Here is a 144,179-nt window from a genome sequence, read left to right on the forward strand (position 1 = left end):
TTATTTTGTCGATTTTAGTCACATTTTTAATTTTGCTTCCAATTTTTGTGGTTTAGCGTGTAGAGTTCCTCTCCTAGCGCATGTGATAAGAACTTTAGCGCATAGGGTTTTTCAACTAGGGTAGTGTTTGGGAGTCTGCCTGTAGTGTGTCATAGGTTTAGGATAGCATGTAGGGAGTTATAGTGCATAGGGATAATAGGTTTGCACATGAAGTGCATAGGGATAATAGGTTTGCGCATGAAGTGCATAGGGATAATAGGTTTGCGCATGAAGTGCATAGGGTAGTGTGTAGGGTTAACCTAGCGCATAGAGTTCTTAGGTTAGCACAATGGAAGATTTGGTTAGTGCATAGAGATAGTTTAGTGCATAGGGTAAAGGTCTTAGCATGTAGCCGAGTTTAGCTAGCGCATAGCCGAGTTTAGCTAGCGCATGGGTGGCAGCTTAGCGCATGGGAGGGATACTTTGGCGTGTGAGTAAGAAAAATGGCTAGAGAGGTTTTGGAAGATTGCGTTACGAGGTAAAAATAGATGAGGGAGATGGTTTAGGGGTGAATAGCTGCCTGCTGAGCTTTTTCAAGGTCGTGCCTGCTGTCTTAATGTCAGATTTTGCCACTTTGAATTTCGCATCTGATATGGATTGCCAGATTGAGTGTTTGTTTTTGATGAGGATCCTAATTTTCTTTCGATATGGATCTGTAATAGTGTGCCTTGCAATACATTGTGATGTCCAAGTCTTGATATGATGATTGAGAGTCTGCTGAAATTGCTTTCATTTATGAAGTGTCAAGCTGATTGATTGTTCGAATGAGGATCTTTGATTTTTTGCTTTGCAATTGAATTTGATGTCCGATATGAGTTTTGATTCCTGATTTCCGATATGGTGCTCGCATTATGGGTTATTGAATTGATTTCTCGATATGGTGCTTGCGTTATGGGTCATTGATTTTTGATATGATTCCTAATTGATTTTGATATGGGATTTGATTTTTTGATATGGAATTTTGATTGATTTCGATATGAATTTGATTTTTGATATGGAATTTTGATTGATTTTGATATGGATTTTGATTTCTGATATGAAATTTTGATTGATTTCGATATGGATTTTGATTCCTGATTTGGAATTTTGATTGATTTCGATATGGATTTTAATTTTTGATATGGAATTTTGATCTAATACTTCGTTGTTTCAAGTTGATTTTGTTTTGATTGGATATATCAGATAGATATGGGAACTGATGTTGGACATTTGTTATTTTGTAGGCATAGCTTGGCGTACTCCAGTTGTGAGAGCGATTTCTGAGACCATGGTCCTTGATTCCGTGTTTGACACAGGCAGATAGAGATGTTATTAAAAGGTGTGGTTTATCCTCTTTGTTGGACATGCCTTGGTATATCATTAACTAGGGTTTGCTGACAGCTTTGGCAGAGAGGTGGCACAGTGATACAAACACCTTTCATTTGGCTACTGGCGAGATAACAGTCACTCCAGAGGATTGTTATCAGATTCTATGGATTCCAGTGATTGGGGAATTATTGCCATGTGAGCAGACAAAGGGGGATGGGATAGAGGCTCTTCACCAAATATTCCATGATGAATAGATTTATGGATATGAGATCCCTTGGCAGGAGTTTATAGATTTTGATTATGCTCCACTACCCTTTGTATTGGTAGGTTTTGTAGGTGGATTCTTGTGTCCTGACCGTAGGTCGAAGGGACTGGCAGTGGGTTGGGGATTGGTGTTGGAGGACATGGTTACATAGGGACACAGGTTTGCTTGGGGATCCTGTATGTTAGCACACTTACACAGGGAGCTGCACTAGCTAGTGTATCTGGGATACACAAGTTTATCAATCGAGGTCACATTATTACAAGTGTGGGCTTGGGAGCACATTCCTGCAATGAGGCCACTTGCAAATAGGGATAGGCCAATTGGTCAAGTCTATATATATGGGTATACAAGTATAGTTGTCTAGCGTAAGCTTGGCAAGATAGAGCATTAGAGGAGGGTGCTGGATGATATTGATATGGTCGTTTGGAGACCATATATGGACTACGAGGTATGGGCTGAGGATGATATAGAGATGACCTATGTCTATATGTCAAGATACCTAATTGGGCGGACACCTTTTATCATCGAGAGATTTTTGCACAAGTGTGTTCAGCAGTAGTATGGTTGACAATAGGGTATACCACAAGGAGCATGCTTATATGCTCATCAGAGACAGGACATGCTAGAGTGAGGTCCGACTGTTGATAGTGCAGCGGATGTGGAGGAGTATATACATGTGGATAGACATATATGGGATTATGGGTTTGGAGTGGTTGATGCTGGGATGATGGAGGAGTTTGCAACATACTTTGTGGCACATGCCATGGCACGGATATTAGATCTGACATAGATGCTTCCTGCCTTTGATGATGATGAGGATGAGTAGCCTGAGAGGCTAGTGAGATAGAGAGAGGAGGGAGAGGAGATGGAGGAGGGATATGGGGATGATGGAGGAGATGACGGGGGAGATGGGAGAGGAGGTGGTGGAGATAGAGGAGGGGATGAAGGAGATAGAGGGAGGATTGAAGGAGGGGTGGAAGGAGGAGAGGAGATAGAAGGGGAGATGGGAGAGGAGATGGAGGAGATAGAGGGAGGATTGGATTAGTTAGACAACCAAGTGGTGATGGAGGTAGGGGAGGTTTGGTTCTTGGAGCTAGCGGGGTTGGTAGAGTAGTCGAGGTGTTAGTAGCTGTGGGTGGTTTAGAGGAGTCTAGGTAGCCGACCCAATGGAGGATATTGGATGTGTTACCTCGACCGAGGCCTAGGAAAAGGATAGGTAGTGTCACCATGTAGGTACCAGTGTAGATCAGGGTACCATTGCATTGATAGGATTCATAGATTCAAGTGCTGCATATTACAGTGTAGGAGTTATAAGCGCAGGTACTAGCTCTGTAATGTCAGATTACACAGATTACCGTAGAGTGAGATATGACGATAGAGCACCTAGGTCGAGCAGAGGAGCTTGCAGAGAGACTGCAGAGAGTGATGACTAGTGCCCCTATGAGAGACACACTGAGGGAGATACGGTACATGACCATGGTAGTTGAGTACTATATGCGCTTATACGAGGATCTAGTCCCTAGAGAGCAGAGAGATCCTATTTTTACTACTAGTCGATCAACTCAGAGTCAAAGGGGGACAAAGAGAAGAGGTGTTACAGGGCCTTTTTGACGTGATCCACCTAGAGATCCAGGAGCTGGGACATCTACTCCGAGACCGTTAGCCTCGGGAGATAGTCATACCTGAGAGACTTGTCTCTGTTGTATTTTGATTATTGTGTTGTATTTTGACAGACATGACATCCCTTGTACATTTTGACCATTTTTGAGATATATATGACACTGATTTTGTGATCCACATGTGATGTGTTTATGGATGATGATTTATGCTTTGATATGATGTTGTGATGATGATGATGTGATTCTTAGATAAATGTGCTAGATTAATATTTATTGATAAGGTTTATGATGAAGATGTGATGATATAATAATAGGTTGCTGTGATGAATTTGATTTGTGAGATGTCTGATAATGATAATGATAATGATGTGAGATGTATCTTGAAAATGAGATGTATGATAATGATGTGAGATGAAAATGATATGCAACTAATGGAAGATTTAAAATGATATGCAACTAATGCAAGATTTAAAATGATATGCAACTTTAATGCAGGATTTAAAATGATATGCAACTTTAATGCAATATTTAAAATGATATGCAACTAATGCAAGATTTAAAATGATATGCAACTAATGCAAGATTTAAAATGATATGCAACTAATGCAAGATTTAAAATGATCTCGTTGTCATTCCTGTGTAGTCACATGTTTTTGCTTTTTTTTTGTTTATCATCATTGAGCTTTTGATATGTTGAAAGTTTATACAAGCTTAATGGTATAATTTAACCATAAGGACTTGAGTAAAATGTACATGGATTTTGATATTGCAAGATGACACAAGCGTCGAGGTATAATTGAACCAAGACGACCCGAGTGTTGCTTGCATATAAACAGACAAGATTGAACCATTTGTATGCACAAAGTGGAACAATGTCTTCAGTGATATGTTTCTAATTATGTCTCAAGACAAGATTTTCATTGTACAAGTGATCGCTTGACAGACAGAAAACCAAAAAAATATCAAACTCTCCAGCTACTTTCTCTAGCTTGATGCATCGTTGAGAAATTAAGGAGATCCAATGATTCAAAAAGTTGAAGTGCAAAATAGTCAAAACCTCATGTGAAATATAAACAAATTTTATTTCAGAAAATCATTCATCATATGTGTTGAAGTTGTTAATTGGATCAATGTTTTGCTTTCTCGGCTGCTGAGCTGTTGATGATAGGATTTTCTTGGCGTGCTATGATTTGTGTTTTCTTTGTGTTGGAATGCTTGAAGTCAGAGGAATGTTTCCCCTAGATATAGATATTGATTAATATGGATATTTACAATGATTACCAAGCCATTGTGGGATATAATGAACTGATCTTCAGATAAGCAAGGATAGTGACTACGCTAAGTGTGTCTGGGATAATGCTGCGTGAAAGGTGTTGGGTGATGGCCATTAGCTGTGACTTCAGATGCAAAAGATATGAGTAATGATAGATAGAGGAGTTATTCCCTCACAAAGAGCGCTTGTTGCTAGGTTTTCATCACTTGTTTTTATTGCACCTTTTTTGTTGTTTTTCTAATTTTCTTGTATTTTTCTATTTTTTTATTTTTTTTATTTTTTACTTTTTCTGTGCATTAGACCACTCAAGTATAGAATTTATTTAGATGGATTCTGTTGGTTGGTTTGTCAAGCACATCATCTTCTGAAGTTGTAAGTTGATAGGCACCTGATCGATAGGATGATATGATAACATAGGGACCCAACCGGTTAGGTTCAAACTTCCCCTTCTTTTCTCGATCCTATTGATTTTTGGGATTTTCTTTGAGTACGAGATCACTGAATTTAAAAATCCTAGGGATGACTTTGTGGTTGTAGCTTCTGCACATGCACTGCTGGTATGCTTTGAGGTGGTTATAGGTATGTCATTTTTCATCCAAAAGCTCTAGTTCTTGTGATCTATTGACTCGATACTCCTCATTTGAAATGAGGCCTTTTAAAGATACTCTGAGTGATGGAATTTCTACCTCAAGAGGTAAAATTTCTTTTGACCCATACACCAATGAATATGGCGTAGCTTTTGTAGGTGTCTAGATGCTAGTCCTGTATGCCCAACGTGCCAGATTGAGTTGCACATGCCAATCCTTTCCTACATCATTTACTATCTTCTTTAGGATTTTCAATATTGTTTTATTTGATGCCTCTGCTTGACCATTCCGCTATGGGTAGTAAGGTGTACAAAAATGATGTTGGATTTTGAAGTGTTCACATAATTCTTGTACATCCTAATTTTTGAAAGGACGCCTGTTGTCTGTGATAATAAAACTGGGGATACCATATCTGCAAATTAGATGATTGAGAATAAAAGAGGCAATTTTCTTTCTAGTTACTATGGTCATTGGGACTGCTTCAATCCATTTTGTAAAATACTATGTGGCTGTGATAATGAACTTTTGTCCATTTGAAGAGGAAGGATGTATTTTCCCTACTAAATCAAGTCCCCACTAATAGAAAGGCCAAGATTTTGTAAATGGCTGCAATTCCTGTGTTGGTGCATGGATAAGATGCCATGGATTTGGCACTTAGGACATTTCTTTGCAAATTGATAAGAGTCTTTCTCCATTGTCGGCTAGTAATATCCCATTCTCAGAAGTTTTTTAGAGAGAGTAGAACCACTTGAATGCGTGCCATAGATACCCTCATGAAGATCATGTAAAGAAGAGTTAGATTCATTACAATCAAGACAATGAAGAAGAGTACCATCTAGACCTCGATGGTAAAGGGTATCAGCAGTTAAGGTATAATAGGCAGCTTGCCAGATAAAGTTTCATTATTACAAGATAGGTCAATGGGTAGGGTATTGGTTTTAAGGTACTCATAGATTGTCCTGTATAAAGGAGAGTCTGAATTGGTTAAGGCATAGATGACGTGGGATGCAGAATTGTCATAGGCTGGGGAAAATAGTTGCTCTACTAGAAACTCATAATGACTCTGTTGCTCTGGAATTTGTAGTAGTGAAGCGATAGTAGCCATTGCATCGCCCGCTCTATTGTCCAACCTTGGTATTTGCTCGAAGGTGATGTGTACAAAATACTATTTGAAGTCATCCACCATTCTTTTATATGGCAAAAATTTGTCATCCTTTGTCTGATATTCATTGTTGATCTGATTTATAACTAGTTGGGAATCTCCATAGACCTTCAATTCCATGATTCTCCATTCTACGACCATTTTGATTCCTATGACTACTGCTTCATGCTCAACGATGTTATTGGTGCATGGAAACATGAGTCTATATGATCTTGGAATGGTGTGCCCTTCAGGAGTGACGAACAAGATGCCAACACCTAAGCCATGTTGAGTGTAGGAACCATCAAAGTACAAGGTCCATTGCTTGGGTGTAATAGTAAGGACATCCCTATCTGGAAATTCGACCTTCATTGGTTGCTTATCTGGTAGTGGTGCTTCCACTAACTGATCTGCAATTACTTGTCCCTTGATAGCCCGACGCTTTGTGTATTGGATATCAAACTCACTGAGAATCATGACCCATTTAGCTAATCTGCCTGTAAGAGCTGCTTTGCTGAGTAAATACTTGAGAGGATCAATTTTTTCTACTAGCTTGATTATGTGAGCTAGAATGTAATGTCAGAACTTTTGAGAGGCAAATACCACAGCTAAACAAGCCTTCTCAATGAATGTGTAATTCAGCTCATATCCATTTAATGTTATGTTGATGTAATAGATAGCTCATTCCTTGGCTTCTTGATCTTCTTATGCTAATAGTGCCCCCAATGATATGTCCATTGTTGATATGTAGAGAATAAGTGGCTTCCCTGCTATTGATGGTACCAGAACTGGTGGATTAATTAGATATTGTTTGATTTGATAGAATGATTCTGCACATTTGGCTTCCCATCTGAATGTCATGTTCTTATGTAGCAAATGATTGAATGGTAAAATTTTATCGGCTAATTGGGCTATGAATCACCTGATAGACTGTAGCCATCCTTGTAGAGATCCGAGTTGACTAATATTCTTAGGAGGTGGCATCTCCATGATGGCCTATACCTTCGCTGGATCCACTTCAATGCCCTTTGCTGACATAATGTAGCCTAATAATTTGCCTGATGTTACCCCAAAGACACACTTCTTTGGGTTTAGCCTGACTTGGGATTTCTCCAATCTTCAAAAGATTTTATCTAATATGCCCAGATGTTCTGCCCAGGTGAATTACTTAGCCAGTAAATCATCCACATAGTCCTCCATGAAGGTACGCATCATATCATGAAAGATTATTGTCATTGCTCTTTGATAAGTTGCCCCAGCATTCTTCAAGCCAAAGGCATGATATTCCAACAATATGTTCCCCAAGGACAAGTGAACACTGTTTTATCTTGATCCTCTAGAGCTATCTTGATTTGATTATAGCTAGAGAAACCCTGAATTTAATGATAACATTGCATGGCCTGCTGTTAGGTCTACAATTATGTCTATGCTGGGCAAAGGAAAGTCATCCTTTGGACATGCTTTGTTAACATCTCTAAAATATGTGCATAGTCCGATGCTTCCATCTAGTTTTAAAACTGGTACAATGTTTGAAATCCATTCAGCATAGTCTATAGGTCGAATAAATCTGACGTCTAATAACTTCTTAAGTTCAACTTTGACCATTAATGCTACATGTGGATTCATCTTTCTTAACTTTTGCTTGACTGGCTTAGCTCCTGGAGCAATAGATAAATGATGCATCATTAAGTTTGGATCTATTCCGGGCATATCTACATAGGACCAAGCAAAATTGATTTGCTTTTCTTTGAAGAATCTGATAAACTCTAGTGTTTCCTCTTTTGTCAATGATTCAGCTAGGTGTATGTTTTTAGCTGCTTCTTCTATACCAATGTTGATTGATTGAGTGGGCTCAATCAATATGGGTGATCACTCTTGATAGTGTTTAGGAAGAGTGTCAAGTCTCCCATCCGTAGGTGCCTTAAAAATGTTTTCACCCTCATATGCGTCCTTTATTTTGACTTTTTTGTGATCTAGTACTGCCATTGATTGGTTTTCAACATTAGATCCTTTATTTCTTTCATTTTTGTGACTCAGAGACTTGGCATCCTCCCAATACCAGATATCATTATTTTGTTTGCTGGTATAGCCTGTTTCCCGGTTGACAATACATAGGTAATGGACAATGTATTCATCATCTAGGAAAATAGGTATGTCATGGTGTTCAGGTTCATCCCAGTCTATTAAATCAGGAAATGCAAGTGGTAAAGAGTCATTTGGTGGGTTGAGGTCGGCTGCGGTAAGTGTCATGATAGAGGTATCATTAAGGTTGTCTGGGATATTGGTTAAGTTAATGATATTGTCAAGGTCTTTGATGGTATAATCTTCTGTGTAGACTTGCTCATAGTGCCACTGCTCATTTTCCTTAGCTTCGTAGATATGTTATGGACCAAATTCAAGTGATCTAGACTTTGTGCCTTGTCCTTCCTGAGAAAGGGGTGTATGAATAGCACCTTCAGGGATATCTTCAGTAATATTTGAACAACTGCCCCATTCATAGTCATTAGAATCAGTTTCAGAAGTACTGTCCCAGAGCCTTTCAATGCCGTTGACAGGTATGTTATAAGGTGAAAAGAGATCCCTGATAATTGATACTAGTCTGGTAGTTTTCTCCGATTCTAAATCAAAACCTACTTGTACTCTTTTCATTTGTTCATATATTGTTTCTCCTTGGGGAGGAGTGTTTTCTTTAGGAGGTGATTCAACCTTATTTTGAATAGGTTCTTGAACATGGTGTTCTTCCTCATAAGCTATTTCTTCTTCTTGAATGGCTAGCTCCTCTTGTTGTTTCTCTTTTTCGTGGTGTTCTCGCTCTTTCCTTATTGTTTCTACTGCTTGGTGTAGTGCCTCTTGCCATGAGTCCTCATTGCATTTCTTCTTTGCTTTCCACTGAGGTTTTTGATATTTATTTTGCTTTTGCCTTGGGGGTATGTTGTGTCCATATCCTAGTCTTTTTTTATCTCAAGAAAATTGCGAAGGAAGGTCTAATGGTTCTGTAATGCCTTCTTGACACTTGCCTATAGGTCCTTTGCCATTGTATCCCATCCATTGCATGATCAAGAATCCTTTTCCATACTATTGTGTTGGTATGGCTACCTCCAAAGTAACATATCTATCTTCTCCCTCATCCTTGTATAGCCAGCTAAGGATGTCTTTCTCTTCTGATTCATGTGCTAGGGTGCCTAATTGAATAAACTTGCCATCAAACTTGGTGATGGGCTATGTTGCTTGATGTGTTGATGCAAAAGGTTTCCCATGAGATTTTGGTGATGTTGGCAATTTGGATAGACACATGGGTTTGAAATAGTATTCTCCCATGCCTTGCTCTTTGATTTTCATCTTTTGTTTGAAATCTATTGATAAAGATTTGAGCTTTTCTTGATGATGATCTAATGCCGAGGAAGTTTGAGCTTCCCTGTTATGTGGAACCAAGCTATCTTGGGCTGCCCCCATAGCATTGCAATGTTGAAAGGGATTATTGTCAGCTGATATGGAAATATCTTGTCCATTATATGGGAATTTGACACACTGATGGTAAGTTGACGACATTGCTTGCATTTCATGTATCCAAGGACGACCCAATAAAATATTGTATGTTAAGTCTATGTCTAAGACTTGTCACATAGTGTCCCTTTGTATCGGTCCTACCTAAATAGGTAGTATCACTATTCCCTTGGATGATCTTTCTTCATCATCATATGCCTTGATGGTGATCTTTTTGTGTGGATCAATAGACTTCTCAGAGAAGCCTAATGCACAGATAATTTTTAAGGTACAAATATTGAGACCAACTCCTCCATCTATTGATACTCTTTTAACTCGATGTTTGTAGACTAAGACTTCAATATGAAGGGGAGTATTATGTGGATGACTCAAAGAGATATTATCATGTTCAAAAAAGGTGAGATTATGAGGCCCTATCATGTGAGCCACCATAGCTTGAAATTTGTTAATATCCAGATCTCGAGGTACATTTGTTTCAACTAGTGCTTATTCCAATATGTCCTTATGTTTTGGTGAGAGTTTGAGCAACTCGAGTATGGATATCTGAGCAGGAGTTCGCTGTAGTTGACTTACCAAATCATATTGAGTCTTGGGGATAGTGGTTGATGTTAATGTATGCCCTTTCAAGACATATTTTTGAGCTTGAGTTGTCACATTGATTAATGTATGGTCTTGTTTGTCTTTGATCTTTATGACATTTTTCTGATTATCCTCTGTTAATATGTGATTGATGGTGGTTTTGTACAAGTGATTTATGCGAGCTCCCCATGTATCGTTTGATGATGAAGCTCCTTCCTTGTTGTAATTTGGAAGAGGATTTTTAAAGGCATCATGATCACCATTCATTTTGAGACCATCCACCGTTAAATCACCTCTATCGGTCATGTCTTGAATAATGTTTTTAAGCCTCATGTAATCATTTGTGTGATGTCCTTTTTTTTGATAAAAATCATAGAAATGCGAGTCATTCCACCAAGGTGGTTTGATCTGGGGTTCAAAATTGTTTATGGCTGGCAATGTGATAATCTTGTTTGCCAGGAGTTCTCAGAATGCTGATTCTAAGGATTGCCCCAATGGTGTGTAGATACATCTATTTGGGAAATTGTTGGTGTTACCCCTTGGATTTGGATTAGTTTCTTGATTAGTGTTGTTGCCTTGGGTATTGTTGTTGGTGTTTGTATTTGATGATCTCTGATTGGTATTTGGCGGATAAGTGTAAGTGCCTTGGTTAAGACCCTTTTGATTCTTGGTAGCTTGCAGATTACCTGATAAAGCCAATACTGGTTGTTTGGACTTCATATCATTAGCATCAGTTCCTCCCTCATTAATAGCATTTTTGTTTCTGGTCCAGAATCTGTATTTGTCTAAAGAGTTGTTGTTCTTTTGGTTGTTAAAGTGAGAGTTGGATGAATTAGTTCCTTCTTTGAAGAACTTCAATGTCCCTTTTTTGATGCATGCTTCCTCTACTTGGATTCTGTTTTCGATCAACTTGGCAAAAGATGGTATGCACTAGAGCTTGAGTAGATAACTCATCTTACTATTTAGATTGTCGATAAAGATTTCCATCTTTTCTTTTTTAGGCACATGTCGAGGATATATCGAAACCATCCATCTCCAACGTTGAAGAAACACCATGGATGTTTCATTGTTTTTCTATTTGGTATTACATACATCCAACATGGTGATTGAATGTTGAATATTGTAGGAGTATTGTGTGATAAATTTATTTACCAGCTCATCAAAGGATCTGATGGGAGGTGTAAGTTTAGACAGCCACTCCATTGTTTTCTCTCCCAAACTTCTTGGGAATAACCTCATCAAATAAGTGTCATCGTGAGAAAATTCAAGTCTCATCGTACATAATTCCCAAACATGATCATGGGGATCACTCTTACCATCATATTTATCGTATTTGGGTATATTTGAATTCGGGGGAAAATATATCATGTTTAATCTCTTGTCAAAGGGGTAAGGACAAATTCTGTTTAAGGAGTATCGCACTGTGGTCCCTTGTTGCATGTCCTGCATTTGTCTTTGCAACATCTGAATTTGTTGTGTAAGAGCAACCATGGGCACATTTGTTTGCTGAGGGAAAGATTCTTCTCTTTCATTATCCCTAGTTCGGGCATGGGTGTGTTCAGGTATGTTATGTTGTTCAGGTATGTTTTGTTGTTCAGGTATGTTTTCAGGGTCACATGTTTCCTCTTCTCTTTGTTGCTCTTGATAAGCATAATTTCGAGACCTCATCCTAAAGATTTGTTCATCAACCTTCCTTAAGTTTTTAGTATTGAAGTCTTCAAGAAGTCAGACTCCTTTTCTTGTTAGCATGAGCATGTATTTTTCTTTGTCAGCTTCTATGAGTCTTTCCATAAGTTTTTGGAATGAGGGGTTTTCTTGACATTCTTGAAGAAGCTCCTTAGTGATCTCTATTTCCCCTAGATCAGTATAATCGAACGGGTTTGATAATATTCGACCCATACTGGACTCTGGTTGTGGTTCGCTTTGCTTGTTTCATTGAGAGTGAGTGACAACGGGAATCTAGTAGAAACTTTCTATGACAAAGGGGACAAACTCCTCATCCATTTGTTCAAGAGTTGGTGGTTACAATCGAGCTATGTTATAAGTGATGCAGACTTGTAGGAAGAAATTGGGGTTGATCTTTCCTCCATGATTCAAGTGTTGACTGAATGCTGATTTTTGGCAAAAGGCTCTACTTTTTAATGGTTCTTCGTCAAATTCGTTTGACTTGTTTTGAAGATAGAACCACATATGATGGAGAAAGGTGCGATGTGATTTGAAAAGTTGACGATTTATGTAGAGAAATTTATTTCGTTTGGCAAGTGTTTTGGAACTAGGTTGTCGTTTCTTCAACTTAGTTTTGTGATGAAGAATTTTTCTTCTCAAAATGTGAGGAGTGGTCATACACAAGTGATCAATGGTTTCCTTTGATTTGTTTGGATTGAGATACTTCATTTGTAAACTAAAGCCTACTTTATCGAGTAGAGGTTTAGATTTGCCTCCATGACAAAGTACGTCAAATGATATGGATAAGAGTTTCTCGATATGGAGATTCGATTTTACGACTTAAGTTTAAGATAGGTATGATTGTTTGATAGAATCCTTTTAGATGGCAGACCTTTTGATCAATGTGATGGTGCTACCTGATTTTGATCGGATAAAGTCTTATCTCTAGCTAGTTTTAGATTCGACAATTGTTATTCTAAGGATGCTTGTTTGATTGTTGGAATATTTTCTTTGATGTTCTGGTTTAAATTATGATTGGTGAGTTTGACTAACGAATCCAAAAGGGTATACAAGACTGACGATAAATTTTTTCAAAACTGCTTGGTTTACTCTCTATTTTTCTAAGTTTTACCCATGCGGTAAGACAGAGACCGGATGTGCTAATGTGTGATCTAGATGCGCTATTCAAAGCCACCTATGCGCTAAGCTGCCTGTTGTATGCGCTAACTCAGAGCTTTAAAATTTGTTTTGGCTAGGAAGATCAAGTGCTATTATGTCTTGAACACGTGCTAAAGTTTAGCCTCAACATGCTAAGGTTTGTCCCCAATGCGCTAGATTGATGCTTGAAAGCGCCAATATGGTCTCTAGAAGCGCTAGTGAAATGTTTATTAGGAAGATAAGTGTTATGTGCTAGCTTGATGAACAAAAGTGCTAAGGTTGGGTTGGTATGTGCTAGATAATGCTTCAGATGCACTAAGAAGTTGCTCTTATGCGCTAAACTGTCTTGATTGCTCTATTTTTGGTCTTTTTGGTAATTTTTAACACTTGTTTGATTTTTGATGGATGATTTTCTAAGAGTATAAACTGAAAGCACAACATGAAAAAGACAACCAATTTTGCCTATGCTAAATAGATAGTGTATGTTCTACGAGGATGTGTTCAAATCCCTAATGTTTTCACAGGTTTGGATACAAAGAAGACAAATTAGACAGACTCTTTATTCAAGGCTCATCAACAATATCATAGCCCACTAGTCTCGATACTCTGTCAACTCAAACAACCGTGTCACCCCTTAAGGGGTACCTGATTTTTTTGCCTTTTGCCAGAAGTTAACCCAAAGTGAATTGCTTCACAATTGGGTAGTTACCTTGGGAGACATATGGTGAGTAATGTTGGGGGCGGATTCTTCCCCACCCTTACACTATGATATTGCCAATGTTTGGATACTGACTCGGCTCAAGGTTTCTATTGCTAAAGTTCGTAATCAAGCTTCCTGTTCGGTCTTCAGTGATAAACTCCCTTGGGAGGCTTCCCAACCTTTAGAACAAAGGCTATACATATCGTAAAGATACTAGGGGAAGGATAATCTCTGAGAAAAACTGTTGAAGGGACTTTTGTCATCCTCCACTTTTGCTTATAGTGGGTTGGAACTCTTGGCGATAAAGTTGTTTCCCACTTAGGTCATTCCCCTCTCACCGACCATTTAAATGGTGCTCTAAGAGCAACTCGGGAGGGCAGACCTGCTAAAGGTTTTAAGTACTTGAAATATAGAAAACATAAGAGTGGTTTGGTTTTTTGGTCACCCAGTTAAGGGGAGAGCATATACCTTCCACTTTCGAGACAAAGCAATCAAGTTCTTTTTAACCCTCAAGGAAATGATTTTCTAATTTCTATTTGGAGATGTTGCTCCAAAAAGGCATGGTGTTATTTTTAAATCCTCATAGCAAAAGTGTGTATTTCCAAAATAAATGCTTGAATCAAAACCTGGCCAACAAAGCAAATTTGTGATTTTGGTCAACGAAATGTAAATTTGAAAGGGGAAGGCTTTCCCCGTTTTGGCTTTGTCTAGAATTTGAAAATGAGGTTCTTTTACTTGTGCAAAATAAAGTGTATCCTTTTAAACACCAAAGGATGGTGAGGTTCATTTTCAAACTTTTGCAAAAATAAAATTTGTCTTTGTTCTTTTTAGATCCCAAAATGAAGTGTTTTTCTTCCTAAGAAAGCAAGAAAATTATTTTTGTTGTTGTTCTTTTTAAGAAACACCAAAGGAAAATGAGTTCATTATTTTTACCAACAAGGAAAATGAAATACTTCTAATAACTAACTTAGAAAAAGTTAGAAACAAGAAAATAATCAAATGCCTAAAAATAAAAAATCCTCCAATCCTGCATAACGGAGATTAGTAACCTGCAACGAAACACCAGTTAGCCAAAGATTTTAATGTGAACTTCTACAAGTCTAACTTTCTGTCTCGGTTACAAACTGTGTTTTTCTCTCTATTTTTTCTATGTGCTAATATTCAGAATCGACGCGCTACAAAAAATCACCAATGCGCTAACACACAACCCCGATGCGCTAAGCTATTGATCAGATGCACTGAATTGATGCTTCAAAGTGCTAAGGTTTATCAGTTACCAGTGGAATAGTTATGCGCTAATCGGACTGCGAGATACACTAAGTTTTGGGTCTTACATGCTAAATAGTAAATAGGATGCACTAACAGACAACCTGAATGTGCTAAAGGAAGGCAGTGACATGCTAACTCAGCTTTTCTGCGTACCTACAATGTTAGTCCTGCATTACAAATGATATCATTTATGGGGTTAAGCCCCATGATGGGCACCAAATATGTATGCGGGAAAAGTGGGGTATGAAAGAGAAAATGTGATTTCAAAACTAGTCCACATACCAATAGGACTCTTGGTGAAAGTTATGGAGTTATATTGAATAACTCAACTTCCCAAGGGATGTTCCATTGTTCTCTATCTCACAAGACCCCTAAAGCCAATGCCTTTTCTCTCAGATCACTAAGCAAAGTGACTTAGGGATGACAACCATGAGGATGAGGGATATTGATTAATCTAGCATGAATGCATTCCTAGTTATGCATGACACTAAATTTAACATGATTTAAACTAGCATGGATATGATAATAGGATGAAATGGTAGTAAAAACTATCCTAACATGCTATGCTATTCTAGTATGATAATGCTATGATAATTAGAAATGCTTCTAAAAATGTTTATTTTGATGATTTCTATTCAAACAGAGGCTAAATGATAGATAAAAATGATTTAGATTAGATTCTTAGTAAAATGTCTATAAGTTTGATACTAGAGACTTGGATATGAAAATGGAGGAACGAGAGCTCTATTTATAGGGAAATTAGGGCAATGAATGGTCAGGATTGGATGATCTTATCAAGGGCCAGGATTGAAAGTTATCAATCCATGTTTACAATTCTCACCAATGAAATGGTGAAAATTGTCAACATAAGATTGCTTGAGAGGAGATGTAAGAAGCATTAAATGCTTGAGAAGACCTCATGGTTACCTTAGGGGGTAAGGGCTAAGGTTAGGTTAAGGTTATCCATTGGATAAAGCTTTTACCCAAAGGATAAACTCTTGTGCAAGGGTTAAAGGAATAACCGTGGTCAAAGCAATGAATGCTTGATGAGACCCTTGGGTTAGATGAGGGTTGAGTTAGAGAGAAAGTCTCTAATCATGCAAGAGGGTTGAGTTAACCATTTAATTAAATAAATAAATTAGATTTATTTATTTGCAATGAACAATTTAATTGAATGCAAATTTAATTAAAAAGGGAGAAAGGGGAATTAATTAAATAATTTTTTTTATTTAATTAAAGGCTATGAGAGACTTAGGTGAATTTAATTAAATAAATTGAATAACTTATTTAATCAAATAGATGAATGTGAATAATTTAATTAAATAAATTTTAATTAAATAGAGGAATGAGGTTAAAATGAATATTAAATATTCACTTAGGAAAGTGGTCATTTTTATACGTCTACATGCATATGAATGAGATCACCATGAATCTGACATTGTTAATATTTCTTAAAATCCAGTGTGCATAAGTTTCTTAGCCAAAGCAAGACTACTGGAATGAGCACCAAAAATTCCCTCATGTACTTCACTCAAAGACAATTGTGCTTCTTCAGCGTCAAGACATCGAAGAAGAGTAACATTGAGACTTTTCAGGTATAAGGTGTCAATGATGATGGTATATCCAAGAGAGATCCCACTATCTCTATTGCATCAACTACTTTCTTTTGAACATGATGAACTTATTCGAAGATGATCCAATCAAAATATTGTTTAAATTCATCTACCATTCTCTTGTATGGCATTGATTTATCATCTTTAGTTTTATAATCGTCATTGACTTTTTTTATTATCAGCTATGAATCCCCATACACTAGAAGATCCTTGATTTTCCATTCTATTGTCATTTGAAGTCTTGTGATGAGAGCCTCATACTCCGCCATATTGTTTGTATATGGAAAATTGATTTTGTATGATTTTGGGATTGAATCCCATTAAGGTGTCACAAATAGGAATCATGCCCCCGATTTGGGATTGGTCCAAGATCCATCAAAGTATAATTTTTATTATGTTGAGGTGGTTATGGTGAACACCGATTCATTAGGGAAGTTAGTTAACAAGGAGTGCTCAGCCTAAAGTGTAGCTTCTACTAGCTGGTCTACTATGATTTGTACTTTGATTATTTTCCTATCCACAAATTTAATATCAAACTCACTAAGGATCATGACCCATTTTTTCAACCTTCCTATTAACTTAACTTTGTTCAGGAGATATTTGAGGGGATCTATGCTTGTAATAAGTTTCACCTTATGACTCAACATGTAATGCCACAACTTTTGAGATACAAATATTACAACAAGACATGCTTGTTCCATTGGATTGTAGTTCAACTCATAGCCCACCAATGTTCTATTTATATAATATATAGCTCATTCGCTCCCTTGGTCATCATGTTGTGCCAAAAGCGCTACAAGGGATGATTTGGTTACAAAAATATACAATAATAAGGGCTTTCCTTGTGTTGGTGGTACTAAGATTGGTGGTGATAGAAAGTAGTCCTTTAATGCTTGGAAGAATTATTGACAATGTTTCATCCATTTAAGGTCACTCCTTTTCTCAAAAGGTGTTGTAAAGGCTAACACCTATCTACTGGCCGTGCGATAAAACTCTTGATAAATTGTAGTTTGCCTTGTAGACTTCTCAATTGCTTCAAATTAGCAGGTGGAGGAATGTCAAGAATAGCCTTGACCTTAGTTGGGAGAACTTCAATACCTCTTTTTGAAACTATAAACCCCAAGAGTTTACCTATTGTTACCTCAAACACACTTTTTTAAATTAAACTAGACTTTATATTGTTCAAGCATGTCAACGATTTTATCAAGGACTACAAGGCAATTGTCTCTGGTCTTAGACTTTGCCAACAAATCACTACATAATATTCCATGATATCATGTATCATGTCATGGAATAGTGTGGTCATGGCTCTTTGGTAAGTTTCTCCTACGTTTTTGAGTTTTAATGGCATCACATTCTAGCAATAAGTCCCCCAAGGATAGATGAAGGTATTCTTGTGTTGGTCTTCTGGTGCTATTCTTATTTGATTATACCCTAAAAAACCATCCATTAAAGATAACATCTCATGTCTTTCTATTAGGTCTATAATCTTGTTGATATTTAGAAGGGGAAAGTCATCTTTATGATAGGCCTTGTTCAAGACTTTGAAGTCAGTGCAAATGTAGAATCCCCTATTTGGCTTGGTCATTGGTACAAGGTTTGAGATCCATTTGACATAATCTATGCGTTTGATGAAACCCACATCCAGTAACTTTTGTAGCTCTACCTTGACTAAAAGGGCTATCTCAAGGTGCATTTTTCTAAGTTTATTTTTGTAGGGTTTGGCTCCCAGAAGTAGTGGGAAGTGATGCATCACCAATTTTGGATCTAGTCTAGGGAACTTTGCACATAACCAAGAAAAGTTTATCTGCCTTTTAAAAAAAAACTTAATGAACCTTTCCTTTTATTCTGGCTGTAATGAATTTGCAAGGTGTATTTTCCTCATGTTCTCATCATCTCCAATGTTTACCTCTTCTGATGTTTCTACCAATAGTGAGGTTCTCTCCTAATCAATAAGTAAGCTATCAAAGCTTCCATTGATAGCACCTTAGATTCGTCATTTTCTTTCTCTTTTCCATGGTTAGATAGTGTCCTTCATTTCCTAATTTTGGATCTTTGGTTTTCATTTTCATCTTCTTCTCTATCTCCTTGACTAGAGGAAGAGCTTGCTTCCCCAAAATATGCTAGTTTATCAAAATGTATTGCAAAACCATCCTTGTGATGCCCATATGGTAGTCCTTCATGGACATCGATAAATTCAACTATTCTTTCATCATTTTTGAACTCGATCAAAAGTGGTTGGTGGGGCCCTATCCATATCCATGGGTTTAGTCACTAGCACATACTCTCTTTGAACTAGAAGTGGTAAAGAGTGGGGAAATATTAGGCAAAGGTCATTATCATTATTGGAATAGGAGGTCATTGTTAGGGTACATACATAAGTGTTAAAGTAATTCCTCCATGAGCTTGGGTCAATTTCCTTGTCTTCATAGACAATACCATCATCAATAGGGGGTTGGTGATCATAAGATCTGTCTACAACATAGCTAATACTACTATGGAAGGAATACCATTCATAGTCATGGGAATCTATCTCAGTCTTGATATAGTTCTCTACATTAGATCCTTCTTCGAGGGACTCACTAACTTCTTCAATAAGAGGCAATAGAGTCTTAGCAGTGTTCATTACCAATGGTATACTGCTTCGACTTTTGGACCCTTGTTTTATCTGAGAGGTTGGAGCAATTTCTTCAATAATGGGTATTAAAGTACTGATGTTAATATTCCTATTCCTAGAACTAACTTATTTTGCAAGGGGCTACACTTGTTTCTTTTGATGACACCAAATAGGAAGGGGTCCTATACACCACTAATGATAAATTACTTTACTTGTTTGATTCTCACTTAAGAGTTATACCAACTTTCTTGTAAGGAGGCAAGTAGTTGGAGGCATATTCAATGTTATCGGTGCATTATATCATATTGTGGATCCTTGTTCCATTTTTACATACCCTAGGCCTTGATTTCTTGGATTCTTTGTCGGCAGTATGGGTTCTATGACTCCTTGGTGTTGTGCCCCCAAGCTTGAAATGCCATCATAGGCATGTCTTTGCAACATTGTGAATCCTTTCCAATACTGATCTAAGGGCATCTGGACTAAGGGATTTTATTCTTCATCCTTGTATAACTATTTGCATATATTCTCCTCCAGTGATTATTCATTTAATTCTTTCCATTTTATGAATGATGAGGATGGTGTGTACTAAACTACTACTTTAACTTTGTGTTGGTTGATATGATTTGGTGATGATCTCCCAAAATATTTCAGGGACAAAGGTAGATGGCCTATGCAAAAGGCCTCCAAGTAAGAATATTCCTATCTTTGGTCATTGATGCAATGTTTCATATTAGGTTTAGATGTGGAAGGCACTAATGTTTCTGATATCGACAAGGACTCAAGGTGCAAGGTGAGTGGAGTTGCCTAATTTATTGGAAACTCATTATCTATACTTGTGCTCATTTTATTACAATGTTAAAATGAATTTGGATCTCCTTATATAGTGATTTCAATACCATTGTACAAAAATGTGACACATTAGTGAAAGGTAGATGGCACTACTTGAATTGCATGTATCCAAGGGTGACCTAAAATCTTGTGGTAGCTCAATTCACAATCTATAACTTTAAATGTCATGTTTGTCGTCACTTGGCCAACTTTTATGGGTAATGTGATCACTCCTTTAGATGAGCAATCCTCATCATCATAAACCTTGACATTAATCTTATCATAGGGGTCAACACTGATTTCAAAGTATCTGAAAGATTTAACCAAGTTCAGTGTCCAGATGTTGAGACAAACTCCACCATCTATCAATACTCTTTTGATCTTATGTTTGTGAATGAATACTTCCAGGTGTAAAGGATCATTATGCGATGGCTTATGTGTAGGAATATCTTGTTGTGTGAAGGACACATAGGGGGAACAACTAAGTTTCCCACCATGGCTTGAAAGACATTCTCATCGATATCAAGGGGTACAATAGATTCACATAGGGCTTTGTCTACGATCGCTTTATGAGTTGGGGATATGCGCAATAGCTCAAAGATGGATATTTTTGTAGGGATATTATTTATTTGATCAATTATATTGTAAGTCCTTAAAGGGGAAGAGTTGGATGGTGCTCTGTGGAGTTAACCTTAGAGCGACAAGTGATTACTGCACAATTGAGGTTTTTGGCCTTCATTGTAATGATTGCGACAGGTTTATCAGCTTAGCTGATGTGGTTGATCGTGTAATAATGGGATGCATAGGTATAGTTAGCCTTGTTATATTGTGAACTTGAAGTGGAGGCCTTTCCTTTGTCATGATTATATAAGGGATTGTTAAAAATAGTGTGATCAATGTTCAAGGTTTCCTTAGAATTTTCTACACTTATATCTCCTTGATATATGAGGTCCTAAATTAGATTCTTGAGTTTATAACAGTTTGATGTCTTCTGACCTTTGACATGGTGATATTCGAAAAAGTCATCATTGTTCCACCAAGTAGGTTTGAATAGACCCAATTCATATGGTTCAATGTTAGGCAACATTATCACATTTGTTTGGATTAGCTTCTTGAGTGTAGGTTCAATGGGATCCCCAAGGGAAGTGTAATTTCACTTCAAATTGACATTCCTTGGTGGACATTGATGATTAGATTGAATTTTGTTTATTGAGACAAAATTATTATCTTTAGATTGGCTCTTATTAGGTGCAGATGCATTATTTGGGCTTTGAATAGAGACAACAAGTTGGGGCCTATTTATGACTCTAGCATCCACTACACCATCATTGGTAACATTCTTGTTTTTGGACCAAAATTTACTTTTCTCGTCAGTTGCATTATTTGGTCAAATTGCTTTCCTTGAATTTTTTCAAGATTCCTTGTACAATAAGACCTTTCTCACAATTGAGTCCCTTTTCCACTACCTGGTGGAATGAATTGAGGTATTATATTTGCAAAGGATATTTTATGTAAGGGACTAAGTTTTCTATAAACATGTCAACTTTTTCTTTCTAGGGTATATGACAAGGACTCCTTCGGGAAAGTGAGTGCCAAAATTGTAAGAAGGAAGCAAAAGGTTCTCACTTCTTTTTTTAGTAGCGCACAAGTCCATTAATGTGACGAGGTTATTGATGTTCTGAGAAAAGTGTGCAATGAACTCTTCAACTAGTTCCCCCCATGATTGTATCCCTGGTGGGAGGTGAGAGAACCATTCTAGAGCTTGACTGCCTAAGCTCTAAGTAAAAAGATGCATAAAGTATGTATCGTCATCAGCTACCTCTATACAAGAAGTCAAAAATTCTTGAACGTGATCTCTTGGGTCAATCTTCCCCTTGTACTTCTTAAATTTGGGTTTCAAATTTTGGGGGAAAGGGTGGCGTATATATCATCTGATTGAAGGGATATGGGCAAAGATCTTCTATAGTATAGATCTTTTTTGTGTTTCTTGTTTAGAGGTTTGACATTTGTCATTGTAGGTTTTGAAATTATTGAATGAGTGCATCTGTCTGAGTTAATGGCACCCAAGTAGCATGATTGGAATTGATAAAAGGATTGGTATAGGTATACATAGGTGCTTATTGAAAAGTCAAATGATTGTACAACTATGAACTGCTAGATCCGCTTGGTGGGGTAAAATATGTAAAATAAGTGCTAATGTTGGGTTGAGTTGCACCAAATGGGTTATAATAACCTTGATTGGGTTGAGAGACATTCTGATGGCTGTATATTGACCCCACAGAGACTAAGGATGAAGGTTGTATGGTACTAACCATTGATCCCCCAAGAATTGAGGTTAGAGTTTGGGCGGCATTGGAGAATGTTTGTGATGAATTAGTAGCACTAGTTTGAGATGAAATTTTAGCATTTGTTTGTGTGTATGTAGATGACACATTAAGGTTTGCACTCTAAGTAGAAGTTGTGGTATCTTGGGTTGCTGCTGATTGTGTGCTTTGTGTAGAACTTAGGGTAGCGCTTGAGGATGTTGCATTAGTTTGAGGTTGGTGATAAGATGACCCTAATGTTCATCTTGTGTTCATAGGAAGCATAGGCCCAGGTGGAAGGATAGTTGTGATATCAAAATTGGATGGTAGCTTTGCTCCATTTTGAATTAACAAGAGGTATCTATTCGGGTCATGATTTAAAAGGTTATTGAGAAGTGTGAGGACATGAGGATCTTGTTGTGTGACCTCTAGTCTTACATTTGTCAAACTCCATTAAAGGGTTTCTACTAAGAATGTATCATTGGATTTTGTTGGAAGGGTTGCACCCCTTCTAGAATGTTCATGTGAATGCGCTAATAGGTTCATAGTACTTGTAGGATTGACGTTGGGGTCAATGGTCAGGTCCATTTGACTCCTAGATTTTTGCGATTAGGTAATGGATATTAATGACTCCTATGACACACTAAAGATGCAATTTTTGGATATTTAGATGTTAAGGATGTTTATGACACATTAAAGATGCAATGTGAAACTAAGCATGATTTAAGGACTCTTAAGACACTCTAATTACTCTATTGGGGACATGTAGGATGAGAAGGAAGTCTTTGTTAGATATTTATTCTTTCAAGTCTTCACTGAAGGATTTCTCTTTCAATCGCGGCTTGAATGCATTGGGATTTTTCTTCTTCCTTTTCTAACACAAAGCTTACTCACATATTCTTAGGTGCGCTTCTCTTTAGTTTCTAAGCAAGGTTGTTTAATCCTAACAAGATGTCTTCTTGGTTGTCATTAAATCTTGTTCAGTTGTAGGACTGGGATAGCATCTCTATGTGGAAACACCATTTTGGCTAATCCTAATCTGTTTTCCTAAAATGGGGCTATGTGGCTCCTACAATGACAAAGCTAGGGATATGAATAACACTAATGTCTAATTTGACCAAGGATAAAGTTGCGGACACTAAGCGGGAAATACCAAATATTGTATTGAACCAAAACTAGATTGAGGTTGATTTTAAAATCACAAGTGTTGATACCCTATGCTATACTTGTAAGCAAGGGAAATGGCTTACGAGGATTGAATGGTAGGGGTATCAATTTTTAATGGATTCTCTAGCTTGATCTTAAGACTAATTTCGTGGGTGATTTTTGGATGTAAATAAATTGAGTAAGCTAATGGACCTAAGGAAATGTATGCTATAAAGACTTATGAGGACTCATAAGGATGTTAGATTACAAGGAGATAATGTTACTAAAATACTTTATCAATTGTAAAAGTATGGAGCAATTTGGACCTAAATTGTGAAATCTTGAGTCATCTAACCAAGCACTAATTTGTCAGATGAATGTGAATTTGAGCTAGAACAAATGTAAAATAGTTTTCTAACACATGAGAAGTTTGTTTTGGTCAAATATGAAATAGAGACTGGAGAAATGTGGGAAAGTATGAAAAGGATTGTGCATAGATGTGAAAAAGATTGGACTCGATTGCAAAATTGTGCATTTTTTATGAAGTATAAATATTTTTGGGTCTATTTTGAGGATACTTTGGACAATTTGCGATGAATCAGATAGTAAAAAATTGAAAAAGCAAAATAACTATTGGACTTCCTAGTTTCAATTACCGTTATCGTGTTGGACTTCCTAGTTTCAATTACCGTTATCGTGTTGGACTTCCTAGTTTCAATTATCGTTATCGTGTTGGACTTCCTAGTTTCAATTACCGTTATCATGTATGTTCAAAGGGCCGAATTAGTCCCAAATTTCCACTAGTCTTTACACATTAAAAAACACACCAGATAAAAGCCTATGCCTAAGGAAGTTGGGTTTAGTGTGGCAATGTCAACCCATAGCTTGAAATATCCATTGATACAAGGGCGGGGATACCTAAAGGGGTGTATTCACTCTTGTCAACCTCTAGAACTAGAAGGATGACCCAATCACCTTCTCCCCGAAAAGCTACATGTAGCTTATGCAAAGCTAGAGAATTATATCTCATCTCCAGGGAACCTGATGGTGGGTATCTCGGGGGAAAAAAAAACTATTCCCTTGCATTGATACTATCACAACATTGATTCAAAATAAAGGGTAGGCCACAACAAAGGTTTCTAGTTAGAATTCGGGATTACCGACACCCTATGGGACCAAGCCAACCTTATCTAGAGTACAAAACTCTTTTCAAATTGACAAGAATTACATAAGATAATAACGGTGGGGTTACAACTTTAGTCTCACCCCTTTTTTATATAGATGACCAAATTAAAGTACCACTTGAGTTGTCCCCTAGAGTCATCACTTCTCTAGGAAGACTCTCTGAAAAAAAGAAGAAAAATGGGATCTAAACAGATTGGGTAAGTTCCTTAGACAATTCAAACAAAGTTTATTTTAGAGCACTAAACGAAGTGTTTGCTAATCTTTGAAAATCATAGACATAATTTCCTACACTATCATTGCAAGAAAACCAGATTAGTAGTTTTCAAGAGTTTCGATCTTTGACATATCATTTGCCACACATTGAAGATAAGACATTAGTAACAACAAAAAATTTGAATATGCTATTAGAAACAAAACAAAAATCGAGCAATCTTTTGTTAGCCAAATGCAAAATAGAACACAGATGAATGTGAAACACTAACCTAATAGATGTGAAGAAAATAATTAACAAATGTGAAATACCATAGCTACAAATGTGAAATTCATTGGTAAAAAATGTGAAAAAGTAGATTGTCAACTACAAAAATCTGCAAAACAGAAAAAATCACAAATTCCTAGAAATTGGTAATAAATTCAAAACATCAAAATTGGCTTTTGATGCATGTTTTATTTATAATTATAAGAAAACACGTGAATTTGGTAATTGGTAAGCTCGATGTGTTCATCGGGCTCTCTACTTGTGATGGTTCTGCTCGTAGGATTTGTTGGAATTGTTTCTTTATTTCCTTTTCTTTTGATTTTCGATGATAGCTTGGGAATTTAACTTTTATTCTATGAGTCATCTTACCATAATTCTCATTCTTAAGTAGAGGTTAAAATTATAACAAAAATTATGACACAAAAATTCAGAATTCGCGTAGAAAATAATTTATACCTGAGTATTTTTACTTGATAGTTGTGAAAATACTCGCCACGAATGTGAAAAATTTGTTACACAAATATGGAATTGTAGAATAACAAATGCAAAATTATTTAGGTGCAAATGCAAAATAAAATACACGTGAATGCAAAATTCTAGGTTTATTTATATAAATCCAATCCTGTAATCGTCAAAGCGCATGAAAATTCAAAAGGTTAGCAAACTTTATTTACGTTGTACTCACCAAAATGATTACAGGGATATTTTCCATTATTCTAATTAGATTAATGGGAAACCACCAAGCCCAATCTAATTAATCTAAATTTCATAAGATCAATGAAAGTATGCTATGAAAATTCAACAAGAAAACTAAATTAATAATATCAAAAAACCCCTGTTGAATTTATGCATGTCGCTTCCATTATTCTTCTGATTCTTGTGGTAGGATGGCTCTCAAAATCGTGCTATGAAAGACTTGCAAAATGTTAGCACAAGAATTCAAAGATAGTGGTTGTTGAAATAAGGGAATTGATGCTGAATTTATAGGTTCAGGAAGGTTTGATTAGATGGTTGAGATTCATTTGATAACATAATCAATCAACAATTTAGATTTCATGTGACAAGTTGGTTGAAGAAAATTTCTCATGTTGACATAATCTAATTGATAGATCAAATGGCTTGATTGGAGAGATAATTGGTTTGTTTGGGAGTTGAACAAAATTAATTGATTAATTAGGGGATTTGATTGGATAGTTAACATGATTGATCGAATTGTTAGCTGAATCGATTAGTTAGTCAAGAAAAAGTGATTGAGAGTTAACTGATTAGTCATAAAAGATTTATTGGGAGTTTGTTGGACATCAGTGGCAGTTGGATTTTTGGCATGTGTTGTAGTAAATTAGCAGGAAATACAATTTGATTTGAGTTTAAATTTTTAAAAATGTTAAATGAAATTGAAATTAATAAGAAATGGAGTTAATTAGAATTAAGAAGAAATTTAATTTGATTGAAATGAGGGGAATTAAATAAAATAAATTTATGTAATTTATTTAATTTGGAGGACATAATTAGATAATTAAATAATTTAAAATTTTTATTCAATTATGGGAAGAATAGAAATTGAACTCAATTAAATAACAAAAAATACTTAATTAAGGTAAATAAATCACAATTACCTAAATAATAAAATTATTTAATTGATTATGATTAGATGATTAAGAAAGAAATTGAATAATTAGTTTATGATGAAAAATAAGATTATCACCTTAGACGAATGAAATTAGATTAATTAAATAACTTAAAAATATTTAATAAATATAAAAAAATAATTAATGATATTAGTAGCAGGATAATTTATTTTTGATCGGTAATTTTTTCATTTTATTAAGATAAAATATAGTACATGCTAAATCATCATCCACCCAAAACCACCATCTGAACTCCAAACCACCCTATCAAAACCATGTTGTTCATCAAACTAAAACAAAAAACCCTCCCCCATCCCCACTGTAAAAAGTAAGTTCAATTACAATGTTGCAAATTGGCCTAAACTGTTCATCAGAAAAAAGAAACACAACTAATCTAAAACAAAAGATTTTGTACCAAGGGGTACCATTGTTCGCCATGATTCTCATTCATCATCAACATTATGTGAGCATGACACATCCCCTGATTTGTTCAGATCGCCCACCAACCCGCCCAGCTTGACTTGTCTTGCCAACTTTGCAGAGAGCCGTCTGGTGATAGACTTCCTTCTTCACACCTCGCCCACACACCTAGCCTCCTCACCCGCTTGTTTGATAATTTCTTCCAACTCTATTATCTGAACTTAGACTACCAAACCCTCCCACACACCTCACGTCATCTCAAAACTAAACTTTGACCTCCTCATGATGTCGCATAAATGAAATTCACAAGTGTATGGCCCGAAGCTCAACATTATTCTTTGGAATGCCTCCAAAGACATTGAAGCGCCAACCCAAAATAACACACTCCAAGAGAGACTCCAAGTTTAATAGATATGCATTCAGAACAATCTTCCTCATCACCTTCCTAACCTCCTTGCATGAATGACCTAAGTTCAGTCTCTAGGCCATGATGAGGGAATATATATCAACCCTTGAATGATATCTATGGCTAATTACCACCATCGCCTCACCAAGAACTAGCTGAACCACTTTCAAGAATAGAGGGTCCTTTGCCAAAAATATATTTTCAAGCCTCTTCGTAGGAACGAGACCCCAAAAAGCCAACATCAGCTTCAAAGATTTTAGAGTAAAATTTAATTCCATATTGGTGGCCCCTCAAAACTGTCTAGCTCTGCTAAAAAACCATAATCTTCCCCACCAAACTCACTTGACAAACACATTAAATGATCAAAAATAACAATTATAGAAATAAAGAAGGCACACTGCACAACTGCCTCCATTTCAGAAAACATTTGGCTTTAAATGCCCATTAACACAAACCAAACTCAGCGCTTTGGATAAAAACTAGGCCGCAAATCACACATATCAAATTTGCAGAAGTATTGTACACTATAGACTATCTTAAATCCATTATAGAATGCTATCATTACTATCCCACCACCTCACCTCACCTTTGGCTAGCTCACACGCCACATTGGATAAGCCGTCAGCAATGGCATTCCCACTTCGTTTAACATGGGAGATATAAAAATCTTGGAAGGATTTTAATTTTGCACAAATAATACTTATGAACTTATTCAATTTCCAACATGGGGTGTCACCTTTCATAAGAGCATTAACCACCACTTGGGAATCCCCCTCCAAGTGGACTTTCGTAGCCTTCATGTTCACTGCCAATTTAGTAGCTAACAATGCCACTTGAACCTCTGATTCATTATTAGTTCTGTCTATTTATCTTTTAGCACCTGTGAAGAGAATCTTCCCCTCATCATCATAGGCCACACACCCCGCACCTGAAGTTCCCGGATTCCCGCTTAAGGACCCATCAAAGTTAATCTTCACCGAACCCCTCTTAGGTTTTGACCAACTCACTTCAACAATATCATGAACACTACACATAGGATTAACCCTAGGGAATATATGAATGAGTCTAAGCTGAATAAGAGGCCACCTAGCTTGAATGCAACTATCACCCAAACTATACAGGTATTTCACAAAATTATGATTAACTGTTGCTGTAGAGACCACTTCAAAAATAGCCCTCTCCACCCTGCCAGAAATTCTATCAAGTACTTCCATCTTATCCTGAAAAAACTCTCCTATTTCTTTCTTTCCAAAGTTCCCAAGTAACAATGGAGGGTGAGACCATCCATACACATGACAAGGCTGACTTTTTGTTCTTCAAAAACCAACTTTTAAATAGATCATATATGTTATCTGGAAGAGGGGTTTGCCACCCCAGTTTTCCTAGTAAGAATTTCCATACGCCCTGAGCCAAATCATATTGTAACAATAAGTGATCCAGTGATTCCTCCTTTTCTTTACATATTACACACTAGAATGGATCATTGAAATTCAATCACAACATTTTGTCTCCCATAAGAATCCTCCTCTTCAGAACTAGCCAGACAAAAATCCCATCCTTGGGAAGACACTTAGAGCTCTAGCATAACTTTGAAAGCCAATCTGGTTGGATTTCTGGATTCTCAATAATATTATAGCCAATTTTGACTGAGTATACTCCTGATTTTGAGCCATACCATTCAATAACATCATCTTTCAAATGAAGAACTGGAGAGTACTGATCCTAAATATTGCAAAAACTCAGTTTTGTTGGGAAGATAATGGCAACACATCAAAATCTTTCCACTTCCAAACATCAACTCCGTTACACCATTCTAAGAACAAGTAATCCTTAACTTTTGTGCCCCAAATAGCCTCAGACGCCTGTTTGATTTGAGCTATATCCTCCCTCATGGATAGGAAAAGTTTGCCATCCCAAGAATCTATCCAGAAATTAGCTTTCTCCCCATTCCCTAGTTGCCAGGTGATGTTTTATGTGACCACTTTTCTGCAGGACAACAAAAAATTCCACATTGCTGATCCTCTAGGAGTATCATGAATAGTAAAAATTCTCTCACTATCTAATGAATCTAGATATTTGTGTTTCAGGATTTGGATCCATTTGTGATTGAGTTTCTCACACATCTGCCAAATCAACTTAGTACTCACAGCTTCATTCAAGTAGCACCACTTTCTCAAAGCTGCACCTCCTGCTAGCTACGGTTGACACACTTTATCCCATGCTACCAGAGGAATTTTATCATGATCACTCTTGCCATTCCAAAAGAATTTCCTCATGAATTGATTAATACTTCTTACTACTTTATCCAAGACTTTAAAGCAAATCATGGAGTAAATCAACATTACAGACAAGACTGATTTAAGCAATAACAACCTACCAGCCGAGGTGAGCCATTTATACCTCCATCCTTCTAACTTGTTAGCACAAATATCAAACAATCTTTTCCACATATTTGTCCTATTTGGTCCCCCAAACAAATGTGTTCCCAGGAATCTCCCCAGGAGTGAGCCAACTTTGACACCCAAAATCTTAACTATTTCTCTTTTCTTTCTCAGATCAATATTAAAGAAGAAAATGTCTGATTTATTCCAGTTCACTTGCTTCCCAGATGCTTCACAGAAAACATTGAGTTTTTTTAATAAGACGAGCTTCCTTTAGTGAAGCATCCCCAAAAAGGATTGTATCATCCACAAATTGTTGATGAGTGACCACATCAACACCTTCAACAACAAGAACACCTTTCCACTTGCTCTCTCATCTCAACTGTTGAATATATCTACCCAAAGCCTCAACCAATATACTAAAGAGAAAGGGAGAGAGAGGATCCCCCTGCCTCAGGCTGCGAGAAGCTTGGAAAAGCCTTGCGGGTTTCGATTGACTAAAATAGAAATCCACTGCCCATGTATACATGCCTTCACCCAATTTATCTAGTGGGAAGAGAAACCAAGCCTCTCAAGGACACGAAAAAGGAAATCCCAATCCACCATGTCATAAGCTTTCTTGATGTCCAATTTGATTAACATCCGCTCAACCTTTGCTTTCCTAATAGAATGAATAGCTCCATGAGCTATAATAATACCTTCCACAATAGATATACCCGAGACAAAGCCACTTTGTTCCTCCAAAATGATGAGCTTTAGAAGAGGTTTCAGTCTATTTATAATAACTTTGGCAATCACCTTATATAACACAATGTAAAGAGAAATAGGTCTAAAATCCCCAAAGGAGGTCGATTTATCAACTTTGGGGATTAAAGAAAGAAAGGTACAATTTATTTCTTTTTCAACCTTGACATTGACTCTCGCCTCTTCCACCACCTTCTAGACATCATGACCTACCACATCCCAAAATTGTAGGTAAAAAAAAGCAAGGAACCCCTCCGGTCTAGGAGCCTTGTCACCCACCATCGAAAAAACAACTTGTCTCACCTCTTCAAACAAAATGGGTTTGCACAGGAATTGATTATGATTCTCAGAAATAACCTTTGGAATATTATTCAGGAGAGTATCTTGGTGCTGAGAATCACAATTTGATTCTTTGAAACTAGATTTGTGAAAAATTCCACCGCTTCCTTGTTGGTTTCCTCCAAGTTATTCAAAACAACATTTGCCTTGTTCTTGATAGAAGTGAACTTGTTCCAAGATTTCCTAACCTTGACAGAGTTATGAAAAAACTTTGTGTTTCTGTCACCTTCCTTTAACCAACCTTCTCTATAATTTTATTTCCAATACACCTCTTGTTTGGCCACAATTTCATTATACTTAGATTTGAGGGCCTTTTCCTTGTTGAAAGTTTCCAATGTCATTCCTTGGTCCATGATTCTAACTTATATTATTTTCATTATTTATATAATATTAACTATAATTCTAACTTTAATACAATAGTATTAATAATTATAATATAATATAAACATAATAGTGAAAATATACATTCTCTTCAAAATATAATTCTAATTTAATTAAATTTTTTATATATAATTATAATTATAATAAATGCAACGTAGTGGCGAGTAGTTTCCTTTATAGTATTGTAATCAAAATTTTTGTTTTAATTCATAATTATTATAATTTTGAATTATTGTTATTTTAAAATTATCTTATTTTAATTATATTTTAATAATATTAACCATGACTCTCACTTCAATAAAATAATATTATTTATTATAATATAATATGAACATTATAGTGAGAATATACATTTCTTAAGAATATAATCATTATTTAATTGAAAAATCTATATAATTATAATTATGATAATAAATAATGACCCTATTATTTTTTTATTGCAATGCCGTCGCTTTGGTCAATTTTGAAACCTAGGATTTCATCATTTTTTGTAGAAGAATGGGCATTGCCACAGTAACTGACATCACCCTTGTCCTATGAATCCTCCATGATTGGCTATACGTGTTCTAGACCATGTTTCTTACTTCTCGGTGTTCAAGAAATTCGATGGCAAGAAAGAGACAAAAGGAAATGCGGAATGTGGTGGTCCTTCCCCACTAAAAGATAGAATGAGGGTAGTTTCGAGTTTGAAAAAAGGGTATGAAATATGGCACATAAGAAGCATGAGGTTGAGGTGCAAAGGTGGGAGCATGTTGTTGGAGGTTGGCTACTATGGTGAATCCAACAAGGCAACTAGGGGATTTTTTCAAATTTTTAGCAAGTTGTAGACATACTATAGTGAATTTGGAAGAGGATTTAGATAGTGAAGTTATAGAAAATGAGAAATGTTTTACAAAGTTGGGTTTGATAGGGTGCTTCCAAGTCTTTTGGCCTAGTCTTGAATAGCTCCATAAATAGACTACAAAGTGTTGGAGCCCTATTTTGGAGGGGGATTTGTAGGTATGCCTTAGAGCTTGTAGCTTTTTTGTTGTGGTGTTGATAATTTGTAAGAGAGGAAGAAGATCCTATGTGGTTTTAGTGGAGTTGTGAGGAGAAGCACATGTTTTTTTCTAAAGCCATGGTATCCGACCTTTAACTTTATCACTGAATCATTTGACAAGATCCTAATCTAGGTAAGGCCTCCTAACTTGCCTCTGCAATACTAGTTTAAATCTTGCTTTAATGCTATTAGATATACTTTGGGAAAATTTTAGGGGGTAGATAAAGGATCCTTAGATTTTTTGCATACTACGTATTGTTGAACACCCAACAAGACTAAGAGGGGTGGTGAATCAGTTCGTAACTTACTTCAAATATAATTATTAATCCAATTATTTAACAACAACATATTAAAATTCACAAATCAAGCATAAACACATAAACACATGAACACCAGATTTACGTGGAAAACCCAAACAGGGAAATACCATGGTGATAATATAACTCACAATATGAATAACAATGTTTACAACATTTTAGGCTTGTAGCCAAGGAGCACAAACACCTAAAGGAATTTTAGAACTAAGGTGCGCTACCTTAGGAAAGATACAAGAGGACTTGCACAACTAAAGAACACTTCTTTAGGACAAGATACAAATTGTTGTCGAAGGACTCACTAGAAATGAACAATGAATGAAATAATTGAAATAAAATTGAGAAGGATTCTCCTGATCATAAAACTATTCTTCAACAATAATTAAGCGACCAATAACATGGCAAACATCTCTGATAATCTTAATTTTCACAACACATTGTCTTGTAGAATATCTCATCTTCAAAGCTCTTCTCAAATTGACTTTCTCATCACCACAAACTCAAATTTGCTAGCAAATCATTCTCATACACTTCTTATTTACTCTTCATTCATCTACTTACACATCTTAAATATGAGATATAACATTGAAAAACTTAATTGAGGGTCAACCCAAACAAAAAAGCAATATTATACAAAATAAGCCACCTAGACCTAAAATACTTAGATTAGTCCACTCCAGGAGAAAGAGGGAACCAAAAAAAATATAGTACATCATTCCAAGAATGATCTAACAATCTACACACTCTAACACATATTCCAAAGGATATTTCAGAGCATAATGTGTAGGCATAATCAACCAGTTAGCCACAACCACTTCCAATGCAAAATACTCCATATGAATATCCCCATGCTAAGGTGAGACACAAATAAACATCTCAATGCATCCTCCAACACATATCTAGACCAAATGAACAATTTCTTGTTATCGATTGTTCCTTTGTTACCGGTTGCCTAGACCTATTATGGTGATCTACCATAACCCATTTCGAAGCTTGTAGAGGCTTGGGCATTGATTTTGATGTTCCCTGGCGTGTGACCAACCTTTTTCCGTGATCTATGTTTCATCCTTTGGATTTTCCGGAGGAATCTCTTGGTGGAGGCCGACCTTGTTTATTTTGCATGTTAGGTCTTGTTCTTTGGGTTTTGATCCCTTTTGGGCCAACTAGATCCTTTGGATTGATATATATATTTGTAATTACTCACTAGAATGTGAATCAAGGAGAATCAATCAGAGAATCAAGTAGCTAGACTGTGTGTAAAAGATAAATCATAAGATTCAAGGTCCCAGTTGTGACCTATTCTACCAGGCTTGTGAGCCGGTAAGTTGTAACCTGGTTGTTACTGATTGGATGTAATCAAATTTCATGCAATAAATCAATATGTTCTTCATTGCCTCCATCATATCCTTGTGTTTCCATTGTGTGTACTCTTTCTAACTAGTCCAGATTGATCTCTTTGAGGTCCCTCCTCACCGGTGACTACTTCAAGTGGTATCAGAGTGAAGTTTTGTTCTGGAGGTTGTGTGTCCTAAAATTTTATTGTAGGGTGGTGGATTGCAGATCCGACCTATAGCTGCAGAGGACTAGTGTGAATGATGGCATGAATAGGAGCTAGGAATGGTGGAGCATGTGGGAATGTAGACCCTTCTCTGATGGAGATGTTGCAAGGAATAACAACTTGGTTAGAAGCCATGGAGACAACCCAAAGAAGAGGCCAACATATTGAAGATGTAAGTGAAGATGAAGGAGAAGAAGCCTTGATAGAACAAGCAAACCTATCGGTGGTTGATCCAGATGAGGAAAGGTTTTTGAGGGTTTTGAGTAGGGTGAATACTAAACCTCATTTTACCCCACCATAATATTAAGGGGTGGTAGATTCAGATGAATTGATGGATTGGATCTCAAAGATGGAGAAGTATTTTGATTTTGAAAACACTACAAAAGAGAGAAAGGTGAAATATGCCTATACCCGGTTGAAAGGTCATGCATCTCTTTGGTGGGAGCATTTGCAAGTTCATAGACAAATAAGAGGCAAAGAGAATATTAAGACATAGGATCGAATGATTTTTAAGTTGAAATCAAAGTTTGTGCTGACGAATTATCAAGTGGATTTATTCTGAAAGTTGCAGAATTTGAGACAGAAGGAATCCATTGTGGAGGAGTACACCGAAGCATCTTACAAGTTGAACATCAAATCCAAACAGGTTGATGATGAATTTGAACAAGTTGCAAGATATTTTAATGGATTGCAAATGTCTATACAAGATGAATTGAGTATGATCAAATTGGAGAGTGTTGAAGAGGCTTACCAGTATGCCCTAAAGGCTGAAGAGAAGTTAAACAAAAGACATGAACGAAGACAAAGAGGTAGAGGTGGAAGTTTTAACGGATGAATATTTTAAGGAGGAAGAGGATATACTAGAGGAAGAAGAACCAGTTTAGATCAGAACAAGGACAAGGAAGTGAGCAAAGAAGGTAATTAATACCGAAAGGATGATAGAAATTTCTGCTGGAGGAGAGAATCAGATGGTTACCGGAATGAGATTTTTGGGAAACAAGACAAGAGGAAATTTAGAGGAACCTTCTTTAAGTGTGGAGGAGAAGGACACCATGCATTCAAGTGCAAGAAGATGGAAACTATCGGAAGAGCAACAATGGTGGAAGAAAAACCCACCAGATCAGACAATAAATCGTAAGATGGAGAACTATTGATGATGAGGAGAGCTTTGTGTCATGTCAGAGGAGATGAAGAGCCTTTGCAGAGGAAGAATTTGTTCAAGACCAGATGTAAGGTATTCGGTAAGTGTTGTAAAGTTGTTATGGATAGTGGTAGTTCAGATAATCTTGTTTCCAAAGAGATGGTGAATAAGTTGAAATTGCAGAGATTGAAACACCCTAAGCCTTATCAGATAGCATGGATTCAAGATGAACATAAGTTGTTAGTAAGTGAACAATGTTTGGTGAAATTGAAAATTGGAAATTATCATGATGAAGTCTTGTTTGATATTATGCCTATGGATATTTGTCATCTTTTGGTGGGTAGACCTTGGCAACTTGATAGAAAGGCAATACATGATAGGAGAAAGAATACATACACTATTGTGGCAAATGGGATGAAGCAAACTTATTTCCTTTGGAGGAACCTTTGAAGAATGAAGTCTGTACGAATGCTAGAATTTGTTTGGTAGATGGAAGGAAATTCTTGGATGGACTGAGACATGAGAATGTGTGTTTTTCCTTAATTCCTAAGAAGACTGAGAGACTGGAACCTGAAGGAGAACACTCGGAAGAGGTAATAGATTTGCTGACAGAATATGAGGACATCATTTCAGATAATGTACTTGCACTGCCACCTGTGAGAAGTATTAGTCATTGCATGGACTTAGTTCTTGGAGCTAGTTTGCCTAACAAAGCTACACATCAGTTGACACTAGCAGAGAATGAAGAACTGACTAGACAAGTGCATGAGTTGTTGAAGAAAGTTTTAATCAGGGAAAATCTGAGCCCTTGTGCAGTACCAATAGTATTAGCACCTAAGAATAATGGAGAGTGGAGAATGTGTACTGATTAAAGAGAACTAAATAAGATCACAGTGAAATACCGGTTTCCTTTGCCTAGGATGGATGACATAATGGACTATTTAAGTGGAGCTAAATACTTTACAAAGAGATTTGAAGAGTGGATATCATTAGATCAAGATCAAAGAAGGTGATGAGTGGAAGACAACATTTAAGACAAATGAAGGACTGCATGAATGGTTGGTGATGCCTTTTGGATTGACTAATGCATTGAGTACTTTCATGAGGCTGCCGAATGAGGTATTGAAGAAATTATTGGTTAATTTTGTTATTGTGTATTTGGATGACATTTTGATTTTTAGTAAGGAAAAGAGGAGCATTTGTTGCAGTTAAGACAAGTTTTGCAGAGATTGAGAGAAGAGAAGTTGCTGATCAATATCAAGAAGTGTACTTTCATCAAGGATGAGTTAGTCTATTTGGGATTTGTGATATTTGAGGATGGTTTGAAGATGGAACCTGAGAAAGTGAAAGCAATAGTTGAATAGCCGACATTGGAAAGCATTAGAGAGGTAAGATCATTTCATGGATTGTCTAGTTTTTATCGGAAGATTATCATAAATTTTAGTTCAGTTTGTAACCTTATGACTGAGACCATGAGAGGAGATTAGAAGGAATTCAAGTGGACCACTAGAGCAAATAAAAGTTTTGAACTGTTGAAGCAGAAAGTGACTGAGCAACATGTGTTAGCTTTATCGGATTTCAATAAAGTATTTCAAGTGCATTGTGATGCAAGTGGAACAACAATAGGAGCAGTCTTGAGTCAAGAAGTAAGATCAATAGCTTATTTCAGTGAGAAATTGAATCATTCCTAGAGGAGATATTCAATGTATGATTAGGTATTTTATGCCATAATTCAAGCCTTGAAAAAGTGGAGACATTACTTGTTACCTAAGGAGTTTGTGTTGTATACAGATCATCAAGATTTGTAGTATCTAAACAGTCAGAGAAGTTGAATCAGAGACATATGAGATGGTTAGAATTATTGTAGAGTTACACCTTTGTGTTGAAGCATAGAAGTGGTAAATCTAACAAAGTTGCTGATGCACTGAGTAGGAGAAGAAATTTGTTGACAGAGATGAGAGTGACAGTATTGGGATTTGAAGATTTGAAGACCTTGTATGATGAAGACCCGAATTTTGCAGAACCTTGGAAATCATGTAGAGAACTGGTTATGGTAGACATAAGCAAATGGTTGGATTGCTTCATTTAGGATAGGATGTTATTCAGAGGAGTTCAATTGTGCATACCTAAGAGTTCTATGAGGGATAACCTGATAAAGGAGAAACACAGTGGAGGTTTAGCTAGACATTTTGGAATCGACAAGACAATAGCATTGGTTAGTGAGCGGTACTTTTGGCCCCTGATTCATAAGGATGTTAAGAGATATGTGCAAAGTTGTAGAGTTTGTCAAGTTGCAAAAGGTAGTAGTCAGAATATGGGATTGTACAAACCTTTGACAATACCATTAAGACCTTGGGAGGATATAAGCATGGATTTTGTACTTGGATCTCCTAAGACACCAAGAGGGAATGATTCTATATTTGTGGTAGTGGATAGATTCTTGAAGATGGCTCATTTAATACCTTGTAAGAAGACATTAGATGCATTGCATGTAGAAACCCATTTTTCAAGGAATTGGTGAGATTGCATGGATAACCTAAGAGCATAGTTTCAGATAGAGATACTAAGTTTGATGGCTATTTTTGGAGAACACTTTGGAAGAAGATGAAGATAGATTTGAAGTTCAGTTCTACTTTTCATCCACAGACAGATGGATAGACAAAAGTAGTTAACTGAAGTTTGGGAAATTTATTGAGATGTTTAGTTTGGACCTTGCAGAAGTTTAGTTCTAGAAATGCACGTGAAGTGAAGTTATGGGATAGTCTGAGTATTTCACCTATATTCAACATTATAGATCTTTATGAGTACCATGAACCAAAATTCAGTGAGAACAATTTTGCAAACTTGGAGAAACAATTACCTTAGAAGGAATGAGATCAAATTGAAGGGATTTTGGATAGTAGGATTGGGTGTAGTACCTGTAGTAGTCAGTATAAGGAATATCTTGTGAAGTGGAAGAACAAACCAATTGAAGATTCATCTTGGATTTCTCAAGAAAAGGTAGACTACCTTGGTTTCCCTCTGACCCTGATAAAGTGAGAGACTCACTTTTTCAATAACCCCAAATGTTTGATGTAGGAGCATCCCCGGTTCATTGCAATGTTGCATCAACCAAAAACATTTTCCTTTCTGTTTTATTTACTGTTTGTAGTTTTAATTTTCCTTTCTATGTGTTCTAGTTTTTGCTCACCGGATCCTGTGGAGTTGGATTCTACTTGAAGACTTGATCATCTTTCTTGCTTCCAGACCACATCGCATTTGGATCATTTTCTAGCAAGATATCACCGCCGATTTCCACGATAGTTTCTTGTTACTCGTTGTTCCTTTGTTACTGGTTGCCTAGACCTATTCTGGTGATCTACCAGATCCCATTTGAAGCTTGCAGAGCCTTGGGTGTTGATTTTGATGTTCCTTGGCATGTGGCTGACCTTTTTCTATGAGCTACATTTTATCCTTTGGATTTTTTCAGAGGAATCTCTTGGCGGAGGTCGACCTTGTTTATTTTGCATGTTAGGTCTTGTTCTTCGGGTTTTGATCCCTTTTGGGCCGAATGGATCCTTTGGATATATATATATATATATATATATATTTGTAATTATGCATTAGAATGTGAATCAAGGAGAATCAATTAGAGAATCAAGTAGCTAGACTGTGCGTAGAAGATAGATCATAAGATTCAAGGTCTTGGTTGTGACCTATTCTACTAGACTTGTGAGTTGGTATGTTGTAACCCGGTTGTTACCGGTTGGATGTAATCGAATTTCATGTAATAAATCAATCTGTTATGCATTGCCTCCATCATATCCTTGTGTTTCTGTTGTGGTTACTCTTGTTGACCGGTCCTTATTGACCTCTTTGAGGTCCCTCCTCATCGATGACTACTTCACCATCCCACCAAGAAGGTCTACTAAAAGATGTCGAATACCCCATAGCCTATTAATTTTGACATTGGGAAGTGGAGTGATCTATTGAGAAGCACCTCTTACATCTGAAGGAAATTTTCTTATAATCAATAGGTCATCTCCAACTTCTATTACCAACTTTCAGTAAAATCTTAGTGGGGAGTCTATTGGATAAATCCATTTTGATGCATATTAGATCATAGGTGGAGTTTTGATAATTAATAGTTTCCTTGGAAGTGTAGTGATATTTACCTAAGTTATTCCCAATGGTTTGCAGATAGTCAAGTTCTTAAAACTGTAAGGGAAGATAAGATAACCATACTCATAAGAAGGTAGAAGTGAAGACTTTTGTGCGTGTATCAAAGCTAGGGGACCATGGTTTCATACACAAAAAATAACCTCGGAAGATCCAAGGACCATTATCTTGCACCAACATCTTATCCTTCAAGTAATAAAATTCCAAGATGAACCCTTTAGCATAGGGATAAATCCAAATTTCTCCCTCCATGATTTTTTTCCATTTCTTAGAAACCTATAAGTGCATATCACAAAGTTTTGGCCAAATATTTTTGAATTTACAAATTAGAGCATAGTCCTACAAAAAAACCTCCCAGTCAGTTGTCAAATCATCCAAGAAAACCTCATAGGTTACACATGAAGAAAGGATAGAAAGAGAAGGGCCTCGTTGGGTGTCATCACCAAAATGAGGAGAGGCCCATGCACCAGTGAAACCCTCAAAACTTCTGCCCACGGTTGGTAATCGAGAATGCAATGTATCCTTGAAACTTTTGTTGGTTGTTGACAAATTTAGCATCTTAGTTGACAAATTTTTGCACTAAACATAAGGTCATTTACAAATAGAAACAACTTTACCACATATGTAGGTATGTGAAGACCTCATCACTTCACTTGTCTCTCCACTTATCTATGTATACCCAAATAAAGTGGAGGGAAATAGAAACCCTTGCTTTATTGTGATGTTGTTCCTAAACATTCTAATAAATAATGGATAGAAATTCAAGGGAAAATACACCCATTTATTTAGGGTAGTTAAATTAAATTGATTAATTAGATAAATAAGTTTGAACTAAAAATAATAAATGTTAAATTGATTGTACTAAATTAAATCAATTTGCAATAATGTTGGAATTTTAAGGCCTAAAAAACTTTGTGATAGAATCTACAAATTAATTATGCATTATTCTAGTTTAATTTTTTGCATGTGGAACTAAGCTTTACACCTTCAAAAGTGAACCAATGCATGGAACTGCACCTGTACTTGCATAAATGAACCACTATAAGTCTAACTATTAGATTCACCTACCTTGATCTTGTAATGTTTAAATATCAGTAGGGATTAGTGGTGTCTACAAACACCTTTAAAGAATTTGCTAAATTGTGAGGGTCATGTTCTCCTCAATCAAACCCTAAGTGATCAAATCAATAATTGGACCAAGGATAGAAAACAAGCGTGCAATGAACCTAGGGTGATATCACAAACAAACAATACATAATTGATTACTCTTTAAGCTCTTTGACATATGCATTCTTTCTCATTTTGACATTATTTCAAATGAATGAATAACTTTAAGATACAACAACATAAATATAAATCAATACAAACACATGCTAGGTTAGCTTGCACGACTAGTAAGAGGAAGTTGATTTTTTTTTTTTTTTTTTAAAATTTTAAAACCATAGGGTTCAAATTTAATTAGGGGAAATATCCTAGGTCTAATATAATCCAAGGTAGAAAATGAGGGATTTGGAGAGAAAGGCTAATCTCTCTGTTGTTATTGAAGTCAAAATAATTAAGCTTCCCCATGTGATGATTAATCTAGCACCCATTGCTAATAGGTAGTATGTTAGGAAGTGGCTTCAAAAGGTGAACTGTAATGCTCGCCAAAATACCCTAGAGAAATACACTAACTAACATGCCAAAGTAGGGATAACAATTTTTTTTAAAACATGTCATAAACTAATGCAACATAATAAACTAACTACTCATATGCATCTAACACCCATTAACATTATATACAATTACTCATCATGAACATAATAACCAATCATGATACGCAAGCGAAAATAAAACACAATATAACATCTATCTTCCCTAGGGTAAATCAACGCCATTACTTAAACTAAACACTTAACAATTCCTAAACATGACAACATATTTACTTCCATAATCCAAATTCAGTCTAACTTACTATCATTAATTCCTTTCACACAATCACATATGGTTCATTACTTTATCCTAGAATGATTACTGTAGACACCTACAATTGTCCTGTCTAATTAAATAAATATTTTTATTTATTTAATTATTTTAAGCCTAATTCTTCTATTAATTAAATAAATCTTTATTTATTTAGTTAATTCAATTATTCTCTTCTAGCATTATTTCTCATTTAAATAAATACTTTTATTTATTTAAATTATCCTTTTCCTAAATTAAATAAATACTGTTATTTATTTAATTGATCCCACTTCTTCTATTAATTAATTAAATATTTATTTATTTAATTAATTCATTAGCCTTTTCTACCAATGACACATGCCATTCATCTCTTAATTCCTACACTACCTACCCTCTAATCCTAGCCGACCATTCATCTTTTACACCTCTCAATCTTATCCCTCCATTTCTTATAGTGTCTTCTATATAAGAGGATACTCTCTTTCATTATAAATCCTATTCAACTACTAGCATCTTCAAGCATTCAAACTTTCATATGCGATCAAACCTACTTGCAACCATATTTCCGTTCTTTGTTGAGCTCTTGTGCACACATAAAATTTGAGAGAAAATATATCAAGAAAGATCAATGGAGATAGGAAGAATGGAGATCCAAACCCTACTGGACATGTGATGGTATAATCTTTGTGATTTTGTTGATTTACATTATCTTAGGTAATCTTTATAAGTTATGGCGGATCTTTGTTGTTGTTAGGCTAGGGTTTTTGTAGTTGAATCTATTTTAGTCTTTCAATATTATTGTTATCTATTTTCACCTTAAACAATTACATCCATCTATGACTACTCAAACCATCCCATGAGGTTCATTTTAAAGTACTAATACCAAATGTTCCTAATCTCATCCATTCATTTCTTTTATAATCAATTAACCATTTCAATACTAATTACCACATTATTAAACCATATCAATATGTACTAATTACATCATCACAAGGATAGCACCGAACACACATCCATAGATTCGATATCTATTGTCCTCATTATTAATCATTCTCATGATACACATGATACATCATTTTTACCTAATAACATCTACTAGATACATGAATACAATGTATTTTACAAAAATGAGCATAGTTCTTAATATAATTACATATGCATGTCAAATGATTCATTTACAATAACCTACTATGAATATCCATCCACGAGCTAAAGAGATAAGAGATCCACATCCACACAAGGCATCCAAGAAAAAACATCCCAATGGAAGAAAGGCACCAACCACCCGACCATGTGGAACCAAAGGAACCACCCCCATGCTAGGAGATGACACAAGATCCCACACACACTCTAGATCTAAGTTGGAACCTAACAACCAAAGAGGAAACAAATCTAACACAAACCAAGGAAAACATACCAAACAACCAAGAAACCTCCAAAGGCGACTCAACAACAAGACATAAGGAACTAGGACCAACATGTAGGGAAAGATTTTCATCACATGTTACCACATAGGATACACATGTGAAACCGTCTCAACCTTTGAGGAAATCAAGGTAGTACGGTTTACCCGATTACCAGATCTACCACCTCACTCTAGTCTCCGATCCATGAGGGGTATTATAAACACGTTTCTTATCTTTCTTAGATGAGTTTCTCTACCCAACCCACCTAATATTAATTTTATGTTATCACTTATCAATTACAAAGGAAAAACTTCCAATGAGCTATCCAAACGGTCTAGACCTTGGCTCTATTTGTCAAGAATCCTAGCAGTCTATCCCTCGTGACCTCGGTAGACTCATGGAAGCCCACCCCCCCAAATCATGCTCCTAGTCCTTAATAACCTAAGAAAACAAGTAAGAAGGCTCACAAATTAGAATCTGGCTAACCAGGATAGAACATCATAAATGCACAATGAGCCAATAGCATAATCCACATAGATCTCATAAATCAACATAAACCAAGATGCCAACACCTAGCAAGGGATCATTCATCTTGCAACAACACAAAACATCAAATAACGCATCAAAACATTACTCTGGACATCTAAGAGTACTCAAGAGCACAACACAACCTCTGGACAAACTCTTAAAACAATTAAGAAATCAGAAAAACCTATACTGAAACTCAAAAATCTAGAAAAATGACTGAAAACACATAAAATAGCCAGAATCACGCATTCACATAATTGTGCAACAAATTTACAAGTTTCTGCAGTGCATATATTGTATCTTGTAGCACATTTATATAATTCTATCATGCTTACACACATACTAGTAACACTCTTATACTGAAGCAACACATTTGATAATTCTAATAGCACATATGTGACATAGATTAGCACATATGTTAAGAGAAATCACACATTCGTTAATTTCTGTCGTGCATTCGTTGTTTTCGTGCATTTACAAAAATAAGGCCACAAACTCAAAAAATTTATGATAAGGAAATAAAATCAAAGACATAAAAAAGGCTCAAATAAGATCTCAATGGAGATGCCCAAGCAAGACCAAGAGATAGATATAAGCAATGTAAAACAAAATGAATCACAAAGAAGGATATATCAAAATTTGCCTCACGACCATTGAGCTGAATCTTAAACACATAAAATCATAGAGAGCCTAAGATGGCCTGATAACACATTCAATAAGCTCATAGATCGAAATGAGACAAACTCTTCCAATAAACAAAATATACTCATGAAAGGATTTGTAGCAGAACATATGATTCAACAACTAGCGCTATGTCTACTTAAATGAGTTTTGAATAGATTGGATATGTATCCGGGGGAGGTCATGGCTTTGCCTCTCTAACAACTGGCTCTGCTTCGACAGGATCTAGACTTGTGACTGGAATTGGCTCTCAATCCAGAAGGGGTGCTACAGGCTCTTGAAAAGGAAGGGATGCTATTAGATTTACTCCCCCCAAAAATAGTAGGGGGGGAGCTTGATTCTAGACCTATTTTAGCCGCCCCCTACAATTCTATGGGTTATTCTAGCAAGCTGCTCAAATTAGGACATACATCATTAATGAATGGATTAATGAACACACTATAGTTCCCACCTAAACCCTATCAAGGCAGGGTGGGGGGCATAGTAATGGCAGAGGTAGAAAAGTTGGGGGGCTAAGGTTCCCAACTCAAACCAATATCACAGTGTTGTGCGCTCTCGACAGGAAACACCCAGAAACAATAAAATTTCAATAGAAACTATATCAAAACCCATATAACATAAAGTTTTCCCATAAATATTTACTTTCCAAACTATTTAAAACTATGTAAATGAAATATTTTTCCCAAAACTCTCGAGAACAGTCGTGGAGAATACAATCTTTTCAAATGAAAAATGCAGAAGCAAGAACCTCCAACCTAGTAAAAGCTGAAAGAATGATTGAAGAAGAAGACTGAAATCCAAACAATCCCAAGCAATCCAACTCCAACAAGCAACCAAAATCCAATTCCAAGAAATGCATCTGAAGAGCCAACCCCCGTGAAATCAGAGGAAATCCAATACATAGAAATCAACCCAAACTATGCAATAATGTCGGCCAATAAGAATAATAGACTAAATAATATTTATTACCAACCCTTTCCAAAATCCAAGGTAAGTATTGATAAAATGATATTTAATTTACTTCCCCAAAAACTCAACCAACCATATAATAGGGTAGGTAGGATAATATTTATTTAATCAACCCAAGAATGTAAATAATAAATCAACCAAGAACACTCGTGGGCACAATTAAATATAAAGCCCAATAAATAAAATAAACCAAGGGCTATATATAAATTAAAGACAATTAAATAATCAAAGGCTATATAAATAATTAAATATCAAAGCCTTAACTATATAAATGGATAATAATTCCAAAAGACAATTAATTAAATAATAGATAATAAATATCTAATGATATAAAACCATTTATCCAATATAATCCAATATTACTCCCTCAATAATATTAAATATTATTACCAACCATATATTTATTTTATTATTATAAACTATATAAGTTATTAATTTAATTTAACATTATTAAACAATATTATTCAATTAATTAATTAATAATAATTAAATCAAACAATAAACACAATACACCACATAGGATAACAAAGGGAAACTCAAGAGATCACTCAATATTGAACAACAACTCACACAAAGACTGATAAGGGTAATCAATCTTAAACCTAGAGTGTAGAATGGGTTTTCATGTCATCTTCGATCAACTTGCCATTGGGATAAGACACACTCATACCTGTGAAGCCAGGTGGAGTTGATGTCTGGTACTTGCAATTCCTACATCCACAAAGCCATGATGCAAAATATACAATATATAATACATGCAAGTGATAGAGAATCGCAATGGAACATCCCGCTGGCAATGAGTGATGTGACATCGTCCCTATCAAGAAGACAGTAGAAGACACTCGTAAACAATCAAGAAATATCATAATTGATCTCACATCATGAATTAGGGTTAGTACATAAAAAAAATATCTTCAAATCAACATTAAGTAGACTAAGCTATAACAAAGAGATATATTGTTGTACAAAAGAGCTAGATGGCTTAGGGAGAGGCACTACATGAACTAAATTGTTGTGCAATGTTTGGATAAGTTATATGATTCTCTATATTAAATTCTAAACAATGCACCATATGTGTGCTAGTGTGTACATGCCAATATGGCATGAAACTCAAGGAAAGTTGTATGAAAAGTTATGCAACATGATCCTTCGCATTAGATGAGTGATACATGGTGCAAAGGGATGCATGCAAACTATATGTTGTGTAGTGTATTTCCAAACATTGTGTGATTGGTGCATGAAACAAGAAGTTGTGCGTGAGTATATGATATGGTTCTTAATATTGTGTGAGTGTTACATGGTGGAGGGAGCTATTTTTTGTGCTGTAGATGACTAAGCTTGGTGCATACACTTGTGTAGCAGTGCATGGATCATTCACCATGAGAAATAGTCATGTTAATTGTGTGTGAAGTAACTTGTGAAATTCATCATGAGGGTTGCATTATATATTTGAAACATGAAATCACTTCAAGGATCTAATATCTCTTATTGCCCATTAATAGTGTCATGTTTTAAGGATCAACTAAATATACACTTTGACAATGATATAAGTAGGGACGTGTGAGGATTATATTACTTTAATCAATTGAAACCACATCATCTACAAGCTATTGGTTAAAAAAATCAATGTCAAATGAGAAGTGTTACTAGCACATTACATGCATAACTTTAGTATTGTAGGAACTAATATGTTCCAAATTATATAGTTTCAAATGTAGCATGGTTAGAAAATTTAGGCATGTGATAGTGGCTCTAGAGATAAGACAATTTATGCTACTATCATCAACCAAAAAAATTAATTGCTAACCTTACATCCACATATACAAATGGAATAAGCACTTACTTCAATACATAGTGTAGGTTTTATAGATATTATGTAAGACAAGTTGTTGGAATCATTTGCCGTTGCACCAAAAGCTTGAACAATCAATTCCCAATGCAACCAAATTTAACCTGACCCATGAGAGGTGGTTAATATATATCATGAGTCTCGAAGGAGGTGTTGACTACCAAGTCAACAATTTACACTCAAACCCATGACCCGAGGCTCTAATATAAATTATTGGAATCATTTCTCATTGCGCCAAAAGCTCAAAATATCTATGGTCGATGCAAACACCAGATTTAACCCAACCCATGGGAGGTAGTTAAGTCATGCCATGAGTACCCAAGGAGGTGTTAACCACTAAGTCAACACAAATATATTAAAGGTTCATGTTCTCCGCTTTTAGCTTTTGGAAACCCTCTACTTCGATAAGCATAGACAAGTTCATCTACACATGTCACTCTACAACTACTATCATATGACTATTCCCAATCTTGTAGGGCATGTACAAGAGTATTAAAAAGGTATTGAACTCTCCTTAAGACTTGGGAGATATTATGGAAGAATTTTCTTCACATGTTTCACATGAAAACATCCTTCATTCATTAAACACAAGTTTGTTGATACCATAGATATGATACCTTTATGAATTCATCTCATATGTTGCCTCCTTTTGCTTCATTCCATTGTTCATATCTCTATATCCTATCATTTTACCATCACCATGTGTAGAGGGATATTGCTTTTTTATTAATTGTCTATCATGGGCCGACTCCTTTGTACTATCCTTGCTTCTTTACTTGTCTCAGACCCATGATCTAATTATTTGACTGTCTTCTATTTTGAACACACTGTCATTTTCTTTTCTCTAAATTTCCAAAAGAACTCAACAAAACTAACAACCCTTGATTGTTTCCTTATATTGATATATGCTTTTTACCTTGCTCATTTTTATCATTGAGATTGGATCTATACCATGAACCTTGTCTTTGTCCGAAGGGTTTCATGCCTAACTTCAATAGAATGGTGTATACAATCACTGAGCTGTTGTACATTTTAAATTCATTATAATTCCAAGTTATAGTAACTTCTCTATTGTAGTGTCCCTCCTAGATTTACATTTTGATTCATGATTGTAGACATGATGATATTTTGATGATGAATATGGCTTTATTCTTATGCAGTAGACATTTGTGATGCTATATGGACATATGATATATTGATGACTTTTGATGATCTATGTGATGGGTACATGTTATGATTACTCAATGGATGATACTTCTTGATAGACATATGTATTCAATATTCTTATGTGATTCATATGATTTTATGATATATGATGATGATACTAACCCTACTTCATGATGATGATTTTACGAGATGTGTTTGTATTAGGTGACTATCTTCGTGAAAGGGATGATGCCTTATCACTCATTGAGAGCATGATAAGGTATTGCGATTCTCTTTCACTTGCCTGCTACTATGATGTTGTATATATATATGCTCTGTCGTGTTTATCGGTGGATGCAGGATTGCTGGTACCGAACATCGACTCCACCTGGTCTCACAGGTCTGAGTGTGGCCTAATCCCAATGGTAGTTATTGGAGATGAATTGGTTTTCCCTCACCTACTCATGGTCTATTATGTTCACCTTGTCATCCTTGTCAGGTATAAGTGTTGTCCAGTCTTGGGTCGGTATCTTGTTCTACCTATGTGTGGTTGGTAATGTGTGTGCGTATGATTTATTATGGAGTGCATTAATTATCCTATGGTTGGATAATGTTTGTTTAATTAACAAATTAATGTTTATTAAATTAATTAATTAATGTTGTGTAATAAAGTTATAATTAATTAATTAATTAATAGATATTTGATTTATTATTATTGAATTTATATATGTCTGGTTTATTAATTAATTGTTTTACTTGGATTTAATTGATTGATTATTTATTTAATTGATTTATTGGCTATTGTTTTATTTAATTATTTTTATCCTTTGGTTTATTGATGATTGATTAATTTTTATTTATTTTAGATATTGTTATAAAGCTGATTTTATTATTATTATTAATAAAGGTATAAGCCTATTTCTTTTCTTACACTCCTAAAATAATAACAATATCAGTATTATTGCTTTTACTATGTAGGGAAATGTAAAAATAAAATAGTTTTTTTTTTACGTACCCTCTTATTTGATTGGGTGAAATTGAAATTGTTGGTAGTAAATATATTAAATATTCTACCTTGGAACTATACAAGGTAGGCAGGAAATATTGTTTTATGATTTTTTTTATTGGTCGAGAGTTTTTCCTGAAAACCTTTTTATTTGGCTTCCTGTAGCTGTTTGGGGGTTACCAGTGGGGAACTATTTTTGATTTTGAATTCGTGTTTTGATTTGGATTGAAGATTTTAGAGTGGTTTTGGATTCAACATTTCTTCTTCTTTGATTCGACTCTTTTGGATTGCAATTTGGAGGTCGGTGGATTTTAAATTTTTACATCCTTGTTTACAGTGAATGTTTCCTTCCTATGAAAATGTGTTTTCCATGTCTGCAAGTCAAAGATTGATTGGGGATTAGTTTATTTTGGTTTGATAAGGGAATGGTTAGATTTGTAGGGAAAAATTGATTCTCTTTTGTGAATTGTTATTGTGAATCTTCTTTGTGAAATTCTTCTGAGTATGTTTTTCATAAATGTTATACTGTTAAAATGTAAAATGGATTCTGTGCATTTGAATGTTAATGTTCCTGTATGTTTTAGGAGATTTTCATGGTGGTTTTGAATACCTGTTTGTGTAAGTTCTCATGTTAACTCCTTGTTGAGATAGGAGTTGTTTCTCTTAGGTTTGAATGTGCGAGCTACATTAGAAGAGCTCTTAAAGCTCACATAGAGTGTCCATGTCATGTTCAAACATTTGTAACTTATTTGGAATGACTTGGAAATGTTTTGGTTTAGTCCTTTTGGCCTATGCAGAGATTGGGCTTCCTCCTTTGCTGTTTGAATAAAAAATGCAATTTTAGCCAAAATGCTTACCCACTGAGTTGCAAACTCTTTCCTGAGAGTTGCATTTGATGCATAATCCATGTGTACACCCCTTTCGATGCTTATCCAACCTCTTGGTCATTGCCGTGGGGTCATTTTTGCCTTCTGAGTTGATATGAGCAGCTAATTTACCCTCAGGATCCCTCAAACTTGTGATTTTGCATACTTTACCAGAAACGCCATTGTTCAGACCCAGAGAGCTGACAAACTGACTAGGAGAGCTAACCTACAGACTGAGAGAGATAACATATGGACCCAAAATGCTGATCAATGGACCATAAATGCTATGCAATAAACCATAAACGCTATGCAATAAACTAGAAACGCTACCCTACAAACCAGGAACACCACTATGCATACCAAGAGAGCTAAACTAGTCCAAAATGCCCAAAAAGGTCAATTTTGGTGTTGTACAACCCTAGTTTAGATTATGTGATGTTTCCAGAGGCATGTGAAGTTTGTGTTGAGTAATTTTGATTGGTTCATGATTTTATATGATGTTCCATGATATATTTTGTGCTCCGGTATGTGGTGTTAGGCCCAATATGGAAAGCTAATGTACTGAGAGGGGAGGGGTGAATCAGTACTCCAAAAATTTTCTTTGATAATAACCTTACTATTATGCATAAACAAAATAGTGGAGTAACATAAAATAAAACTAAAATCAATAGATAACAATCATACATGATTCACTCCATAACACATATATTTTGGTCACGCAGAAACTCTTGGTTAGAGAGAAAAACTACAATGGGGATGGCACCCACAACTTCACTACTGCAATAATAAAGAATGCTTGGTTAGAGCTACATTTAGCTATTTTTGATAGCTTACCCTGTTAGGAGTATCAAGATCAGGTAGATCTACCTTACTAAAGGATTTTACAACACTATATAAGTGTAGCACCTGGTTAAAGGATTTACAATTTATAGACTTGGTTAGAGTCTTTTACCGTGTTAAAGGTTTCTCTTACAACTTCAAATTTTGCAATAAAATCATTACAAATATCTGCAACTTTACATCTGAAATGCTAAAGCAGATTCTATGTGCTCTGAATAAGATTACCTAGCTTGTAGCATACCTCGATAACCCATAATGAAACTCGGTAAACCCTTCTATTTACTCTGTTCTTTGACTATTCACTGAAAATCTTCGGTGACCTCTCTGTGTCTTTGTAACAGTCTTCCTTCACACACAGACACACACACACACACACACACACAGACACAGACACACACACACACACACACACACACACACTTGTACCTCTCTTTCTAACCCTAGAATCATGCTGTATAAATAGATCTCTTACAACGATGATTTAATTCATTGCTTCGATCTTACAAATAGATTCTTCGAATGAATGACTAAACAAAATATTGTAAAGCGGAAAATAATCGAACCCTAGTCGTCCTCCCCTCCCCAACTCCGAGGAGAGAGAAGGGAGAGTCACTAGGGTTGATGGTTTTCACTTAGGGGAGACTTTACATTCAAAAGAGGGGTTGAAACCCACAAGATCCAATCCCACGCAATGCAAGATTGGATTCTATATGAGTTTCAAGGGTTAAGACAGCAAGGCTACCCTCTTTTGTAAAGAATGTTGATAGAAGAATTAAGCTAGGAATGCATAGAAAGTGAGAAAGATTCTCTTATAAACTGAGATAGGGCTATAGGATGAAGCTGCGGACCTGGAATTAGCAGTAAAATGTTGAGACGGCACTGTCCTGCAAATTTGAGCAAAAGTTGACGGGACGATGGCGCCCGGTGTGCACACGGTCCTCCGAAAAATCCGCGAAACGAAGGGGGATCTATTCGTCTCTGCACAAGGATTCCAGATCTTCAATTTCAATCATGTACCTGCAAACTACACACAGAAAAGCGAAGATGATTGGGGGGTTAGGGATTAGGGGTTTGCCCTTAGGTCAAACCCCGGTTTTGGAATTAACCAAGAAATGAGAAATGCTATAAATGTAATGTAAAACAAGTACTAATACCTTGTTGTAAGGATGTTTATATCCTTATATGCGAAGGTATAGATGTTGTTGTTTGTTGTATGTTGTATGTTGTAGTATGTGATCTCCTCTTCAATGGTTGAATCCTTGTCTTGAATGTAACACCTAGCCTTGAATGGAGACTTAGAATGATCAATTGCTTAAAGGAATGCTTGAATGCTTGAATGCTTGAATGTTTGAATATCGTTTCCACCTTTTTCCCATCCTCCTCAAATGAGAGAGGAAAAGTAGTTTATATACTTGCCAATTAGGGTTAAAAGACTGATTTTCCCGACCTTAGGCCGACCAGGAAATGTTATTTTCCAATTTGCAAACAAAAAGGCTCGAAGTCCCATAGGCGATCGGGCCCAAAATAGGGCCAGGGACTAGGGCGCTTGGCACCATGGTCCTGAAGGACCAGGGCGCTGGGCGCTCTGGTCCCACCTCCTGGGATAGCAGGGTGCAAGGAGGATCAGGCCAGGGTGCTGGAAAAATGCAGTTTTTGATGTCATGAGCAAGTTTCGGGGTCTCCATTCAGGTTTAGTGTTGCATCGCCATCGTGAAGACCCAAATGCAGTCAAAATTGCAAGTGTCGCAATTTTAGGACGCTACATTTAGCCCCCACTTTAGCGGGAGTATAAGCGTACGCTCATACTTCCGATAAAGTACAAGGAAACAACATTGAAAAACTTTCACCACGTCAAGGAGGCAAGATACAGCAAGCCCCTAGTGGACTAAGGATCTTATGACTTCGATTGACAAAGTAAAAGGGAAGATCACGAGGGAGAACCATGACTGTCAGTAGTAAGGTTCCCTCACTATGAGTCATGCAAGAAAGATATCAAAAATTTTCAAGGCAAAGCTAAATTTGCCAAGAAATTTTCAAGTATCTTGAAAAGATATGAACGGGATGTATGCCCCCCCTACGTTAAAGCGATCGCACACGCCTCACCGGGGGTGATTGCTTTAAGGTAGTGATACATATAAGAATGAGAAGGGAAAGGAGCATGTTATCGCAAGGATTTAGCCCCCAAGTGTGAGATAAGCCCAAGGATAATAGACACAAAACACAAAGCACAAGGTGACTTCGCTTTCCTTGGGGTCAGTATGCTGTATGATAATTCATGTATATCATATGTATGTATGCATAATTGTTCTTCATTCCCCAATCAAGGAAGGTCACCTAGAAGAAGGGAACACATGTGTCTTTTGAGTCAACATGAGAGAGATCGAGAGATCTCAATGCTTTGCATCGTCCTCAAGTAGACAACACTAAGGACAACAAATAGAAGAATGAGAATAACATATAGAAGAAGTAACAAAAGAAATAGAGGAGGAGAGAATCTGCTATGCTAATGAAACTAGTCTAGCACGTCATCTACCCCCCGATCTTGCTGGTCAATGTTTCGGGAAGGTAGGGAACACGCTAGAGGGGGAACATCCAACACAGCAGATGGAGCTATCACAAGATCCAAACAAGGGCTATGTTCATACCCCAAGCCACGGTGTTCTTGTCTAGGAGCTAGGATAAGTGCTTTAGAAAATTCATTAGATAAATGGTTATCAATATCAACAAGTTCATATTCACTATCAGAATGAACAGGAGAAGTAGCATTTTCATCATGAATAACATTTTCATCTATATCATCATCAAGATTTATAAAAATAGGATCTTTAACTCGCACAGGATCAAGACCATCATGCATCTTATGTTTAGGGGATTTCGGCTCAATCGTCGGCTGAGGAGAAAATGGAATAATGCTTGTTGAAGGTGTCTTTGGGGATTGCAAAGTTTGAGAGACAGCTGCCTGAGCTCTAAGACGACGCTTTCGTCGGCGTTCACGTGCAGAATGATTTCGTCTAGTCTTAGTAGGAAGTTGCGAAGATTGAGGAGGAGGAATGTTCTCATCCTTATCACTTGGGTGTTTAGGTTGTGGTCTCTTAGGTTGAATAATAGGAGAAGAGGAAGGTCTCTTCTCTCTATAAAAGGAAGGAGGAGGAACTGCTCCATATAAAGGAGGAATTTTTGGTTTAGGAAGGAGACCAAGTCCATCATGACGAGGAGGTATAGGTCTACTCTTAGGAAGTTTATTCGGCATAGACATAGTCACATCCATAGGAATGGGTTGGGAATCTTCTTGAGGAAAGACATTAGTTTTATCTTTCAAAGGAAGAACTTCCTTCTCAAGAATGATAGGAATGTCAAGTTTGGGTGTTCTAGGTTCACTTAGAGATAGGATCATGTCTTTTTTCCACTTTTGATAAGATTTGAAAAGATGATCACTTCGAGAAGGAAGAGATTGGAATTGTTTAGGCCAAAAATAATCAATAGGAACACTAGAAGTTCTTTCAGCTGGTTTAAAGAGACTATGATTGATAGTAACAACTTCACCATTATGGGGAAATTTCAAACACTTGTGAATAGGAGAAGCGATAGCTTTCATGGAAGATAGCCAAGGATAGCCTAGCTTCACACGAAATTGTTCAGATGATGGAATAATAGCAAAGTCCACATCAAGGGATTTGTTATGGACCTTAATAGGTAATGTAATAGAACCAATTTCAGGAGAAGAAAATGCATCAAATAGTTTCACAACCACATTTGTTTCATCATAGATCACTTGATTCAATTGCAAAGTAAAAAGAAATTCTTCAGTAATGACACTAACCATACAAGAAGGATCAATAAGCACTCCACGACAAGGTGTGTTCTTGACTTTTGCAACTATATATAAAGGACCATCAGGTGCCCTGATAGTTTCACTGGAATCAAATGTGATGGTAGCTTCTTTAGGGATTTTCTACTGTTCCACAAAGTTAATCACATTTGGAGTCATAGACACAAGATCATCAGGTGAGACAGAGGAATCAGTAGTATCAATCGCATTAGAGGTATGAGAAGGCAATGGATCAATAAAAATTTGAAGATTTTGGTTACGAGGAGCTACAGATGTGTTGCCTTTATCATTCACACTAGAAACAGAGATAGTATTATTATCAATCAAATCTTGAATTTTCCCCTTTAAAGCAAAACATTTTTCAGTATCATGCCCAGGTTGACGATGAAATTGACAAAAAGATTTGTTATCAAAATAGGGTGAATTAATCTTTGCAGGATCAATTTGCCTTATAGGAGGAAGAGTAAGCACATTTTGTTCTAATAACTTATTCATAATACTATGCAATGATTCATTCAAAGGAGTAAACTTTCTTTCTTTCTTGAAAAACTTAGAAATAGGAGACACACCTGATGCTGCATTCACATTGTTGTTGATGATGTTTTCATTGAATTTAATGGACTCTCTGTTTGGTTTAAACTTCCCAAATGGTTGTTGACTACTATCACCCTTATCACTCGGAGCCATAGGATGTGATTGTTCCATTTGACTCACAGTCAGTTGATAATTGTGAAGAGTTGCGCACAACTGTTGGAAAGAAGTAAACTCAGAAAACAGGAGTTTTTCTCTAATGTCTTTTTGTAAATTAGAAAGGAAGATTCTTTGAATATCATTGTCAGGCACTGGAAAAGAAATTTGAGCATACAAATGCTTATATCTACCAATGAAATCAGTCACTTTTTCTTTAACACCTTGTTTACAATGCATTAAATCAATCAAAGTAACTTTAGGACTTATATTGTTTTGAAATTGTTGAATGAAAGCATTTGCAAGTTGTTCGAAAGAAGTAATAAAATAGGAAGGCAACAAGCAATACCATTGTAGGGCTTTGTCTCTTAATGTTCTAGTAAACAGTTTTGCAAGCAACCTTTGGTCATAAGCAAAATCAGTACATATTGTTTGAAAAGTCTTAACATGTGTTAGAGGATCTCCTTTACCATTATAAAGCTCCAAATGCGGGATTTCAACATGTTTAGGGGGAATAGCTCGAACAATATCAAGAGAAAGTGGGCTCGCAACATCAAAGGTGGGCACACTAAACTTGGATTGATTCATAGAAGCAATTTGTTGCTGTAAAGAAGAGACAGTTTGTGCAAGATTGTTAATGGTCACTTCAGTCGAAGAGTTCATATTAGACGTGTTAGATTGTGATGGAGGTGTTATGTTATTGAAAGAAGGTAGAGAGTAAGGTGGTGGGACACTATGATAGTTAGTCATAGGAGATGATTGGAAAGGAGGAACACTACAAGGAGGAATGGAAGGGTTAAATGAATTGCCCCCTTGTGTCATGTTCATTTGTGGAGATATAAGAGGAACACTCACTGAAGGAACGAATGAAGAAGTTGGATTGAATGAAGGAAGAGGGTTGATTGAAGAAGAGGGATTGCCCCCATGACTGGTGATCATAGGAGGAATGTCTTGTGTTGAAGTAGTCATTATGTTTGATGTAAAAGTAGGTATACTAGCAATAGGAGTCGTCAAAGGAATAGAATGATTGTCTTGAGTAGGAGGTTGTGTATAACAACTTTTCATAGGCACCACATTTGAATCCACAATGTGTGCAATACCACACAAAATATCAATTCCATTCTTATCACTTTGAAGCATACGTTTTAGACCCTCAATTAAAGGAAGAGCTTGACTATCAGGGTATTCTTGAGACATCCATTGTCGAAAATCGTCAAATTGGTTATCCAATTTTGAAAGTTGTTCTATAGAAACCTCATGGAGAGCTTCTTCATCATTAAGAGGATTAGAGGAATTACCCATGTCCTCGTTAAAAAGACCATTCAAATTAGGTTCCATCTCCTCAGTAATTAAACCTTGGAAGGACTTAATTCTAAGGCTTCGTCTAACGGGAATAGTGTAAGTAGGGCTTATTGTTGTAAAACTCATGCACTAAAAAGAGAGAGAAGATTTTGAATTTTAGAGGTAGCAAATTTCAGTAAAACCAGCCAATCTTCTAGATTTAAGCTGTTAAATACAATTAGGACAATCTCCCAAAATTTCGAAAAAAATGTCCGGGACTGTGGCGCTCGGAGTGCACACGGTCCTCGCAACTTTTTTCAAAATTTGCAGGGATGAAAGTTATGATGATTTTACAGCTAACCTGAAAAAATTGAGTGATTTTACGATATGTAGATAGGCCAAATTAAAGTTGCAATCTCAAAATTGAACCCTACCAAGATTGTCGAAAAATGCAAAATTTGAATTTTGAAAAAGAGAGGGAAACTGAAATTTTGAATTTTATGATTTTAGAGGGAATACCAACAGCAATGCAAGTTTTGAAATTTGAAAGTTGACTCAATTTCACGCAAAATTCAATTTTGAAAGTGGAAATCAAAGTTGTTGTAATTAAGCACTTAATTTCAAAAGTCACAAATTGCAAAAATTTGAATAAATCACTGAAATTTCGAATGAATGATAACACACTTTTCAGATTTAGGACTGTAGAAAACACAATTTTGACACAAATTTCAATTTCAACAATTTTTGAATGATTAGAATCCTCAATCCAAGCAATCGCTAGACCAACTTTGACTATAATTTTGAAGGTGTTAAAATTGATAAAATCAGCCAAAATTCTAGATTTTAGCAGAAAAATACAGTAAGATCTAGCTCCCGAAATTTCGGAAAAAATGTCGGGGACGATGGCGCTCGGAGTGCACACGGTCCTCGCAACTTTTTTCCAAATTTTCAGGGATGAAAGATATTATGATTTTATTGCGGAATCCAAAGTTACAGCTGATTTGGAAATGTTTTGATCAGTGAAATTGTCGGACAAAAGTCGAATCAAGAGGGTTTCAAAAATTAGGGTTTTGACACTTAACCACTTAATTTTCAAAATTAAAGCACAAATATGAATTGATAATTTGTAATAGAAGGGCAGATCTGAAACAAGCATTAACAATTAAACATTTCACAAGTTTAATTACTTAAAAAGAAAATTTAGGGTTTTTATGCAATCAACCTCTAAAATTTGCAAAAGATCAAACATGGAAATGTAACCAAGGAATCCAATTTTCAGATCTAACTATGAATAATCAGAAAGGATGTTCACGTCGGGTTCACCAAAATGTAAAGCGGAAAATAATCGAACCCTAGTCGTCCTCCCCTCCCCAACTCCGAGGAGAGAGAAGGGAGAGTCACTAGGGTTGATGGTTTTCACTTAGGGGAGACTTTACATTCAAAAGAGGGGTTGAAACCCACAAGATCCAATCCCACGCAATGCAAGATTGGATTCTATATGAGTTTCAAGGGTTAAGACAGCAAGGCTACCCTCTTTTGTAAAGAATGTTGATAGAAGAATTAAGCTAGGAATGCATAGAAAGTGAGAAAGATTCGCTTATAAACTGAGATAGGGATATAGGATGAAGCTGCGGACCTGGAATTAGCAGTAAAATGTCGAGACGACGCTGTCCTGCAAATTTGAGCAAAAGTTGACGGGACGATGGCGCCCGACGTGCACATGGTCCTCCGAAAAATCCGCGAAACGAAGGGGGATCTATTCGTCTCTGCACAAGGATTCCAGATCTTCAATTTCAGTCGCGTACCTGCAACCTACACACAGAAAAGCGAAGACGATTGTGGGGTTAGGGATTAGGGGTTTGCCCTTAGGTCAAACCCCAGTTTTGGAATTAACCAAGAAATGAGAAATGCTGTAAATGTAATGTAAAACAAGTACTAATACCTTGTTGTAAGGATGTTTATATCCTTATATGCGAAGGTATAGATGTTGTTGTTTGTTGTATGTTGTATGTTGTAGTATGTGATCTCCTCTTCAATGGTTGAATCCTTGTCTTGAATGCAACACCTAGCCTTGAATGGAGACTTAGAATGATCAATTGCTTGAAGGAATGCTTGAATGCTTGAATGCTTGAATGTTTGAATATCATTTCCACCTTTTTCCTATCCTCCTCAAATGAGAGAGGAAAAGTAGTTTATATACTTGCCAATTAGGGTTAAAAGACTAATTTTCCCGACCTTAGGCCGACCAGGAAATGTTATTTTCCAATTTGCAAACAAAAAGGCCCGAAGTCCCATAGGCGACCGGGCCCAAAATAGGGCCAGGGACCAGGGCGCTGGGCGCCATGGTCCTGAAGGACCAGGGCACTGGGTGCTCTGGTCCCACCTCCTGGGACAGCAGGGTGCAAGGAGGATCAGGCCAGGGTGCTGGAAAAATGCAGTTTTTGATGTCATGAGCAAGTTTCGGGGTCTCCATTCAGGTTTAGTGTTGCGTCGCCATCGTGAAGACCCAAATGCAGTCGAAATTGCAAGTGTCGCAATTTTAGGACGCTATAAATATCTCATTGGTTAGATTGACCTTGTAATCATACACAATCTCCTAGTGCAATTTCCAATGAAAAAATGGTTAGATGTGCCTCGATCTTGTAACACATTTTCATGTGCATGTCCAGGTTCAATGTATCTGGTAAAATGTTTCACTTGGTGAATATCAACTTGGTGAGTTAACTTTACCACTCGGTAACCATGAAACTTTACTCGGCAAACAACTTGGTGAATACTGCATTCTATAGCTGTTTTCTTTTGTAACCGACTAGACTGTTCATACCGACTTCTCTGTGTTTACCGACTGCATGATTTGGTAATACTAACCGACTAGAATATATAGTATGACTTTGGATATGAAACTAATGGCAATTTGATAAGTAGTAACAATCTCCCCTTTTGACATTAGTTGAGATGTTTGACAAAAACTACTTACAAAGTCATAATTCAAAAACTATATACTTGACAATATATACAATAGTCAAAAAATAGTATATGCAGATATACTCCCCTTATCATTATTCGGTACATAACTCTGAATTTTGCATGTTCGGTTCTGTTTTGTACTTGTGTGCTCTTAATGCTCTGTATATTCTGCTCGGTATACTCCCCTTGTATACAATACTCAAAATTGTGTTAACAAAACTGTATTACTCTCCAAATGTAGAATTACTCCCCCTTTGCTGGGCTTTCCTCTTTGCAGTATCATAATATTACTCCCCCTTTTTGATAAACATTAAAAACTTAATTTCCATTCGGAGGCGGTAATTGATCAAAAATAGTCTTATACTTGGTCCGGGCGTCGGTGAGGGCGACTGAGAGTGAGTCCTTGACACTTTCCATTAATGAGTTTTGTGCTTGAATATCAGATAATAGTGATATAAAGCCATCAAGAGTGCTTCCCTCTTGTGTATTTGATAAGCGTGTAGCTCGGTTGAGCTATTCCTATACTGATGAGAGATGAGGAAGGAATAATGTTTGAAGGGTCATTATATCCATCCTAATTTTATGCTCTTCATTCCTCAGTTCTAACTATTGAGCCATGAGCTGTTGTAGCTTTTTGTTAAAGTTCTAAACTGAGTTAGGCTTAGTGGTCAACTTAGATGAGAGATCAATGATGTCTTTCTCAATTGCATCAGTTTTATTTTTGATATCTTTAATAAATAAAGAAAATGTACACAATTTCTGGAATAAATAAAGAATGTGCTTGAGTTGAGGGGACAACTCAGCAATGAATTTGACAAGTTTTACCTTGCCAATAGCAATTGATTTTTGTACTTCCTCTATCATTTTTGCTATAAGCTCTTTATCCTTGAGCTTGCTTAAGTACTCAGATGCATCAACTCCAAATGTTTCAATCTGATTGAGGAGTTCATCCAACTGAATATGGATGGCTACATCGGTTGACATTGTTGCTGATGGTAGCATTTTTGTGAGTAGTGTCCTAGCCTTCTGAAGTACTTTATTCTTTTTCTGTATGGCCAGTTGCTTCTCTTGTTTGGCCTTTTCTTTGCATAGTTCACCGAATTCAGTGAGTGCTTGCCCTTTCAATTTGGAAATGTCTACATTGGGCAACACGATTGGTTTAGATAAGTCAAATTTAAAACCATGCTTTCTCACCTTCTTTTCTTTTCCTTTGGTCTATGGCACTAAGACAAGTGCTTGTGAGGCTTGCTGACCCTCGGTAGGTTGCTCGGTAGATGCAACACTTTGGTCGGTTCCTGTAGCCATTGCATTGTCTTTGGGTGGCTCAGTGCTAGGGGTCTGAGTTGTAATAGTTGTAGTGCTTGTCTGTGCTTGAGACGTCTGATCTTTGGTTGTATCACCTGCAGCTTCAGATTTGTTACCTGTATCTCCTGTAGCTTCAGATTTGTTGCCTTCGGTAGCTTTCTCGATGTCCTTGGGAGCTTCGGTTGAGACTGGTGGCTTCACCGGTGGATAAGGCTAAACTTGTTCTAAGACAGATTCACTAGAGACAAGTTTTGCATAAGTGGTGCCTTCAATAATTTCCTGCTCCCGTGTTTCTTCATCCATTACATCTTCATCAATTTGTATAGTGTCAACCGGGTCTGGACCTTGCTCGGTGACATCTGGATCTTGCTCGGTGACATCAACAATTTCAATTTGAGATTGTTCACCGGCATCCTTTTGTTTGAAGTTCTCCTACCACTTGGCTTTAGTCTCATTTTCCACATCAATGTATAGCCCATTCATCAATTTTAAGGCTCTTTGTTTCACAAGAAATTTAGAATTGTATGTGGACAAATGCTCCTTGATTTTAGCTACGGACATGTCAGGAAATAGATGGACTAGACTTCTTTCTCTTATTTGTCTTTCTGAATCCATTTCATATTTCCATCTGTTATCAATATGTGAGTAGAGTTCACTCAGAAGTGACTTTTCTAGTTCTAATGGTGCTAATCAAAACTTCAGAAGTGTATATATGACAGCTTCTTCAATCTGTCATTTCTCATCATTATTCCTAGTCTCATACTTAACATATCTGAATCCTGCAAATCCACCGTATTCTTTAAGATTGGCACAAAAATTTTCAACACTGTGAATGTTTACCTTTTTGCTTTTCACAATCTGGAATTTGTTTGCATCATCAGACTCTGTATCACTCGACTCTTTTGCCAAAATGAGTCTTTGAGTAGATTTCTTATAAGTCTTGGTTACCTTAGGAGCGACAATAGTCTTTTGTTTCTTACTCGGTGATGCAGCTGATGCTCTGGTGTTGGGTCTCTTTTTTGGTGGAGTTGGTAAGGCCTTTGTGATGTCCTGTTTCTTTCTTTTCAGAACTTTACCCTTTGGCAACTCTGTACTCAATGTTATTGCAACCTCCTGTGCTTCTGATTCCTCTTTGGTAATAGCAAGATTGCCTTTGACAGGTGTAGAGGGGGATTGTTCTCTGAATTTATTAGATAAAGCCTTTATCATCTTTGTAGCTTTTCTTGTAGCCTTAGGAACTACAATGCTCATTTTTACTTTCTCCTTCACCTCTTCATAGGTTCCATACCTTAGTTCAGTTGCATGCCTTGGCAGTGATAGATAGGCATCAATTTGTTGCTGTGTAATATCATAATCAATCTCATAACCCATTGGTTGCAATGATTGAGTCCTCAGTTCAACAACATTTACATAGCAATAATCAGTGTCGACTTCAAACCATATATTGTCCTTGTATTTTTTGACCAGCTTTGGTGGGATCTTGTACCTGTTGTGCATTTTCTCTTGGAATTTGCTGAAGTAATCATCCATAATATCATTAAAGTTATCTCCTAACTTCTTGATGTAGTCATTGATCTGATGGGTGATAGGTCGGTGTAGCTCCCATACTACTTTACCGACTGAGGGAAAGAACTTCTCAAAATAGAAAAACATACATACAAGTAGTGAATCGAACTTTAGTGTGTTTGCCGAGTTGTTCTTCTTCGACTTCCTTATTGTGTTCAGGTTCTCAAACAAGTTCTTTAGTAGCACTTCACATAAGTCTACTTTCATTCCCTTCACTATTTTGTAGGCCAGGTCCACTGCAACACATGGTACACTATTTTCCCTTGCAGATTGGAAGAAATAGTAACCAATAACTCTGATTGCAAATTTTAGTCCAGCATCAGTGACATTATTCAATTTCAGTCCTCGGTAATCAGATTCTACTCCGATTAGATTGATTAGCTCCTTTTGTGATATCATTTTCTGTGCACGAGTATGATCGTAGATGGGATACCTGGTAATCAGGTGAATGACTTCCTTCGTGATGTTGAATGGTTGCTCTTGTAGCCACATGAAATCATCATGTACTCTGCTCAATACAAACTTAACCCACTGGGGTTTGAACACACGAGGATAGACTAGGGCTTCAGTTAATCCCTTGATTTTGATATGCTCAAATTTGCTATCCAGTTTTCCATCAGTGCACAGTTCATCATATGTGTCACTAATCTCTACATGACCGAGTTCCTCAACACGACATTTGGTAAAGAATCTAACATCTTCCACTAACAAGACTCGATCCGAGATGAGTGAAAATGCAGTTTTATCATCTGGTTCTGAGGCAACTTTAGGAGTTAGAGAATATTTCAGTGAGGGCTTCTCCACATTTTGGACAACTACAGGGTCTTGGATCTTGGGCGCCATGGTAGATTTCAGGTAAGATTTGACAAGTTATCCTTAGGGTTTACAAATGACTTATGCTTCACACTCGGTAGACAATAGCAATTTGACTAGATCGGAAACCAGCTTAACAGTGTGAATAGATTGATGTAAATACCTTGAAATTTGCTCTGAATGAAGTTTGATCGCTTTGATTCGCTCTGCTCTGCTTCTCAAAAACTTGGGTGAATGAAAATGACCGTGAAAACACTTTTAAGTACTCAAAAATACCTCATCGGGCTCCGTGCAAGTTAGGTCAAGATATTAAATGCACTCGGTTCACCTTTTACCGATTTACTCCTTTTTCTGTTTTCACCGAGTACCCAACTTTTCTTTATTAACTGACTTGACAGGTTTCCTGTATACACCGACTTGATAGGTTTCCTGTATAGTACATAATAGAAATAGGAACTATTATGATTTAACTTTTAAAGAATGCAGTCCCTTCATACCTTTCCTTGAATAATTTGAAATAGGTGCACCTAACTCGGTAGGTAAGGTGCTTTCTTCATCAGATATAATTTCTTTCTTTTTCCAAATCATCTTGAATTTTTCTTTTATCTCTTCAGTGTCTCTTCTCGGTTGATCTTTGCAATCTCCAGCTAAATGTCTAGCTTTGTGACAATGAAAACATGCCATACCAGGATTTCTCCATGATCTTAGATTGTTCATTCCAAATCTTATAAAATAGTTGGCACTTATATGCCCATATCTTCCACAACATTCGCACCATATCCTTGTATTGTAATCCCATGGTACTGCTGCATATTGTCGGTAAGGATCTGTGTGAGTTCGGTAACCTCCATTGTTTGCTTGGTGTGGATACTTCATGTAGTTCTTTTTCTTAAACCAGCACTTCTCGGTACTATGTCCATATCTATTGCAGTTTCTACAAAAACCTTTGAATTTTGCCTTCTGATAGTTGTTAACAGACTTTGTCCTACATTGATTAGGCATGTGACCATATTTATTGCAATTGTAACAATATCCATTTGACTTAGAGATATTCGATTGCTTACCTTTTCTGATCTGGCATATGTTGGCATTATGACCTTGATTTCCACAGTAGTAGCAAATAGGCTTCTTTCTTTTGATGTTATTCCTTTTTCCAGCTTGTTTTGATGATTCTCCTCTCTTGGTAGTATGAATTTCTTTCTCGGTAGATTCTTTTCCTTTGTAATCGAGTCCTCCATATTTGTATAGTCTTCTTGTATTCAGTTGCTCATCCAACATCTTTGATGCTTCACAACTTTTCTCCAATGATTCTTTGGATTTATTCTCAGTTTCAAGTTCACCAGTCAACCTTGATACTTCAAGTTTCAATGATTGATTTTCATCATTCTTCAAAATTGCTTCATGATGTGCATAACCTAGTTGATCTGTCATATTTTGTTGAATACCAGTTAACCTTATGATTTCATCATCCTTATCAGATACTAGAGCTTCAAGTTGTTGTTTCTCTCTTTGTAGATCTCTTGCTTTATCCTCAAATATCCTTAATGCATCTAGATTTTCAGTCATCTGTGTACTAAAATGTTCATGTTCTCTTTTCATTGCTTTTAGTTGATCAACCAATGCTTTGTTATTTTCTTTCAACATTCCAATCATTTCTTCAATCTCTTCAGATATACTGTTCTCAGATGATGTCTTGATTTGTTCCACTAACTCTTGAGAATCCTGCAAGTCATCAGATAATCTTCTCCTTACTTTCAGAGATTTTTGCATTTGCCTCTGCATGTCTGCAATCACTTGATTTGCATTATCTAGCTCTTCTTGAAGATGCACAATCCTTAAAGATTGTTTTTAGCCTTCCATTGCTAAGATCTTTCTCTTTAGGTAGTTAAACCCTTTTCCAATATTCAAGCTCTGATACCAATTGTTAGGCCCAATATGGAAAGCTAATGTACTGAGAGGGGAGAGGTGAATCAGTACTCCAAAACTTTTCTTTGATAATAACCTTACTGTTATGCATAAACAGAATAGTGCAGTAACATAAAATAAAACTAAAATCAATAGATAACAATCATACATGATTCACTCCATAACACATATATTTTGGTCATGCAGAAACTCTTGGTTAGAGAGAAAAACTGCGGTGGGGATGGCACCCACAACTTCACTACTGCAATAATAAAGAATGCTTGATTAGAGCTACATTTAGCTATTTGTGATAGCTTACCTTGTTAGGAGTATCAAGATCAGTTAGATCTACCTTACTAAAGGATTTTACAACACTATATAAGTGTAGCACCTGGTTAAAGGATTTGAAATTTATAGACTTGGTTAGAGTCTTTTACCCTATTAAAGGTTTCTCTTACAACTTCAAATTTTGCAATAAAATCATTACAAATATCTGCAGCTTTACATCTAAAATGCTAAAGCAGACTCTATGTGCTCTGAATAAGATTACCTAGCTTGTAGCATACCTTGGTAACCCATAATGAAACTTGGTAAACCCTTCTATTTACTCTGTTCTTTGACTGTTCACTGATAATCTTCTCGGTGACCTCTCTGTGTCTCTGTAACAGTCTTCCTTCATGCACACACACACACACACACACACACACACACACACACACACACACACACACACACACACACACACACACACACACACACACACACACACACACACACACACACACACACACACACACACACACTTGTACCTCTCTTTCTAACCCTAGAATCATGCTGTATAAATAGATCTCTTATAGCGGTGATTTAATTCATTGCTTCAATCTTACAAAAAGATTCTTTGAATGAATGACTAAACAAAATATCTCATTGGTTAGATTGACCTTGTAATCATACACAATCTCCTAGTGCAATTTCCAATGAAAAAATGGTTAGATGTGCCTCGATCTTGTAACACATTTTCATGTGCATGTCCAGGTTCAATGTATCTGGTAAAACGTTTCACTCGGTGAATATCAACTCGGTGAGTTAACTTTACCACTCGGTAACCATGAAACTTTACTCGGTAAACAACTCGGTGAATACTGCGTTCTGTAACTGTTTTCTTTTGTAACTGACTAGACTGTTCATACTGACTTCTCTGTGTGTACCGACTACATGATTTGGTAATACTAACCGACTAGAATATATAATATGACTTTGGATATGAAACTAATGGCAATTTGATAAGTAGTAACAATCTCCCCTTTTGACATTAGTTGAGATGTTTGACAAAAACTACTTACAAAGTCATAACTCAAAAACTATATACTTGACAATATATACAATAGTAAAAAAATAGTATATGCAGATATACTCCCCTTATCATTATTCTATACATAACTTTGAATTTTGCATGTTCGGTTCTATTTTGTACTTGTGTGCTCTTAATGCTCTGTATATTTTACTCGGTATACTCCCCTTGTATACAATACTCAAAATTGTGTTAACAAAACTATATTACTCTCCAAATGTAGAATTACTCCCCCTTTGCTGGGCTTTCCTCTTTGTAGTATCATAATATTACTCCCCCTTTTTGACAAACATTAAAAACTTAATTTCCATCCGGAGGCAGTAACTGATCAAAAATAGTCTTATACTTGGTCCAGGCGTCGGTGAGGGTGACTGAGAGTGAGTCCTTGACACTTTCCATTAATGAGTTTTGTGCTTGAATATCAGATAATAGTTATATCAAGCCATCAAGAGTGCTTCCCTCTTGTGTAGTTGATAAGTGTGTAGCTCGGTTGAGCTGTTCTTGTACTGATGAGAGATGAGGAAGGAATAATGTTTGAAGGGTCATTATATCCATCCTAATTTTATGCTCTTCATTCCTCAGTTCTAACTATTGAGCCATGAGCTATTTTAGCTTTTTGTTAAAGTTCTAAACTGAGTTAGGCTTAGTGGTCAACTTAGATGAGAGATCAGTGATGTCTTTCTCAATTGCATCAGTTTTATTTTTGATATCTTTAATAAATAAAGAAAATGTACACAATTTCTGGAATAAATAAAGAATGTGCTTGAGTTGAGGGGACAACGCAGCAATGAATTTGACAAGTTTTACCTTGCCAATAGCAATTGATTTTTGTACTTCCTCTATCATTTTTGCTGTAAGCTCTTTATCCTTGAGCTTGCTTAAGTACTCAGATGCATCAACTCCAGATGTTTCAATCTGATTGAGGAGTTCATCCAACTGAATATGGATGGCTGCATCGATTGACATTGTTGCTGATGGTAGCATTTTTGTGAGTAGTGTCTTAACCTTCTGAAGTACTTTATTCTTTTTCTATATGGCCAGTTGCTTCTCTTGTTCGGCCTTTGCTTTGCATAGTTCACCAAATTCAGTGAGTGCTTGCCCTTTCAATTTGGAAATGTCTACATTGGGCAACACAATCGGTTTAGATAAGTCAAATTTAAAACCATTCTTTCTCACCTTCTTTTCTTTTCCTTTGGTCTGTGGCACTAAGACAAGTGCTTGTGAGGCTTGCTGACCCTCGGTAGGTTGCTCGATAGATGCAACACTTTGGTCGGTTCCTGTAGCCATTGCATGTCCAGATTCAATGTATCTAGTAAAACGTTTCACTTAGTGAATATCAACTTGGTGAGTTAACTTTACCACTCGGTAACCATGAAACTTTACGCGATAAATAACTCGGTGAATACTGCGTTCTGTAACTGTTTTCTTCTGTAACCGACTAGACTGTTCATACCGACTTCTCTGTGTGTACCGATTGCATGATTCGGTAATACTAACCGACTAGAATATATAGTATGACTTTGGATATGAAACTAATGGCAATTTGATAAGTAGTAACATGTGGTATCATGCCTTACCATTGAGGAGTTTCCTTATGCAAAAGTTTGCTCCAGCAAGAGGTTCTTGCCTTGCTGTTCGAGGATTGTTTCTATGACTCCAGTGGGATGTTTTATACCTCATTGTTTTGTATTTGCACTATTTTATGATGTTCTTATGTTTCATGTTCTTGCTTTGGTACTATGCCTATGAGGTATTTGTGAAGGCCTTATGCTTGTAATGGTTCATATGTATGCTTTATGTGTAGTATATGCTCAGTGATGTTAAATGTTCTTGAAGACCTCTTTGTGAGTATTCTTTCATGTGTTGTGATGTCATTTTATGTGCTACCCTATGGCTTGGCATAATATTAGTGGGAGTGGGCTTCCTTGTGATGACCGAGGTCACGTGAGTTAGGTTGCTTGACACCTAGACCGCCAGGGCACAATGGGAGTTTTCCAATTTATAATTCAATGATAACTTGTAATAATTGATTGGGTTTGGATTTCACCTATTAAGATAATTCTATATGGTTGGGCCATATGAGATGGAAATATAACTTCCCTTGTACTCACATAGGTTGAGATGGCTCCACATGTCTGTTAAGGGATTGTTTTCACCCTTCTTTTGTGAGGGTAGCGTGTATGATTATCAGGAGTATGGATTTCTCTTCTTTGTGAGGATAGCATACAAGTCTACTATGGGTGCATAATTACCTTCTTTGTGAGGCTAGAACGTAGGAGTGTGACCAGTAAGGATGACCATATTCCCCTCTATATCAGGACAACATGTGATGACACTTCATTCCTACATGTGACCATGTCCATATGCCATGATTTTATTGTACACCTCTAGAAGAGTCTATTGTTGATTTCAGCCTTGTGAAGTTATGTGATTATTGTTATGTTGATTTCATTATATGCTATGTTGAGTCCCATGGTTGTTAGGTGTCATCCTAGGTCATGAGTGAGTGCTGAAACCCCTTGTCATCTCCTAGCATGGGGGGTGGCTCCTATTTGGTTCCACATGGTCGGGTGGTTTGATGCCTTCTCCCATTGGGATATTCTTCATTGGAGTTGCATGTGTGGATGTGGATTCTATTGCTCTTCATTATGAGAGAAGACTTGCAACTGATTCCATGTATTGTATTACTCATGTATTCATGATGGCATTGTGTTAAGGAAAGGACCATGTAACTTGAAAAGTGAATCTATGTAATATGACATTGTACGATGAAATTGTATGTAATAAAATGGTATTATTGAATATGACATGAGTTGTCCTATTGTATGTTTAAATAAGTTTGATGTATGATTCTTAGATGGAGCATGCATTTGATTAGATATCATGGATGTATGTTAATGTAATTGTATATGAAAGTAATCCTAATGTTATGCTTAAGATTCCTAGATCTAAGGAAGCCTTAATGAAAGTAATGATTGTTTATGGAACGAGCAACATGATGTTAGGAAGGATATGAGTTAGCTTTAAGATGATAGAATGGATGCATTATATGGTTTTAGGAACATTTGGTATTGGTGCTTAAAATGAACCTAGACTATAGGATGTTACTCTTAAGTAGTGACATTGAGATACCCTAGGGGAAAGATGATATGATATGTTATTTTGCTTGCATAAATTTTGTTATGTACTGTGGTAATTAAGAATAAGATGCAATTTGTAATGATGCATTTAGTAGATGATGTATATGATATGCATTAGATGGATGTTATAGACATATGTGTTGTTTAGTAGATGTACTTTAAAAAATATTTATCTCTATTTATAGTTAGATTAAGTGTATTTCTCTAGGGTATTTTGGCTGACATTACATCTATAGACTTTTAGGGCTTGGAATATTATCGTCCCTTTCTTTGTCTATGCATACTTTCTAAATTAGAACTTCTCTTTTCTCTTCTTCAGTACCCAATATATGCAAATCTCCTTTGTCTCCCTCTAATTTGATGGGAGGCTTCTTCCTTCTTGTAGAGGCGTCCAAAATCAAATATCCTTTCTAAAGCAACCATCCCCTTGGGGATAGTATTGGTTCTAAGATTGATAATACCTTCATTGTAAATCTCTATTGGTTATTGTTCTTCCTCATCAACCACTTGGGTCTCAAAGACACTGCTACACAAGATGAATTCCAATATATGTTGATCATCCTCAAAGACTTAAAAATTTGTAACATTTTCTAGTACTATGGGTACGAAAACCAAATCTACTAAAAGCCTTTTGAGATTAGGATCTTCCATGGACTCTAACAAAATTGCTAAAACTACCAAGGAATCATCAATGTTGTTTTTCCAAGGTGGGATTGAGTTGATATTGAATGTGTCGAAATCCTTGATCGAATCCCTTATGTGATTATGATATTCGGTTGACATTTTATCATGACATGAATATTGGCTCCTAGTTTTTTAGATAACTAGCTGAGAATTACCCTCGATTGATAGCAACTTTACTCCCTTCTTATGAGCCAACAATAAATCATGTATTAATATCTTGTATTTAGCTATATCATTGATGCATGAGAATTAGAGCCTATAAGCTACTAAAAAAGAATTATCTTTGGGATTAATTAGCTAGAATCTAGCTTTGCATCCTTGTTTTCTCTTTGATCTATTGAATCATAGGCTCTAGATGCCTTCTTTCTTATTGCATTAAGACTCATTCTTGTAATTCTATTTTTGTGGTAGAGAGAAAATGCCCTTTTATTTTGGCGCAGGTTGTTGTGGTTGACTATTGTGGCTGGAACCTTTGTGCTGATAAACCATTTTTGTTATTGAGTTTCCTTTTGGGACAACATTTATCTCCCATTAAAATTCATGAGATATCCTCATTCGAACTAACTTCTTACTCACTTGTCTGACTATTTGATCTACATTTTGGGACATGTTACTTTCTTTCTTCTTGCAACAATTGGATTTTAACTTGTGCCATTGCATCTTGGCAAACAGGGAAAGTGAACTTGGATGAATACGACACCATCCTGGTAGTAGCAATACTGATGAATCTATTGACCCTTCTAGTTGTCTCAAATTATGGGATATTTTTATCAAGAATTCTTTGAATACATCATCAGTTGGGGTGAACTCTTGTAATCCTATGATTGGACTACCTTCTGAATCACTTTCTTCTCTATGGTTGAATACTAAGACCTGGTCAATTTCATAGACCCCTAAGTCAACTTCAACAAAATTAACTACTTCATTTGAAGTATTATAATCAGTTATCATATTCTTTAGTTTTATCTCAACATTTATCTTGAATTGATTGTTTATGCCCTTCCATTGTAACCACAATTGAGTGAAATATGTAGAAAACCATCCCCTTAAACACTTTGTCCACTCATGACTAAGCAATATTTTGTACCATTGAGGATGTCCACCATGTCTATATAAATGTACTCTTGAATCCTTAAATATGAAACTAGCTAAATATGAATGTTCTTGAGTACTCCAATCACTTTAACCTCTGATTTATCGAGTTGTATGACAACCCAGTTGGTTGGGTGGGGCATTAGACCAATCTTTTGAGATATAGAGTATGGCATGGCATTTGATTGCACGAAGCTTCAAAATCCACCAAGTAATTATGTAGGTTCTTCCCAAATATCCACACACTTAGGAGGAATGGGGGCACTTCTAATTTTTCTGTGAGTATTGTTGGCATAGCTTCAATTACATTGATGGTTAACACTTATTTTTATGAAGAGCGAGTAGTCGTGTTCCCCTCTGAGGTTTCAAGCGACTTGATCAAAGCCTCTCTTTTTGTTAGGCAACTTTGTAAGACATCAAACATAGACATTTTAGATTTAGTTCTCTTCAGTTCATCAACTGCAATATATTTGTTTATGATCATCATCCGAGGCTTGGCCATAGGAGTGTATTCTGATTTATATGCAACATTATCTAACCCTTTAGGTGTTGTGGGAGTATTGCTTGCATGAGGGTAAGGCAGAGTTGGGTTATATTTGTTTATCTTTTGCTCCTCAATTTATAATTGCTTCAATTTTTTTTTTTTTTTTGATCAGTAAAGGCAGAGTTGAGTTTTATATTAATTATGCATAATTATAGTATTAACATAGTTGATTGATGAAGAATAAAAAAATATTATTGAATGCTTCTGAAACCATTCTCAGCACTTTCGAGAAAGAGGGTTTCCAGGCAAACAGAAAGCCATATGCATCATAATCTATCATTCCAAAATATAACAAGTTTATGTAGTCTAGGATCATATAATCTATAGAAAGTTTGAATAGAAGATTCTCAACTGCCAAAATAATAGATATTTTCACCATGATTATGTAGCCAAAAGACTAACTATTACCAGAGTCTAGAGATAAGCAACGAAATGACTTTAAACAGAACCAAATTAAGTAACCTAGCTTGCAATTTCATTCAAGGGTTTGGTTGGAGAAGAAGAATTTCTTTCTCTCCCAAGACCTCTACCTGAAGGATGAGCACGACCACGACCAAACCCACGACGACCCCTTCTGGCACCACCCCGACAATCCTGTTCAGCTTGGAGCTCCTCATCTCCAACTTTCAGAGGAAGGATTCCATTTAATCTTGCAAATTGAATGAGGTCTTCCTCTCTACCCCGGTCTTCTATATTTTCCCCTAAGAACCACCACTTGAGATATTTGAGACCTACTCCAACAAAAACCCTATGTTTGTCCATGTCCTTCCCTTTTAGGTCTAATAGGAAGGGGTAATACTTAATGAGTTCATCATGGGCATTGAACATAGTCCTCTCGCTTGGTCGAGGAGCCCCTGATTCATGAAGTGCTTTGTTAAGAATTTCTTAGAATTAATGAAGGATTTCATCTAGAAAGAGCTTCTTGGTGAGGCTCCATACAAATTTCTTAGCTAATTTTAAGTCCATCAAAGAAGCAATGAACCTGGATGATATACTAGTATTGTCTCGAGGGTACTCCTCCCTATTCAAATGCCCACTTCCCATAATCATTTTTACCACCAAGATAATAGGAGACTTCGAGTGGAGAAGAAGGCACTTCAGTCTCAAGTCTATAATTATTCTGAAGGATACTTGAAATGTCAAAGTCAAGAGGGAAATGGGGATGTCTGCTCCAAAGCAAGAAGTAGGCCTTTGATAGATGCTCATAATAAACCCATACAGAACCTTTGTCAACATGGTTGGCAATTGCAGTGGATTCAAACAATAGAAGGAATGAAGCAGATTGAGCTTTAGGATGATTTTGGTGGGATAGGAATGATAACAACTTTTAGAATATGCCAAGGAAAGATCGTCGGACACACTCTTTAATGCCTAATTATGAGGAGTTTCTTTGCATTAAATTTGCCAGCTAAGGTGGCAGAGTATATTTGTCCTAGACAAGCTAATTCTCCCTGGCTCAGATAAGATGACTATCCTACGAACAACACACTCCTTGAGTTCGAAATGATGACTCTTGCCAAGTGGATCTCGAGAAGTGGAGATAAGAAAAAGCTTAATTTGAGAATGCATTTAGATGATGTCATTGGGTCCGGGCCCACTGTTTTACCGAAGAAAAGTGAAGTTTGAATTCAAAAAAAGAAAATAGCTGTTTCCCCACTTGACTGCCAAAGATAGACATTAGACATTTGCTTTGAATTAGGAGGTGATATTTTCTAGTTTTTCTCACTTCTCTAAAATTCGTCTCTTACACTCAATAGACTCAAGGGGCATATTCCTGCTGATTTAACTTGATCTGCTAGACCAAGTTACTGGCTCCCTGATCCCACCAATGAATGAAGGTTCCCTGAGATTCTAATTTTGAGAGGGCATCTGCCACTGAATTTGCTTCTTTATAGATATGCTTAGCTTCATAATGTTCTATTCTATCCAAATTTTCTGTTATATTATCTAGAATTGCCTATAGCCTCCAATTTGGGGTTTTTTTTAATCTTAATTGCATTTATTGCTATCTTTGAGTCTCCTTGCACTGTGATATTTCTTAAACCATGCTTGATGCAATCCATCAATCCTAACTGTAATGCTTTGAATTCTACTATATTGTTAGTGTCAGGTGGAATCGGCTTTGCCATTTTCCCTATGATTGATCTAGAGTGATCTCTGATTACATATCCTATGCCTGAGGGGCCTAGGTTGCCTCTAGAGGCACCACCAAAATTTAATTTTAGCTAGCCGAGCTTTGGAGGGGTCCAGGTAGCATCCTTTCTGGAGTTGGTTTTTTGCCCAAAAGATGGAGGAATCCTGATTCCTTGCTAGTTTTTCTTGATGCTTTCATCCCATGAAGAGAAAACTTTGGGCGGTTCCAAAGAGAAAGCTATTTTTCAATTAACTGTGTCCATAATTGCTGATTCAATTGAGTTTAGGATTGATTCTAACCTTCTGGCTTTGTCTTCAAATAGTCTGCGGTTCCTTTCTTTCCAAATTTACCAGACTAAGCATGATGGGGACACCTCTATGATTTGACTCAAGGTGCTTTCCTTAACTGGGAGAGGCCAACTTTGAAATAGGGATTTTATGTCATTCGAGAGGGCTGTGATCCACCCCTTTTTAGCATAGAGCCAATGCCAACATTTGGAAACAAAGGGGCAATTCAATAGGAGGTGGTCCACTGTCTTTGCCTAGGCTTTACACATAATGCACCTAGATGGTCCTTTATACCCCATTTTAGTAAACTTTTTTGCAATTAGGATTTTTTTTGACAGGCTAGCCATGCGAAAATCCTTGCTTTTGGAATGATCTTGGAGCTCCAAAACAACTTAATCAAAATGTCCTTCTTTTCTTGATCTGAATTGCTGACTAGAACTCTATAGCCATCTTTAGAGTTATATTGCCCTGTTTTGGAGGATTCACAAATTAAAGTGTCTACTCGTCTTCTAGGATTGATATTTCTTGATTTTAGCTATTCTAAGAGTTGATCTAGATCTTCCCCTAGAATTGGCAATCCTTCCACTGATTTCCACCTCCAACTTTGAATATTCGAAGTGCCATCCTCTACCATATAGTCTCTAACTCGAACACCCCAATGCTATTTAAACTAGTGCTCTGTTATAGGAATATTGAGGGAGTTTGCAATAGATGGATAACCACCCCAAGAGTCCTCCCAAAAGAGACTACATGATCCATCATGAATATCCCATGTGATTGATTCTGAAACCAATTTTCTGTAGGAGATGATAAAGTTCCAGGTTCTAGACCCCTTGAGAAAATTGCCCATTCTTAGTAGATTGAGAGGATCCTGATCTTGTAAATACTTAGTTGCCAACATTCTGACCCATGTGGTATTAGGATTGTTTATGAACTTTCAGATTAGTTTGGCCCCTAGAGCTTTATTTTGCAATTTAAGATCCTTGATGCCTAAGCCCCCCATTGTCTTGGGTTTGATTATTTTATCCCAAGCAATTAAGGCAATTCTGTGCTTTTCCTTAGTGTTTTTCCAAAAGAAATTTCTCATCTTTTTAATTATAAAGGAGTTAGCACTAGCTGTTAGGGATAAGATGGATAATATATAAATAGGTATGGCCAAAACCATTGCTTGAATCATCACTAGCCTTCAAGCCCAAGAGAGCCACTTTCCCTTCCAAGAGTTTGAATTGTGTTCAGCTTTTAACTTTAAGGGATCCCAAAATTTAGTATTCCTTAGACCTTAGCCTATTGGGATGCCCAAATGTATGTTGGAAATGTGCCTTTAATTCACTTGACATGTTCAGGTTGATCGGGCTAGCCTACACTGATGGAACAACAAAATGGAAGATTGCATTAGAGTTGTGTCGATGACCCAATGGAGCCATCTTAGGCGGTTCGGGTTGACATCGGCTATCAGGGGTTCTGGTCTAGAGTTAAGATGATACTCGATGAAGTCGCCTTAGGCGATCAGGTCGATATCGACTATCGGGTTAATGTGCTGAAGGCTACGCTAAAGTCCTGATAAGTCCACCTTGTTTTGTCTCAGAGTGCTTTGCTCATCGGGATAGAAGTTTTGGGTGTGAGCCGAGGACCCGATGAGGCCACCTTAGGTTATCAGGGTAACAATGTAGATCGGAGTAACCTCGCAGTACTTGATCTGATGAGCCGATGAGACTGCTCTCAGCTATCGACGATTGGGGTAACAGTTCATCTGTCTGGCCGATGACCCGATGGAGTTTCCTTAGGTGATCAGGTATCATCAAGCGATCAACTCTACCTTTTGAAGGCTATACCGATGGCCGATTGAGTGAAGACCGATGTCGGTGTGAGAATAAACTGAGATCCAAAAAGGTGACTACTAGGACACTAAGGATGAGATTGTTGGTGTATATGAATACAAACTGACCCAACTCCTTGTTGCATGTGGGATAATTGGTTTTCCTTGAATGCAAACTTACACAGGTAGATAGTTAGATTTCAAGCCGTTGCTATAGTTTCTGAGATAAATAGTCAACCAGTTTGGTATTAGAAGAAAAATATGAACCGAACCAGAGAAGGTTACGATAGCCATTGAGTGCATTGTAGTTGTTATCCGAGTGTTGTATGTTACGTCTGGAATGACTGTTTGACAGAGTGAAAAAAGGAAATTTGTAGACTGAACTTTATTGTATTTGACATACTGATAATTAAGTCTTTTTGTTGGTGGTGGGTTTTTTCTCCCGAAAGGGTTTTCCCATGTTAACTCTGTGTTCTATCTCTTTGTTGTTTAATTGTGTTTGCTCATGCTTGTGGCATATTCTGTAAATGTTGAAAATTTGTATACACTAGTCTATTCTCCCCTGCAATCTGACATTAGGAAAGAGAATTTACCCACTTGCTTTCCTTAGAATGTATGCATGGGAGAGATCCTTGTCTGCAATCTAGAATTCTAAGGATCTTGGCCTGTAGTAGATTTGAGGTGGAGAAAAAATAAACTTTGGTTTTATCCTTATTTCTTATTTGACCTGAGGCCTTTCCATAAGATTCTAATAACTAGTTTAGGTGAGTTGCTTCCTTAACTTTTTCTACCCCCAAGAGGAGATTATCATCTGCAAATTGCTGGTGAGTAACTACAAAATTTTTGGTTACTTTGATTCCCTCTTGTAGGTTATTAGTATGACTTGTTTTGATTGCCCTTCCCAAAGCCTCCCCCATTATAATATAGAGGAAAGGAGATATAGGATCTCCTTGTCTGATGCCCCTAGAGGAAGAAAAGAAGCCTGCTAGCTTTCCATTTATCAGAATTGAAAATTTAGGTGTTGAGATGCATTCAAAGACCTAGTTGATCCATTGTTTGGCAAAGCCAAAGGCTTGCATGATTTTGTAGAGAAAACGCCAATCTACACTATCATAAGCTTTTGATATGTCTAATTTTATTATCATACCTAGTCTGTTTGTACTTTGAAGGGTGTGGATTGCTTCTTTCACTACTATTACCCCAACAAGAATTGAGCGGCCTAGGACAAACCCTATCTGTTCTTTTGATATAATGCTTTCCATGAGGGGCTTCATTCTGTTCATCATGACTTTTGAGAGAATTTTGTAGACTATATTGCATAGGGAGATGGGTCTGAAATCGCCTAGATTTGTTTCTTTCTCCTTCTTTGGAATGAGCGCAATAAATGTATTATTTGCTTCTTTAAGAATTCTCCCTGATCTTCTTGAGTATTGATAGAGCTTCTGTAAGGTCCTAACCCAATATATGCCAACACTTCTTGAAGAAATCTGCAGGGAAGCCATCCAGGCTAGGAGCCTTATCAGAGGGAAGTTGATTAAGGGCTTGAAATACTTCCTCCAACTTGATTCTCTCATTTAGTCTCTGGTTCTACTCATCTGTTATGATCTTAGGGATCACTTCCAGAAACTTTTTTTATTTAGGCAATCGAGACCATTCTGTGTTATTTAAGAGATTGGAATAAAAGGTGGTGATCTCCTTCTTTATCTCATTGAGGTCCTCTGAGATTTGTTTTTGCTTTGTCTCCAATTTTGATATCCAATTCTTGCTCCTTCTGATCTTTGTTACATTATGGAAAAACTTGGTATTTTTTTCCCCCATTTTGAGCTAGTTCTCTCTAGACTTTTGTTTCCAAAAAAAATCTTCTTTTGAAAGAATATCCTCATACTCCAAAAGGAGGTTCTTTTCTTGATGAAAGGATTCTTGATCCATTCCCACCGAAATGATCTTGTCAGTTAGAGCTACCAATCTCTCTTTTAGTGATCTTTTTGTTGAAAAAATGTTTTTGAAGTGCTGAGAATTCCATTAGAGCAATCTCTGCTTTACTAATTTTATCTTTGCAATAAAGAAAAAGAGTTTTGATCCTTCAAATAATTCTTCCTTCCACCAATTCTCTATCAGAGTTAGAAAGTTTGGATCTTTCATCCACATATTCTCGAACCTGAATGGGGCTTTGGAAATTTCCTGCTTGCCTATTAGAGAAAGTAAAATGGGATAGTGATCTGATCCTAAGCATGGGAGAACGACACATGAGAAAGTAAAGGGAAAGAGCTTGAAGTCACCCTACCAGAAGAATCTATCTATTTTTTCTTCTATATTGCTGAAACCTTTCCTTCTATTTGTCCATGTGAAGGTGTCCCCTGAATATATTTCTAATAGATCATTCATTTCAATCCAATCGTTGAAATCCTGCTGGGATCCACCTAAACGGGTGATTCCTCCCCTTTTATCGGAAGCAATCCTGATGGCATTGAAGTCTCCCCTTATAAAGAGTTGATCCTCAATAAAAAAGGACAAGACTCCATCTAAAGAGGACCATAAGAGACGCTTTTTGTGTGGGGACACTGGGCCATAAGTATTTATAACAAAAAAATAAGTGTTTGATTGAAGATGAGTAATTTTGGCAAGAAGCCAATTTCTGTTAGAAGCGATACCCTCAACTTTGACTTGGGAAGGCTTCCAGATTATCATTAAGCCCCTAGAGGCCCCTTCTGAGGCCACTGTCAATTGCAGAGATGCCTGAAACAAGGGACTAATTCCACTGCCAAATGAGACTACTTTCTTACACTCTAATTTAGTTTCTTGCAAGAGGATGATGTCTGCACTGACCAAAAGAATCCTTCTTTTGATCACCCTCTATTTGTTAGGGGCATTGAGACCCCTAACATTCCATGATAGGATTTTCATTATTATTTAGGAAGGGGATTTCCCTTCCCTACTTTCTAGAGATCGAGTAGTTTTGATTGATTCTCTGTAGCCCCATCCTGGGTTCTAGATTTAATGAGGGATTTGCGACCCTTCTTAGGAGGGGAAGATCCAAAGTCTGGTTTCTCTAGTCCCTCTTGATTCTAATGCAGTACTAGTTTCCTTTTTTCCTTAATCTGAGAGTACAGTACTGCTAGAGGAGTATCCAAGATTGAGTGTGGGTCTTCATCCTCTATCATAAAATATTGAAGAAGTTTTTGGGCATTCTGATCCATAGACAAATCTAGACCTTGAGGCACTAGAGGTGGAGAAACCAGAAATGGGTAAGGGATTTTCGCTGAGAGATTAAAATGCTATTTTTATGGGGGTGGGTCTGAAGAAGGGGAGATCTCTCCTTCAGATACGTGTGGCTCATGATCCTCCTCTAGATCAACTTTAAGGTTCTTTTCAATGACATCCTCTTCCTGGAGGATTTTTGCAAGATGCATAGGTTTACTTTTGCTAGATTTTATTAGCTGATTGGTTCCCTTTAGTCTCTTTCACCTTAAACTATTCATCCTTTTAAAAACCTTTGTAGGAGGTTGGGAGAATATATTGAACGCTCCTCTACTCAGGGAAGGAGTTTTTTTTTTACCAAAAAAACTCCTAACAACCTTTTAGGATTGGATCTTGACAATCGGGGATAGAATGAGAGGAGGACAACTTAAAGGAGATGGAAGAGAGATCTGAGGTTCCTGACCCAGATTAGATTGATTCAACTTGCCTGACTTCTCTCTTGAAAACCAATTTATTCTAGGAGTATGAAGGAACTGTGAGTCTAAAGGAGCTAGAGAGATAGGTGGAGAAGCTAAAGCTCTATCTTGAGACTGCTGAGAAGCATACATGCTTGCCTGCGTTGCATCCAAAGTAGGTGGATCCAATAGGTTTTCCAATCCCTTGACCATCTTTTGAAAGTCTTGACCATCAGTAGTTAGCTTTGAAGGTGGATGAAGTAGGTTTAGAGCTCCCATAGAAGCTGCCAATGAGCAATTTTTAACTATTTGGTTTTGGAGAATATATTTGCTAGGGATTTCCTTTCCCATTCTCATCACTTTTTGATTCCATCTACCCATTTCTGAATAATTTCTAAATCACTATAAAACCCTTTCTTAAGGTCAATCTCAAAATAAATGTTAGCTACATCCCCTTTGAGGCTGTTCAGGAAATCCGCCTCAATCCCCACTAAGGATCCTAAAGCATCGCCGATCTTCAACAGAGCCCCTAGACACCAAAACTCAGATAAGAGGCCTACTAATGAAAGCCACACTGGAGTTTTCTCAAATCTATGATGCACCAGATCGAAGCCTGGTTTCCAATCTAGAAAATGAAAGGTCGAGCCTTGAAAAAATAGTGGACTTCCTTTCGTGATTGCTTTCTTCAAACACAAGTCAACGCATTCTAAGAAGCAAAAATCATTTTGAAGTTGTTTGGCTGAAATCAGACCTAGAAAGGAAGACTTCCACTAGATGATAATTTCTTTGCTACTCCTGCCACTGCTACATCATTGCGCAAAGAAAGCATTTTCTTTGAATCAAGCAATCGTAGGATTCAAAGAATCTAAAGGTAGAACAAATAGTTTGCTTCCCATGGACTTCCTATTCCATTTATGATCATTGCATTCAAAGTTGGGAGTTGGCCATGGGGGGGAAGATTTTTTGAAACCTGAGGCCCTCAACCCCCTGTAGGACTACATGGATGCGGCTAAAGGGCAAGCTTGCAAATTTTGGTGATGAGGATGTTGGTTATATGACAGGGTTTGCTTGGGAGGAACAAATCTTTGATCCCTATCTAAAATAGGGATACTATTTTGGCCTTTTGCTACTTTCTTAGCCCAAGAATCTAAGCTTTGGTGCTTAGAAGCATCATTAAACTAATGTTTTTGATTACTTGCTTGCTGGGCAATGCCAAACTGATGAAGAAATACTGTTCTCTCTAGTGGGAGGCTTTCCTGAGGACCCAACCAGGAATTAATTTGATAGTTCTGGTAGCTCAAGGGTTTCTGGAAATCTATCCGAGTGTTCTGCCGCCTAAAGGAGCCCTGGTTAGAGTATTGATTTTGGAACCACATTGATTTCTAAAAGCTCTGATTTCTTTGAGATCTCTGATCTCTTGAGGAAAAATCCTGAGGTCTTGAGGAATAACCTTGAAGATTCCATTTTCTCTTGAGGATATTTGGGTCGAGCAGATTTGGGCCCCTGGAAGAGAAGGCAACCATGAAAGGAGCAATTGTGTGTAGAAGCTTCAATTTTGGTTTTTGAAGGTGCAAAATTTAGCTGATTTAGGTCCATTCTCCTTTTGAAATGGGAATACAAAGTCTTTCTCAGTTGTCCCTTTCTTTGAACTAGCTTATCCCATAAGTAAATATGAATCAACAATCATAGTATTCATGGGCTCGAATGGCTGTGGAAGATTTGACTACATGATTTTTGTAGCCTTTTGCATCTTAGCACAATGGATTTATAGATGGTCAAAACCTTCATCTATTGGATTCCAAGTTAGCCTTAGAGAATTCACATAGGTTAGTAGTCTTGTCTTGAGTGGGGAGACTCTTGTTATTAAGCCTTATACTCTGTTGCCTTGTGAGCCTTTGCTACCCAAAGTTTCTATTTCCATAATTCTGATTATTTTGATTGTGATGTTGCAAACCGAGGTTTAGTTCAGAACTAGATACCAAGTCATATACACTTTGTTGTTGATAAGGGCTAGGATTTAGTCTCAACTTGGTCAATTTGTTGGTCACTTGTGATAGTGTCATCTTCACTGCTTCAAGCTCAGAGGCCAGCTATAAATTTTATTTGGTTCTAGGATCTACTTGCTGCTGAAAGAATGCAATCTTTGGAGGCTCTTGACAAGGATATGCCAACATTGGGACTAGTGGAGCTAATTGAGATATGTTTAATAGATTGAGCCGAGGTGTATGGTTCATGATTGCATGGTTGATTTCCATGGAGTTGTTTACTCCTAGGACAATTGATGATGATACAACTCCAAAATTTATAGCTCCTCTAGGATTCATTTGCCAAGTGATGGTTACTGATTGATTGTAGACCTTTTGCAGGGTATCAATCTGATCCTCATGTAACCTTTTGGTGAATAATGCTATAAGAGGATCTAATGATTTCAAGTATACTTAAATTACAATAGCTTCCAAGACAACATAAATCCTTTTGAAATTGGTGATTGAAGAATGTGATTTGTTCATTAGACTCTCTTGGGGTGGATACAAACTAGTGATACAAGACTCTAGGGTCAATGTATATTTTGAACTGACCAAAGAATTTGTCTTCTAGCTCTGGTGATGTTGCAATGGAGTTGCAAGGCAAGTTGAGATACCAACTCTAAGAAAATTTCCCTAATGAGTAAGGGAACAACTAACACACTACATCTTGATGCATGATTTCCTTATAGTTAAAGATTTCTTTAAACATATTAATGTGTTCTTCGGTTGTCTTAGACTCTCCATCTATGAACTTGGAGCATAATTTCTATGGATTCTTTGATGATTCATGTAATGGTTGGATCAAAAAGAGGTGAGCTCTGGTCATTGGTGAAGAAGGCCATAGGTGCATTATGTTGGACAAAGTTTATTGTAGCTTCTGTAAGGGGCATTTGAACAACTGGACCTTGTAAATTAAACGAAGGCCCAATGTTGGGACAATTCCAAGAACTCCCCCTTCTTGGCTATGGATCAAAGAATTCTCCAGTGCCTCTCAGGTGAGAAGGACACAATGTTTTTTAGCTTTCTATGTTTCAAGCCCTCCTTCTAGCACTAGTTGTATTGATTGTGATGTTAGGACGAACAACGACAAGAGATCCAAGGGTGAATTTACTCTTTTGAAAAGTGATATGTCTCACTCCAAGTTCACAAAAGGCTAGGTCTTAGTCATGCATAGTAGATTGGTGGGAACTAATGTGAATGTATTCAAGGTAGCTATTGATGTTTTGACACATCAATTTGGAAAGTATGCAATAAATCTTGGTGATATTCTCACAACTTTGACAATCTCTTTTGTATTTTAGATGTCAAATCCGCACAAGAAAATGTGATAGCATGCAATCTAATCGTAACAATCTATTCTATCCAAGATTACAAATAAATTATAAAAGTGAGGGGATACAAGAGACTGAATAAATAAACTTGTAATTCACTACTAAACAATTCTAATCATTCGACATTCTAATGCATGTGATGATTAGAATAGATCAAAATAAACCATGTGAACATAAATTAACATAACACAATTCATGTAAACATAATCCAATCACCAAAGGAACGAATATATTAAAATATTTTCAAAATCCATCAAACTATATAGCCATACCCATGTGTAGATACAAAACAAGATTCTTTATAACCACTTTGAAGCATTATCTAATCAAGTTTCTTTTGCAATTAAATCATCTAAAATAATAAACAATTCCATCTAATAAAGATGTTTGAAACATTAACACAAACAAAAAATGTTGAAATTGAAACTTTATTCATTCAAATCTCACAAGTTTTGGCATAAATTCTCACACCAAAATTGTATGCACTTCACTATAATGTATGCATTAAAAATCTAACCCTTTCTAAGATAAATTGGAGGGTTTATATAGCAATTAGAATACCCAATTCACAAAGATGAATCTAGGGTTTTTAAGAAAAAGTATGGGTCAATTTATTGAAAACTAAAAATATCTACCCTAAAATTAGTCTAAAAATAAAGAAAACTCTTCCTAAAACTTTTGCAAAAGGTAGATGATCGATTTGAGCTGCCAAAACTAGAGAAAACAAGCCCATCCAACCATGTTTGGAGTGCCAGTTAACTATTGTTCTGAATTTCATGGGTTTCTTGTTAGAACATAATGTTATTAGGGATCACATCCTTATAACATTTATATATAATTTTCTAATATAAGGTTATAAAATCTTATATATTGTATGCTTTATACGCATATCTGATATTTAAGGAGGTTCTCTCTCATTTGAGAGGTGTATGGACTCGAAGCCTTATGGTGAGTTGTATAACCATGCATAAGAGGTATTATTTGCCATGTGGAAGTATGGGAGGAGTGTCCCTAAGTTCTAGTCTATTTTATGATAGACTACATTTGTAAGTGTTTCAATAAAATGACACTTTATAGTGTTTTTTTACTCGAAATGGTTTTCCCATGTATATCTTGTGTAATGTGTTAATTTATGGTGTATTATTTTTAATGCATTTATTTTATATCTTGTTTATAATGAATAGTATCCTAAGATACTAATTTCTAACATGGTATCAGAGCAGGTTAGCCTAGTACAAATTCTATTAGAAGATATATAGTTGATGGAAAACCTTGATGCAGAGGCTTGAGTTCAACTCTCAACAACTTGAAAACATTTCAATGCCAATTAGACATATTTCACAACAATGGGATTAATTCTCTTCACCAAACTCAACACAATGCTTCTAACATAGACGTCTTGATATTCCAACTTCTCTAAAGCATAAAGACTCATCAAAGATTAGTGCTCAACAACAACTCTCACCTTACCTTCACAAACTCCAAACCCTAAAAGTCAACACCTTGAGACACTTTTGGAATGATAAATGTGACATGACAAGACCACACATGTTCACCAAGAACATAACAAATCATATAATAGTTTTCTGCAACCTTCCTGTAGTAGCAGTGAACTCACATAGGGAATGACATGATAGTTTTTAGAAATTGGCTCATTTGACCCCTCCAATCATAAGATAATTTTTTCTGGTAAGAAGGAAGTTTGTTCACAACATCATAATATATCCACACACCAAGTTTCAGGTCCTTTCTCGACCATACGTAACAGTACCAACACATTTTCTAACTGTATATTTGAAAAAATATTTTCTGAACAGGCTATTCTTACAAAAAATGGTCATAACTTACTCATTTTTCCATAAATTCAATAAAAATTGAAGAAATTGAAAGTAGAATAAATAATATTTCCAACCATATATCATTTTCACCATAATCCTTCAATACAAAAGAGTACAAAGCTCTGCAACACATGGGAATCCGAGTTTTACCAGATTGTGGCACTATCAAATCAACATTTTGACATCATATTGCATGTGAAAAAGAAAGCATGGGACCCTAAAAACAAAGTGAAAATGAAATACATGATATTTCCCTCCATTCCACCAAGTTTGGCTCTTGTTCTTCATGAAATGAAGGTTTTATACATTTTCCAAGTTCACTGTTTACCCTAGGAAGGGTTTGAATAGGTTTTACAAAAACTAGGACATCTTTTACAAAACCTTATGAAATTGAGTGCTACAAAAAGGAAAAGAACATGGATTCACTAATTTACTACATCAAATAAGTTTCCAAATCAAACACAATCGAATTCACTATGAAAAGTTGAAGGAACTCAGGTTGCACATTCAGAAAAACAGTTAAAAGAGAGGGAACTCTTGATTTTTATTGGTCTTTTTCCTTCAATACATCTACAAACCCCCCTGATTCGACCCTTCACACTCACAAATGAATCAAAAAAGGTATTTTAACCTTTTCCATGCCTTCCAACCAGCTATAACTATTTTGCCTCCACCCCAACTGCTCATTCTTTTTAATCTTGCAATTTGACAGCATTTTGTCAAAAGTGACATCTTTTGTCATAAAGTACCCAAATGACTCTAACCTCATTGTTTTCACCCTACACATGCTAACATGGGATAAATAAGCCTTTTACATCATTTGTAACCTTCTTTGAGCATTTTTGTATACTTTGACCACCTTTGACCCTCTTAGGACCTTATAGGTCTATATTGCACAAAAATGGTTTAATGCCTCACAATATGATTTATAATGGCTTCAAATGGTCCCTTGGACCTTATACAATCGTAACACAATATTGAAAACAAAACAAAACATCAAAAGCCTTCATGAGACATTTAGAGCCTAGGTGCTCCTGCACCAAACCTCTATATCTCAACTTCTACAATCCATGCCACAAATGTTAAGGTAAATATTTGATATTTTTTCATGAGAAGAATAGACAAATTGTTAAAAAAAAATTCTTACTTTCCTCTATAAATTTTGAAAATATTGAATATGGAAAATCAAGTTACCACGTTCAAGTAAGTATGTTTCATGAAATTACATTTACAATGACGTGCTGCAACTTTTTAGGTTTATTTGATTTTTTTTCATAAAAATCCATTTTTTAGTTTCCACAATTTTTGCTATCTTCTCACTAGGAAATGCATTTATGAGTTTGGTGCTAATGACAAAGATATAAGTAAAATTACAAATAAAGATTCAAAATTATATTTATATTTTAATAGATTGTAGACAAATTTTTAGAAAAGTTAAAAGAATTATAAATTTTTTTTTCTTGTTGTCATATGATTTTGAAAATTTACAATCTTTATTTAAAATTACAAGACTTTCTTTGAGTGAAAGGTTGAGAGTCCCAACCTTTGTCTTATAATATAAAGTCATGACCCATAAAAAATAATAAAAAATCATGACCTTTAATTAAAAGAGTTAATTTGGCATGGAAATTACCATTGCAATGAAGATGACAAGGCGTACATACTACAAATTTATTGATAAATATGCATTGAAATAGATATATTAGCCAATCCTTGTTAAGAGCATTTTTTTTGTCTTTAAATTGTAAATCTTAAAAATAAATGGACCTTTATACATAGTAGTTTGAATATTTGATCTCACCAAACTTATGAATAAGGTCGATTATTCTTTTCCTAGCAAGGGGGATATTATTATCTCTATAAGGATGTTAGAGAATCATCTTGTGTATCTTATAAAACAATAGTGACCCAATATGTATGACCCTCTTTTGAGAATTGAACCTTTTTAAACACTAAAATGTTAAATTAAATTACATATATTTTGTTAGGATAACTAGTGAACAACTGAGAGGAGGGGGGGGGGGGGGGGGGGGTGAATCAGTTGTTAACAGATTATGAAACTTTAAGCACACAATTTTTTTTACCACAATGCATAAACCGAATACTAGAATAGAAGATATATCAATTAAGCACAGACATAAACCATAAACCAAATACCATGCATCCACAACACATAATACCAGGATTTGTACATGGAAAACACGGTAAAGGGAAAAACAACAGTGGGAAGCCTACCCACTGTCAGATAATACTTCTGTAGTAAGTATGTGATTACAATAAGGGGCCTCGACATACAGGAAGGCCAATAGCCTAGAGCGCACTGCTCATCAAAAAGGAGCCTCACTAACTACAAAAGAAATCTAGAATACAATCCAGAAATAAGAATGTGCTGCAAGAATAGCATCTCCAATGCCTGAGTATAGTTTCGATTAATCTTAATGTCGGAGGTATTAAACCTCTTACACAAACCCAATTAGATCACCTATGATCGACCAAATCCTCTGTATACGATTACAACTTTATTCGCACATAGATAATCCCATAACCATGACCACAATCTACAAAGAGATCTTACATCATATTTATACCAACCTAGGACCTAAACAATTAGGTCGGCCACGTAAAAGATGATACAATAAATCCATTGCATAAACCTGCAAACCAATGATAAACCAAGTCGGCCTAATACAGAAACAACATTACCCAAACAATAAATCCAACCAGTAACGCATCGGGAGCATCCACCAACACGTTACATAAACCGGTCCATAACCTAGAAGAATAAGATCAGACCTAAAATAGGTCGCCATAAGCCAAATGAAATACCACCAATTAACTAGAACATGAACATGATAATCATCAGCATCCTAAAAACCTTCTAGAATCCGCACCAACACCACTTATCAAATTCATCAAAAGATCTTCAATAAAGCTCTACTAGTAGAACCCTTACCAGTAACCAAAAGGCTTACTAGAACATATGATAGCTTCTAGATCACCATATCCTGAATCAACTGAATGTGACAAGCATCTAAACCACATGAATGACCAAACCAAACCAATTCCACCAATCAGAATATACTAGAGACAAATCTCTTGATCACCATCAAAGTCCAACCACTCTACTGGACTTTGGTAGACAACCAAATAAGCTAGTGTTGACATCAATAACAAACATCAATGCAACACATAATCAATTCCTCCAAATTTCCAACAATCTCCCCCTTTGGCATTGATGGTAACACTAGATGTGAAAGCATCCAAGTGACAAGAAACTGCAAAACAAGTCTCCCCCAATGGAAGACATCCAACAAATTATATATCAATGAAGTTTTGAGCCAAAGAACAAACTCCCCCTATGACTGATATCTTTGTTAAGCTCTATTTTTCCCATGTATATCTCTCCCCCTTTGACATCAATGCCAGAAATCTAACATAAACATTAAAGAAAATTCATAAAACCTCTAAACCATACAACTGACTACTCCCCTTGAGTAGTAGCACCATCTCATCAATCCATAATGAATAATAATTCTGATAAATACATACCGGACCGATGCCAATCAACATCACTCAAGTCTTTAGCGGAGGGGTAGAGACCCCCAATCTATCTCTAAAATACTCAAATGATTCCTTAGGCAAAGGTTTAGTGAAGATATCTGCAATATGCTCTTTAGTATTCACATAAACTAGTCTAACTTCATTTGCTTCCACCCTTTCCTTAAAAAAGTTATACTTGATTGATATGTGCTTTGTCTTAGAATGAAATAACAGTGAATAACTACCAGTTCATTGCAATCTACCCTTATATCCTTAAGTATTTTCTTCATCCATAGAACTTATGTACAGTTAGTAGCAGCAACAACATACTCAACTTCAACAGTAGATAAAGAAGTACATGATTGTTTCTTGCTGATCCATGAAGAAAGTTTCTTTCCAAGAAAGAAAACTCCATTGGATGTGCTTTTTCGGTCATCTATATCTCTAGCCCAATCTGTATCTGTATATGCACATAGTGTAAAGTCATCATTTTTAGGATACCATAAACCATATTCAGTTGTTCCCTGTAAGTATTTAAAAATCCTTTTCACTACACTCTCATGATTCTCTCTATGATCACTCTGATATCTTGATACAATACAAAAAACATTTATTATATCCAGTCTAGTCTGAGTCAAATATAACAAACCTCCAATCATAGACTTATACCTTGTAGGATTTATCGGAGCTGATACATCTTTCTTTGTCAATTTCTCACTAGTAACCATAGGGGTACTAACCGGTTTAAAATTTTCCCTACCAAATTTCTTCAACAACTCTCTAGCATACTTAATTTGACAGATGAAAATACCTTTATCAGTATGATTAATCTCCAAACCTAAGAAAAATTTCATTTCTCCAATCACAGACATCTCAAATTCATTCTTCATATTATCAGAGAATTCCATACATAACTTATCCTCACCTCCAAAAATTATATCATCAACAAAGGCCTCAAAAATCAATATGTCATTATCAGTGATCTTATAATACAAGTTACTGTGAGCATTACCTTTAGTGAAACCAAGCTTCAAAAGATATTTGTCCAATCTAGCATACCAAGCTCTAGGGGCTTGCTTCAAAGCATATAAAGCTTTTCTTAATCTGCAAACCATGTTTTTATCATCTGAAAGTGAAAAACCATCAAGTTGCTCAATATAAACTTCCTCTTCAAGATCTCCATTTAGAAATGCACACTTAGCATCCATCTGATAAACCTTGTAGTTCTTATGGGCAACATAAGCAAGAAATAATCTCACAGCTTCAATCCTAGCTACCAGAGCAAAAGTTTCATCATAATCAATTCCTTCCTTCTGAAAATATCCTTTCCATACCAATCTAGCCTTATTCCTCACAACTTGTCCATCTTCATTCAATTTATTCCTAGAAACCCGTTTAGTTCCAATAACATTCTTATTTTTTAGGTTGGGGAACTAAAGTCCATGTATTGTTCTTTTCTATCTAATCCAATTCCTCTTCCATAGCTTTCATCCAACATTCATCCTTACATGCTTCATCTACTGATGTCGATTCAATTTTAGAAATTAAACGTACCTCTTTAGCTACCAAACTTCTTCTTGTCATTACTCCTTTTCTCTTGTCTCCAATGATCTGATGTTCTGAATGATTCAACCTTACATACCAAGGAGTCTTTTGACTTTTTGATTCCTTGCTCTGATCTTTAGTTACTATTTAATTTTTTGATACTATCAGGGTAAATAGTTCAACATTCTGTTCTGATACAGGTGCTACCGGTTTAGTTATAACCATTTCCACTTCCGGTTCTCTCTCATAAGTTCTGATTTGATCTCTGTTCTGCTCATCCACCTTGACATTAGCACTCTCCACAATTTTCTGCAATCTTTTGTTATAACATCTATATGCTTTTCTTTGATTAGAATAACCAATAAATATTCCTTCATCACATCTAGGATCAAACTTTCCAATGGAATCATCTCTTTTGATATAGCATTTACTACCAAAGATTTTGAAATACCGAACTGTAAGTGTATGACCAAACCATAACCCATAAGGCGTCTTACTAGTGTCTCCTTTGATATGAACTCAGTTGAATGTGTACACCGCCATGCTCATGGCTTCTCTCCAATAGATATGTGGAAAATTATCTTCCATCATCATAGATCTACCTGCATCCAGGATAGTTATGTTCTTTCTTTCCAAAACACCATTTTGCTGAGATGTCCTAGGTGCAAACAACTGTTTCCTTATCCCATGTTTCTCACAATCACTGTTAAATTCATCGGATGTGAATTCACCACCCTAATTTGATATAAAGAATTTGATCTTCAATCCGGTCTCTGTCTCAACCATAGCTTTAAAGATCTTGAAATTTTCAAAGGCTTCAGATTTCTCCCTTAGAAAAGTAACCCATGTCATTCTAGAATAGTCATCAATGATTAGCATGAAATATATATCACCCTGAAAACTTTTTATTCTAGCAGGACCACACAAATCGGTATGAATAAGATCAAGAACACCATTAGATTTATCTTGTATACTCTTAAAAGAAGTTTTGACTTGCTTACCCATTTGACATTTCTTACATACGAGATTAAGAGGCTTCACAATCTTAGGTATATCTCTAACTGCCTTAGTTGAACTGATCTTTACAATGCAATCAAAATTCACATGACACAAACTCTTATGCCATAGCCAACTCTCATCAATATGTGAAATGAAACATGCCTTCTCATCGGAGTTCAAATGAAAGATGTCACCTTTAGTCTGAGTACCGGTTGCAATCTCTAATCTAGATTTGTTAATGATTTTGCATTTTCCATCCTTGAATTGTAATTGAAATCCCTTATCCACCAACTGTCCTACACTCAAAAGACTATGCCTTAAACCTTAAACACAATAAACATTATCAGTGTTATGATTACCATCCAATGATATAGTTCCTCTTCCTCTGATCATGCATTCTTTGTCATCTCCAAATCTGACAAGACCACCATCAAATTCTTGCAAAGATAGAAACTTCATTTTATCTCCAGTCATATGATGTGAACATCCATTGTCTATCACCCATTAATCCTTGTCTTCAACCTTAGCATAAAGGGCCTTCTCTTCATTATGAATGATAGGTTCCGAAGTATCTTCATTGATAGCCAAGAATACCCATTCCTTTCCATTGTCGGATCCACTAGCTAAATCTTTTGCCGGTTCATAATTAGATTCATCAGTTACACCTTCCTCATCCGCATAGTAGCATGATTTATCTTTGTTCCTCTTGTACTTATAATTGTTTTGATAATCATGGTTAGGCCTAAAAGATCTTCTAGCTTTCTCTTCAAATCTTGAATTCCTCTTGAGACATCTAGATGCAAAATGACCTATCTTAACATTCAAAACATTTAAAAGGTGATTTTCCTTCATACTTACTTCCTGTTGGACCTTTAGGTACTCTTCTAGAAAATAGGGCTTCAAGTTCTTCAAGCTCTTCATCTTGTTTCCTCATATCCTCTAGTTCCTTTGCATATAATGCTTTCCAATCACTCTTGCCGGTTGATGATGTAGATGCCTTGAATGTAGAATATGTCTTTGCAGCTCCTTGAGGACCAAATTCTTCAAGCTCAAAAGTAGATAACTTTCCAACCAAAGTATCCCTACTAATGGAAGTGTTAGACATTGTTCTCAGCTCATTAATTGCAATAGCCTTCATCTTGTAAGCCAGAGGCAAATCTCTCAATACTTTAGAAACAATCTCATCTTCGCTCAGAGATCCACCACATCATTGAATTCCCAAAACAATTTCATTAACTATTTCCATAAAAGATGTAATCCTTTCATCTTCCTCCATTCTTAGGTTCTCATACCTTACCTGATAACCATCAAGTTTAGAAATTTTAATAGTAGGGTCACCTTCATTTAGAGTCTCCAACTTCTCCCATATAGCCTTTGCAGATGATCTGTCTGTTAATCCCATTACCTGTTGATCTGAAAGGGTTCTCAAGAGGGCTTCTCTAGCTCTCTAGTCATTTTCAATGTTCTTATTCAAGTCTGCTGGAGGAGGGTTTCTAGATGCCGTATCATAAGGATTATAGCCTTTCTCAGTGATCTCCCAAATCTCCTTGCTAAGACATCTCAGATGAGTCTCCATTCGAAGCTTCCATACCCTGTAATTTGTTCCTTCAAGCCTAGTGTTTCCCTTCCGGTAAGCAATTGAAGTTGAATGATTACTCACCATAGGATCTTCCTCAAGCGGTTAAGCTTCTGTAGAGAGGACCAAGCTCTACTACAAATTGTTAGGATAACTGGTGAATAATTGAGAGGGGGGGTGAATCGGTTGTTAATAGATTATGAAACTTTAAGCACACAAAACCTTTTACCAGAATGCATAAACCAAATACAAGAATAACATATATATCAATTAAGCACAAACACAAACCATAAACCAAATACCATGCATCCACAACACATAATACCAAGATTTGTACGTGGAAAACTCGGTAAAGGGAAAAGCCAGGGTGGGAAGACTACCCATAGTCAGATAATACTTTTGTAGTAACTATGTGATTACGATAAGGGGCTTGCACATACAAGAAGGCCAACAACCTAGAGCGTATTGCTCATCACAAAGGAGCCTCACTGACTACAAAAGAAATCCAGACTACAATCTGAAAATAAGAATGAACTGCAAGAATAGCATCTCGTATACCTGAGTACAGTTCCGGTTAAGCTCAATGTCGGAGGTCTTAAACCTCTTTCACAAACCCAATTCAATCATCTATGATCAACCAAATCCTCTGCATATGATTACAACTTTATTCACACATAGATAATCCCATAACCACAAATGATCTACAAAGAGATCTTACATCATATTTATACCAACCTAGGACCTAAACAATTAGGTCGGCCACGTAAAAGATGATACAATAAATCCATTGCATAAACCTGCAAACCAATGATAAACCAAGTTGGCCTAATACCGAAACAATATTAACTGAACAATAAATCCAATTGGTTATGCATTGAGAGCATCCACCAACACGTTACATAAACTGATCCATAACCTAGCAGAATAAGACATAACCTAAAATAGGTTGCCATAAGCCAAATAAAATACCACCAATCAACTGGAACATGGACACGATAACCATCAGCATCTTGAAAACCTTCTAGAAGCTGCACCAACACCACTTATCGAATTCATCAAAAGATATTCAATAAAGCTCCACTGGTAGAACCCTTACCATTAACCAAAAGGCTTACTAGAACATATGATAGCTTCCGGATCACCATATCCCAAAACAACTGAATGTGACAAGCATTTGAACCACATGAATGACCGAACCAAACCAATTCCACCAATCAAAATACACTAGAGACAAATCTCTTGATCATCATCAAAGTCCAACCACTCTACTGGAATTTGGTAGACAACCAAATAAGCTAGTGTTGACATCAATGCCAAACATCAATGCAACACATAATCGATTCCTCTAGATTGCCAACATATTTAACATAGTTTTATACATTAATTATTAAATTCTATGACCTATTATTTATGAAGTAATGTGATATCTCATGAGTAACCCCATGTACTCTATGAGATGTCTCATGTAATGCCCACAATGAAACCCTAGAGAAACTAACACATATTCTAGAAAAGTAGAGATATTTTTTTTTTAAAAGATCACAACAACACATAACTTCTACATTATTACATTTTCATTATAAATACCACAAACAATTTAACGTGAATATATGAAACTAAAGTGTACAAAAGGAATAATCAATTAAACAAATATACATTCTGTCCTAGGGTATCATAACATCATTACTAATTACAACATCAAATAAGATGACATACAATATTCATAAAAAAATATTTCATCAATTCATTCAAAACTACAATACTAATGTCTACATCTATCTAATCATCATTACATAAATCAACATTGTTACATATTATATCATGTACAGGTATCTTGCTACATATATACATCATCTGTTGAAAAATAGGTAATCATAGTATACATCTACTCCATAGTACAAAAAATAATGAAAAGAAGAATCATCCATTGTGATCATGAACATCCAACACAAAGAAAATATCCCAATGGAACAAAGGTATCAACCACTCAACCATGTGGAACCAAAAAGGAACTACCCCACATGCCCAAAGAATGATATAAGGCCCCACACACACTAAGCTTAGATTGACACCTACTCCCACATAATAAAACAAAATATCATAAACAAATACTATCAACACAAGACATAGACTCAAATATAAAACAAAGACTAATGCCAAATACTTCCATGAAACAAAGACTAAGATCGAGGGCACACATATAGGGGAAAGTGCCATTGCATGTTATCATCAAGGTTATATTAGTAGTCTCTTTGGACCCTGGTGCCAAGTGACACCCATACAAAACCAACTCAACCTCTCGTTGAAGACAAGGGAATACAATCACGCCATCAAGGGCTTCCCAATCTCATCCTGACCCTATACTAGCACTCTAGGCCATGAGCAGGGCATCGAAACATATTATTATTTTATTAATGTCAAAACTACCCAATCACCTAAATAAATTACTTAAGGTTATCACTTATTTATAAATTCCAGCAAGATCTCCTAAGAGCCACACACAAGCCTTAGCACTCACTTGGAAGCCACTCTCCTTAATATGCTCCTACAATCTAGGGATAAATAGAAATCATAAATATAACTCATAATCATCTCTAGTGCATAATTCAATGGTCCCCACATTACAAGCTGAACCATTACATTAAGTTTATTTTCCAAGCATAATATAATTCCAAGAGAGCATATCTTATGCAACATCAAGCATATCACAAAAATCAACCAAAAGTCCAATTAATCAATTCTAGAAATCCATCTTAGAAAACCTCAAGTCTGAAAACAAGTCTTAGGTCTAACTCAAACTGACAAAAATCTAAAAAGTAATTCAAAAATGTAAAAACACATATAACACAAAGTACCACACATATAACACAGTGTAGCACATATATAACAAAAAGTAGCACATATATAACATGACGTAGTGCATATATAACACAAAGTAGCACATATATAACATGAAGTAGTGCATATTTAACATGAAGTAGCACATATATAACATGAAGTAGCGCACATATAACATGCAGTAGCGCTTTATTACACATGTTATTTCATTCGTTAATTGTTTTAGCGCATACAAAATATTGGCAAAAATTACAACTTTGAAAACATAAATAAGGCTAGTAAACAAACTTTAGTAAATGAAAAATAATTTTGACTCCTTTCAATGTGACATGAAAGGAAATGACTAACTTAGAAATGCAAAAAATTAAAGGATTTCAGTCACAACAAACTCCATCATGAAAATAATTCTCTCAGAAAATCATAACCCAAAATTCACATATATGACAGATAAATAATTAAAATAAAATAAAGAGTTCCTTCCAATTTATAGGTGCATATACAAAAACTAACCTTGATAAGAACCCAATGTACCCATATATCCTGCAAATAAATACTGATAGTAATAATGATAATTTTATTAATAATATATAAGTTCCTTCCCAATAACCCTAGAAGACAAATTTTCAGACACAAAGTAGACAATCTTTCATTTTGAGAGTCAAAATATGAAATTAAATACAAAGGCAAGAAAACCTCCAACCTGGAATTTAGAAGAAAGGTCTAAATCTGAAGAAATTTGAAGCCCAACCACAATCTAGAAAATGCTAATGAAATCCATAGCCACAAAGAAAACTCCTAAACACGCAATCCACAATGAGCAATTCCACAAAAAACTTATTCAAAATTTGAAATCAATTCTTCTCCCGAAAATACCAAATTCACCAAAAATACTTCTCCAGAAAAGTATCACAACTTCTCTAAAATTCAACCAATGCAACAATAATGCAAAACTCCCTTTAAAAAAAATCTCAAAAAGCCCTAAATAAGAACAGGGGAATCGTTTGAGGTTTCAGGTCAAAAGTTATTGTACAGTCAACACAAAACCAAAATAGGGGTTTTTAGTTGTTGATGACAAAGGGAGTTTTATAGATCATAGTCAAAGCATGAAGATTGCTAGAAATAAAGAAGATCACAGACAAAAGGTTGAGATCGCCACCAGTTAAAGAAAATCACTTGCCGTTGAAGCCACAGATCATTGGAATCTCTGAAGATAATTGTACTTGGTAGCTATTGTTAAAAGGGAGATTGTCGTTAGGAGATCACTAAGTTTGACTGCTACCAGATCGCATGAGAACTAGTGTTTTAAGCTGTCAATTTAAGGAGTAACCCATAGTTGATTTTGAAGGTAAAAGGGACTATTGTGTTTAACTATAATTGCTTGCCAAATTAGGGTTTGAAGCCATGAGATGACGAGCCATGGTGTTTGCGGTGCCATCAAAATTGTAATTATCGAAGCGTGCGAATTTCATGTGGTGCAACGCAAGCACAATGGAGGTCAAAGGCAGTGACCCTGAGCCGAGAAAGGCAAACTAAGGTTTGAGTGTTGATGCTAGAGCTTGAATCAGAGGCATGGATAAGAACTGGGGCTGTGAAGGATGACAAATTTGGGTGGGGCGACAAGGTCGCAGCTTGTGTGGCCACAACCACACTACACAAACACTCTTAAACAATGCAGGTGTATCACGGTTGGTAGATGATGATTTTTCTGAATAGCAAGTGCATGGTGCTAGGATTGATGATTTTTGGGAAATGATGACACCGATCCTTCCTCACAGGAAGATGCAATGCGGAGATGTGCCATTTGATGACCATGATTTGGTTCAGTTACAAACTTTTAATCATCCTCCTCAATGGGTTGTCAAGGATGGTCGCTGGTGTGACTTGGCTTACGACAAATTACTGCCGGCTTCGTCATATTTTTGCAAATTTGTAGGTAATTCTATTCTAAAACCTTTGCATTTGTATTATAAATCTTCTATTCCCAAGGCATTAATATTTCAGGGCATTTAGGGTCCTCCTCCCGTTGAACACCCAAAGACTCCTTTTACGCATTTTCATTCCTTTTTTGGTTCTAAAAAACCTAGGAAGCGTAGATCTGTTTCGCCTCAACCACCATTCGACATTTGTGATTGCACCCCACATTTTGATGGTTTTTCCCCATTATCTCCTTCTGGATCTCCCTCCTAGGATTGTAATCCTTCCCTCCCATCTTATGTCACCTCGCCAAATAACACTTTGGTTTCTAAACCTCACTTCCTTTCTTCCCCGAATGACATTTGTGTTGCTAAACGAGCTCCCTTCCATCCAAATCCACTTCTCCATAACTCCCCCTTTGCATTTTCTGATTCAATAAGGGGTAATCCGCATTCTTCTATGCAATATAAGGTTATATTCCCTGATTACATGATTCATGACTCTGTGAAGTTATTGCGTTCTACTGCCCTCATTGGTAAGCTTCTTTCTCTAGTTTCTTTTGGTAAATTGTTAACATGGGCAAAGTCTAATTGGGATGGTATGAAGGATTTATTTCTATTTGATTAAAATTCTCTATATTTCACTGTGATTTTTGATTCTGAAAAGTATAGGGATTGTGTGCATAGATTTAAAGGGTGGTTTTGTTTTGGGATAGGAATTTTTACATATGCTTGGTCTCCTCATTTTGATATTCAATCGGTGAAGCCACAGTTTATGCCCTTCTGCATAACTTTCCTGGGTCTTCCTTTGGAGTATCATGATGTGTATATGGTTGAAATCCTAGCAAACAAATTGGGCATCTTTATTAAGCATGATTTAGTTCCTTTCGAATGACCTCATCTTTCAGTTAGGGTTTGTTTGTTATTAAATATGTCTAAACCCATTCCCTCTAAGATTACTATTTTCTCCAAATATGGTGCATGGATTCAACCTGTGGTAATTCAAGATTCGATCACTATTCATTCTTCTGCTCCGTTACTTGGCCATTTCACCTCTCAATGTTGTGGTGATTTTGATGCAGCTTTACAAGTTTGTTCAGATTTTCCATCTGATTTTTGCCAATGTTCTTTTTTTAAAAGTAAGGATTGCTAGTCTTTGAAGGATCATAATGTTAAGTATTCTGCTCCTTTACCTCTTTCTATTACATCTCTCATTCCTTTTTTTGGATATACCATATGTGATGTGCCTCTGATGGATTTTACTTTTCTGTGCTCTTTGGCTATGTTCTTCTTTGTTCTGTCTGCCATTCGGTCAGAGCCAAGGTGAAGTATGCATGATTATCAATGTATGGTATTACTCTTAAAGTGGAAGGGAGTTGGGATTGGTACAAAAACACCTAAAGGATCAGTGCCTTCCAGAAAGCTCCTTATTCCGTCTTCCTTCTTCCTTTTCATATGTAGTAGTTCGTTTAATGCTCATCCGAGCCGAACGCATAAGTGATCCGTCATTTCGCATGAGAACTAAGTAATGCCTAGTAGTTTCGCTCCTCTCTATCCAAACTTGAGGAGGGAACTTAATAGGAGGATGAACCGGGGCAAACACAAATTCATATTGGTTTTCCTTATGCTCCTATTCCTCACGACCAAACATTTGAACCGCTTCTCTATTCTCCTAACCATCCTGGTTGACTCATTTACATAGAAGGGGAAGGAGGGAAAGAATCTAGCAATAGTGGATCGGTTCGGGTCGGGCAATGGTCAGTGGTAGGGAATACATGCATTCAAACCGGTTAAGTTTCTTCCTAGTCCTTTCAAGGATTATTGGTCTTCTGAATTTCATTTTGAACCTTTTCTGTTCTCCTGTGCGAGTTTTTTTCAAATTTCTTGTCCTTCAGTTCTGTTTCCAAAATTGTTGTTACCTTCTAATGGTTGCACAGACCATTTCTCTATTAATTCTTCTCCTCATTCTTCTTTTGTGGGTTTGGCGGATGATACCAAAATTGGTCATAGTTTGATTTTTGATAGTGATTCTTTTTTGCCCATTCCAAGGTCTCCTTCTTCTCTTTCCATTTCTGAAGAGAAGATTCAGCTTATTGCTTCAGATATTTTATTTTTTAGTTTCTTCTGATCTATTTGATGAGATTGTTGCAAAGGAATTTCCTGAATTTTCTTTTTCTTCTGCATCTACCTCTTCGGGGCCTGTCCATGATGGTGGTCATGTTTCCTCTTCTTAGCCAAATTCAGTTGAAGGTGTGGATGCGGATCTTATTGATAGTCCTTCTTCAACTGTTTCTAATTTGTATGGATTTGATTTCTCTCATAAGTTAGCCTTTGAGAAATCTCCTTCTGTTTCTCCCCCTATTGTTAAAACTCCTAAGAAGAGGGGTCGAAAACCAAAATTGGCTAAAATCAAGGAGGAGATTGCAGCTGGTATTCAATCCACTATTGTAGAGAAATTTTCTTCCCAAGTCAAAACACGGAGGGCATGTTGCTCTCCTTGTGATAAATGAGGATTTTATCTTGGAATGTCAGGGGCTTAAATGCCCCTGAAAAAAGGGGAAGGATCAAGAAATTTGTTGATTCTTCAAAAGTGGATATCATCTTATTGCACAAGTCTAAACTTTCTCAGGATTCTTTTGATAACATAATTTCTAAATGTTCCCTTTGGAAAGATATTCATGTTCCTTCTTTGGGTGCTTCTAGTGGTCTTATAAATTTATGGAATCCTAAATCAGTCAAAGTTGAGATGTTATCTTTTGCTTCTCATTAGCAATTGTCAAAGGTTGTCTAGTTTGAAGTCTCTTTTGTTCTGTTTAATATTTATTGTCCGACTTCTCCTTCAGATAAAACCAACTTATGGGATTCCTTATCTGAATTGTTTTTACAATATGATGATTTTTTTATTGTGCTTGGGGGTGATTTTAATGCTCTCCTTTCCCCAGATGAAAAAAGAGAGGGTAATACTACAACTCAGAAGATTATTGATGACTTTTCTTCCTTTGTACAAGATAGTGTGTTATTCGATATTTTCCCTTCTAATGGTTCTTTCACTTGGACTAATAGGAGATCTAAATGCCAGATTGCCTCTCGCCTTGATAGATTTCTTATTTCCCTAAACTTACATTTGAGCAACTTTTCCTTTTCTTCTGAGATTCTTACCTCAAATTCTGACCATTTCCCAATTTTGCTCAATTTTGATAAATTGGATCATGTTTCCTCTGTTAGACCTTCTTTTAAGTTTGAGAAAATGTGGTTCACTCATCCTAATTTTCTTCCTTTATTAAAGCAATGGTGGATAAGTGCTCTGTTTTGCAAAGGTACTAAGATGTTTCAATTTTATTCCAAACTGAAATTTGTGAAATCTCAAATTATGGCTTGGAATAAATTGGTCTTTAAGAATATTTTTCATGAAAAAGAGGTAGTTGCCAATGATTTGAAGGTTGTTAATGAGGAGATTATTAGACATGGCACTAATTCCTCCACTAATGATGCTCAAAAGAAATTGCAAGCTTACTAGGAGATCCTTTGCTCCCGGGTTGAAATCTATTGGCAGCAAAAGTCTCGCGAGGTTTGGCTTAAAGAAGGTGACATGAATACTACCTTTTTTCAAGCTACAACCAAGCTTAAACAAGCCACTTCTACAATTTTTAGTATTAAGAATTCTAAGTCTGGTTATGTCCTTAATTCAGATTAGCAGATTAGAGAGGAGGGGGTGTCTTTTTTTAAGGAATTGTTATCTCCTTCTTTTTCTTCTTCCTCTATGGATCATCATGTGGATTTGCTTTTAGATTCTATCCCCTCCCTTGTTTCTGATGAGGATAATGACTTTCTTATGAGGCATTTTTCTTTAAATGAGCTTCTTTCTGTTGTTTTTTCCATGGCCCCTGACAAAGCTTCGAGTCTTGATGGGTTTACTATCTTGTTCTTTCAGAAATATTGGGATTTTATTGGTTTTGACTTATTAATGGCTTTGGAAGAGTCTAAGAGGGGTGGGTATATCCTTAAAAAATTTAACATCACTTATATTGCCCTTATCCCAAAATCTAAGAATCCCCAAACTTTTGCTGAATTTAGACCCATTTCTTTGTGCAACTCTATTTACAAAATCTTCACCAAGGCTATTTATTTAAGACTTAAAATTCTCCTTCCTCATATCATCTCTCCTCAACAAGGAGGTTTTGTTCTGGGTTGAGAAACTCATGAGGGAGCAATTATTGCTCATGAAAGTTTACATTCTATAAATTCGTTCAATATCCCAGCCTTTGTGGTCAAACTTGATTTGATGAAGGCTTATGATAAAGTTTGCTGGGCTTTTTTGCTCAAAGTTTTGAGAAAATTTGGTTTCTCTGAAAGCTGGTGTAAATGGATCAAGAGTTGTATTTGTACTGCTTCATTTTCTATCATCATTAATGGAGCTCCCTTTGGATACTTTTCTTCAACCCAAGGTGTTAGACAAGGAGATCCTTTATCTCCTTTCTTATTTATCATTATGGTAGAAGCTTTTAGTCCATTGGTTATTAAGAAAAGGGATCTGGGCTTTTGGCAAGGGGTGTTAATTCCTAATTCTGATATTTCAGTCACTCATAACCTTTTTGCTGATGGTACACTTTTATTAGGGTCTTCTTCTATTCAAGAGGCTACTCATGTCAAATTTATTCTGGATACTTAGATTGTTGGATCTGGCCAATAGATTAGCCCCCATAAATCCAAGAGCTTCATTTTTAATACTCCTTAGTTGGTGGCTGATAGACTTGTGAATATCTTAGGTTTCCCAGTAGACTCTCTTCCTTCTACCTATTTGGGGACTCCTTTCTTTATGGGATCTGCTAAGTCTTCTATTTGGAATTCAGTTATTGAGAGACTTAAATCTCGTATTTCTTCTTGGAAGGCTAGGTGGTTGTCTCTTTCAAGTAGGATATTTCTCATTAAAATGGTCCTATATGCCATTCCTAATTACTATATCTCAGTTATTCAAGCTCCCAGATTAGTCATCTCCCAAATTGAAAAGATTATTTGATCTTTTCTTTGGAAAAATAACATGACAAAAGATAAAAATATTCCACTGATTTCTTTGACCAAGATGTCTCTTTCCAAGCAAGTTGGTGGTGCTGGGATTCAGGACTTATGTAAAAGAAATAGGGATTTTGGAGGCAAACTAGTTTGGTCTATGTATACTAAGCCCCAATCTTTGTGGTTCCAAATTACGCAAGCTAAGTATTTGGATTCCCAGAATCCTACTAGGATCTTCACAATTATAATCCTCCATAGGGGTCTACTATTTGGAACTTTATGATCTCATGTAGGGAAGTGGTCTCTAATTTTCTCTCCTGGCAGGTCCATTCGGGGGAGGATATTCTTTTTTAGAAAGACTCCTGGAATGGCTTTCCCCCTCTTTCACAACATGATTCTCTTGCTTCTATTTTTGTTGTTCTTTCTCAATCATGAGGAGTTAGATTGGTTGATTATGTAGATAGTGTTGATCTATTTTCTCACAAGGCCTCATGGAAGGATCCCTCTACTCTTCCATTATCCTTGCAAGAAATTCAAAATTTTAAATCTGTTTTGCAAGACCAAGTGGCTTTCCTTTCTAACATCAAAGATCAACTTATTTGGTGCCCTTCTAAATCAGGAAAATACTCTATTAAAGAAGGATATTTAGTTGTTCAACAAATGGCCAATCAAAATGCTCCTCATCGTGCCTTTTTGTTCTGTTGGAATAATTCGGTATTACCTAAAGCTAGTGTTTTTTCCTAGCTCGCGCTGCAAAATAAAATTTTGACTAGTGATCGTTTAGTCAAATTTAATATTGCAACCTCCTTTTCTTGTGTCTTATGTGGTAAAGCTCTTGAAGATGTCAATCATCTTTTTCTTCATTGTGAGTTTGCGAGTAGTTGTTGGCATTTTGTCCTCCAAAATTTATCTCTTTCATTCCCTTTGCCTTTATCTTTATGGGACATGTTTTAGTCTTGGCCAGTTTTGTATTCATCTTCTCTATTTGCTTGTTTATGGTTTATAATTCCCTCTTCAGTCATATGGGCCATTTGGTGGGAAAGAAACACGCATATTTTTAGATGTGACTCATCGGATTTATCTGTTGTTCTTAGGATTTTGGAAAGAAGTATTATTGAGAAAGTTAATGCTCATGTTCATAAATATTTTAATCTGAATTCAGAGTTCTCTTCTTGGGACAATTTTATGATTTCTTCTTGGAAAAGTATCATTATTCCTGTATCACCCGCCTTTCCATGGATTCGGAAAATACCCATAGACATAAATTCCATAAAATGGCATCCTCCTAATGCCCCTTTTTGTAAATTAAATTTTGATGGATCCTCCCATGGAAATCCTGGTGATTCAAGAATAGGGATAGTTTTTCGTGATCATTTGGGTTCTTTATTAGCATTAAAAGCTATGCCAATTTCTTCTGGCATAAATAATATGGCCGAGGCTTGTTCTCTTTTAGAAGATCTTGTTATGGCTAAGGATTTGAATTTAAAATACCTTCATATTGAAGGTGATTCGGCTATTGTCATTAATGCTTGCAAGACAAGAAAAGATTATAATTGGCATTTCTGGTATATTCTTGAACAAATATGGACTCTTCTTGATACGTTTGAGCACCTCATCATCTCACATGTTTATCATGAAGGTAATTCATTGGCTGATTGCCTCGCTAATATGGGTTGTGACAAAACTATTATTGATTCCTCTTGATTGGGGTGTGATTTGATGAGCTTCCAAAACCTATTAAGTATAGCCTGCAAAGAGTCGAGTATTTAATCTTTCTTATTATTTGATTTCTTGTTTATACGAGTTGATATTCTTTTCTCTTGGTGAGGTATTCCTTTTCATAATTCCATTTAGTTTTGATTTGAGGTACTTTGCTTTACTCGATCATCACTTGGCATTCATTAATGATGAGTTGGTTGTTATTGATGTTGTTCGTGTGTTTGGTACTCTCTTCTAGTGTGAAATCTAGAGATATTTATTTTCACATTGGGAATCGGTCCTTAATATGCCATTTAAAGTTTGGCGTGGCGTTGTTTTCATGATTATATCTGTACGCCGCTTCTTTTGGTTTGTCATATTTTTTATGATATATCTCCTCTTTCTTTTCATTTGCGACATAAAAATTTTGGGCTTCATTTCTCTCTAGCATCTCCGCATTCACCTCTTCTCCTTTGGCATTTGTCTATAATAATGGACCGCAGATCTCATGTCATTGGTGTCAATCATGTTTTGGAACCTTGTGTTTCTTGTAAATTCTCTGTGTTCTGTAGTATATATATATTTTGGTTGCAGGAGTTTTTTGGTGCAGAGGCATGTCAATTTTGGTTGCAGGAGTTCTTTGTTGTAGGGCCTTCAAGATATCCCATGAAGATGGATCTGTCCTTCGATGTTGGTTTAGTCCTCTTGCTTTTTGGAGCTCTCTTCTTCATTCACTGGGCAGCCTATGCTATTTCTTTTTCATGTCCTTATTTTGTAAATAAGCTTGCATGCTTCTATTTTGTAAAATGAGCTTGCATGCTCCTATTTGTAAATGAGCCTGCATGCTCCTTTGCTAATCTCTATTTTGTAACTAGCTCCGGCTAGAGGATTGCTCACTACTTCTCTTCTATAGTCATGTTGATGAGCAATGGCCAAAGTTTTTCTTGTTGGTTCTTTTCTCTAGGAGCTCTGTTTGAACCAGTTTTTAAATATATTGTAAAAATTATATATTATTAATAAAATATATCAAGTGGCATTGCCACCTTGCCAAAAAAAAAAAAAAAATCTAAAGCAAAAACCCTAAAAATAGTAATAATAATAATCTCTCATGCGCAAAGCCCAATTAGAAATTTCAATGCAAAGCATAAAGCTCACTCCACTTCCACCTTCAAAAACAAAGAGAAAATAGTAAATACTAAATAAAACTCCCAATTAGCCAATAAAACCAAATAACATAAAATAAAAGAATAAATAATTAATTAACAATTAAATATAAAAGCTCCAAATAAAATAATCAATTAAATTCCCAATTAAATATAAAAGCTCTAAATAAAATAATTTCAATAAAATAATTTACTTGATAATATTAAACTCACATTAGATATTATTTATTATTTACACTTTAAAACTTATAACACTATTAATTACCACAATAAAATCAACCCACATAATAACTAAATAAATACCACATAACCAACATACTAGAATTGACAATCTATTGACTAGGCCTAGAATGTGATAGGACATTATATCATTCTCCATTTCAACTTGCCATTGGGATTAGAGACACGTTCATACTTGTGAAGCAAGGTGGAGTCTATGTCTAGAACCTCCATATATATTTATGAGAATCACTACGTCACACTTTGCTCGCAATGAGTGGTATGACATCGTCCCTTCCACTTCCACAAATACCATCATTTCAAATATAATCATGAAGTAAAGTTAGCACATACCATGGTAACATCATAAGTAAATATAAGACATTGAATATGCATAAATATTTAAACATCAACGTAATCCATGTATATCATCATCCACATGAATATAATGTATCGTTTGTCTACATGTAATAACTGTCATCTACTAGTATCATCAAAACATAAACAAAACCATAAGAATCTACCAAGAGTATCATAAATGTATCTAAACAAGTCCATGAATATCTAACAATGCATCAAAATAAAAGTATGTCAAGGAGGGACACTACATCTCATTCCTTCATGTTGTTGACAAATACTTCAAAATTCTCCACCAAACTTGCACATTTCACATACATATAAATAATCTTATCATTGAAAGTGGTCAATGTAAGAAAAACACATTGTCTATGATTAATGTAAGATTATATATATATGAAGAATATTCTTAAAGCGGGGTTGCCTTCACAATGTTATGAGAGATGATGTAGACTTCTACTTTCCTAGATCATCCATTATAAGTGTTGATACTTCATAATTCCCTTATAAAGGCGTTTTATAATATTTTTTTATGAAATGTATAGGCTAGCAAATATGAAAAGTAAATTCAAAATTGATAACACTAACATTTTTTTTGGGGATCAAAGAGATTTTCTATTCTATTTTGTATTTGATCTATTTTTCAGTCAAACTATTTATAATGGGTGGCCTATTTATAAACTATTTGGGGAGCAAACCTAGAAAGGATACTGGTTGCTTAAATTTTTTTAAGGATCATTACTATATGTAGTAATATGTCCATTTCTCTAATTATTCTTGCTTATGCTTATGAAAAATATATATTGATCTCCTTTTAACTAATCATTGGATTATATTCTAAATTTACAAGTAATATTATATGATCTTTGGGAAATGACAAATTCATAATATTATATTTTTTCTTTGCACCAAGAATTAACTTTAATGATTAATATGTTACTAGCTATATTTGTGCTTCTTTGGTGAGATTATTCCCTCAAAACAAATGGTGTAGGAGCTATTAAATGGATGGTGCAATAATTTAATAAGAAGACTATTTTCTATGTGTTTTTGAATCAAAATGGCAAAATATGAAAGTTGTTCTTGAAGAATCAATATGGCCTTGAATATTTATGGAATAGTTCTAGTTGGATACATGTGAAAGTACCATCACACTTAAAGTTATTTTACTATTTCTAAAGAATATCACTTCTAATGAGAGAAAAGAACATTGAAGATCATGGCACATTACTAAAGTGAAAGTATTTCACCATAAAAGTTCTCACCAGTTCCATCATAAAAGCACATTGAATATCATGAGCACATTCTATATATCAAAATCATAGTCATCACTTTGATATCCTTTTTGCAGTGATTGAATTTTAGGTGATGCCATTTAGGGGGAGTGTACATGACACCACCTAGTGGCTAAATCCTAGATGTAAGACCTAATAGGCATAAGAACTTTAGGAATTATATGCTCCAAATTCAAATAATGCTTCACCTTAGGTGATTCCATTGAGGGGGATTGTGCATGTCAATGACACCACTAAGTGGCTAAATCCTAGTTTTAAATCCTATGGGTATGCATATATATCCTAATAGGCATGAAATAAGACCTATATAGATATTAGTAATTTCTTTAAGCCTGTTAGTAGGCATTAGAGTTCTACAAGCACATTTGTGCTCAATTCCCATGTCCATATTGTAAATTCTTCTCCTTGTAAATCTTCCACTTGTAAAAGCATTATAATAATTCCTATGAGCACTATGTAATGAACCCAGGGAGAGGCTAATTTAAGGAGACTGAGACTCTAATATAATTTTTATCAGACCTCATAGCATCATTTTTAAAACACCAAGATTATAAATTATGACAATATGAATTTCATGTAGTCCAAAATGCACAATTTTTATGTTGGCATGTATTTGTGTCCATGTTTATCATTGTCAAAGAAGACCTATGTTACTAGGATACTTTATTTTTTCTTCAATGAAAATTGTCATGTGATCCCCTATTAACATTAAGGGGGAGTGTTAGAACATAATTTTATTAGGGGGTACATCGTTTCAATATTTATATATAATTTTCTAATATAAGCTTATAAAACCTTATATTATATTCTTTATAAGCATATCCCATTTAAAATAAATATAATCTAATAACTATTGAATTATTAATTATTTGCAAATGGGGGTCATTGAAAAGGTGTGACTAGTGAAGTCACCCTTCCTCATATATTTAGGAGGTTCTCTCTCATTTGAGAGGTGTGTGAATTTTGAGCCTTATGGTGAGTTGTATCACTAGGCACAAGAGGTATTATTGGTCATGTGGAAGTATTGGAGGAGTGTCCCCGAGTGTTAGTCTATTTTATGATAGACTGCATTTATAAGTGTTTTAATATAATGATGCTTTATGGGCTTTTTTACTCGAAATCATTTTACCCATGTATATATCTTGTGTAATGTGTTAATTTAAGGTGTGTGATTCTTAATTTATTTATTTTATATCTTGTTTATAATGATTAGTATCATAAATCGCTATTTCTAACATATCTCCTTCCAAAATGTGGGTTTTATACTCATCATCTTTGCACAAGTGAAATGGTTTATGGGGTTTTTTACCCGAAATGGTTTTACCCATGTATATATCTTGTGTAATATGTTAATTTATGGTGCATGTTTCTTAATTTATTTATTTTATATCTTGTTTATAATGATTAGTATCCTAAGATCCTGATTTCTAACATATCTCTTTCCAAAATGTGGGTTTTATACTCACCATCTTTTCTCAAGTGAAATGAAACTTAATTGCAATCCTTTGGACATGAGAATGCAATAAATTTTTTCCCTTTTGTGACTCATTCAACCCATGTGATAACTAGAGTAAATTGGAGTTGCAAAACACTTGTATAAAAACATTTTCTATCGTCCTTTTATTTTCTGCAACTATCATTATCGAAAATGAATGCACACCATCTTCATAGATGAGAAACTACCTCCAGGAATTGTATATTGAACATTCACCATATTATTAAGTTCCTCAATATTTAGTGCCTTGGTGTATTTCAATTTCACAACCAAATTTTTGGTGAAGACTCTTAACTTTATCCACTTTTCTTCAAATTATAGAAGTTCAACCCGCATTATTTAGATTCACTTATTTGTCAACACCATTTGCTTAATAATTTTTGGAGTGCAATCATTGTGAATCTTATCTTTAAATTCTTGTATCATATGTTGGGCATCATTTATCATTAGTTTGTCATCTAGATTACTCTTTATCTCTTGCCAGTAATCTGTTGGCTCCATTGATCTTCTTGATTACTTCTCCGCTTACTTCTTATATTCTTTGAGCACCATTTTCATAGCTCTCGTCCATTCTATTATTATCTCCTTATCTAAATTATTGAGAACTCTTTATCTCTTGCCAGTAATTCAAGGGAGTGATTCAATAAACTCTTTATCTCTTGCCAGTAATGTGTTGTCTCCATTGATCTTCTTGATTACTTCTCCATTTACTTCTTATATTCTTTGAGCACCATCTTGATAGCTCTCGTCCATTCTATTATTATCTCCTTATCTAAATTATTGAGAACTCACTTTTCTTCTAATGCGTTTTCATTAGTGTTTTTTGATAATTCAAAGGACTAGAAGGTAATCAACCCACATGAGGAATGTATCTTCTATAATTATGGCCTCCTTGCCCTCTCCTATCAACATTTCATGGAGAACTATTAATTAGTCTTTGATACCATTTTACAAGCTCATTACCTTATGAAACACCTCCTCTTCTTGTCTCCCCCAAGCTAATGTAGATGTAAAAAAATAATAACCACTTAAGAATACAATTCCATGTGCAAACATAGACTATAGGCTATTAGATGGAGCACTTAAATATGTTTTCCCCATTATTTGGCTAATGCATTTCTTCAACTCACTAACTTGTTCTCTCATTTGCTCTTTTAAATTTTCTTCTTTGTTTAATCTTTAGAAATTTGCATTTACTATTTGCCTCAAAGAATTATTATCTACTTCCTTTTTTCTCTCTCCGAGATTAACCTCTTGTATTTGGTAATCTTGTAGCTCTATTTCACTCTTGGGCTTATCGACTATTGGCATGACAATTTGAGCCCTCTGGTGGCTAGAAGTCTTTATAGTAACAATTGATAATTTATGAGCTTTCTTCTTTGCCTCAAAAGTCTTAATTTTTGTTCCAATATAGAAAAGTATCCTTCATCAATCTCCTTATATCTCATTTGCTTGTATTTACTGTTTTTGGTCAACCATATTGGAGTTGTGTCAGATATAGTTTCTCACTCATTTCTTGTCTCCAACTCTTGTTGTTCTTTATTTATTTTAGATTGATCCTCAATGACATAGTATCTTCTATTACAAATACTTTGTTCATTTTCATTACCTCTCCTATCATTATAGGTTTATTCCTCCATGGTATGTGTTTAAACATGTAATAAGGGTGCTTCCTTTGGTAATGCTTGCCAAAATACCCTAGATAAATACACTAACTAACATGCAAAATAGAGATAACAATTTTGTTTTATAACATCACATAAGCTAATGCAACATATATATATATATATATATATATATATATATATATATATATATATATATATATATATATATATATATATATATATATATATATATATATATATATATATATATATACATATATGTATACATATACATATACATATATACATATATATACATATATGTATATGTATACATATATATACATCTATACATATGTATATATATGTATACATATACATATATGTATACATATAGATATATATATATGTATACATATAGATATATGTATACATATAGATATATGTATACATATAGATATATATATATATATATGTATATGTATACATATATATACATCTATACATATGTATATATATGTATACATATACATATATGTATACATATAGATATATATATATGTATACATATAGATATATGTATATGTATATATATATGTATATGTATATATATATATATTCAACTACTCATATACATATATATACATACATACATATATATATATATATATATGTATACATATATATGTATATGTATACATATATAAATATATATGTATACACACACACACACACACATATATATACACACACATATATATGTATATATGTATACACACACACACATATGTATATATATGTATGTATATATTCAACTACTCATATGCATTAAACATTCATTAACATGATATAAAATTACTCATCATAGACATAATCCACAAATCATGATACTCAAGCAGAAATAAACACAACTATATCAATAGAATCTAACTTCCTTAGGGTAAATCATCACTACTTAAACTAAACACTATAAATCCTAATCATGATAACATTTTTACTTCCATTATCCAAATACAATCTAGCTTACTATCATTAATTCCTTTCACACAATCACATAAAGTTCATTACTCTAACCTAGAATGATTACATCCATTTATGAATACTCATCCATTCCATAAGGTTCATTTTAAAGTACCAATATCAAATGTTCCATCAAATAACCATTTCAATACCAATTACCACATTATTAAACCATCGCAATACAACCTAATTATAACATCTAAATGCAAGGTACACATCCATATTCCAATATCTATATTTCAAATTATTGAATCATTCTCAAGATACACATGGTACATCATTTTTCCCTAATACATCTACTAGATATACAACTGCAATATCTTTACTAAAAAGGGCATAGTTTTTTTCCTTTTTCAAATACATTTACATATACATATCAAAAGAATCAATTACAATAATTTGTTATGAATATCCATCCACGAGTTGAAGAGATCAGAAATCCACATACACGCAAAGCATCCACTGAAGAACATCCCAATGGGAGAAAGACACCAACCACCCGACTGTAATACCCTAAAATTGGTCATCTAAACCATGGGTCCCTAATCTCGACAATTTCACCAAGGTCCTAACCAAAGGCAATTAAATCAGTCTTGAGCACATTAATTAATTATTTAATCATCAAATATTACATGGCAAATGAATTACTCAATATTCATTAAATATTTATTTAATTAATTGAATCATTCCAAGAAAATCATTTTGATCAATTATCCTGTTTAATTTATTAAATATCCTAGCATATTTAATTAATTAATAAATTTGCCATTTAATCATGCAAAAAAAGGAATTAATTTATTACAAAAGAGGAATTAATCACAAAGCAAGAGTTAAATTAAAATAAAAATAAAAGAATTAAATTGAGAAAAAAATCAAACTTGAGATATTATTTCTTTTTCTAAATTGAGAACTTGAAATCAGAAAAAATAATTAATTGAATTATTTTCTCTAAAATTGGAACTCCAAGCTTTTGAGAAAAAGAAGTTCGGTTGCATTGAAAAGACTCTTTTCTTGAATAAATCAAAGAATTATCTATTTTTATCACAAATGCATCGAATTAATTAAATCTTATTTCCAATGCAACTTGAACTTCTTATTTGAATGCATTTCAATTAAACTATAATTGGAATCTATCTCAAGGTTAACTGAACCTGATTTCTCAATTATTTCAATTAATTCTAAATTGTGTTTTTTCTTGATCTCTCTTGTGAAGTTTCTATAAATTCAGCCTTCAGCTCTCATTCAAATCACCCCAGAGATATTTGAGAAACACCTTGGAGATTATTATTATGTTGATTTTTCTCTAGAGTCATTGAAGGTATTGTGCTTGCTTTTTGAGATTATTTGCATCTTAGTTTAGCCTTTTTCCATATTTAGTTTATTTCATTATTTGCTTAAATCCATATTGCTTGAATCACTATTGCTTGAATTATTCATCCATCTTGCATCCATATAGGTTAAATATCATGCTCATATAGATTAAATCCTTCGCCTTGGTGTAGTCTAGTCACTTGTATTGCTTATAAAAATCTGAGAGCAATCTTATACTCGCATCTTTTAGAAGGCAGTTAGTCGCTTTGTTATGGTTTATTATTTATTGATTATTGATTTACTAACCATACATGTAATGAATTAATTGAAGTGTTGTGCCTGTAGTTATCAGACCTTATTTCACTTTTTCATGCCACATCTCTGGCGCCCACCGTGGGGCAGAAGACTACTTTTTTTTCGGCCTCCAAGACTAACTGTTTTTTTAAAAAAAAAATTTTGGATTTTTGACTTTTCGGATTTTCGTCCGTACAGTTTCTGTGAATTATCATACGACATTTCCCATATGCCCGAATGACAAACTGCAGGTGTCATACGATCTGGTAAGAATTGTCGTACGATTATTTATTTTCTTGGTTAAAAAGTAAATTTCATTCTTCCGATTTTCTATTGATTATACTGACGCTGACCCTGGCTAGTTATCTGAGAAATTTTCACAGCCTAATCAATTTTTTGCAGAATGCTTGTCGCACAAAGACAATATGACTACTGATTCATTGTCTTTGCAGGTTGCCTGAGGAGATTCAAGCAAACATCGTGTATTCTTTAAATTCATTTTTAGGCACCTAACTTGCTATCTGGTTAAAGAACAAATCTATATTTCATGTTTTAAGTAAATTCTGAGAGGTAGGAGAGTATGCTCTTGTCTGTATAGACAATCAGAAATCCAGACCCTTGAGGCATTTTCTTTAAGCTTGAGATTTGTTCATCTTTAGCGAGCCTGCCCTCCCGAGGAGCTAATAACTCTTAAAGCCATTACAACCGGTGAGAGGGGAACAACCCAAGTGGGATTGGCTAAACGCCAAGTACTCCAACCCACTATAAAATAAACATGATTTGATGAAAATCAAGTCAACGATAGTGCTCAGGAATAGCTCTCCTCTGTACCTCCAGGTATATTAAACCTTGGTTTTCAAGGCTGGGAGACCTCTTAATTGAGTTTAGACCTCGATGTGCCAAATAGACCCCTTACTAGTTCGAATTCAAATTAAAAGCTACCGGTTCATCTCTATAAGGAGGGATAATCTTTGTGCAAGAGAGATAGTAACTCTCCCAAGATACTTGTCATTTCATGTGCTTATTAGCATTTGGAGTCAGTTAATACGACATTGAGAATCCATTGCGTGAGACTCAACAGTCGTATTCTGATTAGCTATTAGGTGTGTACCTGAGTCTACAAGAAGAGGTTTTCTTCTCTCACCAAATTTTGGAGGGTTTGCATGCTGTGATTGAAGTTATTATTCATATTACGTGTCTTCTATGTTTTCATCTTTGAAACTAAAACTGAAATACCAAAACTGGAGAAAACAAGAAACAACTCAGTGATCAAAAACTCTATCCAAAACTAGTCTATCCCAGTCAAAACTCTGTCCATGTCCAAAAATAGTCTATCCCAGTCGAAACTGTCCAAAACTAGTCTATCCTAGTCAAAACTCTGTCCGTGTCACAAACTAGTATACCTTAGCTGTCAAAAACTCAGTCCACCTCTAAACTGCTCATCGTCAGTCAGCGATTGAAAACTTAGTCCATCTCAAATTTGGTCATACTCAGTCATTGAAAACTCAAAATTTTGCCTCTATCCAACAAACAGTCGTATGAGTCTTTTGATTTATCGTTCTGTTTCATATTCTATGTCGTAAAAAATTCCATCAGTCCTAACAGTCTATCGTTTGAAACTGTATCATGTGTCATACGAGTCCTGATTGTCTATATCCACTTCTAAGAATTGTCGTCTGAGCTTTACTCCTATGTTGTATGATAAAACATTACATTGATCAGTCTGTTGTTCCAGACATACCCATCTGTCATACGGTACTAGGCAACAACTCGTATGAAACACTGTTGTTGTCATCCTGAAACTATTGAATTGTCGTTTGATCCTGAGAAACTTGTTGTACGAATATCTGATTTTGTCAGTCCAGAACAATCAAACTTGCCTAAAATAGTCTACATCGAGCATAAAACTGGTTATCATCATCTTGAGCATAAACAGATCAAAACAATGTACTTATGCCATTTGTGTTGCATGATTTGTTGATAATCTCTCAGCTAGTTCAATCAATGACATATGAAACCTAAGTCACTTAGATAAACGTCTTATATAGGATAGATCTTTCTTGAAACTAGACCGAGTCTTAGTCACTTCTCTCAGATCAACTTAGATAAATGTCTTATACAAGATAGATCATTCCTGAAACTAGACTAAATCTTAGTTGCTTCTCTCAAACAATACGTTAACTGAACAAATAGCTTTGTATTTGATCTTGACTTCTGCATCACAAATAGCTTTAGGTCACCCCAATCAATAAAAATGAATATTAAAACCAAGAGTTATCATAAGAAAGATGCCAAAGGCAAAGGGAAACCCTTTTCATATAAAGATAATCCATTTTATGAAGAGGATCCCCTAACTAATAAACCTTCATCATCAGAGATACCAGTTTACGATCAACCTTTATCTCCCACTATACCTAGAACATAACAAAATGATGAAGACAACCTCAGTATTCATGAAACTGATAATGATTCCTCATCAAGTGAAGCTAAAGATTTTGAACCTCCAGAAAAAGATATTCATAAATGTCAAAAAGATAAAGATTTCCAAAAAATGATGAAGGTTATCATGGCTAGAGAAAAAGAAGACTATTTTCTAGAACTAGAAAAACAAGGCGCCAAACTTCCTACTGGATATGACATTCAGACTCTCATCACTAAAAAGGAAGAATCACCTATAAGAATGGTCCACAGACAATTACAAGCTTTACAGACTGAGATCATAGAATTGAAAAACAAGGATAAATCCCCAAAACAATAGTCTCTGGAGACAATATGCCCATTTCCATTTGACAAAAACCTATACATGCCTCCATTCCCTTCAAGAGTTGAGATTCCAAAATTTGACAAATATGATGGTACTTTAGATCCTCAAGATCATGTCAAAGAATTTTGTACTGCTGGCATGGAGTTCATGCACGATCAAACGTATCTCATGCACCTTTTTCTGAGGAGTTTGGGAGGACAAGCTATGGAATGGTTCTCAAGTCTACCTAAAGGGATACAAACTTTTGAAGAACTAATCCAACTATTTTTACAACAATACTTCTACAACATTTGACATCTTGTTACTATGATCAAACTTTGCAATACCAAACAGAAAACAGGGGAGCCTTTTCTCACTTTCCTCCAACGTTGGAACAAGATGTTCTCTAGGTATTCACAACCTATTCCAGATGCTGAGAAAATGGATATATTCGTCAACAATTTGATCCTTGAATTGAAATATAGTATCCAAATGCAAGTGCACCCATCATTTAACAAAATGGTAGATAATTCTATCTGAATGGAAGATGTGCTTATAAAGAAAGGAGATATCTCACCTTGGAAAGAAGCACAACTAGGATCTAGCTCTAAGGAAAATAACAAGTACTGGAAATATGGCAAAGATAACAACAAGAACATTGTTAATGACGAAGTAGTAGACACTGTTAAAACCAACTCGCAGCCCATGATATTTAACTTGGCTAGTGGCACACAAGCACTCAAAGCAGCTGAAACGACAATAGAAAATCCTCCGAAGAAAGCAAAAGAGTGGTTCAAAGAGAAACCTTGGCTTTCAAAACCTAGACATGAATTCACTCCTCTAGAAGAATCATATGAATCCACTTTCAAAACTCTATTGGGAAATAACCTAATAACATTACCAGATAGTTCTAGGCCATATGATCCGGAAGTCAAACCAAAATGGTGGAGAGAAAATGAATACTATGACTACCATTGAAATAAAGTTCATAACATGAACAATTGCATGAAGCTCAAGCATGAGATTCAATATCTCATAGATGTTGGTAAAATTGTTGTTGGGAATCACCCGACAAATGCTGATCATAAAGCTTTTAAGGACCCCTTACCTATTTATGAACAAGGTGATTCCTCAAAGACCAAAGGAGGTGCCAAAGTAAATTATACTTATACCAATAATGACAACGTTATCAACATGATTGAGCCTTCCCAATATGAATATTGCAATGTGATCACAATCCAAGATAAACAAAATGAATCACGATATGCAAAGACTATAACCCATTCTCAAAAGAAAGTAACTCTCCAAGGAGCTAGTTCTTCAACTTTCACTCAAACAATGCCAACCTCATCAAACAAACAAAAAAAATCAACATTTGTTAAATTTAAAAGGCTAACTTCATCATCATCCTCTGGATATAGCATTGTTGAATAGTTGAAAAAGACAAACGCTCAAATTTCCATCTTTGAATTACTAAAAATCTCTTCTTCTCACAAAGAAATCTTGGACAATGCCTTGCTCACCACTAATGTTCCAAAAGATCTAGATATCAATCGATTTCAATCTATGGTGGGTCATCTGACTTCACCTCACTATCTGACCTTCTCTGAAGAAGATGACAACTTGCTAAATCATCCACATAACCAACCATTACACATTGAAGCCATGATCCATAAACACAGAGTCAAATGTGTTTTGATAGATGGAGGCGTGGGGTTGAATATCTATACTTACAGACTGCTTACACAACTAGGATTTTTTTGAAAAAACCATTGATCCAGTCAAGAAAATAACAATTAAAGCCTATGATGAAGAGGAAAGGACGTCTAAAGGTCTGGTATCATTACCAATCAGGGTAGGACCTATAGAAATAGATGTCATTTTTTAGGTACTTGATCTTCCTCTGTCATACAATATCTTACTGGGCATGCCAGGGATTCATGAAATGAAGGCGGTTCCATCTACATACCATCATTGCTTAAAATTTTCTTATAACGGAGCTGAGGTCAGTATTCCTGTTGATACAAATGTCCCTTGTAATGCATTGAAAAAAGGTGTTGATACCTTTGTGCCTCATAATAGAGAAACCTCTACAAATGAAAATTTAGAAGCCCTGATGAAAGACTTGGAAAAGAAATTGAAAATTACCAATACTAGAATGGATGGATGCAAGATAGAACCAGTACTTTCATTAGTCTCTCTTCCTCCATCAACGAAGCAGTTGGGCAAACCATCAAAGGATATGAAAACATAGACTTTAACTCCGAATATTATATATGATGGTCTTTTTGTACAATCTTCTACTTCCTTGGTAGATGAAATAGAAGAGGATGTTGTTCTAAAATGTCTTTTTAAGGAAGATAGTGAAAACAAAGAAGTACGACATTGTGAGATTTCCTCAACACAATATGGTCCAGGCTAAAAAATGATTCAACGCATGGGATATTCAGGTATGGGTCCCTTGGGCAAATATAGAGAGGGTATTATTGAACGAATTCAGCTACAAACAAAATCAACAAATGATAAGGCTGGACTGGGGTACAATCCAAAAAAGACATCATACCAAAAACATGCTTCTAAGTCTAAGTGACAGAAAAGGATATTGCCTCCAACATTACAAAAAACAAACACTCAACAAACTCAAGCATAGTGTGTAAAAGAAAAAGAGGAACCAACAATCAAGAGAGAAGAAACAATCAACACTCAAGTTTCGATGGTGTCAGCTACAACAATACAAGGAGTTGAAGTCCCAGAGGATATAAGAGACAAAGTAGAAAGAATCAAAGAATTGTTTGCACCACTGAAAGTTCCAGTCACATACACTGGTAGGTAGCAAGTAGACAATTCAGAGACTGACTCAAACGAGTATGAATGGGGTCCAGACCACCTCTCAGATACATCCAGTATAGGAACTCTAGAAGAGTCTAGCAGTATCATAGATGATAATCAAGAGCTGATGCGCTTAAAGCTAGAAAAGGAGATACATGAAATCAGACTAAAAAGACAAGCAGACTATGAACAAGTGCTGAAGGAAGGAAGAATACCATAAAGATTTTCATCTATTATATACCCCTCTAAAAAGACAGAACAAATCAGGTATGGGATTACACAAGAAGAATTGGAAGCTACAGAAGCAGAACCGGTCATCAGTTTAGAGAAAGCTGAATGGAGTAGACGACAGGGAGTCACAAAACCATCAAGATCATGTCAATAGGTGTGTTAGATACAAATGCTAAATGAGACAAATATTGAAGGAACTTGCAACATTAAAGATGTTGGTGTTGATACCATACATACATTCACTCAACCACTTGAAGAAGACTTGGAAACTTCATCCAATGACTCTGAGGACTCTGAAAATAGTCCTGTTTATGACAATATCTACTCAACATCAAACTCTGAATCCTCTGATATAAATGGCAATAATCTATCTACTGATCTTGTTATTGTCGAACCTCAATATGAAGTTTAGCTTGGCATAGAGAACGATGCTACAAGTAGCTATATTGGATTAGGCTGACTAAATATTAACGTGCACTTTAATAATCATGTTCTGACTTTTCCTGGTCTCGAGACATTTACAAAAGGTATCCTTCTAGAACTCAACTTTTCGATCCGCATATTATGATGACAATACCGTGAACTACCTCAAACCTGTCCACACTCTATCCTTGGTACATCCTAAATTAATTGATTGTAATCTACAAGACCAACCCATGAATGTACCCACTTTTGCCAATGACTACAAACTAGCCTATTGCCTAAACTTAGTTGAACCCATGTACTCTTCTACCAGTGAACAGAGTGAAAACATGACTGAAACAGATATCAAGTATCTTAGTCGCAATAATAATAATAATAATAATAAAATATCTGATGGCAAAAACCACATTGTGGCGGTGTCAGAATCTAAAAAAGAGTAAATAAAAGACGTACCTAAAGGTGAAAACCTCTCCGAGGTGCCTGAAGGTGAGATACTTGATATACTGCCAAGTTACTTCTAGGAGAGATCTTCTATATTGATTGAGCCAACTCAGCAAGTGGACATTGGGAGTCAAGAACCACCACACATCATTCATGTAGCTCAATCACTATCAGTAGAAGAATTAAAAGATTTCACTCATCTCTTTTCAGAAAAGAAGATCAATTTTGCATGGACGTACTCTGATATGCTAGGCCTAGATCTTGATCTTATCATGCATCATCTTTCTATCACACCAGGAGTTAAACCAATCAAGCAAAAACTCCATAAGATGCACCCTCATGTGGCACTAACAGTCGAAGCTAAGTTAGAAAAACTGCTAAAAGCTGGATTTATCAGAGCTATAGACTATGCAGAATGGATTTCAAACATAGTACCCATATAAAAGGCAAACAAATCTATTAGGGTTTGCACAAACTTCAGAGATCTCAACAAAGCTTTTCCGAAGGATGACTTTCCATTGCCAAACATTGATATGATAGTCGATATGACTGCTGGGTATGAGATGTACTCACTAATGGATGGATTCTTTGGTTATAATCAGATCAAAATAGCTCTTGGAGATCAAGAAAAGATATCTTTCACCTATGCATGGGGAAACTTTTGCTAGAATGTCATGCTATTCGGGCTGAAGAACGCAGGAGCAACTTATCAAAGAGCAGTAACTACTATCTTTCATGACATGATGCATAAGAATATGGAAGATTTTGTTGATGAAACTTTAGTAAAGACTATGAAGAGATCCATGCATATTCGAGAGCTAGGCCCTATACTAGATAGAATGGAAAAATTCAAACTATGACTAAATCCAAAATAGTGTGCATTCAGAGTGACATCTCGTAAACTACTTGGCTACATCATTTCAAAGAAGGGAATCGAGGTTGATCCTGAGAAGGTCCAAACTATAATGGAAATGATGCCTCCTAAGAACATTAGTCAAATGAGAAGTTTATAGGGATGTCTCCAATCAATCAGACACTTCATTTCTCAGCTGGCAGACAAAGCTCAACCTTTCACAAAAGTATTGAGGAAATGAGTAATATACAACTGGGATCAAGAATGTGAACAACACCTTCAACAAATCAAAGAGTACTTGTCCAATCCACCAATGATGATGCCACCAATTCAAGGAAAACCATTGATCTTATACATATCAGCCGCTGATTCATCATTGGGGGCACTTCTGGCACAACAGGATGAAAATAAAAAAGAGAGAGCTGTATATTACATCTATAGAACATTGGTGTCTTATGAAATGAACTACACTATAATAGAAAAAGCATGCTTGGCATTAGTCTTTGCAACACAAAAATTGAGACACTACATCTTGGCACATTCCATCAAGCTAGTAGCTAAGGTTGATCCGCTCAAGTATCTTCTCAACAAAGAAACACTCATTGGAAGATTGGCAAAATGGGTCATGGTACTTACAGAGTTTGATATTGAATATGTGGAACACAAAGCCATCAAAGGATAGGTAATTGTAGATCAACTTGCTGAAGCTCCACTTGAAGACACTCAACCGCTGCATATAGAGTTTCCAGATGAATCAATAATGCACCTTACTCAACAATCATGGAAGATGTTCTTTGATGGATATTTCACCCAAAATGGTTCCAGTGTTGGAATACTATTTATCCCTCCTCAAAAGTATTCAATCCTGAAGGCTTACAAGATTCTTTTCCCTTGCACAAATAATATTGCAGAGTATGAAGCTTTGGTAAACGGGATCAAGCTAGCTATTGAGTGGAAGGTTCTGGAGTTACATATATGTATGGAGATTCTCAACTAATTATCAATCAAATAAATGATACATATCAGACTCAAGATGAGAAACTGATGCCTTATAAGAGAATGGTTGATGATCTCAAAAAGTATTTGACATTTGTATCATTCTAGTAGATTCCCAGATCAACAAACAGAGTAGTGGATGCTATGGCCACTTTGGCATCTATACCTGAGTTACAAGAATCTGATTTTTGCTTTGAATTTGTAGTGGAAGAGTTGCATTACCCTGCCTATGATTCTCCTAAGTCCTAGACAATCTGTTCTATTATTGGACAGGACTCATCTTGATATAACCACATTTACTCTTATCTACATGACCAAATTATCCCAGAAAATCTTACCCGTAATGAGAAAAGAAATCTAACCCGAAATGCTTCATGGTACGTCATAATTGCTAACGATTTGTTTAGGTGAGGTTTGGATGGTACATTGCTTAGGTGTCTAGAAATTGAAGAGTCTAAATGTGCATTATCCAAAGTCCATGAAGGTATTTGTGGATCTCATTCGAATGGTCTTACTTTAGCTCAAAAACTACTAAGGGTTGGCTACTACTGGTTAGACATGGAGAATGATGCTATAAAATTTTCTAAAACTTGTGAGAAGTGCCAGCTACATGGAAACCTCATACATGCTCCAGCAAAGGATCTCATACCCTTCATCACACATTGGCCTTTTCAGTAATGGGCCTTTGATCTCATAGGTTAGATCTATCTTGCATCATCCAATAGACACAAGTTTATCATAACTGCCACTGAGTACTTCACTAAGTGGGTAGAAGTGGTTCTGCTCATCAAAGTAACCAGTAAACAAGTAGCTCTATTCATTCTAAACCATATCATTTGTAGGTATGGGATACCTTCATCCATCGTGACTGACAATGGAGGACAATTCAAGAATAAAGATCTGGATGAGCTCTGTGAGAAATTCAAAATTAAACAACACTGGTCATCTATATATTACCCTCAAGGTAATGGATAAGGTGAGGCATCTAAAAAAAACCTATTGACTATCTTACACAAAACAATAAACAAATCTGGGAAGGATTGCATCTACAGGTCAATCCTGCATTATGGGCTTACATAACAAGTATCAGAACACCTACTGGGGCTACACCTTTTTCTTTGGTGTATGGGTCTGAAGCAGTATTACCCATTGAAGTAGAAATACCATCTCTAAGAGTTTCTTTGCAAGGTCTTGTTACTGATGAAGACTATAGGATATCTAGATTGCAAGAACTCAAATTGCTGGATGAACATTGTCAAGTGGAATTTGATCATCTTAGAGTGTATCAAAAGAGAATGTCTAGAGGATATAACAAGAAGGTTTGACAAAGAGAATTTTAGGTTGGTGACGTAGTTCTGAGAGAAAATCCTAAAAATCAACTGTTTCAAGACAACAAAGGGAAGTTTGAACCCAACTAGCTGGGTCCCTACATCGTTACTGTAGTATTTGGCTCTGGTGCCTATCATCTCTCAACATCAAAAGGAGAACAACTCCGTGATCCGATTAACACCATCCATTTGAAGAAATTCATCACTTAGTATTCTCTACTCTAGCAATGTGTACAACTGAAAGATGTCCTAAAAAAAAAAAGAAGAAAAAAAGAAGAAAAAAAATACCCTGGTGAAAACCTGGTAAACAGGCACCTTGGTATATATATAAAAAATGAATCTCTACCAAGTAGGTGAAAACCTAGCAAACAGGAACCTCTTGTACTCAATGCTCCATCTATCAACACAACATTGACATTTCTCGCTTTCATGCATCTTTATTATCGCTTGTACATATATTTCAGTCACATTTGTGACTTTATGGTTTGTTAGAACCCCCATGGCTTGAAACTGATTAATGTCCTAGTCTTAGGTTAATCGACAGAGCACATTATATGTCCTAAGCAGTATCAACCAAGTCAACTTTATGTCAGTGAAACCTGGTCATCCACTCTGAGTCAGTCACCTATCTCCTAACTACCAAAGAGTTTTATCACTGAATACACAAGCAAAACAACATAACGGAAAACAATCACTAAACAGTTTGAGCTATGCATGCAAATTTCCTTTCTGTGCTGTCTTTTATATTGGTTTTCGATTATTATTCCCTATGAGTAACTCGAGGAAGTCTATCTTGACTAAGAGGAGCAAGGATTGGGGGCATAATATTTTTCTTTATTTTTTGCTTGTAGGAATGATTCCAATGATCTGGAAACATCTAATAAGATGGGTGTCTGTGATAAGAGCCTTCACATCAAGGTGAAATCGCCACACATACCTTGACTCCGCTTATTTGTATGCTACAAGGAGGTTCCCATCTTTTCTTTGTCTGTTTTGAGCGAATTTCTTTATCATGCCATCCGGGTCCCTGCGTAATCTGTCCAAGGATATGAACAAAAAAAGGGTCATTGCAGACAAGATAATTAATATTGCACATGAAAAGAAAGGAACTCTAATTTGCCTATTATGTTTGTTATGCTCAGTGATGAAACTTAAGCATTTTAAATCCAGTGACTAGGTTTAGGTTGCATTTCATTTTGTATCTCATTTTGCATTTCATTTTGCATCTCATTTTACATTTCATTCTATATTTTGTGAATTTAGAATGATTTCAATATGGTAATAATCTCTTTATATTCTGAATGAGAGTTGGATGCATCATCATTTCTTATCTAAGCAGTCTCTTTTTCATCATTTCTTTGATCGAGTACTTATGTATTGAGATGTTAGTTGCATACATAAGCATCTTATATAGATTCATACATTTCATTATCACTCATTCACATTCATTTTATTGCATAGAAAAAAAGAAAATTTAAAATTTGCATTACTCATTACTCATTACTCATTCTCATCATTTATTTGCATATGAAAAGAAACAAAAACAAACATTCATATTCATTTGCATTTACATATATCCATACTGAAAAAAAAAATGTATACATATAGAATAAAGCATATAGAAGCATCTCATAATCGATCAACATAAGTACTATGAAGTCCAATCAGATCTTGTATATATATAATCATCAATGTCTTGGGGTACAAATAATGTCAACTGACATGTACAAACTCCCATTGGAGCAAGAATCATAAGGGCTACAAAAAAATGGGTGTGACTACAAAATATCTTAGAGCTACAAAAAGAATATCTAGCTCTTGGCCTCTCCCTCATAGTCTGGTGGAGGAGGTGGATCCCGGTGACCTGGATCCTGACGAGGTGCTTGAGCTCCCTCCGATCGAGCCATATACTGTGAATACAGTACAACCTGCTACGCTACTAGAACTACTACACTATAAGACGCAACATAATGGGTTGCCCGACTCATATAATGGAGAACCTCCTGCTAAAGAGTGTCTTGCTCTACCCTCATCACTGCAACTTGATGATCGCGCTCTGCTCTAAGCTCAGCTAGCTGACAATCTCTCTCTGCTCTAAGATCTGCTAGCTGTCGGTCTCGCTTCGACAACTGAGTCTATGCCATTGTCAGCTATGATTGCAAACCCGCTAGGTGTACTCTCATCAACATTGCTGTGTCAGCCCCCTGATCCCTCACAGGCTCTCCGCCTCCATCTCCACCTCCATTGCCTCCTCCATCTCTGCCTTTGGCTCCCCTTGCTCCTCTCTCCTCTTCCTGACTTGTCTCGACACTGCTCTCTCCTCCTCTCCTCCACTCTCCAATACTCTCACTTTGCCAAGTCTCACTCCAATTGTCCCTAGGGATCCACCCTCTCCTCTCTGCTGCCTACCACCAACTGGTACCCTGCTGCTGCTAGCACCAGGATCACCACTTACTCATCTCGAAGCCTCGACTCTCTATCCCTGCCTCTGTCCATGTCCATGTCCCTGCACGGGGGCATCATCCTCTACCTCCTCTATGCGAGGTGCCTGCTTAGCCGGATCCGTAAATTTCAGGAATGGATGTTGCTGGAACCGATCCCTATACTAGGGCAAGACCCCGCATCTGCAACATCATCTATATAGTCCCATCTGAGACGCTGTAACCCAGTCAGGTCCTGCATGCTCAAGGTATAAGATAATCTCAGTGCCCATTCCTGCCTCTCCTCATCTACATAATGCGCGTATGCAGTGAACTCTTGCGAGATCCCCTGAGGTCTACCATACTGCCTCATCACTCAAGGAATAATGAATCGCTCAACTATAGTCTGTGATCTATCGATGAGTGGTCGAGTCATGAACAAATCCTTGCGAACAATCCTCCAATCATCCCATGGCTCTAGACCCCTGTACGGTCTCCATATCACGGCTATCAAGTCATCCAGCTGCCGTCTCCAAAAATCTGTCTTGCCCAGATGGGGCTGAGTAACATATCTTGAATATCTATATACAATGGGCTGACCAGGATCCTTGTCATCATCCACAATCAACCTGCAAACTGGGAGGTGCTCCCAGGCCCATACCTGTAAAATCAAAACTTTTGTAGCCATACTCTTGCCCTCCCTATATATAATCTCATGCATCTCATGATACATGTGTGATAATATACAAGAACCCCAGCCTAATCTCTGAGGCATCTCAATAAGCCTCTCTAACATCTTTCCCCATCCACACAAAAATCCTTGTTGTCCCCTGTCCAGCATCAGAAAACAACCGATAAAATTTGCCAAGATGCAAGCAAGCAGAAAGTCCTCACTGTACCTGGTCATCATCACGTACCAAGTGATAGAACATGTCAGAATATCAGGATCCCTGAAAACCTCTCTAACAACTAGTAACCCAGGAAGCTGCACTGCATCATAATCAACCTTCCCTCCAACAAAAGGGATACGAAGAATCCTATACACATCCTCGGGAGTGATGGTGATCTCCTCAACTAGAAAATGGAATGTGTTATGCTCTGAATGAAACCTCTCAACTAATGCCGTGAGCATACCGTGATTCACATGGATATTAGGCAACTATAAAAGGTGAGTCAATCCACACAAATCAATATGTGCCCGGTCAATATCAGATAACTCGCGAACTAATGTCATGGTCGGTGGATATACACATCGGAATAACACATGGCACAATCAAACCTGCAAAAATCAAACAACAGACAGTTAGGAAACATTTCAAATTAGCCTATAAGAGAAGCAAAACATCACGCAAAATCAAACTACATCAACTGCAAAATCAAAATTTCAAGTTTGCACCTTCAAAAATGCTCACTGTTTTTAAAACGACATAACACAGTAGAGGTAGAAATTTGTACGAGTCAGGAGTAGGCCTAGTACGAAAAAAGACTCATACGAAACAAGACTAGATCTACGATGACAAAATGGGCTATTTTTAATGTTATCGTAAAAAAAAAGTAGTTTCAGTACGACAAAATTGGTGGACTTAGACGAAAAAACAGACTTAATCAGTTTGTCGTACAAGACAGGATCTTGTCTCACACGAAAAAATGAGAAAGCCCAACTTCAACGTGTTGGGACTCATAAAATTTGAGTATTTTGAGAGGCCCATTTTAAAATTTTGCTCTGCATTTCAGAATGATACCTAATGAGTCAACTTGAATGGTCTAGTTTGGGGCATGTAAAATGGAGCCAGTTAATCATCAAGAGGTAAAGCTTTGAAATGTGTCCTACACCTTTCATTTGGCCTATGCAGTGTGTTGAAACTTTCAGATTTCAGTTTGGATCAGTTTATCAGGTACCCATTTCAAGGGGTGAGCTGAAAGTCCATCATAGGTATAAATTCAAATTTTATTAAATGACCTACTTTGAGCACCTATAACTTTTGCCCAGTTGATCTTCATGATAAAATTCAAAGTGCATTGAATTGTATGCATATAAGTGTGCCTCCATGCCAAGTTTCAGGTCTTTATGAATCCGTTTGATCATTTTTCCAAGATGATTTCTTGAGCCACTTCATTCAGTTTTCTGCATTTTCATTGCTACATCTTTTAAAGTGGCCATTTTCATGAACCCACCATTTGCACCCAGTCAGCGTTTTGGTCGAACTAAGCATTCCATAGTCTTCTTTGTACTTCAAGGTACCTATGCCCTAGATTTGGGGGTCTATGGAGATCGTTTAATATTTTTAAGAAAGGTACTTTGAGGTCCCTGCACATTGATTTTATCAGGTTCGTAGTGCTGACAGAGCCATTTGGTCATCTTTGACCATTAATATTTCTTCACTCAGGGTTCATCTTGAGAAATGGTTTAGCAGAGTGAATTCTTATATATCATATAGTACGCCTGTCAGTTTGCAAAGTCCAGAAAGGTGTTTTGACTAGTTTTAAAATTGCATCTTTGGGTTTAAATGTGAAAATGTGGCGCAAGCGCCTGAAATTTGCAAAACTCAGTTTAATGATCAAAAAACCATGCCGATCTATTCCAGAGGCATGTTCAAGGTGCCTGAGGCATTTCAAAGGTCATTTGCATGAAAATAATTTTTTTTTAGTCGGACCCACTTTGGGGTCCAACCTGGCTCATGCTCATGCATTAATTTTATGGTGAAGTGGTCTTAATTCATAACAATATATATCAATACCAACTTGACTGTAATTGGAAATTTGATTTGGTGAGAGAAGATTTCATTTCATTCTTGTGAATGGATAAAGAACAAAAGCTTTCAAGCAATGCAATTGGCAGGCGTTAAACCAAATTCAACAGCTAATAAATGAAGTTTTAGAGCAAATGAAAGTGGTGAATGTGAGAAGACATTTAAGTTTCAAAGCAAATGAAATGGGAAGGCTCCCAACCAAAACCCCTCCCACGTGAGAGTAGCCCAATGGAAATATTTAAAACCAAGCAAATGCAGAGTAGCAGCTGCAGACCAACATCCTCCCTCCACGTGAAGCCTCCAAGCAAAATGTAATAGGTATTTGGCCAAGCTCCTCCCATGCATGGCATGTCACAGGCAAAAAAAACTTTAAAGCAAATGCAAGTTGCAGGTTAAAAATCCTGAAACCCCCCCTTCCACTTGTATGCAACACCTATTAAATTCTACCAAATGCATTGGCTGGTGTAAGCCAAATTCCACCACTTTTGCCAGACATCCTTCCTTCACGTGCCATTAAGGAATGGCATAAAATCAAAAAACAAAGAAAATGCAATTGCTAGGTGCAAACCAAATTCCATGACTCCTACGCAATAGTTGAAAAGGTATAAGACATTTTCAGGCAAATGCCTTAGCAGGTTTAAAACGTGGTTTTCTCTACAACGTGGAAATGGAGAAGGAGTTTGGAAGGCAATAAAATTCAGGAAAATGCCAATGGAAGGTGTAAACTAGTCTTCATCCTCTCCTGCGTGAATTTAAAGAGCATTAGAAATTTCAGCAAGTGTTATGGAAAAGAACCCAACTCCTCCCTACATGAGAAACTTTCAGAAAATGTAGTTTCAGGCTAATGCCATTATCCCACATTTGCTGGGCGAAGGAATATTTTGATATTTAAATACACAAACACACCCAACCATAGTGTCAAAGCCTAAAGGATTTTGATGCAAGGTGTTGGCTGACACATAGTGGACCCCACACGTGTGTGAAAGATTCTCGAGGCGACCGATGAGCTAGCTAGTGACCAAGCGGACCCCACGTGTGCATGGTTCTTGAGGTAATCAAATTTTGGAGAGGAAGGACAAGTTAACTGGTGAGTAGGTTCGAGGATGATCGACGGTGGTCGCTACTCCGCAAGGCAAAGATGCTCGTCGGTTAACCATCACGGATCAGCGATAAAGCACATGCGGAAAATTGGCATATTAAAGATTGAGTAGGTTTGAGGCGATCGGACGACGGTCGCTATACAACATAAGGAAGATGCTCGACGGTTAAGTGGCGCGACTTAGCGACAAACCACTAATAGTCATGGTGAAAGCTATGGTAATTAAAGATCATGCAAGTTCGTAGAAGATCAACGATGGTCGCTATACCGCAATGCAAAGATGCTCGACGGTTAAGCGACACGACTCAATGACAAACCACTAGTGGTTAAGGTGAGAAACAGTCCGGTGGCAGATAGGTGAGGTGTCATCCTAGGTGGTGAATGGTGGTGTCACGAGTGAATCACAGGCTGCCACGTGGTGAGACACAAAGGATAAATTGGTTAAAATTCAAAGTTAAATGCATAGTTCAGATTATAGAGAAAAATGAAAAATTTAAATGGTGGCCTACATAAAAAAGATTAATTCGCCCATGGGTTAATTTTTGCCTAGATATAGAAGTATTATATATCATCGGAAATCTTTCAGGATGAGGAATCTATTCATGTAGTTTGTTTCAACAAAAAATTAGATATTTTGAGAGCAATTTCCACAGGAAGAAAAATAAATATTTTTCAGTTAAGGAAAAAAGGACACTTGGCATGTTCTGATGCATTTTAGTCTTTTCCCCCCTCCTTCATATTCCAATTTCTTCTCAATTGTAAGGGATATAGAAATTTGGAGAAATGCTCTAGATTTTCATGGTTTCTATTTCTGAGTTTTCTTCAAGATTGTATAGGGCAATATCCTTTTCCAGAGAATAGAGTATGATTCATGCTACAATTGTTTCTAATTGCAGGTTTTTATGTATGTAAGGCATGCATAAATTCACACAGGATTTGTCTCTGAAGTGTACTTTCATTTTATTCAAATCAGATCCTTAAGGAGGTTAAGTTTGTCATGAGCAGCTGTGTCTGTGAGTGTAATGTTTGCTTGTAGGTAATCTTTTCAAGAAAGATTTTAAACTCTGTGAGCAAATATTAATAAAATAGGGTTCATGTTCTGGATTTGACATTTTCTGTGAATGAGATGAGTAATGCATTTATGTAAGGCATTAAGGTAGGAATACTTAAGGATGAAGATGGATTTGCAGTAGAAGTTTTCATCTATAGTTTGATGTATGACTCTGTTGCCCTTGGACAAGGCACTGATCTTGCAATTAAGGGTATTCTCAAACAATTTTAAAATCCAAAATCAAAATATCTTTTGTCTTCTATTCTGTGGTAGTGTTCCATCCATCTCATGATTCAAACATTGTTGAGTTGTCAATGTAGATTTATCCTATCTATAGTACCCTCATTATTTTTGAGCCTTTTGAGATTCATCTGCTTTCTATTGATGCTGTCATGTGTATGTAATGGCCCTGATTCAATGCATCAAAGGTATACCCACCTAGGTTTTGTAGAGCCTAAAGAGTAGAAGGATTCATATCCTTGTTATGTTGTCCAAGCCTTGAGGTTTTTATAGATTGAAATTGGCTATTTCATAGATCAATTGTAGGTGTAATTGGGTTAACTAGTTTTGGTGAACAATAAAAATGGCGACTCTGCTAGGGAAGCTGAATAGAAATTGCATAATTTCATCCAGTTAGTCAGTCCATTGAGAATGCACAGAGTTGAAAATGTCTTTTATGGTTGAGAGATTAGTAGATGATTTGATGAATCATATTAAGATGCAGATAATTAAATTGGTTACAAACTCAGACATGGTGCTCTCATCATAAAAGCTTGGAGACAAAAGTCTAGTAAAAGATTTCAGTTCATACATAAGTTTGATGCATTTTCTAGATTTGTGTAAGCCTGGAGTGAATTTGTTGCAGCAAGATTGAAGGAGAAATAAAGAATTAAATATGTGTTGAATGATATTTTGCTATTCAAAATGTCCTCTATGCAAGAGGTGGCGACTCTGAGGTAAAAGACCAAGCTATGTGAATAAATGTTCAGATCTACAAGTCTTATAGTTGCAAATACCCAGGTACTTTCAGAAGTTTCAATGCAAAACAATTTGTTCTGAAAAATTTGAATGAGTAAAATAGTTTTCCCATTAAGTGAACAACACTACTAAGAGGGAAAAAGAGGAATTACAAGTCTATTTGCATATCTATTTTGTTGTAATTTTCAGCATGTACATTCTGTTGTAGTATGCAAATTTGAAGAAAGCTTTGTGTCAAGCAATGTTATGAATAGATCAGTACGATGATATGTGCTTGAAGTGTTTCATTATTCTATCCAAGGTTGTGCAATTATTTCTGGAAGCAAGTAGAAATGTGTAGTGAAGTTTTTCAACCAGGTATATTTCCACATATAGCCATGTCCAGTAAACTAGAACAACCATGTAATAGGAAAAGTTTCAGCATGAAGTATTATGCTGCTCTAAATTTCAAAGATATTCCTAGTTACCCAAATCCTATACCCTAAATTAGAAATCATTTGCCAATATTCAGTGGGAAGAAATCAGAATCAACATATCAACATTTGAAAAGATTTTCAGACTTGATGGGAGATTTTGAAGTGTGTCAAGAAGATGTGTGCATGAAATTATTTGTCCAGTCACTGAAAGAGGATGCAAGGGATTGGTTCTCTTTTTTTCCAGAAAATTGTATTTCCTCATGGGATGAACTAACAATTGACTTTATGGCCCAATTTGCTGAAAAGGTGAGTGATTATGATATGCTGAGAGAATTCATGTACATACAAATCAAGGAAGATGAATTGGTACCAGCATTTAATATTAGATTTTCACAAATATTGTCTAATATTTCTAGAAAGTATAAGTTTAATGATGGAGTATTCTTGGAGATTTATATGAGTGCTTTTGATGAGAAGATGGGTTTCTTATTAAGAGACAAGGAACCCAAAACTTTGCATAAAGCTTTTAACACAGCTAGGGATATTGAAAATAATTTAAAATTTGGGATCTCAAAGAGATTTTCGTCTGCTGTCATTTCTTGTCAAAAAATCTTCAATGGTGAAGGTAAATGTGAAGCAATGCAAAATATTCCTTGTCAAAATATGTCAAGCTTTGCTGTTCCAAATGGTTTTGCTGATATATGTGATTCAAATTTAAATGAGGGTCAAGAATCTCTGCTATCAATGTCGTTTGTCTCTCACAGTAATGATGAAATGATCAGTGGGAAATTTTGTGATAATGCTGTTATAGAGATAGATATATATGAAAGATATGCACCATTTGATTTGTATGCTAGTTATGTTGAAGACGTGGTTAAAAATGATGAAGTTAATCATGCATCTCCCAAGGAAAGTGATAATGAAAACAATTGTGGTGATGACCATCGGTCTTTATATGCTGCTAATGTATTTGATGTTGAAATACCAAATACTGAGGTATCACCAAGTGTTGTTGATTATGCAAGTAAGGATGATAATGACATAATGTGTTCAAACAAAGAAGTTGTCAATCAACCCATGATTTGGTCACATAACGATGTGCAATATGATTCAAATCAGGATCTGATTAAGTTTGATAAAACTGAAAATGAAATTGTGAATGATGTTAATGGTGTTTTCAATACAAGTATACCCAGTGATGAATATGTTTCAGAATGGAGTGGTGTTGCTGATTATGAGGACATTGAGTTTGATTTTCAACACTTTGGAGATGTACAAATGAGTAATGAAGATCAATTTCAGAATGAGTGTGATTTTGACACAAGCTATTCATTCTCTTATGATCAACAAATGAATACCAGTCATGCAGCTGAGGATGCCTATGAGAGTTCTTATTATTCATCTTAGGAAGATGATATAAAAGGAGACCAAGTTATATATCTCAGTCATGAATCTGAAAATGAAAGTATTTTTGAAGATAAAAACATATGTAAAATTGCAGATGATGATTCATTTTCAGATTTAAATGAACCTACTTTTGAAGGTTTTCAAAGTTGGACATACTATGAAGAGGATGTGAATGTTGATGGCATGCTTGAATTGGATATGGAGTTCTTTTCCTCTGATATAAATATTCATAGTGCTGAAGTCATTGATGAAAATGTTGAAGTTTCCCCTTGCATTGAACAAATTTTTGATGCTAATGAAGCTCCAAACAACAGTAGCATGTGTTGTGAAAAATTATTTCATGATGAAGATAAGAGGCATGGGCTATGTGATGATTATTTCATACCACAAATGGAATTTTTCTAAGTGGATGTAAGTCTGAATGAGAAAAACTTAGCTGAGGATTTGCTTCAGCCAGAGGTATGTGCTCTTTTTCGTGATTGAGATATTGAGAATGCTGATGAATTAAGTTTGATGAATAAGGATAATATAATGTGTGATCAGCATAGCGAAGTATCACATCTGGACCATAATGTTTATGTTCCTTGTTTGTATCAATCAGTTGTTAATGTCCCTCATTCTATGAATTTAAATGATAACAAGGCATGTGCTGATGAGAACTACAATGGTGAAAATAAATGTTTTATTTTTAAAATTCAGCATGATGATGCCCTTGCAAAAGATAGAATTGGGATAGTGAAATGTATGGCAGCTTGTGGGAAGGCCTCTATAGTGATTTGTCTCATGTTTTTACTTTTGTTGAAGTAGTGTGTGGCTATAAAGTTCAAAATCAGGCAAAAGGTGTGCACACCAACTGTTGTAGTAATGAGATGAAAGAGGTTGATTATAAGGATTATGCTCAATTGTTGTTAAAAGGTGCCTTTGTTTGGATCATGATGTCAGGTGATGAGAATCAGATTTTTGACAAAGGTAAATGTTGAGATTGTTTGGGGCTGTTTATAATTAGTTGTAAGTATGTTTGTAGATCTTGTATAGTCGCTTTTCTTTCAGTTGTGTGGTTTTCAATAAGGTACCCTACTATTTGAGTAGAATAAGGAGCCCTTTGTTTTTGAAAAGAGAAGAGAAGAGAAGTGATCCATTTTTTGGGTGGTTTGCTCTACCATAGATTCTGAATTCTTGTGTTGATCTTGCAATCAACCATCCCCAGTCAGAGCCACTATTAGGACTCATAAAATTTGAGTATTTTGAGAGGCCCATTTCAAAATTTTGCTCTGCATTTCAAAATGACACCTAATGAGTCAACTTGAATGGTCTAGTTTGGGGCATGTAAAATGGAGCTAGTTAATCATCAAGAGGTAAAGATTTGAAATGTGTCCTACACCTTTCATTTGGCTTATGCAGTGTGCTACAACTTTTAGATTTCAATTTGGATCAGTTTATCAGGTACCCATTTCAAGGGGTGAGCTGAAAGTCCATCATAGGTACAAATTTAGATTTTATTAAATGACCTACTTTGAGTGCCTATAACTTTTTCCCAGTTGATCGTCATGCTAAAATTCAAAGTGCATTGAATTGTATGCATATAAGTGTGCCTCCATGCCAAGTTCCAGGCTTCTATAAATCCGTTTGGTTAGTTTTCCAAGATGATTTCTTGAGCCACTTCATTCTGTTTTTTGCATTTTCATTGCTACATCTTTTAAAGTGGCCATTTTCATGAACCCACCATTTGCAACCAGTTAGCCTTTTGGTCAAATTGAGCATTCCACAGTATTCTTTGTACTTCAAGGTACCTATGCCCCAGATTTGGGGGTCTACAAAGATTGTTTGATATTTTTAAGAAAGGCACTTTGAGGTCCCTACACATTGATTTTATCAGGTTCGTGGTGCTGATAGAGCCATTTGGTCATCTTTGACCATTAATATTTCTTCACTCAGGATTCTTATTGAGAAACGGTTTGGCAAAGTGAATGCTTATATATCAGACAGTACGTCTGTCAGTTTGCGAAGTCCAAAAAGGTGTTTTGACCAGTTTTAAATTTGCATCTTTGGGTTTAAATGCGAAAATATGGTGCAAGTGCCTGAAAGTTGCAAAACTCAGTTTAATGATCAAAAAACCGTGCTGATAAATTCCAAAGGCATGTTCAAGGTGTCTGAGGCATTTCAAAGGTCAGTTGCATGAAAACAATTTTTTTTTTATTTGGACCCACTTTGGGGCCCGACCTGGCTCATGCTTGTGCATTAATTTTATGGCGAAGTGGTCTTAATTCATAACAATATATATCAATACCAACTCGACTGCAATTGGCAATTTGATTTGGTGAGAGAATATTTCATTTCATTCTTGTGATTGGATGAAGAACATAAGCTTTCAAGCAATGCAACTGGCAGACGTTAAACCAAATTCAACAGCCAATAAATGAAGTTTTAGAGCAAATGAAAGTGGTGAATGTGAGAAGACATTTAAGTTTCAAAGCAAATGAAATGGGTAGGCTGCCAGCCAAAACCCCTCCCACATGAAAGTAGCCCAATGGAAATATTTAAAACCAAGCAAATGCAGAGTAGCAGCTATAGACCAACATCCTCCCTCCACGTGAAGCCTCCAAGCAAAATGTAATAGGTATTTGGCCAAGCTCCTCCCCTGCGTGGTATGTCAAAGGAAAAGGAAACTTTAAAGAAAATGCAAGTAGTAGGTTAAAAAGAATGAAACCCCCCCTCCCACGTGTATGCAACACCTATTAAATTCTACCAAATGCATTGGCTAGTGTAAGCCAAATTTCACCAGTTTTGCCAGACATCCTTCCTTCACGTGCCAGTAAGGAATGGCATAAAATTAGAAAACAAAGCAAATGCAATTGCTAGGTGCAAACCAAATTCCATGACTTTTGTGCAATGTTTTAAAAGGCATAAGACATTTTCAAGAAAATGCCTTGGCAGGTTTAAAACATGGTTTTGTCTGTAGAGTGGAAATGGAGAAGGAGTTTGGAAGGCAATAAAATTCAGGAAAATGCCAATGGAAGGTGTAAACTAGTCTTCATCCTCTCCTGCATGAATGCAAAGAGCATTAGAACTTTTAGAAAGTGTAATGGCAAAGCACCCAGCTACTCCTTGCACGAGAAACTTTCAAAAAATGCAGTTCCAGGCTAATGCCATTATCCCACATTTGCTGGGCGAAGGAATATTTTGATATTTAAATACACAAACACACCCAACCATAGTGTCAAAGCCTAAAGGATTTTGATGCAAGGTGTTGGCTGATGCCCAATGGACCCCACGCGTGTATGCATGATTCCCAAGGTGACCAATGAGCTAGCTAGCGACCGGGCAGACCCCACATGTGCATAGTTCCTGAGGTAATCGAATTTTGCAGAGGAAGGATGAGTTAATTGGTGAGCAGGTTTGAGGACGATCGATGGTGGTCGCTACTCCACAAGGCGGAGATGCGCGCTGGTTAACCATCATGGATTAGCGACAAAGCACATGCGAAAAATGGCAGATTAAAGATCAAGCAGGTTTGAGGCGATCGAACGGTGGTCGCTATACCGCATAAGGAAGATGCTTGATGGTTAAGCGCCGCGACTTAGCGACAAACCACTAATGGTCACGGTGAAAGCTAAGGTAATTAAAGATTGTGCAAGTTCATAGAAGATCAATGGTGGTCGCTATACTGCAATGCAAAGATGCTCGACAGTTAAGCGACGGGACTTAGCGACAAACCACTAGCACTAGTGCAAGCGGTTAAGGTGAGTAGGCAGTCCGGTGGCAGACAAGTGGTAGATAGGTGAGGTGTCATCCCAAGTGATGAACGATGGTGTCACAAGCAAATCACAGGTTGCCACATGGTGAGACGCAAAGGATAAATTGGTGAAAATCAAAGTTAAATGCATAGTTTAGACTATAGAGAAAAAATGAAAAGTTTAAATGGTGGCTTGCATAAAAAGGATTAATTCACCCAGGGGTTATTTTTTGCCCAAATATGGAAGTATTATATATCATTGGAAAGCTCTCAGGATGGGGAATCTAATCATGTAGTTTGTTTCAACAAAAATCAGATATTTCGAGAGTAGTTTATATGGGAAGAAAAAGAAATATTTTTTAGTTAAGGAAAAAAGGACATTTGGCATGTTTTGATGCATTCTGGTCTTTTCCCCCCTCCTTCATATTCCCATTTCTTCTCAATTGTAAGGGTTCCAAAAATTTGGAGAAATGCTCTAGATTTTCATGTTTTCTAGTTCTGAGTTTTCTTCAAGATTGTATAGGGCAATGCCCTTTTCCAGAGAATAGAGTATGATTCATGCTATAGTTGTTTCTAATTGCATGTTTTTATGTATGTAAGGCATGAATAAATTTGCACAGGATTTGTCTCTAAAGTGTACTTTCATTTTATTCAAATCAGATCCTTAAGGAGGATTAAGTTTGTCATGAGCAGCTATGTCTGTGAGTGTAATGTTTGCTTGTAGGTAATCTTTTCAAGGAAGATTTTAAACTCTGTGAGCAAATATTAATAAAATAGGGTTCATGTTTTGGATTTGAAATTTTCTGTGAATGAGCTGAGTAATGCATTTATGTAAGGCATTAAGGCAAGAATACTTAAGGATGAAGATGGATTTGCAGTAGAATTTTTCATCTATAGTTTGATGCATGAATCGGTTGCCCTTGGATAAGGCATTGATCTTGCAATTAAGGGGATTCTCAAAAAATTTTAAAATCCAAATTAGAATATCTTTTGTGTTCTGTTCTGTGGTAGTGTTCCATCCATCTCATGATTCAAACATTGTTGAGTTGTCAATGTAGATTTAGCCTATCTACAGTACCCTCATTGTTTTTGAGCCTTTTGGGATTCATCTGCTTTCTATTGATGTTGTCATGTGTATGTAATGGGTCTGATTCAATGCATCAAAGGTATACCCACCTAGGTTTTGCAGAGCCTGAAGAGTAGAAAGATTCATATCCTTGTTATGTTGTCCAAGCTCTGAAGTTTTCATAGATTAAAATTGGATATTTCATAGATCAATTGCAGGTGTAATTGGGTTAACCAATTTTGGTGAACAACACAATGTGCCAAAAATTAAAAAATTAAACAAAAATTTTCAAAATTGAAATGATTAACAGCTTAAGATAGATCACTTACCGCTGGCTCATACTCCTGAGGTCGATTATGTCATCTCTGACACTTGAAGCGATGCATATGAGTGGGAACCACCATTTTTCTTCATAGAAGGATTTTTGAATTTTCAAACTTGGAGGGTTAAAATGAATTGAAAATGATACTTTTACCCTATATATAGCCAAAACCCTAATTTTTCAACTTGCTCCGATGGACATGAAAATTGTACACTTAGCTGATTTGCCCATTCTGATTCCATTTTTTGTATCGAAATCGAAATACGAGATTATTTTCCTAGTCAATTTCACAATTTGGACCACTTAGCGCTTTTTCATAAGATGCTCATTCTCGCTTCAATTTGCGCTCATCAATCAACACCGAATCTCAATTCAATTCTACATATCAACTTTGCGCTCAATTTCTCATCATTCAATGCTAAATCTACAAAAATTTCTCTAAATCAATTTGTGCTCAAATAATTATCATCGCCAAACAATTGCCTAATCATCATGTACTCTTGCTATCTTTTGATTTGGCTCCCAAGGGGGCATACTCATGACCTCATGACCTCACATCTTCAAAGTCAAGAAAATTCTCACATCTTCAAATGTCGAGAAAATTTTCAAATCTTCAAGCAGCTAAGCTTCATCAAATCAATCACTAGGGGCATATAAGTTTTATCGCTTCAAATCAAGATGATATTGTCTTCATCTGAATTGGTCTCTTAATGTTAATCAGTTTCATCGATTTTCATCAAGCTGATTATTCATTTAAACTCAATCAAGGGTTTAAAGAGTATCTTCGATCACACACTCAATCTAAGTAGGTGTTCAGTTTCATCGCATCGAATCAAGCTGGACAGTTTATCTTCGCTCATCGTATCTTGATCCATCAAGTTCAAGATCGATTTTATCTTCTCTCGCTGTGTCTAGATCAATCAAGTTCTAGATTAGTAAGATCCGCTTCTTGATCAATCAAGTCCAAGTTCGGTATCTTTGCTCTCTATCATTCCTAGTTCAATCAAGTTTGGGATCAGTATCGCTTTGATCAACTTTGTTTAGCTTCATTGCTTCAAATCAAGCTAAACACCTCGCTTTTCATCTAGTTCGTGATCAATCAAGTTCAGAACTAACATCTCCTAGACATCAACTATTCTTTGAACCAACGTGCTGCCCGCACATTAATTCAAAGAGGGGGAAATGTAATACCCTAAAATTGGTCATCTAAACCATGGGCCCCTAATCTCGACAATATCACCAAGGTCCTAACCAAAGGCAATTAAATCAGTCTTGAGAACATTAATTAATTCTTTAATCATCAAATATTACATGGCAAATGAATTACTCAATATTCATTAAATATTTATTTAATTAATTGAATCATTCCAAGAAAATCATTTTGATCGATTATCCTGTTTAATTTAATAAATATCCTAGCATATTTAATTAATTAATAAATTTGCCATTTAATCATGCAAAAAAGGAATTAATTTATTACAAAAGAGGAATTAATCACAAAGAAAGAGTTAAATTAAAAATAAAATAAAAGAATTAATTTGAAAAAGAAATCAAACTTGAGATATTATTTCTTTTTCTAAAATGAGAACTTGAAATCAGAAAAAATAATTAATTGAATTATTAATTGCTTTCTCTAAAATTGGAACTCCAAGCTTTTGAGAAAAAGAAGTTCAATTGCATTGAAAAGACTCTTTTCTTGATTAAACCAAAAAATTATCTATTTTTATCACAAATGCATGGAATTAATTAAATCTCATTTCCAATACAACTTGAACTTCTTATTTGAATGCATTTAAATTAAACTATAATTGGAATCTATCTCAAGGTTAACTGAACCTGATTTCTCAATTATTTCAATTAATTCTAAATTGTGCTTTTTCTTGATCTTTCTTGTGAATTTTTTATAAATTCAGCCTTCAGCTCTCATTCAAATCACCCCAAAGATATTTGAGAAACACCTTGGGGATTATTATTATGCTGATTTTGCTCTGGAGTCATTGAAGATATTGTGCTTGCTTTTTGAGATTATTTGCATCTTAGTTTAGCCTTTTTCCATATTTAGTTTATTTCATTATTTGCTTAAATCCATAGTGCTTGAATCACTCTTTCTTGAATTATTCATCCATCTTGCATCCATATAGGTTAAATATGATGCTCATATAGATTAAATATTGCATCTTGGTGTAGTCTAGTCACTTGTATTGCTTATAAAAATCTGAGAACAATCTTATACTCGCATCTTTTAGAAGGCAATTAGTCACTTTTTTATGGTTTGTTATTTATTGATAATTGATTTACTAACCATACATGTAATGACTTAATTGAAGTGTTGTGCATGCAGCTATTAGACTTTATTTCACTTTTTCATACGCACACTGACCATGTGGAACCAACAGATCCACCCCTGTGCTAGGAGATGACACAAGATCCCACACACACTCTAGATCTAAGCTGACACCAATCAACCAAAGAGGTAACAACTCTATCACAACTAAGGAAAATATATCAATAAACCAAGAAACCTCCAGAGGTGAATCAACACGAAGACATAAGGAACTAGGATCAACATGTAGGGAAAGAGTGTCATCACATGCTACCACATAGGATACACATGCGGAACCACCTCAACCTTTGAGGAAATCAAGGTAGAATGGTTTACCCAGTTACCAAATCTACCACGTCACTCTGGTCTCCGATCCATGGGATGGGTATTACAAAAAAAATTTATTATCTTGCTAAGATGAGTTACTCTACCCAACCCACCTAATATTAATTATTATGTTATCACTTGTCAAATTACAATGGAAAACCTTTAATAAGCTATCCAAACAGTCTAGACCTCGACTCTATTACTCAAGAATCCTAGCAGTCTATTCCTTGTGACCTCAATAGACTCATAGAAGCCCACTCTCCCTAATCATGCACCTAGGCCTTAACAAACACATGATATTAAAAAAGGAATCTCTCAAAACATTATCAGACTAACCAAGATAGAATACCATAAATGCACATGAACCAATAACATATACCACATAGGTCATATAGACCTCACATCATCATAAAGAAAAGAATCCATTAACATAGCAAGGTACTACTCCTCTTGCAACAATACAATGATCAAATAACACATCAAATCATTATTTTGGACATCCAAGAGCACTCAGGAACACAACACAGCATCTGGACAGACTACTGGAACAACTGAGAAATCAGAAAACCTAGACTGATACTCAAAAACTAGATGAATGACTCAAAACACAGAAAATAGACAAAATAGTGCATTTACACATCCGTTCATATACTAGTTTCTACAACACCTCTACAGAGAACTGCAACGCTTTTACTTAGGGATTCGACACATATGCAAAATGTTTCAGTGCATATATAAATTTTCAGCACTTTTGTATCACTCTTCAACGCAAATGAGACATAGGACAATGCGTTTGACAAGGAAAACAATGCATATGATCAATGAAATAGCACATATGTAGTTTTAGCACAAATAGTTATATACACAGACATATAAAATAAACTTAGTAAAATAAAATCATACAAATAATATAAGGTTAAGAAAATACAATGATGTGGAACACAATCACCAAATAGAGCTATTCAACAAGGTTTCAAGGCTTAAAAATAAATATACAAGGCATGAAAATGATTCTAAGAAACAACTCCTGACAAAGCATGAGCACTCTCAGAACAAAATATAGAGACTCCCGAAAATCCACAATACAACAAGAGACTTGACACAAGGATCAAATATCTGAACTAATGCAAGGAATAACATAGAGAATGCCTACAATCACAAATCCAAACTCACAAGAAGCAAAGAATACAAGAAAATGATATACGGGCAATATATGTAGTGCCAACCATTCACGATTGTGCACAATATAATGCAATTTTTTCCCCAATCTAGTATAGTTTCAACTATAGTATATAATGCAATGACATAAATTAAAACTTTAAGCTATACAAAACTATATGAATATTTCCCCAAAAGCTCTCGAGGATACGCAAAGAAGACAATCTTTTCAAAACTAAAAATGCAAGAGAAATAAATCCTCCGACCTGGGGAAAGCTGGAAATGAAAGGACAAATTTGTTGAAGAAGATCCAACAAGCCACAATCCAAATCCCTCCAAGCAACCCAGATCTAAAATCGCAGAAAAATACTTCGTGAGCCAACCCCCATGAAAACTCAAGAAATCCAATAAATATAAAACCGGGCCAAAACCATAGAATATGTCTACCAATCAAAATAATATTTCTTACCAACCCATATCAAAATCGAGGTAAATATAAATAAAATAATAGTTAATTTACTTACCCAACAACTCAACCAATCATACAAATGGGTAGGTAGAATAATATTTTAATCAACCCAAGAAGATAAATAATAAATCAATCGATAAAATAATAATCATGGGCATAGTTAACTATAAAGCCCAACAAATAATAAAAATATTAAACCAAGGGCCGTAAATAGGTTAAAGCTACAATAAATAATCAAAGGCTATTTAATTAATTAAATGTCTAAGCCTTATTAGTACGAAATAATATCAATAATAATATCAATAATAATTCCAAAAGCCCATAAATAATAAATAATAAACATCCAATGACTATAAAATCATTTACCAAATATTTATCTATTTTGTTATTGCCAACTATATTTATTTCTTTTATTATTATAAACTATGTAATCTATTAATTTAATTTAACATTATTAAACTATATACATTACTTAATTAATTAATAATTAAACCAATCAATACATACAACACTCCAAGCACACCAACAAGAGACAACTCAAGAGATCACTCAACACTGAACTACAACTCACACAAAGACTGACAAGGATAATCAATCTTAAACCTAGAGTGTAGAATGGGATATTATGTCATCTTTGATCAACTTGCCATTGGGATAAGATACGCTCAGACCTGTGAATCCTGGTGGAGTCGATGTCTGGTACCTGCAAATCCTGCATCCACAAAGCCATGATACAACCTATACAATATATAATACATGCAAGTGATAGAGAATCGCAATGGAACATCCCTCTCGCAATGGGTGATGTGACATCATCCCTATCATGAAGACAATAGAAGACACTCACAAACAATTAAGAAATATCATAATCGATCTCACATCATGAATTAGGGGTAGTGCATCATAAAATATCCTCAAATCATCATAAAAGAGTATAAACAATACACAGAAAGAGACACATATAAGTCATGAAATGAGAACCTATCATCATAATAACCCATATAACAATCCATAATGTCATCATCCTCATGAAATAGTAATGTCAAATGCAATATAATATATCCAAAATCCATAAAAATCCACGATAGTCTAATCCAAGCATCACAAAATGGCCTATGCTATGACAAAATAGTTTATCGAAGCACGAAAGGAAAATATAAATTAGGGAGGGACACCACATCCTTCCCCCCTTATTGGAGGCTCACTCCTGAATGCCTGAAGAAAGTAGGGAAATGTCTATCTCTCAACTACACTGCATCCTCCCAAATACTAAAGAAACATCACTAAGGACCCATTGGGCCCTTACCATCGCCCTATCATGATCCTTGAGGATCAACTGTAGATGCTATAAGATGTGCATGATCACCAAAGAAAGATGCTTTGCCATGACGTGAAGCCTCAACTGCTAAACTCAGACGCACATCCTGATGGTCATCTGTTGCTGCAAATATGCGATGAGATCTACATGCATCACCAAGAGTGGGCTCTGATGTTGCTGGCCTCTGAACTGACATCTGAGTAGGCTGCTGAGAACAATCTCTTGCGTAATTTCCTTGCTTACCACAAGTGAAACAACTCCCTCTGGTAAAACCATGAATGACTAAAGGTGCACTAGGCTGTTGAAAACTACCTCCACTAGAATTCTGCTAAGAACTCTGCGCTGAT

Source organism: Cryptomeria japonica, chromosome 7 (genome assembly GCF_030272615.1).
Source record: "Cryptomeria japonica chromosome 7, Sugi_1.0, whole genome shotgun sequence".
Classification (NCBI taxonomy): Eukaryota; Viridiplantae; Streptophyta; class Pinopsida; order Cupressales; family Cupressaceae; genus Cryptomeria; species Cryptomeria japonica.